Source organism: Tachyglossus aculeatus, chromosome 8, assembly GCF_015852505.1.
Source record: "Tachyglossus aculeatus isolate mTacAcu1 chromosome 8, mTacAcu1.pri, whole genome shotgun sequence".
NCBI lineage: Eukaryota > Metazoa > Chordata > Mammalia > Monotremata > Tachyglossidae > Tachyglossus > Tachyglossus aculeatus.
In genome coordinates this window covers 34,779,311-34,901,325 of record NC_052073.1, presented here as the reverse complement: position 1 = coordinate 34,901,325, position 122,015 = coordinate 34,779,311, and the positions used below count along the sequence as shown (strand labels likewise).

General features: G+C 54.8%; 2 protein-coding genes across 3 annotated transcripts; both read right to left on the bottom strand.

Annotated features, from left to right (window-relative positions):
• Positions 1-19,191: 19,191 nt before the first annotated feature.
• On the bottom strand, positions 19,192-95,203 carry SLC12A5 (solute carrier family 12 member 5). Of its 2 annotated transcripts, none has more exons than XM_038750417.1 (26): positions 95,123-95,203; positions 62,108-62,202; positions 58,332-58,469; positions 54,854-55,000; positions 53,588-53,642; positions 51,433-51,563; positions 48,942-49,183; positions 47,464-47,675; positions 46,716-46,886; positions 45,509-45,607; positions 43,197-43,254; positions 42,912-43,086; positions 42,652-42,770; positions 41,739-41,837; positions 40,165-40,284; positions 38,026-38,130; positions 36,718-36,886; positions 34,269-34,464; positions 33,497-33,669; positions 28,097-28,228; positions 27,868-27,975; positions 25,639-25,761; positions 25,333-25,535; positions 25,002-25,016; positions 24,055-24,188; positions 19,192-19,749 (listed from the first exon to the last, which is right to left on the bottom strand). In XM_038750417.1, exons 1-26 carry the CDS (start codon positions 95,148-95,150, stop codon positions 19,658-19,660), a joined length of 3,339 nt encoding a protein of 1,112 aa, XP_038606345.1. In that variant the 5' UTR covers positions 95,151-95,203; the 3' UTR covers positions 19,192-19,657. The 2 variants fall into 2 exon arrangements, with proteins under 2 accessions (XP_038606345.1, XP_038606344.1); XM_038750416.1 differs by lacking the exon at positions 95,123-95,203 and adding an exon at positions 75,108-75,320 and having other exon boundaries at positions 19,193-19,749.
• A 4,165-nt stretch (positions 95,204-99,368) lies between these two features.
• MMP9 (matrix metallopeptidase 9) lies at positions 99,369-121,370 on the bottom strand. Its single transcript, XM_038750347.1, has 13 exons — positions 121,212-121,370; positions 118,658-118,896; positions 117,597-117,745; positions 116,384-116,512; positions 116,092-116,265; positions 114,369-114,542; positions 113,431-113,604; positions 111,300-111,455; positions 109,682-109,925; positions 107,567-107,706; positions 104,445-104,595; positions 104,224-104,327; positions 99,369-99,560 (listed from the first exon to the last, which is right to left on the bottom strand). The coding sequence occupies exons 1-13, from the start codon at positions 121,368-121,370 to the stop codon at positions 99,451-99,453; spliced, it is 2,103 nt and encodes a 700-aa protein (XP_038606275.1). The 3' UTR covers positions 99,369-99,450.
• Positions 121,371-122,015: the final 645 nt, after the last annotated feature.

Here is a 122,015-nt window from a genome sequence, read left to right as displayed (position 1 = left end):
GATTGGACCCCCGGCTCTCCCCCATAGTTTGATTGATTGATTGATTGGACCCCCGGCTCTCCCCCATAGTTTGATTGGTAGATTGATTGATTGGACCCCCGGCCCTCCGCCATAGCTTGATTGATAGATAGATTGATTGATTGGACCCCTGTCTCTCCCCCATAGTTTGATTGATTGATTGATTGGACCCCCGGCTCTCCCCCATAGTTGGATTGATTGATTGATTGGACCCCCGGATCTCCCCCATAGCTTGATTGATAGATAGATTGATTGATTGGACCCCCGGCTCTCCCCCATAGTTTGATTGATTGATTGATTGGACCCCCAGCTCTCCCCCATACCTTGATTGATAGAGTGATTGCTTGGACCTCCGGCTCTCCCCCATAGTTCGATTGATTGATTGGACCCCCGGATCTCCCCCATAGTTTGATTGATAGATTGATTGATTGATTGGACCCCCGGCTCTCCCCCATAGTTTGATTGATTGATTGGACCCCCGGATCTCCCCCATAGTTTGATTGATAGATTGATTGATTGATTGGAACCCCGGATCTCCCCCATAGTTTGATTGATTGATTGATTGGACCCCCGGCTCTCCCCCATAGCTTGATTGATAGATACATTGATTGATTGGACCCCCGGCTCTCCCCATAGTTTGATTGATTGATTGGACCCCCGGATCTCCCCCATAGCTTGATTGATAGATAGATTGATTGATTGGACCCCCGGCTCTCCCCCATAGTTTGGTTGATTGATTGGACCCCCGGATCTCCCCCATAGTTTGATTGATAGATTGATTGATTGATTGGAACCCCGGATCTCCCCCATAGTTTGATTGATTGATTGATTGGACCCCCGGCTCTCCCCCATAGCTTGATTGATAGATACATTGATTGATTGGACCCCCGGCTCTCCCCATAGTTTGATTGATTGATTGGACCCCCGGATCTCCCCCATAGCTTGATTGATAGATAGATTGATTGATTGGACCCCCGGCTCTCCCCCATAGTTTGGTTGATTGATTGGACCCCCGGATCTCCCCCATAGTTTGATTGATAGATTGATTGATTGATTGGAACCCCGGATCTCCCCCATAGTTTGATTGATTGATTGATTGGACCCCCGGCTCTCCCCCATAGCTTGATTGATAGATACATTGATTGATTGGACCCCCGGCTCTCCCCATAGTTTGATTGATTGATTGGACCCCCGGATCTCCCCCATAGCTTGATTGATAGATAGATTGATTGATTGGACCCCCGGCTCTCCCCCATAGTTTGGTTGATTGATTGGACCCCCGGATCTCCCCCATAGTTTGATTGATAGATTGATTGATTGATTGGAACCCCGGATCTCCCCCATAGTTTGATTGATTGATTGATTGGACCCCCGGCTCTCCCCCATAGCTTGATTGATAGATACATTGATTGATTGGACCCCCGGCTCTCCCCATAGTTTGATTGATTGATTGGACCCCTGGATCTCCCCCATAGCTTGATTGATAGATAGATTGATTGATTGGACCCCCGGCTCTCCCCCATAGTTTGATTGATTGATTGGACCCCCGGATCTCCCCCATAGTTTGATTGATAGATTGATTGATTGATTGGAACCCCGGATCTCCCCCATAGTTTGATTGATTGATTGATTGGACCCCCGGCTCTCCCCCATAGCTTGATTGATAGATACATTGATTGATTGGACCCCCGGCTCTCCCCATAGTTTGATTGATTGATTGGACCCCCGGATCTCCCCCATAGCTTGATTGATAGATAGATTGATTGATTGGACCCCCGGCTCTCCCCCATAGTTTGATTGATTGATTGGACCCCCGGATCTCCCCCATAGTTTGATTGATAGATTGATTGATTGGAACCCCGGATCTCCCCCATAGTTTGATTGATTGATTGGACCCCCGGCTCCCCCCATAGCTTGATTGATAGATAGATTGATTGATTGGACCCCCGGCTCTCCCCCATAGTTTGATTGATTGATTGATTGGACCCCCAGCTCTCCCCCATACCTTGATTGATAGTGTGATTGATTGGACCCTCGGATCTCCCCCATAGTTTGATTGATTGATTGATTGGACCCCCGGCTCTCCCCCATAGCTTGATTGATTGATAGATTGATTGAACCCCCAGCTCTCCCCCATAGTTTCATTGATTGATTGGACCCCCGGCTCTCCCCCATAGTTTGATTGATTGATTGATTGGACCCCCGGCTCTCCCTCATAGCTTGATTGACGGATAGATTGATTGGACCCCCGGCTCTGCCCCATAGTTTGATTGATTGATTGATTGGACCCCCGGCTCTGCCCCATAGCTTGATTGATAGAGTGATTGATTGGACCCTCGGATCTCCCCCATAGTTTGATTGATTGATTGATTGGACCCCCCGGCTCTCCCCCATAGTTTGATTGATTGATTGATTGGACCCCCGGCTCTCCCCCGTAGTTTGATTGATTGATTGATTGGACCCCCGGGTCTCCCCCAGAGCTTGATTGATAGATAGATTGATTGGACCCCCGGCTCTCCCCCACAGCTTGATTGATAGATAGATTGATTGATTGGACCCCCGGATCTCCCCCATAGTTTGATTGATTGATTGATTGGACCCCCCGGCTCTCCCCCATAGTTTGATTGATTGATTGATTGGACCCCCGGCTCTCCCCCGTAGTTTGATTGATTGATTGATTGGACCCCCGGGTCTCCCCCATAGCTTGATTGATAGATAGATTGATTGGACCCCCGGCTCTCCCCCACAGCTTGATTGATAGATAGATTGATTGATTGGACCCCCGGATCTCCCCCATAGTTTGATTGATTGATTGATTGGACCCCCGGCTCTCCCCCATAGTTTGATTGATTGATTGATTGGACCCTCGGCTCTCCCCCATAGTTTGATTGATTGATTAATTGGACCCCCGGCTCTCCCCCATAGTTTGATTGATTGATTGATTGGACCCTTGGCTCTCCCCCATAGTTTGATTGATTGATTGGACCCCCCGGCTCTCCCCCATAGTTTGATAGATTGACTGATTGATTGGACCCCCGGCTCTCCCCCATAGCTTGATTGATAGATTGATTGATTGGACCCTCGGATCTCCCCTATAGTTTGACTGATTGATTGATTGGACCCCCGGCTCTCCCCCATAGCTTGATTGATAGATGATTGATTGATTGGACCCCCGGATCTCCCCCAATAGCTTGATTGATGGCTATGATTGGACCCCCGGCTCTCCCCCATAGCTTGCTTGCTTGATAGATAGATTGATTGGACCCCCGGCTCTCCCCCATAGTTTGATTGATTGATTGATTGGACCCCCGGCTCTCCCCCATAGCTTGATTGATAGATGATTGATTGATTGGACCCCCGGCTCTCTCCCATAGCTTGATTGATTGATAGATTGATTGATTCGAACCCCGGCTCTCCCCCATAGCTTGATTCATTGATAGAAGGATTGATTGATTGGACCCCTGGCTCTCCCCCGTAGCGTGATTAATTGATTGATTGATTGATTAATTGATTGGACCCCCGTTTCCCTCCTCCCCCTTGCAGAGATGGGGAGTGAGCCCGTTGTTAGGTTGGGACCGTCTCTGTTGCCCATTTGTCCTTCCAGAGCGCTTAGTCCAGTGCTCTGCACACAGGAAGCGCTCAATAAATAGGATGGAATGAATGGATGGATGGATGGATGAATGAATGAATGAATGAATGAATGAATGAATGAGTGAGAAGGGAGACCCCCACCTCCACCCCCCCAAAAAAACCCATTCCTGGGATGGTTCCCCGCGGCGGGGAAATCCCCAATTGCGGGACGCACGAAATTTCCCAACAGTTTTGCTTTCACTCCCGAGGAAATTCCCGGTTGGGAGCCGCGCCCGGGAATGGGGGAGGTGGGAGGGAGTAGGAGAAAGAGAAAAGAGGAAGAAGAGGAATAATATTAATAATGGCATTTGTTAAGCTCTTACTACGTGCAAAGCACTGTTCTAAGTTTATGACACGCTTCTACTATAATAATAATAATAATAATAATAATAATAATAATGGCATTTATTAAGCGCTTACTATGTGCAAAGCACCGTTCTAAGCGCCGGGGAGGTTACAAGGTGATCAGGTTGTCCCACGGGGGGCTCACGGCCTTCATCCCTAGTTTACAGATGAGGGAACTGAGGCCCAGAGAAGTGAAGTGACTCGCCCAAAGTTACCCAACTGACAATTGGCGGAGGCGGGATTTGAACCCATGACCTCTGGTTCCCAAGCTCGGGCTCTTTCCACTGAGCCACAATGCTTTTCTCTGGGGTAGATGCCACAGTGCCAGCAGGAGGAAACTCTCCCTTATCCCCCCATCATCCCCCTCATCCTCCATGTCCCCTCACCCCCCATCCCCTTCATCCCCCTCAACCCCATACCCCTCATCCCCCATTTCCCTCATCCCCCCATCTCCCTCATCCCCATCTCCCCCATCTCCCCCATCCCCCATCTCCCTCATCCCCCATCTCCCCCATCCCCCATTTCCCTCATCCCCCACCTCCCTCATCCCCCATCTCCCCATTCCCCTCATCCTCCATTTCCCTCATCCCCATCTCCCTCATCCCCCTCATCCTCCATGTCCCCTCACCCCCCTCATCCCCCACCCCCTCTCCCTCATCCCCCATTTCCCTCATCCCCCATCATCTCCCTCATCCCCCATCTCCCCCATCCCCCTCATCCTTCATTTCCCTCACCCCCCATCTCCCTCATCCTCCATGTCCCCTCACCCCCCTCATCCCCCACCCCCCTCACCCCATCTCCCTCATCCCCCATCGCCCTCATCCTTCATTTCCCCTCACCCCTATCTCCCTCATCCCCCCACCCCGTCACCCCCATTTCCCTCATCCCCCATTTCCCTCATCCCCCATCATCTCCCTCATCCCCCATCTCCCCATCCCTCATCCTCCATTTCCCTCATCCCTCATCCCCCATCCCCCTCATCCTCCATAACCCCTCACCCCCCTCATCCCCCACCCCCTCACCCCCATTTCCCTCATCCCCCATTTCCCTCATCCCCCATCATCTCCCTCACCCCCCGTCTCCCCATCCCCCTCATCCTCCATTTCCCTCATCCCCCTCATCCTCCATGTCCCCTCACCCCCCTCATCCCCCATCTCCCCCATCCCCCCATCCTCCATTTCCCTCATCCCCCATCTCCCTCATCCCCCTCATCCTCCATGTCCCCTCACCCCCATCTCCCTCATCCCCCATTTCCCTCATCCCCCCATCCCCCTCATCCTCCATTTTCCCTCACCCCCATCTCCCTCATCCCCCCACCCCCTCGCCCCCCATTTCCCTCATCCCCCATCACCTCCCTCATCCCCCATCTCCCCCATCCTCCCTGCTCCTCCATCCTCCCTCCTCCTCCTCTCGTGGCTTAAGATTGTGAGGCCCCCGTGGGACAACCTGATCACCTTGTATCCCCCCCCAGCGCTTAGAACAGTGCTTGGCACATAGTAAGTGCTTAATAAATGCCATCATTATTAGTATTATTATTAAGATTGTGAGCCCCACCTGGGACAACCTCCCCCTCCCCCCAGCACCTGTATATATGTATATATGTTTGTACGGATTTATTACTCTATTTATTTATTTTATTTGTCCATATTTATTCTATTTATTTTATTTGGTTAACATGTTCTGTTTTGTCGTCTGCCTCCCCCTTCTAGACCGTGAGCCCGCTGCCGGGTAGGGACCATCTCTAGATGTTGCCAACTTGGACTTCCCAAGCGCTTAGTACAGGGCTCTGCACACAGTAAGCGCTCAATAAATATGATTGAATGAATGAACCTGATCACCCTGTATCCCCCCCAGCGCTTAGAACAGTGCTTGGCACATAGTAAACGCTTCATAAATGCCATCATTATTATCATTATTAAGATTGTGAGCCCCACGTGGGACAACCTGATCACCTTGTATCCCCCCAGCGCTTAGAACAGTGCTCGGCACATAGTAAGCGCTTAATAAATGCCATGATTATTATTAGCAGTAGTAAACGCTTCAGAAATCCCGTCATTATTTATTAGTATTATTCTAGGCGACGGCCAAGAGGGGCTGTGAGCCCTCTGTTGGGTAGGGACCGTCTATGTTGCCAACTTGTCCTTCCCAAGCGCTCAGTACGGCCCTCCGTACACAGTAAGCGCTCAGCAAGTATGATTAAAATGAATGAAAATAGGGTCCCCGAGCTCTGCGCAGGCGCAGAGAAGAGGAGGCCCCGCCCTGCCGTAAAGTGCCACGCGGCGGCGCTGCGCCCCCCCGAGGCCGTAAAGCGAGCCTGCTGCGTTCCCCCTGCCGTAAAGCGACGCCTGCCCGGCCCCCGGGGGCGCGCCGTGCGTGCGCGCTTCCGCGCCCGCGCCCGGCCGTCATTGGTTCCCGGAGGCGGGAGGGGCGGGGAGAGGCGACCGACCCCCAGCCGCGCTTCGGACCCGCCATTGCCCCCCAGCCCTCCTCCTCATTTTCCCCTCATCACCCCTCATCTCCCTCATCCTCCATCTCCCTCATCCTCCATCTCTCTCATCCCCCATCTCCCTCATCCCCCACTTCCCTCATCCTCCTGACCCCTCACCCCCCACCCCCATCCCCCTCACCCCCATCCCCCTCACCCCCCATTTCCCTCATCCCCCATTTCCCTCATCCTCCATTTCCCCTCACCCCCCATTCCCCTCATCCCCCACCCCCTCATCCCCCACCCCCTCATCCCCCACCCCCTCATCCCCCACCCCCTCATCCCCCTCACCCCCATTTCCCTCATCCCCCATTTCCCTCATCCCCCATTTCCCTCATCCCCTTTTCCCTCATCCCCCATTTCCCTCATCCCCCATTTCCCTCATCCCCTTTTCCCTCATCCCCCATCCCCCTCATCCCCCTCACCCCCCATTTCCCTCATCCCCCATTTCCCTCATCCCCCTCATCCCCCATTTCCCTCATCCCCCTCACTCTGCATTTCCTTCATCCCCCATCTCCCTCATCCCCCATCTTTCTCGTCCCCCATCTCCCTCATCCCCATCTTTCTCGTCCCCCATCTCCCTCATCCCCATCTTTCTCGTCCCCCATCTCCCTCATCCCCATCTTTCTCGTCCCCCATCCCCCTCATCCCCATCCCCCTCATCCTCCATTTCCCCTCACCCCATCCCCCTCATCCCCCTCACCCCCCATCTCCCTCATCTCCCATTTCCCTCATCCCCCCATCATCTCCCTCATCCTCCATTTCCCCTCGTCCCCCCATCCCCCTCATCTCCCACCCCCCTCATCCCCCTCACTCCCCATTTCCCTGATCCCCCATTTCCCTCATCCCCCATCTCCCTCATCCCCCATCTCCTCCATCCCCCTCATCCTCCATTTCCCTCACCCCCCCACCTCACTCACCCCCCCACCTCACTCACCCCCCCACCTCACTCACCCCCCCACCTCACTCATCCCCCCCCACCTCCCTCATCCCCCATTCATTCATTCAATCGTATTTATTGAGCGCTTACTGTGTGCAGAGCACTGGACTAAGCGCTTGGGAAGTACAAGTTGGCAACACGTAGAGGCGGTCCCTACCCAACAGCGGGCTCACAGTCTAGGAGGGGGAGACAGGGAACAAAACGAAACATATTAACAAAATAAAATAAATAGAATAAATATGTACAAATAAAATAGAGTAATAAATCCGTACAAACATATATACATATATACAGGTGCTGTGGGGAGGGGAAGGAGGTATGGCAGGGGGGAGGGGGAGGAGGGGGAGAGGAAAGAGGGGGCTCAGTCTGGGAAGGCCTCCTGGAGGAGGTGAGCTCTCAGTAGGGCTTTGAAGGGAGGAAGAGAGCTAGCTTGGCAGATGTGTGGAGGGAGGCCATTCCAGGCCAGGGGGATTACGTAGGCCGGGGGGTCGACGGCGAGACGGGCGAGAATGAGGCCTAACGGTGAGGAGATTAGCAGCAGAGGAGCGGAGGGTGCGGGCTGGGCTGGAGAAGGACAGAAGGGAGGTGAGGTAGGAGGGGGTGAGTTGATGGACAGCCTTGAAGCCCAGGGTGAGGAGTTTTTGCCTGATGCGTAGATTGATTGGTAGCCACTGGAGATTTTTGAGGAGGGGAGTAACATTCCCAGAGCATTTCTGGACAATGACAATCTGGGCAGCAGCATGAAGTATGGATTGAAGTGGGGAGAGACACGAGGATGGGAGATCAGAGAGAAGGCTGACGCAGTAGTCCAGACGGGTTAGGATGAGAGCTTGAACGAGCAGGGTAGCGGTTTGGATGGAGAGGAAAGGGCGGATCTTGGCAATGTCGCGGAGCTGAGACCGGCAGGTTTTGGTGACGGCTTGGATGTGAGGGGTGAATGAGAGAGCGGAGTCGAGGATGACACCAAGGTTGCGGGCTTGTGAGACGGGGAGGATGGTAGTGCCGTCAACAGAGATGGGAAAGTCAGGGAGAGGGCAGGGTTTGGGAGGGAAGACAAGGAGTTCAGTCTTGGACATGTTGAGTTTTAGGTGGCGGGCGGACATCCAGATGGAGATGTCCTGAAGGCGGGAGGAGATGCGAGCCTGGAGGGAGGGGGAGAGATGTAGATTTGGGTGTCATCGGCGTAGATATGATAGTTGAAGCCGTGGGAGCAAACGAGGTCACCAAGGGAGTGAGTGTAGATTGAGAACAGAAGGGGACCAAGAACTGACCCTTGAGGAACCCCCACAGTAAGGGGATGGGAGGGGAAGGAGGAGCCTGCAAAAGAGACTGAGAATGAACGACCGGAGAGATAAGAGGAGAACCAGGAGAGGACGGAGTCTGTGAAGCCAAGGTTGGATAGCATGTTGAGGAGAAGGGGGTGGCCCACAGTGTCGAAGGCAGCTGAGAAGTCGAGGAGGATTAGGACAGAGTAGGAGTCGTTGGGTTTGGCAAGCAGGAGGTCATCGGTGACCTTTGAGAGGGCAGTTTCCGTGAAATGTAGGGGACGGAAGCCAGATTGGAGGGGGTCGAGGAGAGAGTTGGCGTTGAGGAATTCGAGGCAGCGCGTGTAGACGACTCGTTCAAGGAGTTTGGAAAGGAATGGTAGGAGGGAGATGGGGCAATAACTAGAAGGCGAGGTGGGGTCAAGAGAGGGTTTTTTTAGGATGGGAGAGACATGGGCATGTTTGAAGGCAGAGGGGAAGGAACCCGTGGAGAGTGAGCGGTTGAAGATGGAAGTTAAGGAGGGGAGACGGGACGGAGCGAGAGATTTCATGAGATGAGAGGGAATGGAGTCAGAAGCACAGGTGGCCGGAGTAGCACTTGAGAGGAGGGAAGAGATCTCCTCTGAGGATACTGCTGGGAAGGATGGGAGAGGAGCGGAGAGCGTCGAGAGCCGGGGGGTTGGAGAAGGTGGGGGGAGTGACTTTGGGGAGCTCAGACCTGATGGATTGAATTTTATTAATGAAGTAGGAGGCCGGATCATTGGGGGTGAGGAGAAGGGGAGGAACCGGGGGCCTGAGAAGGGAGTTGAATGTACGGAAGAGCTGACGGGGATGATGGGCATGGGTGTCAATAAGGGAGGAGAAATGGTTTTGTATGAATGATCCTAATAAATGCATAGGGTTTTTTTTAGCAGGCATTTAGTGAATGGTGTTCAGTTAGATACTGGTTTTTATAGGTGATGATAAAACCTATTCAAAGTTGAACTATTCTTTGTAGTTATTGGCTGCAGAATGAAAGAAATGTACGTTCTCTCCTAACCGTGTGAAATGAATTCATTTGCCTTCAGGTGGCCCAATACGAGTTGTCTTAAAGTTTTAATATTCCTTAATCCAAAAGAATGGATTGACCTGGAGCCATGGGGTGGGTGGGAGCCCCATCTCCCTCATCTCTCCTGTCCCTCATCCCCCCTCATCCCCCCCATCCTCCCATCTCCCTCATCCCACCTGTCCCGCACGGGGCTTCCGATCTACTTCTTAATTAATAATAATAAGGATAGTGTTTGTCACACTCTTCATCTGTTTCAAGCTCTTTTCTAGGCGCCGGGGCGGACGGATGTTAATCAGGTGGGACACGGTCTCCGTCCCGCACGGGGCTCGCAGGCCAAGAGGGAGCGGGAACAGGGTTCGAATCCCCATTTTTCAGTGGAAGAAAAAAGCCCAGAGAAGGGAAGCGATCCACCCAAGGGTGCACAGCAGGCAGGTGGCAGAGCCGGGATGGGAACCCAAGTGTCCCGGCCTCCCGGGGCCTTTTGGGATTTTATTCCCCCCCTTTAAGGAAGCGCTTTGTCGTTGTTAGGACATTTTCTTCCTCCTTTCTGATTTCTTGGCCCGTCCCCATCCCGCCTTCCATTTTAATAATAATAATAATAATGGTATTTGTTAAGCGCTTACTATGTGCTGAGCACCGTTCTAAGGGCTGGGGTAATAATAATAATAATGATGGCATTTATTAAGCGCTTACTATGTGCTGAGCACCGTTCTAAGGGCTGGGGTAATAATAATAATAATGATGGCATTTATTAAGCGCTTACTATGTGCAAAGCACTGTTCGAAGCGCTGGGGAGGTAACAAGGTAATCAGGTTGTCCCACGGGGGGCTCACGGTCTTCATCCCCATTTTACAGATGAGGTCACTGGGGCCCAGAGAAGTGAAGTGACTGGCCCAAAGTCACCCAGCTGACAATTGGCGGAGCTGGGATTTGAACCCATGACCCCTGACTCCAAATAATAATAATGGCACTTATTAAGAGCTATGTGCAAAGCACTGTTCGAAGCGCTGGGGAGGTGACAAGGTGACAAGGTGATCAGGTTGTCCCACGGGGAGCTCACGGTCTTCATCCCCATTTTATAGATGAGGTCACTGGGGCACAGAGAAGTGAAGTGACTTGCCCAAAGTCACCCAGCTGACAATTGGCGGAGCTGGGATTTGAACCCATGACCTCTGACTCCAAATAATAATAATGGCATTTATTAAGCACTTACTATGTGCAAAGCACTGTTCAAAGTGCTGGGGAGGTAACAAGGTAATCAGGTTGTCCCACGGGGGGCTCACAGTCTTCATCCCCATTTTACAGATGGGGTCACTGGGGCACAGAGAAGTGAAGTGACTTGCCCAAAGTCACCCAGCTGACAATTGGCGGAGCAGGGATTTGAACCCATGACCTCTGACTCCAAAACCCGGGCTCTTTCCACTGAGCCACGCTGCTTCTCTAGATACAAGGTAATCAGGTTGTCCCACATGAGGCTCACAGTCTTCATCCCCATTTTCCAGATGAGGTCACTGAGGCCCAGAGAATAATAATAATAATGATGATGGCATTTGTTAAGCGCTTACTATGTGCAAAGCACTGTTCTAGGCACTGGAGAGGTTACAAGGTGATCAGGTGGTCCCATGGAGGGCTCACAGTCTTCATCCCCATTTTCCAGATGAGGGCACTGAGGCCCAGAGAAGTGCAGTGACTCGCCCAAAGTCATCCAGCTGACAGTTGGCAGAGCCGGGATTCGAACCCATGACCTCTGACTCCAAAGTCCGGGGTCTTTTCCACTGAGCCACGCTGTTTTAATAGATAATACTAATGATGGTAGAGAAGCAGCGTGGCTCAGTGGAAAAGACCCCGGGCTTTGGAGTTAAAGGTCATGGGTTCGAATCCCGGCTCTGCCAGCTGTCAGCTGGATGACTTTGGGCAAGTCACTTCACTTCTCTGGGCCTCAGTTCCCTCATCTGTAAAATGGGGATGAAAACCGTGAGCCCCCCGTGAGAGAACCTGATCACCTGGTAACCTCCCCAGCGCTTAGAACAGTGCTTTGCACATAGTAAGCTCTTAACAAATACCGTCATTATTAGGAAGCAGCATGGCTCAGTGGAAAGAGCCCGGGCTTGGGAGTCAGAGGTCATGGGTTCGAATCCCAGCTCAGCCATTTGTCAGCTGCATGACTTCGGGCAAGTCACTTCACTTCTCTGGGCCTCAGTCCCCTCATCTGTATAATGGGGATGAAAACTGTGAGCCCCACGTGGGACAGCCTTGATTACCTTGTATCTCCCAGCGCTTAGAACAGTGCTTGGCACATAGTAAGCGCTTAACAAATACCAACATTATTATTATTATTACAAGTCGGCAACATCGAGAGATGGTCCTTACCCAATAACGGACTCACAGTCTAGAAGGGGGAGACGGACAACGAAACAATCATTATCATTGTTATTTCATTTTACTTGTACATATCTATTCTATTTATTTTATTTTGTTAATATGTTTGGATTTGTTTTCTCGCTCCCCCTTCTAGACCGTGAGCCCACTGTTGGGTAGGGACTGTGTGTGTGTTGCCAACTTGGACTTCCCAAGCGCTCAGTACGGTGCTCCGCACACAGTAAGTGCTCAATAAATATGATTGATTGATTGATTGATTATTTTCAGGTTCCGCGTGGAGCTCACAGGGGACGTCGAGTCCCGAGCATCGGGAAGAGCGGACGCGAAGCCGGTCGGAAGCAGGAGAGGCCCGGCCTGCTCATCGGGGTGACCTCCTCCTTGGATTGGTGTGAAATCGAGGCCGCGGCCCGGCCCAACACCCGAGGGCCGGAGGGATCACGCCTGCTGCGTGTGAGTGAGCGCCTGGGTGGAGAAGGGGGGTCTCCATCACAGTCACCGGCCCCCCAATAATAATAACAATGGCATTTATTAAGCGCTTACTCTGTGCAAAAGACCGTTCTAAGCTCTGGGGAGGTTACAGGGGTGATCCGGTTGTCCCACGTGGGGCTCCCAGTCTTCATCCCCATTTGACAGATGAGGGAACTGAGGCTGGGAGAAGTGACTTGCCCAAAGTCACACAGCTGACAGTGGGCGGAGCTGGGATTTGAACCCGTGACCTCTGGGATTTGAACCCATGACCTCTGAATCCCAGCAAGGTGGCCCTCTCGACCGTGAGCCCGTTGTCGGGTAGTAATCGTCCTTTCCAAACGCTTAGTATATATATATATGTATATATATATATATATGTGTGTGTGTGTGTGTGTGTATGTATACGTATATATATATGTATATATATATATAGATGTTTGTACATATTTATTATTCTATTTATTTATTTTACTTGTACATACTTACCTCCTTCCCTTCCCCACAGCACCTGTATATATGTATATATGTTTGTACAGATTTATTACTCTATTTTACTTGGACATACTTACCTCCTTCCCTTCCCCACAGCACCTGTATATATGTTTGTACAGATTTATTACTCTATTTATTTTACTTGTACATACCTACCTCCTTCCCCTCCCCACAGCACCTGTATATATGTATATATGTTTGTACAGATTTATTACTCTATTTTACTTGTACATACTTACCTCCTTCCCCTCCCCACAGCACCTGTATATATGTTTGTACAGATTTATTACTCTATTTATTTTACGTGTACATACGTACCTCCTTCCCCTCCCCACAGCACCTGTATATATGTATATATGTTTGTACAGATTTATTACTCTATTTATTTTACTAGTACATACTTACCTCCTTCCCCTCCCCACAGCACCTGTATATATGTATATATGTTTGTAAGATTTATTACTCTATTTATTTTACTCGTACATACTTACCTCCTTCCCCTCCCCACAGCACCTGTATATAGGTATATATGTTTGTACAGATTTATTACTCTATTTATTTTACTTGTACATACTTACCTCCTTCCCCTCCCCACAGCACCTGTATATATGTATATATGTTTGTACAAATTTATTACTCTATTTATTTTACTTGTACATATTTATTCTACTTATTTTATTCATTCATTCATTCAGTCGTATTTATTGAGCGCTTACTGTGTGCAGAGCACTGTAGTAAGCGCTTGGGAAGTCCAAGTTGGCAACATCTAGAGACGGTCCCTACCCAACAGCGGGCTCTTTGGTTTATATGTTTTGTTTTTTGTCGTCCGTCTCCCACTTCTAGACTGTGAGCCCGCTTCCCAAGCGCTTAGTCCAGTGCTCTGCACACAGGAAGCGCTCAATAAATAGGATTGAATGAATGAATGCTCTGCCCACAGTAAGCACTCAATACATGATGATGATGGCATTTATTAAGCACCTACTATGTGCCAGGCACCGTTCTAAACGCTGGGGAGGTTACAAGGCGATCAGGTTGTCCCGCGGGGGGTTCACGGTCTTCATCCCCATTTTCCAGATGAGGTCACTGAGGCCCAGAGAAGTGAAGCGACTTGCCCAAAGTCACACAGCTGGTGAGTAACAGAGGCGGGATTAGAACCCACGACCTCCGACTCCCAAGCCCGGGCTGTTGCCACTGAGCCACGCTGCTTGTATCATCTCCCCCGGTGCTTGGCACAGAGTAAGCGCTTAACAAATACCATTGTAATATAATAATAATAATAATAATAATAATAATAATAATAATGGCATTCATTAAGCGCTTACTATGTGCAAAGCACTGTTCTAAGTGCTGGGGGGGATACAAGGTGATCAGGTTGTCCCACGGGGGGCTCCCAGTCTTCATCCCCATTTGACAGATGAGGGAACTGAGGCCCAGAGAAGCGAAGTGACTCGCCCAAAGTCACCCGGCTGACAATTGGCGGAGTTGGGATTCGAACCCATGACCTCCGACTCCCAAGCCCGGGCTCTTTCCACTGAGCCACGCTGCTTCTTGATTTTGATTATTGGGGGTGACTCTTCCACTCCTGACTGTCCTCCTTACCGAGCCGTCGGTGGCATTTGGTGAGCGCCTCCTGAGTGTGGGGCCCAGGGGAGAGGAGGTTAGACGCCTCTGGCCGCTTCCTTCCGCCCGGGGGGGTAATAATAATAATAATAATAATAATAATAATAATAATAATAATAATAATGTTGGTATTTGTTAAGCGCTTACTATAATAATCAATCAATAGTATTTATTGAGCTCTTACTGTGTGCAGAGCACTGTACTAAGCGCTTGGGAAGTACAAGTTGGCAACATATAGAGACAGTCCCTACCCAACAGTGGGCTCACAGTCTAGAATAATAATAATGATGGCTTTATTAAGCGCTTACTATCATCATCATCATCAATCGTATTGAGCGCTTACTATGTGCAGAGCACTGTACTAAGCGCTTGGGAAGTACAAGTTGGCAACATCTAGAGACAGTCCCTACCCAACAGTGGGCTCACAGTCTAGAGTAATAATAATGATGGCATTTATTAAGCGCTTACTATGTGCCAAGCACTGTTCTAAGCGCTGGGGGAGATACAAGGTCATCAGTGTTGTCCCATGTGGGGCTCACCGTCTTAATCCCCATTTTCCAGATGAGGGAACTGAGGCCCAGAGAACTTAAGTGGCTTGCCCAAAGTCACACAGCTGACAAGTGGCGCTAGCATACCGCCGCTATCATTCATCCATTCAGTCGTATTTATTGAGCGCTTACTGTGTGCAGAACACTGTACTAAGCGCTTGGGAAGTACAAGTTGGCAACACGGTCTTATTGATATTATCGTTATTAGTCCATCAGACGGTCATATTTATTGGCCTCCTAGACCGTGAGCCCGTTGTCGGGTAGGGGCCGTCTCTAGATGTCGCCGACTTCCCAGGCGCTTAGTACAGTGCTCTGCACACAGTAAGCGCTCAATAAATACCACTGGATGAATGAATGAATCTGGCGCTTATCTGTGCAGAGCACTGTCCTGAAGCGCTTGGAAAGATTGTACTTTCCAAGCGCTTAGTACAGTGCTCTGCCCACAGTAAGCGCTCAATAAATACGATGGTGGAAGAGGACAGAAGAACCATAAACAGCGTGGCTCAGTGGCAACAGCCCGGGTTCGGGAGCCAGAGGTCCTGGGTTCTAATCCCGGCTCCGCCGCTCGTCGACTGGGTGACTTTGGGCCAGTCATTAGCGTGGCTCAGTGGAAAGAGCTCGGGCTTTGGAGTCAGAGGTCATGGGTTCAAATCCCGGCTCCGCCAATTGTCAGCTGGGTGACTTTGGGCAAGTCACTTAACTTCTCTGTGCCTCAGTTACCTGATCTGTAAAATGGGAATTAAGACTGTGAGCCCCCTGTGGGACAACCTGATCCCCTTGTTACCTCCCCAGCGCTTAGTACAGTGCTTTGCACATAGTAAGCGCTTAACAAATGCCATTATTATTATTATTATTATTATTATTATTATTATTATTATTATTATCACAGAATAGGGATTAAGACCGTGAGTCCCACGTGGGACAACCCGGTGACTCTGTCTCTCCCCCGGCGCTTAGAACAGTGCTCGACACATAGTAAGCGCTCAACAAATACCGTCATCATCAGCGTGGCTCGGTGGAAAGAGCCCGGGCTTTGGAGTCAGAGGTCATGGGTTCAAATCCCGGCTCCGCCAATTGTCAGCTGGGTGACTTTGGGCAAGTCACTCAACTTCTCTGTGCCTCAGTTGCCTGATCTGTAAAATGGGAATTAAGACTGTGAGCCCCCTGTGGGACAACCTGATCACCTTGTTACCTCCTCAGCGCTTAGTACAGTGCTTTGCACATAGTAAACGCTTAACAAATGCCATTATTATTATTATTATTATTATTATTATTATTATTATTATTATCACAGAATAGGGATTAAGACCGTGAGTCCTACGTGGGACAACCCCATGACTCTGTATCTCCCCCGGCGCTTAGAACAGTGCTCGACATATAGTAAGCGCTCAACAAATACCGTCATCATCATCATCACAGAATAGGGATTAAGACCGTGAGTCCCACGTGGAACAACCCCATGACTCTGTATCTCCCCCGGCGCTTAGAACAGTGCTCGACACATAGTAAGTGCTCAACAAATACCGTCATTATCAGCGTGGCTCGGTGGAAAGAGCCCGGGCTTTGGAGTCAGAGGTCATGGGTTCAAATCCCGGCTCCGCCAATTGTCAGCTGGGTGACTTTGGGCAAGTCACTCAACTTCTCTGTGCCTCAGTTACCTGATCTGTAAAATGGGAATTAAGACTGTGAGTCCCCTGTGGGACAACCTGATCACCTTGTTACCTCCCCAGCGCTTAGTACAGTGCTTTGCACATAGTAAGCGCTTAACAAATGCCATCATTATTATTATTATGATGATTATTATCACAGAATAGGGATTAAGACCGTGAGTCCTACGCGGGACAACCCGGTGACTCTGTATCATCTCCTCCGGCGTTTAGAACAGTGCTCGACACATAGTAAACCCTCAACAAATACCGTCATCATCAGCGTGGCTCGGTGGAAAGAGCCCGGGCTTTGGAGTCAGAGGTCATGGGTTCAAATCCCGGCTCCGCCAATTGTCAGCTGGGTGACTTTGGGCAAGTCACTTAACTTCTCTGTGCCTCAGTTACCTGATCTGTAAAATGGGAATTAAGACTGTGAGCCCCCTGTGGGACAACCTGATCCCCTTGTTACCTCCCCAGCGCTTAGTACAGTGCTTTGCACATAGTAAGCACTTAACAAATGCCATTATTATTATTATTATTATTATTATTATTATTATTATTATTATTATTATTATTATTATTATCACAGAATAGGGATTAAGACCGTGAGTCCCACGTGGGACAACCCCATGACTCTGTATCTCCCCCGGCGCTTAGAACAGTGCTCGACACATAGTAAGCGCTCAATAAATACCGTCATCATCATCACAGAATAGGGATTAAGACCGTGAGTCCCACGTGGGACAACCCGGTGACTCTATATCATCTCCTCCGGCGCTTAGAACAGTGCTCGACACATAGTAAGCGCTCAATAAATACCATCATCATCATCATCATCATCACAGAATAGGGATTAAGACCGTGAGTCCCACGTGGGACAACCCGGTGACTCTGTATCATCTCCCCCGGCGCTTAGAACAGTGCTCGACGCATAGTAAGCGCTCAACAAATACCGTCATCATCATCACAAAATAGGGATTAAAACCGTGAGTCCCACGTGGGACAACCCTGTGACTCTGTTTCTCCCCTGGCGTTTAGAACAGTGCTCGACGCATAGTAAGCGCTCAACAAATACCCTCATTTATTATTATAAACGGACTTTTCCCACCCACGATGAGCTCCCCGTCGCGGGGGTGGGTACTTACAGGCCATCTTTATCAGTTGTACGTATCGAGCGCTGTACTGGGCGCCCGGGGGAGTCCGCTACATCAACAGGCGCGACCCTTGGGCCTCCCCTGCCCGCCCGACTTGGAGGATGACCGGGCCCTCCCCTTCCCGCCAACTCTCCACGCCATCCCGACGGTGAGGGGGGGGGGGGGGATGTCATAAAATGATCTTTATTGCATTTTGTGCCGACAGAGGGGAGTCCAAAAAATAACAGGACCAACACGAGAAGAGCTAAGAAGCGGCAGCGTTCAACCGAGGAGGCCTCGCACACCGAGAACACGACAATCGCTACGGAGAGGGGGAGGAAGCCGGAGCTAGAGGGGTCCCATTGACACCCCCGTCCTATTTATGAGGTCGGTGGGGACTGTTAGCGACTCCCCCCGGCCCCCCGAAAATACAGAAGCGGCCTCACGACGATGCTGTCGCCGTATCGCACTGGGGGTCGAGTCGCCGGAAAGGGAGCTATTTATTGCACGTGAAGCGTGGGAAGTGGGGGGCTGTCGAAAAGTTGGGGAGGGGGAGTTCAGCTTTGGCCCCCCCGGGGTGACCCCAATCCGGGGGAGGGGGCTGGTGTAAATTGGAAAGCCCCCTCCCCACCCCACTCCCGGGCTACTGAGTCACGGGGGGAAGGAGCCAGGGTCTTTCTTTGAGCCCACTGTTGGGTAGGGACTGTCTATGTTGCCAACTTGGACTTCCCAAGCGCTCAGTACAGTGCTCTGCACGCAATTAATACGATTGATCGATTTCCCTGGGGCTTGGGGGTCCCCGGGGGGCTCGTTTTATTGGGGGGTGGGGGGCTGCACACAGTCACAGAGGCCAACGTGCAAGGGGTGTAAACAAGCATGCTCTTTGGGGGTGGGTTTCTTTTTTGGGGGGGGTCTCCCGGCCTCGCTACCCCCCCCGTCCAGACCCTTCTCGGCCGGGGGGCTGGGGGAGACGCTCCCCACCCCGGGAGGAGCTGGCTGGGGGGCGGTGCTGTTCTTATAAATACGGTAGGGATGCCAAGCCGGCGCCCCCGGGGAGGGGGCTCCAGTCTGCAGTCTTTGGAGAGGAGCCAAGATTGGGGGGGCTTCGGGGGGCTTGGGGGAGACGCTCAGAAAAGGCACCAGGGCCGGGGGAGGATGTGGGGGGGCGGGGGGGGGGGAGATGAGACGGGAATAGGCCGCTCCCCTCCAGCCCCGGCTGCAGCAGAGGAGGGGGTGTTGGGGGGCTGGGGAATTGGGGGGGGCGTCTCAGCAGCCGCAGCCGAATTGGAAGCTCAGATCCGCCGTGGGAGTCCAAAAAGTAGGAAAAGTCTCTTTCCCTGATAACGCCAAGAAGCGGGGAGAAAAACGGGGCGGGGGGGGGGGGGAAGCGAGGGGCGCCTTGCCCCCGGTCTTTCGTCCTGGCAAACGGACGCCCCCCCCTCCCCGAATTATACATTTCTGCGGCCCCACCGCCCGGGAAGGGTCGCGGCGCTGCTATTCACATAAATACGGTCACGTTAAAAATACACCAGCTGTCTCCTGTGTACTATGTACAGGATGCCCCCCCGCCCCCCGAAGCTGTCCTGTTGCGGGGATGGGGATGGGGGGCGTGAGGGGGGGGGGTCCCGGGGCCGGGGCCCTCAGGAGTAGATGGTGATGACCTCGCGGCCGCCGCCGCGCACCAGCATCACCCGGTCCAGGTGTTCGGTGAGCACCTCCAGGAACTCCATGTCTGCCAGAGGACGGGTCAAGGGCGAAGCCGGGCCTAAAAAAGTGGGTGGCGGGGTGGGGTCCCCCCCACTACCTCCCTCTCCCCCCCTTGGTCAGCGGAAAGGGCCCCCCCCAGGCCCTGGGAGTCAGGAGGACCCGGGGTCTGGTCCCGGCTCCGCGACTAGGCCGCTGGGTGACCTTGGACGAGTCATTTCTTTTCGACTGTGAGCCCACTGTTGGGTAGGGACCGTCTCTAGACGTTGCCAACTTGTACTTCCCAAGCGCTTAGTCCAGTGCTCTGCACACAGTAAGCGCTCAATAAATACGATTGATGATGATTTCTTTTAGACTGTGAGCCCACTGTTGGGTAGGGACCGTCTCTAGATGTTGCCAACTTGGACTTCCCAAGCGCTTAGTCCAGTGCTCTGCACACAGTAAGCGCTCAATAAATACGATTGAGGAGGATTTCTTTTAGACTGTGAGCCCACTGTTGGGTAGGGACCGTCTCTAGATGTTGCCAACTTGGACTTCCCAAGCGCTTAGTACAGTGCCCTGCACACAGTAAGCCCTCAATAAGTACGATTGATGATGATTTCTTTTAGACTGTGAGCCCACTGTTGGGTAGGGACCGTCTCTAGACGTTGCCAACTTGTACTTCCCAAGCGCTTAGTCCAGTGCTCTGCACACAGTAAGCGCTCAATAAATACGATTGATGATGATTTCTTTTAGACTGTGAGCCCACTGTTGGGTAGGGACCGTCTCTAGATGTTGCCAACTTGGACTTCCCAAGCGCTTAGTCCAGTGCTCTGCACACAGTAAGCGCTCAATAAATACGATTGATGAGGATTTCTTTTAGACTGTGAGCCCACTGTCGGGTAGGGACCGTCTCTAAATGCTGCCAACTTGGACTTCCCAAGCGCTTAGTACAGTGCTCTGCACACAGTAAGCGCTCAATAAATACGATTGATGAGGATTTCTTTTAGACTGTGAGCCCACTGTCGGGTAGGGACCGTCTCTAAATGCTGCCAACTTGGACTTCCCAAGCGCTTAGTACAGTGCTCTGCACACAGTAAGCGCTCAATAAATACGATTGAGGAGGATTTCTTTTAGACTGTGAGCCCACTGTTGGGTAGGGACGGTCTCTAGATGTTGCCAACTTGGACTTCCCAAGCGCTTAGTACAGTGCTGTGCACACTGTAAGCGCTCAATAAATACGATTGATGAGGATGATGATTTCCCAGCGCTTGGTGCTTAGAACAATCAATCAATCAATCAATCGGATTTATTGAGCGCTTACTGTGTGCAGAGCACTGGACTAAGCGCTTGGGAAGTACAAATTGGCAACAGAACACTGCTCCCCATATAGTAAGCGCTTCACAAATGCCGTCAATCAATCAATCGTATTTATTGAGCGCTTACTGTGTGCAGAGCACTGGACTAAGCGCTTGGGAAGTCCAAGTTGGCAACATATAGAGACAGCCGGCATTACTATTATGACGGAGCAGCGTGGCTCGGTGGAAAGAGCCCGGACTTTGGAGTCGGAGGGTCATGGGTTCAAATGCCGGCTCTGCCAGCCGTCGGCTTTGGGCAAGTCTGGGCCTCAGTTCCCTCACCTGTGAAAGGGGGATTAAAACTGTGAGCCCCCCCGCGTGGGGACAACCCGGGCTTCGGAGTCAGAGGTCATGGGTTCAAATCCCGGCTCCGCCAACTGTCAGCTGTGTGACTGTGGGCAAGTCACTTCACTTCTCTGGGCCTCAGTTCCCTCATCTGTAAAATGGGGATGAAGACTGTGAGCCCCCCGTGGGACAGCCTGATCACCCTGTAACCTCCTCGGCGCTTAGAACAGTGCTTTGCACATAGTAAGTGCTTAATAAATGCCATCATTATTATTATTATTGTAACCTCCCCAGCGCTTAGAACAGACTTGGCACATAGTAAGCGCTTAACAAATACCATTATTATTATTATTATTCTCTGTGCCTCACTCACCTCATCTGTAAAATGGGCATTAAAACTGTGAGTCCCCCATGGGACAACCTGATCACCTTGTAAACTCCCCAGCGCTTAGAACAGTGCTTTGCACATAGTAAGCGCTTAACAAATACCATTATTATTATTATTATTCTCTGTGCCTCACTTACCTCATCTATAAAATGGGGATTAAAATTGTGAGCCCCCCGTGGGACAACCTGATCACCTTGTAACCTCCCCAGCGCTTAGAACAGTGCTTTGCACATGGTAAGTGCTTAACAAATACTATTATTATTATTATTCTCTGGGCCTCACTTACCTCATCTGTAAAATGGGGATTAAAACTGTGAGTCTCCCGTGGGACAACCTGATCACCTTGTAACCTCCCCAGTGCTTAGAACAGTGCTTTGCACATAGTAAGCGCTTAATAACTGCCATTATTATTATTACTAGGTGAGAGAGCCCGGGCCTTGGAGTCGGAAGGTTGTGGGTTCTAATCCCGGCTCCGCCACCCGTCTGCTGGGTGACCTTGGACGAGTCGTTTCCCTTCCCTGGGCCTCAGTCCCCTCCTCTAGAAAATGGGGGTCAAGACTTTGAGCCCCGCGGGGGATCGCGACTGCGGCCAACCTGACGACCTGGTATCTCCCCCAGCGCTTAGAGCAGTGCTTGGCACATCGGAAGCGCCTAACAGATACCCTCATCGGCCCCATCGCTCAGTACAGTGCTTGGCACGTCAGAAGCGCTTAACAGATGCCGTGCTCCTTCATCATCCCCTGGACCGTCAGCCGGTTATGGGCGAGGAACGTGCCTGACACCTCTGTTGTAGAAGCGCTTAGGGCAGGGCTCTGCGCGCAGTAAATGCTCAGTAAGTAAATTCACCTTGTAACCTCCCCGGCGCTTAGAACAGTGCTTTGCACCTAGTGGGCGCTTAATAAATGTCATCATTATTATTATTATTATTATCATCCCCTTGCCCTGCTGGTCCGCTGTCCAAGGTACGGACGGGCTGGGCTGGGCTGGGCTGGGCTGGGTGTGCCTTCCGCCGGCCAGCAGGGGGCGCGCCGGCCCCTCCTTGCCTCCCATCGGCCCAACGGGCCGCGGGTCAGCCCCCGGACACCAGGGGGCGCCGGAGTCCCCGGACAAACTTGGGGGGCAGAGGGGGACACCCCGGGCCTGACCCCCGCCCCCACCTCCTCCTCTACCTTCCTCTAGCCTCCTCTTCTCCCCCTCCTATTCCTCCTCCTCCTCCCCCTCCTATTCCTCCTCCTCCCTCTCCTCTTCCTTCCTCTCATCTTTCTCTTCTCTTCCTCCTCATCCTTCTCTTCCTCTTCTCCTCGCCCTCTTCCTTCTCCCCCTCCTCCCCCTCCTCCTTCTCCCCCTTCTCTTCTACTCCTCCTCTTCAAACCTCTTCTTCTCCTCCCCCTTCTCCTTCTCCCCCTTCTCTTCTACTCCTCCTCTTCAAACCTCTTCCTTTTCTTCTCCTCCTTGTCCTCCTCTTCTCCTCCTCCTCCTCCTCCTCTCATCCTTCTCTTCTCTTCCTCCTCCTCCTCTTCATCCTTCTCTTTCTCTTCTCCTCCCCCTCTTCCTTCTCCCCCTCCTCTTCCTCTCCTCCTCTTCAAACCTCTTCCTTTTCTCCTCCTCCTTGTCCTCCTCTCCTCCTCCTCCTCCTCCCTCTCTTCCTCCTCCTTCCTCTTATCCTTCTCTTCTACTCCTCCTCTTCAAACCTCTTCCTTTTCTCCTCCTCCTCCTTGTCCTATTCTTCTTCTCCTCCTCAAACATCTTCCTTTTCTCCTCCTCCTTGTCCTCCTCTTCCTCTTCTCCTCCTCCTTGTCCTCCTCTTCCTCTTCTCCTCCTCCTCTTCCTTCTCTACCTCTTCGTCCTCCTCCTCTTCCTTCTCTACCTCTTCGTCCTCCTCTTCTCCTCCTCCCTCTCCTCCTCTTCCCCTTCTCCTCTCCTCCTTCCTCGTCCTCCTCCTCCTCTATCATCCTCTCCCTCTCCTCCTCCTCCTCCTATTCCTCCTCCTCCGTCTCTTCTTCCCCTCCTATTCCTCCCCCTCCTCTTCTCCTCTATCATCCTCTCCCTCTTCTCCTCCCCCTCCTATTCCTCCTCCTCCTACACCTCCTCCTCCCCATCCATCTCTTCCTCTTCTCCTCCCCCTCCTATTCCTCCTCCTCCTCCTCCTCCTACTCATCCATCTCTTCCTCTTCTCCTCCCCCTCCTATTCCTCCTCCTCCTCCTCCTTTTCCTCTTCTCCTCCCTCTTCTCCTTCCTCTCCTCTTCCTCTTCTCCTCCTCTGTCCTCCTCTTCCTCTTCTCCTCCCCGACCTCCCCCTCCCCCGGCCCCCCGGTGAGGATACAGTTCTCGTCCCCCTTGCGGTTCCGGGGCGGGCCGGGCATGTTGAGCAGGACCAGCTTGGCCTCCTGCGACTTCTTGACGATGACCTCGTTGAGGCGCACGGCCGTGTGCATGCGCCGCACGTTCGACTGGTTCCTGGGTGGGGGGCGGGCACGGAGGAGGGGGAGAGAGAGAAAGGGGGTCAGCTGGGTGGGCGCAGACCCGGATGGACCCCCCCACCTCCCCGGACACGCTCAGATCGGGGGTGGCGGGTGAGCGCTCAATAAATACGAATGAATGGGTGGATGGATGGACGGACGGACGGACGGACGGACGGATGGATGGATGGATGGATGGATGGATGGATGGATAGATGGATGGATGGATGGATGGATGGATGGATGGATGGATGGGTGGATGGATGGATGGATGGGTGGATGGACGGATGGATAGATGAATGGACGGATGGATGGGTGGATGGATGGATGGATGGATGGATGGATGGATGGATGGATGCATAGATGGATGGATGCATGGATGGATGGATGGATGGATGGATGCATAGATGGATGGATGGATGGATGGATGGATGGATGCATAGATGGATGGATGGATGGATGGGATGGGATGGGATGGGATGGGATGGAGTCCAAGGGTCCCCATCTCTAGAGAGCCTGAGGGTTGGAGGCCCGGGGCGACCCCCTTTGAGGATGGCCTAGTGGCTCCAGCCCGAGCATCCCGCGTTCTCATCCCGGCTCCGCCCCTTGTCTGCTGGGTGACCTTGGACCGGTCACTTCCCTCCTCCGGGCCTCGCTTCCCTCCTCCGCTCTCCGTTCTCCCTCCTTCCTCCACAGTGACCCCACCGTGGGATGGGATCAGCCCTCCCCCCGCGCTTGGTCCGGTGCTCCACAAAGAGCACCGTTCCTCCTTGTTGTTCACAAACAGTATGCGGCAGGCAGCAACACTTACAAGTTCTCCCACTCACTTCGGGCAGCGGAAGGGAAAGCCAGGCGGAGAGAGGGAAAGGGGAGAAGAGAGACGTCAGGGAGAAAGGAGGCCGGGAGGACGGTTCCTCCCAGCTCTAGGGTGGGCTGTCCGGGCCGGAGGAGGAAGACTTGGGGAGGGGGTGGGAAGCTGGGATGCTCTCAGTTTAGCGACTGAGGAAGAGGGCAGAGAGGGGCGTCCAGCAGCCTCGTCCTTGCATCCTCGACACCGCTTGGGCCCGAAGGAAAGCAGGCCGCTCACTTCCCGCCCCTGGGGAGAGCCACCCCCAGCCCCGTCCCGGCCCCCGGCCCCGTACGGCTTCATGCTGAAGAAGTCCTTGATGCCCTCGGACGAGACGGGGCTGGGGGCCTTGTTCTTCTCGGCCGAGGCCTTGTCTTTGGTCCAGGTGAGATGCACCTTGTCGGGGGCGGCCTCCTCCGCGGGCCCCTCGGCCTCCTCCCCGGGCGACGGCGACTCGCTGGGGAAGCCGGGGGCCTTCTGGTCGTGAATCAGCTGGACCTGGGCGGGAGAGGTGGGACCCCCGGGTGGGTTCACCCCCGACGGGGACCCCCGGGCCCGCCCCCACCCCCTGGACCCTCATCCCCGCTTCCCACCCTCTCACCTCCTCCTCCGGCTTGCCCTCGCCTTCTCCCGCCGGTTCCTCGGGGACACTGAGGCGCAGCCGGGCGTTGGGGGGGTTCTTTCTCCGGATGGACCCGCGGGATTCGTCGGTGATGCTTTGGATCTGGTCGTGGAAACGGGATGGGGGAGAGGAGAGGGATGGGAAAGAGGGATCATCAAGGCCCGGGCCTCCCTGGGCCTACAATCAATCAATCAATCGTGGAAAAAGCCCGGGCTTTGGAGTCAGGGGTCAAGGGTCAGGGGTCATGGGTTGGAATCCCGCCTCTGCCAACTGTCAGCTGGGTGACTTTGGGCAAGTCGCTTCGCTTCCCTGGGCCTCAGTTACCTCACCTGGAAAATGGGGATGAAGACTGTGAGCCCCACGGGGGACAACCCGATCACCTTGTAACCTCCCCAGCGCTTAGAACGGGGCTTTGCACAGAGTAAGCGCTTAATAAATGCCTTTAAAAAAAAAAGGTGGCGGAGCCGGGATTAGAACCCACGACCTCTGACTCCCAAACCCGGGCTCTTTCCATTGAGTGATTTGTTCATTCATTCAATCGTATTTATTGAGCGCTTACTGTGTGCCCCCTTTTAGATTGTGAGCCCACTGTTGGGCAGGGACTGTCCCTATATGTTGCCAACTTGTATTTCCCAAGCGCTTAGTCCAGTGCTCTGCTCACAGTAAGCGCTCAATAAATCCGATTGATTGATTGATTGCAGGGCACTGTACTAAGCGCTTGGGAAGTAAAAGTTGGCAACATCTAGAGACGGACCCTACCCGACAGCGGGCTCACGGTCTAGAAGGGGGAGACGGACGACAAAACAAAACATTCACAAAAGAAAATAAATACGTACAAATAAAATAAATAAACAGAGTAATCTGTTCATCATCCGTATCCTTTTAGACTGTGAGCCCACTGTTGGGTAGGGACTGTCTCTCTATGTTGCCAACTTGGACTTCCCAAGCGCTTAGTCCAGTGCTCTGCACACAGTAAGCGCTCAATAAATACGATTGATTGATTGATTGATTGCCGAGCACTGTACTAAGCGCTTGGGAAGTAAAAGTTGGCAACATGTAGAGATGGCCCCTACCCGACAGCGGGCTCACGGTCTAGAAGGGGGAGACGGACGACAAAACAAAACATTCACAAAAGAAAATAAATACGTACAAATAAAATAAATAAACAGAGTAATCTGTTCATCATCCGTATCCTTTTAGACTGTGAGCCCACTGTTGGGTAGGGACTGTCTCTCTATGTTGCCAACTTGGACTTCCCAAGCGCTTAGTCCAGTGCTCTGCACACAGTAAGCGCTCAATAAATACGATTGATTGATTGATTGATTGCCGAGCACTGTACTAAGCGCTTGGGAAGTAAAAGTTGGCAACATCTAGAGACGGTCCCTACCCGACAGCGGGCTCACGGTCTAGAAGGGGGAGACAGACGACAAAACAAATATGTACAAATAAAATAAATAAACAGAGTAATCTGTTCATCGTCCGTATCCTTTTAGACTGTGAGCCCACTGTTGGGTAGGGACCATCTCTCTATGTTGCCAACTTGGACTTCCCAAGCGCTTAGTACAGTGCTCTGCACACAGTAAGCGCTCAATAAATACGATTGATGGTGATCACTCCGAGGCCCGGCTGGTTGCCTGCCCTCGGGGAGACTGAGGCAGTGGACTGTGAGCCCGCTGTCGGGTAGGGACCGTCTCTCTCTGTTGCCATCTTGTACTTCCCAAGCGCTCAGTCCAGTGCCCTGCACACAGTAAGCGCTCAGTAAATACGGCCTGGCTCAGTGGGAAGAGCCCGGGCTTTGGAGTCAGAGGTCATGGGTTCGAATCCCGACTCAGCCACATGTCTGCTGTGTGACCTTGGGCAAGTCACTTCACTTCTCTGAGCCGCGGTGACCTCATCTGTCAAATGGGGATGAAGATTGTGAGCCCCACGGGGGACAACTTGATCACCTCGTATCCCCCCCACCACAGCGCTTAGAACGGTGCACATAGCAAGCGCTTAATCATCATCATCATCATCAATCGTACTTATTGAGCGCTTACTGTGTGCAGAGCACTGTACTAAGCGCTCGGGAGGTACAAGTTGGCAACATCTAGAGACAGTCCCGACCCGACAGTGGGCTCACCGTCTGAAAGGGGGGAATTAATAAATGCCACTATTATTATTATTATTATTAAATGCGATTGATTGATTGATTGATGGCCTTCTCACCTCCCTTTCCCTCTCGTTCTTGGTCAGGTGCATCTGCTTGAGGATCTGCGACCGCTGCTCCATCACGAGCGTCTTCTCGTAGGTGTAGGCCGAGATGTCGCTCTCGTGCTGCGGGACAGGAGGGGAAGGGGGCGAGGAGGGCCGGTGATGGGGTCATCTCTCCTTATTATTCCCAGCGCTCAGCACAGTGTGGGAGCCCGGTGAGCCGGGCGGGCCGGCGGGGGCTCACCATCTCCACCACCTCCACCTCGGCCGTGATGCGCAGGTGGTACAGGAAGGTGGTCAGGTCCTTCTTCATCTGGATGCTGTTGTCGTCCATCTGGGCCACGGTGAAGATCCGCATCTTGCACTTGCGCCACACCTGCGACAGTAATAATAATAATAATGGCATTTATTAAGCGCTTACTATGTGCAAAGCACTGTTGTAAGCGCTGGGAGGGGGTTACAAGGTGATCAGGTTGTCCCACGGTCAATCCCCGTTTGACAGATGAGGTCACTGAGGCCCAGAGAATAATAATAATGATAATGATGGCATTTATTAAGCGCTTACTATGGGCAAAGCACTGTTGTAAGCGCTGGGGGGGTTACAAGATGATTAGGTTGTCCCACGGTCAATCCCCGTTTGACAGATGAGGTCACTGAGGCCCAGAGAATAATAATAATAATGATGATGGCATTTATTAAGTGCTTACTATGTGCAAAGCACTGTTCTAAGCGCTGGGGGGGGGGGTTACAAGATGATCAGGTTGTCCCACGGTCAATCCCTGTTTGACAGATGAAGTCACTGAGGCCCAGAGAATAATAATAATGATAATGATGGCATTTATTAAGCGCTTACTATGGGCAAAGCGCTGTTCTAAGCGCTGGGGTGGGTGGTTACAAGATGATCAGGTTGTCCCACCGTCAATCCCCGTTTGACAGATGAGGTCACTGAGGACCAGAGAATAATAATAATAATGATGATGGCATTTATTAAGCGCTTACTATGTGCAAAGCGCTGTTCTAAGCGCTGGGGGGGGGTTACAAGATGATCAGGTTGTCCCACGGTCAATCCCCGTTTGACAGATGAGGTCACTGCGGCCCAGAGAATAATAATAATGATAATAATGATGGCATTTATTAAGCACTTACTACGTGCAAAGCACTGTTGTAAGCGCTGGGGGGGTTACAAGATGATTAGGTTGTCCCACGGTCAATCCCCGTTTGACAGATGAGGTCACTGAGGCCCAGAGAATAATGATAATAATAATGATGGCATTTATTAAGCGCTTACTATGGGGAAAGCGCTGTTCTAAGCGCTGGGGTGGGTGGTTACAAGATGATCAGGTTGTCCCACGGTCAATCCCCGTTTGACAGATGAGGTCACTGAGGACCAGAGAATAATAATAATGATAATGATGGCATTTATTAAGCGCTTACTATGGGCAAAGCACTGTTCTAAGCGCTGGGGGGGGGCGGTTACAAGGTGATCAGGTTGTCCCACGGTCAATCCCCGTTTGACAGATGAGGTCACTGAGGACCAGAGAATAATAATAATGACAATGATGGCATTTATTAAGCGCTTACTATGTGCAAAGCACTGTTCTAAGCGCTGGGAGGGGTTACAAGGTGATCAGGTTGTCCCACAGGGGGCTTACGGTAAATCCCCATTTGACAGATGAGGTCACTGAGGACCAGAGAATAATAATAATAATATTAATAATAATAATAATACTAAGCGCTCAATAAATACGATTGAATGAACGAATGATAATGATGGCATTTATTAAGCGCTTACTATGTGCAAAGCACTGTTCTAAGCGCTGGGAGGGGTTACAAGGTGATCAGATTGTCCCATGGGGGGCTCATGGTCAATCCCCATTTGACAGATGAGGTCACTGAGGACCAGAGAATAATAATAATAATAATGATGGCATTTATTAAGCGCTTACTATGTGCAAAGCACTGTTCTAAGCGCTGGGGAGGGGGTTACAAGGTGATCAGGTTGTCCCACGGTCAATCCCCGTTTGACAGATGAGGTCACTGAGGACCAGAGAATAATAATAATGATGGCATTTATTAAGCGCTTACTATGTGCAAAGCGCTGTTCTAAGCGCTGGGGGGGGGGTACAAGGTGATCAGGTTGTCCCACGGGGGGCTCACGGTCAATCCCCATTTGACAGATGAGGTCACTGAGGACCAGAGAATAATAATAATGATGGCATTTATTAAGCGCTTACTATGTGCAAAGCACTGTTCTAAGCGCTGGGAGGGGTTACAAGGTGATCAAGTTGTCCCACGTGGGGCTCCCAGTCTTCATCCCCATTTTACAGATGAGGTAACTGAGGCACAGAGAAGTGAAGTGACTCGCCCAAAGTCACACAGCTGACGGGCGGCTGAGGCGGGATTCGAACCCACGGCCTCTGACTCCCAAGCCCGGGCTCTTTCCACTGAGCCACGCTGCTTCCCAAGGTGCTACGTGCCCAGCACTGTTCTAAGCATTGGGGAGGGGGGATACAAGGTCATCGGGTTGTCCCCCGTGGGGCTCAATGTCTTCATCCCCATTTCCCAGACGGGGAAACTGAGGCCCAGAGAACCGAAGCGACTTGCCCAAAGTCACACAGCTGACAATTGGCAAGGCCGGGATTTGAACCCAGGGCCTTCTGTCTCTCAGACCCGGGTGCTACTCACTACACCAGGCTGCTTCCCGCTGTTGGGTAGGGACCGTCTCTCTAGATGTTGCCAACTTGTACTTCCCAAGCGCTTAGTACAGTGCTCTGCACACAGTAAGCGCTCAATAAATACGATTGAATGAATGAATGCTTCTAATATAATAGTTATTACTAGGAGGAGGAGGAGGAGGAGTAATAATAATGCTGGTATTTGCTAAGAGAAGCAGTGTGGCTCAGTGGAAAGAGCCCGGGCTTGGGAGTCCGAGGTCACGGGTTCAAATCCCAGCCCTGCCACTTGTCAGCTGGGTCACCTTGGGCGAGTCACTTCACGTCTCTGTGCCTCAGTTCCCTCAGCTAATAGGGGATTCATTCATTCATTCATTTGTATTTATTGAGCGCTTACTGTGTGCAGAGCACTGTACAAAGCGCTTGGGAAGGGATGAAGATGACAGTGAGCCCCATGCGGGGCAACCTGATTAATTCAATTGTATTTATTGAGCGCTTACTGTGTGCAGAGCACTGTACTGAGCGCTTGGGTAGTCCAAGTTGGCAACATATAGAGATGGTCCCTACCCAACAGCGGGCTCACAGTCTAGTCTCATCACCTTGTAACCTCCCCAGTGCTTAGAACAGTGCTTGGCACATAGTAAGAGCTTAATAAATGCCATTATTATTATCATTAAGCGCTCCTTATGTGCCAAGCACTGTTCTAAGCACTGGGGTGGATCCATATTGAGGGGGTCGGAGTAGAATGCTGGTATTCAGTGCTTTGCACATAGTCAATGCTTAATAAATGCCATTATTATTATTATTATTCGTTAAGCGCTTACTCTGTGAGAAGCGCTGTTGTAAGAGGGGCTCCGGGGCCTCCATCCCCCTGCCCCCATTTGTCCCAGAGGAGGAAACTGAGGCCCCGGGCAAGTGACTCGGCCAAGGTGGCCCCGCAGTCCCGCGGCAGGGTCGGGATTCGAACCCAGGCCCTGCTGCCTCCCGGGGGAACCCGGGCTCTGCGACCTGTACTCTCCAAGCGCTTAGTGCAGTGCTCTGCACACAGTAAGTGCTCAATAAGTGCTGAATGAATGAATGAATGAATGAATGAATGAATGAATGCCCACCAGGCCGAGTGGACACGTCTCTCCTGCGGGGCGGGGCGCGCGGGTGACGTCATGGCATGGGGAGGTGACGTCACTGAAAGGGGCGGGGGGCGGGTGACGTCACGACACGGGGAGGTGATGTCACGGAAAGGGGCGGGGTGGAAGAGTCCCCGGGCGCCCCGTTGTGGTGACGTCACGGAAATGGGCGGGCGCCCCCCTGTGTGACGTCTCAGGGAGTCCCCGGGCGCCCCCTTGTGGCGACGTAGCAGAAAGGGGCGGGGAGCCCCTTGTGGTGACGTCACGGAAAGGGGGTGGAGCAAGGAACCGCCCAATCCCCGCCCCGATCGCCCCCTTGTGGTGACGTCAGGGAAGGGGCGGGACAAGGAGCCTCCTAAGCCCCGCCCCGATGGTCCGGGCGCCCCCTTGCGGTGACGTCACGGAAAGGGGCGTGGCGATGAACGGCCTAAGCCCCGCCCCGATGGTCCGGGCGCCCCCTTGTGGTGACGGCATGGGGAGGGCCGAGAGAATCCCGAAGCCCCGCCCCGATCGCTTAGTACAGTGCTCTACACACAGTCAGTGCTCAATACGATTGAATGAATGAGGAGCGAGGGAACCCCGAAGCCCTGGCCCCGCCCCGATCGTAACCGCAAGGGAAGGGGCGTGGTGAGGAACAGCCTAAGCCCCGCCCCGATGGTCTGGGAGCCCCCTTGTGGTGACGGCCCTGCCCTGATCGGCCCCTTTGCGGTGACGTCACGGAAAGGGGCGGGGCGAGGAACCGCCCAACAGTCACACCCAGTGGTGACGCAGAAGAAAGGGGAGGAGTATCCGAGGCCCCGCCCCCGGGCGCACCTTGTGGTGACGTCATAGGGCTGGGAGGGGCGAGTCAACTCCTAATCCCCGCCCCCTGCCGGTCACACCGGGTGGTGGCACAGCAGAAAGGGGAGGAGCCCCTGAGGCCCCGCCCCAGGTGCACCTTGTGATGATGTCATGGGGTGGGGGCGCCTAAGCCCCGCCCCCGGCGTTGAGGCCCCGCCCCTCCTAGTCACACCTTGTGGTGATGTCATGGAGGAGGGGCGAGGGCCCAGCTAAGCCCCGCCCACTGGTGGCGAGGCCCCGCCCCCAGGTGCACCTTGTAGTGAGGTCAGGGGGTGGGGAGGGGGGAGGGCCCAACCAAGCCCCGCCCCATGGTGGTAAGGCCCCGCCTCCAGGTGCACCTTGTGGTGACGTCATGGGGTGTGGAGGGGAGGGCCCAACTAAGCCCCGCCCCGGCTCAGGCCCCGCCACCTGCCGGTGAGGTCCCGCCCCCAGGCGCACCTTGTGGTGACATCATTTGGTGGGGAGGGGCCTCTGGCATTGAGGCCCCGCCCCTGTCCCGGTGAGGCCCCGCCCCCGGGCGCACCTTGTGGTGACGTCACGGGGTGGGTGGCAAGGGCCCAGCTAAGCCCCGCCCCCGGTGACGAGGCCCCGCCCCCGGCACGCCTTGTGATGACATCATGGGGTGGTGGCGAGGGCGCAGCTAAGCCCCGCCCCCTGGTGGTGAGGCCCCGCCTCCAGGAGCACCTTTTGGTGACGTCATGGGGTGTGATGGGGCGAGGGCGCAGCTAAGCCCCGCCCCCTGGAGGTGAGGCCCCGCCTCCGGGCACACCTTGTGGTGACGTCATGGGGAGGGGAGGGCCAACTAGGCCCCGCCCCTGGTGGTGAGGCCCCGCCCCCTGTCGGTGAGGCCCCGCCCCTGGGCACACCTCGTGGTGACATCATGGGGTGGGGAGGGGCGAGGGCCCAACTAAGCCCCGCCCCCTGTCGGTGAGGCCCCGCCCCTGTCCCGGCTCAGCCCCTCCGGGTCCCTCCCTCCCGCCCGGTCCCGGTCCCGGTCCCCGGGGTGACCTTGTGGTGCCTGAGCAGGAAGGGGAGGAGCATGAGCATGCCGCCGTCGTGCACGATCCACCAGACGTCGATGCTGCCGCCCTCCGAGAACCGCTCCGGGTTGGCGGGGAACATGGCCACGTTCTTGGTCACCAGCAGGGCCAGGTGCCCGGCCGTCGTCTCCCGCACCAGCTCTGATGGGACACGGCGGCCGTGGGCCCTCCCTCCCCGGCATTCATGCCACCCCCGGACTCCAGCCCTCGCCCATCAAGTGTCCCCCCTCTGTAGACTGTGAGCCCACTGTTGGGTAGGGACTGTCTCTATATGTTGCCAATTTGTACTTCCCAAGCGCTTAGTACAGTGCTCTGCACATAGTAAGCGCTCAATAAATATGATTGATGATGATGATCCGGCCCTTGCCCACCCCAAGACGTGCAGCCCCTTCCCACCCCTAGTGGGAACGCCCTCCGCGCCTAGTTCCTGCTAAGCCCACTCCCATGCCCCCTATTATTATTACTAATAGTGGTATTCATTAGGCGCTTACTCTGTGCCCGGCACCGTACTAAGGGCCGGGGTGGCTCCAACCAAATCCCCAGTCCCCCGCGGGGCTCCCAATCTCCATCCCCATTTTCCGGAGGAGGGAACCGAGGCCCGGGGAAGCCAAGCGACTCGGCCAAGGTCGCCCAGCAGACGAGGGGCAGAGAACCCAGATCCTCCGACCCCCGGGCTGGGGCTCCACCCTCTAGGCCGCGGTGCCCGGGCCTCACCCGCCTCCCCCCGACCCGTCGGTTACCGATGAAATTCCTCCAGGTCTGGTGGTCTTCCTTCTGGCGCCAGTTTCGCGGCCAGCCGACCAGCACGGTGTTGTGCTGCAGCCCGCCCAGACCCCCGGCCTGGATCAGGTGAGACAGCCCGTCCCGCAGGTTGGATGACACCACCACCTGGCAGAACCCCTTCACCTTCTCGGCCTCCATCAGGCGGCGGATGGACTGGGTGGGCCGAGGGGAAGGGGGGGCGGATGGCAAGAAGGTAGGTAGGTCAGCGGCCGCCGGTGGCCTCGGCTGAGCCCGCCGGGCACCCCCCCGTGAGAGATCGCGGGTGGGGGGCCGAAAGGGGAAGAACCGCGGAGACTGAAGGGGGGAGACCCTGGGAGACTGAAGGGGGGAGACCCTGGGGGACTGAAGGGGGGAGACCCTGGGAGACTGAAGCGGGGAGAACCCGAGAGGCTGAAGAGGGGAGACCCTGGGGGACTGAAGGGGGGAGACCCTGGGAGACTGAAGTGGGGAGAACCTGAGAGGTTGAAGCGGGGAGACCCTGGAAGACTGAAGGGGGGAGACCCTGGAAGACCGAAGCGGGGAGAACCCGAGAGGCTGAAGAGGGGAGACCCTGGGGGACTGAAGGGGGGAGACCCTGGAAGACCGAAGTGGGGAGAACCCGAGAGGCTGAAGAGGGGAGACCCTGGGGGACTGAAGGGGGGAGAACCTGGGAGACTGAAGTGGGGAGAACCTGAGAGGTTGAAGCGGGGAGACCCTGGAAGACTGAAGGGGGAAGACCCTGGGAGACTGAAGTGGGGAGAACCTGAGAGGCTGAAGGGGGGAGACCCTGGATGACTGAAGGAGGGAGACCCTGGGAGACCGAAGCGGGGAGAACCTGAGAGGCTGAAAGGGGGAGACCCTGGATGACTGAAGGAGGGAGACCCTGGGAGACTGAAGCGGGGAGAACCCGAGAGGCTGAAGCGGGGAGAACCCGAGAGGCTGAAGGGGGAGACCCTGGATGACTGAAGGAGGGAGACCCTGGGAGACCGAAGCGGGGAGAACCTGAGAGGCTGAAAGGGGGAGACCCTGGATGACTGAAGGAGGGAGACCCTGGGAGACCGAAGCGGGGAGAACCCGAGAGAGACTGAAGAGAGGAGACCCTGGGGGACTGAAGAGGGGAGACCCTGGGAGGCTGAAGCGGGGAGAACCCGAGAGGCTGAAGCGGGGAGACCCTGGAAGACTTAAAGGGGAAGACCCTGGGGGACTGAAGGGGGGAGACTCTGGGAAACTGAAGCGGGGAGAACCCGAAAGGCTGAAGCGGGGAGACCCTGGAAGACTTAAAGGGGGAGACCCTGGGGGACTGAAGGGGGGAGACCCTGGGAAACTGAAGCAGGGGAACCCGAAAGGCTGAAGCGGGGAGACCCTGGAAGACTTAAAGGGGGAGGCCCTGGGGGACTGAATGAGGGAGACCCTGGGAAACTGAAGCAGGGAGAACCCGAAAGGCTGAAGCGGGGAGACCCTGGAAGACTTAAGGGGGGAGACCCTGGGGGACTGAAGCTGGGAGAACCCGAGAGACTGAAGTGGGGAGGCCCTGGGGGACTGAAGCAGGGAGACCCCAGGAGACTGAAGGGGGGCGACCCTGGGAGACTGAAGTCAGGGGGGAGCCCGGGAGACTGAAGTCGGGGAGAAGCCGGGGTGCTGAAGATGGGAAAATCAGGGGGCCTGAAGTGGGGAGACCCCGGGAGACTGAAGGGGGGGAGAACCTGGGAGACTGGAGGTGAGGAAAGTCAGGGGTACTGAAGTGGGGAAACCCCGGGAGACTGAAGGTGGGGGGAGAACCTAGGAGACTGAAGGGGGGTGAGATTCCGGGGGGGCCGAAGGTGGGAAAATCAGGGGGACTGAAGTGGGGAGACCTCGGGAGACTGAAGGTTGGGGGAGAACCTTGGAGACTGGAGGGGGGGAGATTCCGGGGGGCGGAAGGTGGGAAAATCAGGGGGACTGAAGCGGGGAGATCCCGGGAGACTGAAGGTGGGGGGAGAAACTTGGAGACTGGAGGGGGGGAGATTCCGGGGAGCCGAAGGTGGGAAAATCAGGGGGACTTAAGTGGGGAGACTCTGGGAGACTGAAGTTGGGAGACCCCGGGAGACTGAAGGTGGGGGAGAACATAGGAGACTGAAGGGGGGGAGATTCCGGGGGGCCAAAGGTGGGAAAATCAGGGGGACTGAAGTGGGGAGACCCCGGGAATCTCAAGGCGGGGAGACCCCGGGAGACTGAAGTGGGGGAGAATACGGGGGGGGCCGAAGGTGGGAAAATCAGGGGGACTGAAGTGGGGAGACCTTGGGAGCCTGAAGGGGAGAGACCCCAAGAAACTGAAGTGGGGAGACCCCGGGAGTCTCAAGGGGGGGAGACCCCGGGAGACTGAAGGAGGGAAAATCAGGGGGACTGAAGTGGGGAGACCCCCGCCACCCCGGGGACCCCTCCGCTCACCTCTTCAGCCCGCTGGGCTTGCGGGTGATTGTCGAGGAAGGTGCCCTCCAGCACGGATCCCACGATGGTCAGCCCCTTGCCCGCCTTCAGCTGCGAGGTCAGGGACAGCAGCTGCGGGTGAACCACGTTCTGGTCCTCGTCCACGCGTACGAGCACCAGCAACTGAGGCCTGGGGCCCCGGGGCCGCGGAATAAGCCGGCGATGGAGCCAACGGGGGAGGGAGGAGAGAGAGGAGGACGGCAGACACAGCCCAAAGTCAGTCACTGGGCCCGTGAAATCCAGCCGCCAATCAATCAATCAATCAGTGGCATTTTTTGAGCGCTCACTGCGCGCCGACCTCTGTACTCAGCGCTTGGCAGCGTCCGGAAGAGAAGCAGCCTCATCTTCTCTACCCTTCCCTCACCTCCCCATCCTTCTGTCCTCCTTCTCCTCCCTCATCTTCTCCACCCTTCTTCTATCCTCCTTCTCCTCACTCATCTTCCTCCTCCATCCTTCCTTCCTCCACCCTTCCCTCCTCTTCTCCACCCTTCCCCCACTCTTTCCCTCCTCTCCCCTCCCCCCTCCCCATCCTTCTTCCATCCTCCTTCTCCTCACCCATCTTCCTCCTCCTCCTCCGCCCTTCCCTCATCTTCTCCACCCTTCCCTCATCTTCTCCACCCTTCCCTCATCCTCCCCATCCTTCTATCCTCCCTCTCCTCCCTCATCTTCTCCACCCTTCTTCTATCCTCCCTGTCCTCACTCATCTTCCTCCTCCATCCTTCCTCCCTCCACCCTTCCCTCCTCTTCTCCACCCTTCCCCCACTCTTTCCCTCCTCTCCCCTCCCCCCTCCCCATCCTTCTTCCATCCTCTTTCTCCTCACCCATCTTCCTCCTCCTCCACCCTTCCCTCACCCTCCCCATCCTTCTATCCTCCCTCTTCTCCCTCATCTTCCTCCTCCTCCACCCTTCCCTATCCTCCCCATCCTCCCTCATCTTCCTCCTCCACCCTTCCCTCTTCCTCCTCTTCTCCACCCTTCCTCCACTCTTTCCCTCCTCCGTCACTTTCCCCATCCTTCTTCCATCCTCCCTCTCCTCACCCATCTTCCTCCTCCACCCTTCCCTCGTCCTCCCCATCCTTCTTCTACCCTCCTTCTCCGCCCTCATCTTCCTCCTCCACTCTTCCCTCATCCTCCCCATCCTTCTTCTACCCTCCCTCTCCTCCCTCATCTTCCTCCTCCATCCTTCCCTCCTCCTCCTCCACCCTTCCCTCATCTTCCCCATCCTCCTCCTCCGTCTCCCCCATCCCCCCCATCCCCCCCGGACGCTCACCTCCAGTTTTTGGTGTGGGGGGGCCCCTCCTCCAGGCGCAGCAGAGCGTACCGCGCAGCGCTGAGGGACAGGCCTCGAATGCCGTCGCCCCACTCCTTCTCGGCCCTGTGGGACAGCGGGACGGGACGGGGGCGGCGGGACCCTAACCATCACAACGCTCACTGGGGGGGATTTGGTGAGCGCCCACTCACTCCGTGGCAGGCACTGTACTAAACGCTGGTGGGCTGGGCTGGGGCGGTGGGGATACAAGGAAACTGTCGGCCCGCGGGGCTCCCGCTCTCCTTCCCTATTTTGCCCGGGGGGAACGGAGGCCCGGGGAAGAGAAGTGACCGGACCAAGGTCACACGGCAGGCGGGACAGGGGGCGGAGCCACGCCCACATCCGTGGCCCCGCCCCTCCCGGGAACACGCCCAATAACAGACCCCGCCCACAAAGCCACGCCCCGTTCATGGCCACGCCCACAAAGTGAGCGTGCCACGCCCCGACCCCCGACCAATAGCAGGCCGTGCTAACAGGCCACGCCCCTTCCGCGACCACGCCCACAAGCTGACCGTGCCGTCATGCCCCACCATGACCCCACCCCTTCCGGGAACCCGCCCAGTAACAGACCCCGCCCACAAAGCCACGCCCCTTCCACGGACAGGCCCCTTCCATGGCCACGCCCACAAAGCGACCGTGCCATGCCCTGACCCCGCCCCTTCCGGGAACCCGGCCAATAACAGGCTGCGCCCACAAGCCACGCCCCCTTCCATGGCCACGCCCCACCCTGACCCCGCCCCTTCGGGAATCCCGACCAATAACAGGCCACGCCCACCGGCCACGCCCCTTCCGTGGCCGCGCCCACAAACGGAGGCTGTCGCGTCCCACCATGACCCCGCCCACAGGCTCCGCCCCTCCCTGACCGCGCCCACAAGCCGCTCCCCCTAAAGCTGTCCGGCCCCCAACCCTTTTTCCCTCAGGGGCTGCCTCCGGCCCCAGACTGACCACCCCCACAAACCCCGCCCCCTTGCCCCGACCACTCCCACAGGCTCCTTCCTGAGCCCCGCCCGTCAACGACCACGCCCACACCCCTGGCCGCGCCCAAGTGCGCCCTCATTTAGGTCACGCCCACACGCCCCGCTCCGCCAATAGGCCGCGCCCCTCCCGTGGTCACGCCCACACGCCCCGCCCCCTCACCCGGGTCACGCCCCCTGGGGCACGCCCACAAGCCACACCCCTCCATTGGCCACCGCCACGTCCCCTCCTTGGCCACGCCCCTCCTCCCACCACTCCCACACGCACCGCCCCCTCAGTCACGCCCTACCATCGTCCCCGCCCACACGCACCGCCACAGGACGGGGGGCGGGGCCACCCCGACCAATAACAGGCCACGCCCCCTTCCATAGCCACGCCCCCTTCCATAGCCACGCCCCTCGTCCGGATCACGCCCTCTCTGCCACAACCGCGAGCCACGCCCTTTCACTGGCCACGCCCTCTCGGCCACGCCCACAAAGCCACGCCTTTCCGTGGGCCACGCCCACTCACACCGCCACATCATTTCATTGGCCACGTCCCATTCGGACACGCCCACATGCACCATCACGTCACCTCTCTGGCCACGCCTCACCGTGGGCCACGCCCACACGCCCCGCCCCCTCATCCGGGTCACGCCCTCTGGGGCACGCCCACAGGCCACACCCCACCATTGGCCACCGCCACGTCCCCTCGTTGGCCACGCCCCTCCTTCCACACGCGCCTCCCCCTCATCCGGGTCACGCCCGCTCAGCCACGCCCTTCCATCGGCCACGCCCACCGCTACGTCACCTCACTGACCACGCCCCCGCCTGCGGTCACGCCCACACGCCCCGCCCTCTCATCCGGGTCGCGCCCGCTCGGCCACGCCCACACGGCACGTCATCTCATTGGCCACTCACCCCATTCGGCCACGCCCACACCGCTACGTCATCCGGGTCACGCCCCTCCCTTGGCCACGCCCACCACACCGCCTCATTGGCCCCGCCCCCTCCCTCGGCCCCGCCCACACGCACCACCGCGTCCCCTCATTGGCCACGTCCATCAGCCGGGTCCCGCCCGCTCTGCCCCCATTGGCCACGCCCGCCTCTCAATCATCCGGGTCCCGCCCCCCGACTTCCGGCTCACCCTCGATACTCGATGTACTTGTAGATGAGGCCGGCGATGAGCATGGCCACCAGGGCGTAGTACCAGGAGCAGATGAACATGAGCGCCAGGCAGAGGCTCATGCCCAGGAAGGACAGCGTCCTGCACGGGACGGGACAGGACGGGCAGCCCCGAGTCAGGCCCTGCCCAGTCCCCCAATCCCCAACACCCCAGAATAATAATAATTAATAATAATAATAATAATAATAATAATAATGACATTTATTAAGCGCTTACTACGTGCAAAGCACTCTTCTAAGCGCTGGGAAGGTTACAAGGTGACCAGGTGGTCCCACGGGGGGCTCACAGTCCCCATTTTCCAGATGAGGCCACTGAGGCCCAGAGAAGCGAAGTGACTCGCCCAAAGCCACCCAGCTGACAATTGGCAGAGCCCCGGGATTTGAACCCATGACCTCGGACTCCAAAGCCCGGGCTCTTTCCACTGAGCCACGCTGCTTCTCGAATAATAACGGTATTTCTGCAGCGCTTACTCTTCACAAAGCAAAATAAATAGAATAAGTACGTACAAGTAAATAAATAGAGTAATACATCTGCACAAGCATATATGCAGGTGCTGAGGGGAGGGGAAGGAGGTAAGGTGGGGGGGATGGGGAAGGGGAGGAGGGGGCTCAGTGTGGGAAGGCCTCCTGGAGGAGGTGGGCTCTGAATAGGGCTTTGAAGGGAGGAAGAGAGCTAGCTTGGCCGATTCATTCAATCGTACTTATTACCTCACCGATCGATCAATCGATTCATTCAATCGTACTTATTACCTCACCGATTGATCAATCAGTCAATCAATCAGTAAGACCCATTGATCGATCAATAGCATTGACTGAATGCCTTCGGTGTGCAGAGCACTGTGCTAAGGGCTTGGGGGGGGGGGTACAGTAGTGTTGGTTAGACATGCCCTCCCAAGGAGCTGACGGTCCCTAAATCCATTGAGGGCCAGGCTGGAAAAGTAGGGAATCTTTCGGAGAAGCGGCGTGGCGTGGTGGATAGGACCCAGGCCTGGGTTCTAATCCCGGCTCCGCCTCTCGTCTGCCGTGCGGCCTCGGGCAAGTCACTTCACCTCTCTGGGCCTCATCTGTAAAATGGGGATGGAGACTGGGCCCACATGGGACAGGGACTGTATCCATTTGCTTCTAATAATAATAATGATGGCATTTATGAAGCGCTTACTATGTGCAAAGCACTGTTCTGTGCGCTGGGGAGGTTACAAGGTGATCAGGTGGTCCCACGGGGGGGCTCACGGTCTTCATCCCCATTTGACAGATGAGGGAACTGAGGCACAGGGAAGTGAAGTGACTTGCCCAAAGTCACACAGCTGACAATTGGCAGAGCTGGGATCTGAACCCATGAACTCTGACTCCAAAGCCCGGGCTCTTTCCACTGAGCCACCCCAGCGCTTAGTACAGTGCCTGGCGCCTAGCAGGCGCTCACCAAATACCATCATTATTATGCTGCAGGGTAGCAGGAGGAAGAGGGGAGAGCCCTGCAGAGGAATGAGGGGAGAGGACTGGATTCTGGAGGCCCAAGGGCGAGGGAGGGTTTCCCACCAATGGTAGTAGCGAAAGCGAGGTCTCCAGTTGGGCGTCCTCAACAGCGTCTGCACCGCACAGGCCAGGTTCACGAACATGTAGCACATCAGGAAGAACCTAAGGGGGCCGGGGGGAGGGAAGAATGAGCAAATCGATCAATAGGATTGATTGGATGCTTACTGCATGCAGAGCGCAGTACTAAGATCTTGGGTGGGCAGGATAGGAATTGGCAGATGGGTTCCCTGTTGGAGGATGGCGGGGAGGGCTAAGGAAGGGGTGGCATTGAAGGGGGAGAGGGGGTTGAGTGTGTGGAGGGGGGTGGTCCCTGGGTACCTATCTGGTGAGGATGGGGGAGTTGGGAGGGCAGGGGGAGGTCGCCCCGTGGTACCCACGAGGGAGGATGGGGAGGTGGGTGGGAAAGGGGTTGCCCCTTGGTACCCACGAGGAGAGGATGGGGGAGTTGGGTGGATGGGGGGAGGTCATCCCTTGGTACCCACGAGGAGAGGATGGGGAGGTGGGTGGGAGAGGGATTGCCCTTGGTACCCATGAAGAGAGGATGGGGGAGTTGGGTGGACGGGGGGGGGGGCGGGTCGCTCCTTGGTACCCACGAGGAGAGGATGGGGGAGTTGGGTGGATGGGGGGAGGTCATCCCTTGGTACCCACGAGGAGAGGATGGGGAGGTGGGTGGGAGAGGGGTTGCCCCTTGGTACCCACGAGGAGAGGATGGGGGAGTTGCGTGGACGGGGGGGGCGGGTCGCTCCTTGGTACCCACGAGGAGAGGATAGGGGAGGTGGGTGGGAGAGGGATTGCCCCTTGGTACCCACGAGGAGACGATGGGGGAATTGGGTGGACAGGGGGGTCGCTCCGTGGTACCCACGAGGGGAGGATGGGGGAGGTGGGTGGGAAGAGGGGGTCTCCCCTTGGTACTCACATGGAGAGGATGGGCGCGACCTCGTCTAGAGAAGCTATGAGGATTCCGATCTCGCAGATGCAGGCAGTGAGCAGGAGGGCCCACGTGGGTTCCCCGTTGGCTTTGCCGTGGCCGAACACCTGGGGACAGAGCGTTTACCAAGGAGCGGGGGCACCGGGGCAGCTGCCTTTCCCGCCCCTCACCCCCAGCCCCAGCAGGACAACCGGGAGGGCCCACCCCTCCCCTCCCCTCCCCTCCGGCTTGCCCTCCTGGGCACTAACCCTGAGGAAGGGCACGATGCCATCCCGGGAGATGGCCTGCAGCAGGCGGGGGGCTCCCGTGAGGCTCTGCAGGCCGGCGCCGCACGTGGAGAAGAAGGAGCCGATGACGATGACCCATGGCGAGGGCCAGGCCAGGGTGCCCACCACCAGATTTCCGCTCACTGCCTCGCCGAACCTGGTAAGGGGGGCACCTCCTGAGCTGGGGTAGGGGGGTCTCCACCACACCCCTCCCCAAATCCTCCAGCCTGCCCTCCACCCGTCCCCCCGGCATCGCCCCTTCCTCACTTGTCCCTCAGGACGACCCCCTCGATGCAGGCGCCGAACAGGATGACGGAACTGATGTCTGCGGGCCGGAAGGTCAAGGAGAACCGGAAAACCGGAGAAGGACCGGGCCCGGGGACCAGGCCCAAGTTCCCTTGCCTAGTCTCCATCCTGCCCCCCATTCAATCAATCAATCAATCAATCAATCAATTGTATTTATTGAGCGCTTACTGTGTGCAGGGCACTGTACTAAGCGCTTGGGACGTACAAGTTTGCAACATATAGAGACAGTCCCTACCCTCTCCAGTCTAGAAGGGGGAGAGTCATTCCATCCATCATTCAGGCCTACTTATTGAGCAATTACTGGGTTCAGAGCGCTGTTCTAAGCGCTCGGGAGAGGCTTGAACAGTGCTCAGCGCTTAGAAGCAGTGAAGCAGCGTGGCTCAGTGGAAGGAGCCCGGGCTTGGGAGCCAGAGGTCATGGGTTCTAATCCCGGCTCCGCCAACTGTCAGCTGCGTGACTTTGGGCAAGTCACTTCGCTTCTCTGGGCCTCAGTGACCTCATCTGTAAAATGGGGATTAAGATTGTGAGCCCCCAAGTGGGACAGCCTGATCACCTTGTATCCGCCCCAGCGCTTAGAACAGTGCTTTGCACATAGTAAGCGCTTAATAAATGCCATTATTATTATTATTGTCAGCTGTGCGACTCTGGGCAAGTCACTTCGCTTCTCTGGGCCTCGGTGACCTCATCTGTAAAATAGGGATTAAGACTGTGAGCCCCATGTGGGACAACCTGATCGCCTTGTAGCCTCCCCAGCGCTTAGAACAGGGCTTTGCACATAGTAAGCGCTTAACAAATGCCATCATTTATTTTTTTTTAGAACAGTGCTTTGCACATAGTAAGCGCTTAACAAATGCCATCATTTATTTTTATTTTTTTTAGAACAGTGCCTGGCACATGGTAAGCGCTTAACAAATGCCATCGTTTTTATTATTATCAATAATTAATAATTATTAATAATTATATTATTAGGAGTAATATTAACACCCACCCACTCTTTATTAATAAAGAGTGGCAGTCCTGGCCCACAGTGAGGTCACAGCCTGGAGAAGGGGGAGACAGATAAATAAACAAATTCAGTCAGTCAGTCAGTCCTATTTATTGAGCGTTTACAGTGTGCAAAGCACTGGACTAAGCGTTTGGGAGAGGACGGTAGAAGCAAGAACAGACCCATTTCCTGCCCACAAGGAGCAGAGTGTGTGGAAGGGCAGGCCCCGCCCACCGACGCGTCAATCATCTTGGCCCCGCCCACAGCATCGCTGTCCAATGAGGGCCCGACCATAGGGGCGTCACGCATCAAAGCCCCGCCCACCCGCGCGTCACTCATCAAGCCCCGCCCACAGCAGGGCTGTCCAATGAGGACCCGCCCATAGAGGCGTCACTCATCAAGGTCTCACCCACAGCAGCGCTGTCCAGTGAGGGCCCGCCCATAGAGGCGTCACTCATCAAAGCCCCGCCCACAGCAGCGCTGTCCAATGAGGTCCCGCCCATAGAGGCGTCACTCATCAAGCCCCGCCCACAGCACCGCTGTCCAATGAGGTCCAGCCTATAGAGGCGTCACTCATCAAGACTCCGCCCACCTATGCGTCACACATCAAGCCCCGCCCACAGCAGCACTGTCCAATGAGGGCCCGCCCGTAGAGGCGTCACTTATCAAAGCCCCACCCACCTACACGTCACTCATCAAGCCCACCGCAGCGCTGTCCAATGAGGGCCCGCCTACAGAGGCGTCACTCATCAAAGCCCCGCCCACAGCAGTGCTGTCCAATGAGGGCCCTCCCACAGCATCTCTGTCCAATGAGGGCCCGCCCATAGAGGAGTCACTCATCAAGGCCCCGCCCACATCAGCTCTGTCCAATGAGATCCCGCCCATAGAGGCGTCACTCATCAAGCCCCGCCCACAGAAGCCCTGTCCAATGAGGTCCCGCCCATAGAGGTGTGGCTTATCAAAGCCCCTCCCGCCCACACGTCACTCATCAAGCCCCGCCCACAGCAGCTCTGTCCAGTGAGGGCCTGCCCACAGAGGCGTCACTTCTCGTGGCCCCGCCCACCACAGCTTTGTCCAATGAGGCCCCGCCCATCTACGCATCACTCCAGGCCCCGACCATCTATGCGTCACTCATCAAGGCCCCGCCCACATCAGCTTTGTTCAATGATGCCCCGCCCATCTACGCGTCATTCCTTGAGGCCCCGCCCACCTAGACGTCACCAAAAGGCCCCGCCCACCACAGCTCCGTTCAACGGATGTTGGAGTTGGGGGGGGTGGTGGCGGATACAGACGGCGGAAGTAGTGGCGATGGCCAAGATGGTGCCGGTGGGGATGGACTTCTGGGCGTCCCGCAGGTCCCCGGACCGGTTGGACCCCGCCATGATCCCTGCAGGAACAGCGGACGCTGACACCCCACCACACCTCCCGCCCCCCCAGAGATTGGCATTGGCACCGAAACACCGGCCCTCAGGTGTCGCCATCCTCCCAGACTGCACCACATCACACACAGAGCCACATGCTCGGACAGACACATGTACACACACGTGCACGGCCGTTCGCCCCGGAGATGTGCACTTGGGCCCCGCCCCTCGAGAGACCGGGCCCCGCCCTCTTATGGATCAGGCCCCGCCAATCAGAGAGTGGGCCCCGCCCATCAGAGACTAGGGTCCGCCAGAGATTGGGCCCCGCCCCCTTATGGATCAGGCCCCGCCCATCAGAGACCAGGCCCCACCCATCGGAGACTAGGACCCGCCAACCAGAGACCGGGCCACGCCCATCAGAGAGCGGGCCCCTCCCCCTTCTGGACAAGGCCCCGCCCATAATCAGAGAGCGGGCCCCGCCCATCGGAGACCAGGCCCCGCCAATCAGAGGGCAGACCCCACGCCCCTCCGAGACCAGGTCCCGCCCCCTGGGACCAGGCCCCGTCCCTCGGAGACCAGGCCCCGCCAATTAGCGACCAGGCCCCGCCCCCAGAGCCCAGGCCCTGCCAATCAGCGACCAGGCCCCGCCCCCAGAGACCTGGCCCCGTTAATCAGTGACCAGGGACCAGATCCCACCAATCAGCGACAAGGCCCCGCCCCTCAAGGACCAGGCCCCGCCCCTCAAGGACCAGGCCCCGCCCCTCCGGGACCAGGCCCCGCCTCAAAGAGACCGAGCCCCGCCCCTAGGGACCAGGCCCCGCCCCCGGAGACCGGGCTGCCAACAATGACCAGGGACCAGGACCTGCCAATCAGTGACCAGGGACCAGGACCCGCCAATCAGCGACCAGGCCCCGCCCCCAGAGAGCGAGCCCCGCCCCTCGGAGGCCATGCCCCGCCCCCAGAGACCGGGCCCTGCCAATCAGTGACCAGGCCCCGCCTATCAGCGACCAGGCCCCGCCCCTCGGAGGTCAGGCCCCGCCCCCAGAGACCTGGCCCCGCCCATCAGCGCCCACGCCCCGCCCCCCAGAGAGCGGGCTCCGCCAATCAGCGCCCAGCCCCCCCCCCACTCCGGACCTGTGACGGAGGGGAAGTAGATGCCGACGAGCAGGGTGAAGTAGGAGGTCATGTCGCTGAACACGTAGGGCTGGTCCAGGCTGAGCGGCGCCCCCTCCGGCGGGGCCAGGGACGGCAGCCCCCGCTTCTCCACGATCACCCCCTTGCTCAGATAGGAGCTCCACAGGTTCTCTGACCCGGCCGCGCGCCGGAAAAGGGGGGGAGGAAGAGGGGGGCACGGGGTCAAAGGTCAGGGGTCACAGGTCACACGGGGGGCCCGGGCCGGGGACACCCCACCCCACCCCGGGGGGTCATGGGGGGGGGTCCATCAGAAAATACCATCTACTGAGAGCTTGGGAGAGGACAGGAGAGATGGATGGATGAAATCCCGGCCCTCGGGAGGTCGGGCACTGTACTGAACGCTCGGTAGAGGACAATTGAGTTGGATGGATGAGATCCCGGCCCTCGAGGAGCCGACGGCCTATGGGAGGTCGGGCACTGTGCTGAACGCTCGGTAGAGAACCAGTGTGGCTCGGTGGAAAGAGCCTGGACTTTGGAGTCAGAGGTCATGGGTTCAAATCCCAGCTCTGCCGCTTGTCAGCTGTGTGATTATGGGCAAGTCACCTAGCTTCTCTGGGCCAGTCGGGATGAAGACTGTGAGCCCCACGTGGGACAATCTGATCACCTTGTATCCTCCCCAGGGCTTAGAACAGTGATTGGCACGTAGTAAGCGCTTAATAAATGGCCTTATGATGATGATGATGATTACCTTTGATGAGCCCGCTGGCCGCCCCCGGGATTCCCTGGATCTCGGTGACGTTGTTTCTGGTGAAGTAGTCGTCGCAGGTGGCGTTGAGGAAGTGGGAGGTGCAGAAGAGGCCCCAGAGCCTGGTGGTGACCGTCTCGTTCCCTTCCCACACCATCTTGGCGCACGTATCGAAGCCGTGGCGGGACAGGGTGCGATTCCCCAGGAGGCAGATCCTAAATCGCCACGGGGGAGGCCTTCACGTCATCCATCCATTCATTCATCCATTCATTCATTCATTCATTCATTCATCCGGGCGGTATTTATTGAGCGCTTACTGGAGGCGAGGCAGGGGCCAATGGGAAGGGGAGGGCGGGGCCGAGAGAAGGGGCGGGGCTTGGGCTGGCCAATCGTGGGGGGAGGCGGGGCCAATGGGGAGGGGAGGGCGGGGCCAATCGTAAGGGGAGGTGGGGCCTGAGGGCGGGGCCGAGGGAAGGGAGCAGGGCCCGGGGCATGGGCCAATTGTAAGGGGAGGCGGGGCCTGGGGGCGGGGCTAAGGGAGAAGGGTGGGCGGGGCCCATGGGGACGGGAGGGCGGGGTCCGGGGCGGGGCTCCGGCTGGCCAATCGTAAGGGGAGGAGGGGCCTGGGGGCGGGGCTAAAAGGAGAGGGGTGGGCGGGGCCATTGGGGAGCGAGGGCGGGGCCTGGGAGCGGGGTGGGCAGGGCCCGGGTGGAGGGCGGGGCCGAGTGAGGGGAGGCGTGGCCTGGGGCGGGAGCCAATAGGAGAGGGGAGGACGGGCATGGAGGCGGGGCTACGTGAGAGGGCTGGGCGGGGCCGGTAGAAGGGGGCGGGACTTGGGTCTGGCCAATCGTAAGGGGAGGCAGGGCCTGAGGGCGGGGCTAAGGGCGAGGGAGGGCGGGGCCTGGGGGCGGGACTTGGGGGTGGAGCCAATGGTGAGGCAATGGCGGCGCTTGGGGGCGGGGCCGGGAGAAGGGAGGGCGGGGCCAATTGTAAAGGGAGGCCGGGCCTGGGGGCGGGGCTAAGGGGGAGGGCGGGAGGGGTCTGGGGTGCGGGGGCCAATGATGAGGGGAGAGCAGGGCTTGTGGCCGGGCCAATGGGGTGGGGAGGGCGGGGCCTGGGGGCGGGGCTAAGGGAATGGTGGGCGGGGCCTGGGGCACAGCAGGAGGGCGGGAACTGAGGGCGGGGTCCAATGATGGGGGAGGGCGGGTTCCCGGGGCGGGGCCAATGGGGGCGGTGGGAGGGGCCTGAGGGCGGGGCCAATAGGGAGGGGAGGGCGGGGCTAAGGGAACGGTGGGCGGGGCCTGCGGCAGAGCCAATGGGAGGGCGGGGCCAATGGGGAGCTGTGGGCGGGTGCCTGGGGTGTGGCTTCGACTGGGGTCAAAGGTCAAGGTGAGGGCAGGGCCCACAGTGCCAGGCGAGGGCAGGGGTCACGGGGCGCGGGCCGTCCTCCCCGGGGTCCTCCGCGGGGTCCCCGTACTCACGGGAAGCTGGGGGGATCGAAGGCAGACTTGATGACCCCGGCGTAGATGGCCAGGATGGACAGGATGACGCAGCCCAGGAAGACCAGGGCGAACTTGTTGACGTACTTGACGCCCACGAAGACCACGGTGGCCATGCAGGTGAGCACGCAGGTGCCGTACACGCGCATGTTGTTCAGCATGGCCGCCGCCTCCCCGCTGGCCTCCTCCGCCTTGAAGATGGCCATGGCCGGGAACAGGTAGGCCTGGGGAACGCCGGGGTCCGGGGTCACGACCGGCCCGGGGTCACGACCGGCCCGGGGTCATGGCAGGCCCGCGGACACCGCCCATCTGGAGTCACCATCCACCCGGGGTCATGGCCAGGCCGAGGTCACAGGCAGCCCGGGGTCACGGCCCACCCCGGATCACGGCCCGCTCGGGGTCACGGCCTGACCGGGGTCACGGCTGGCCCGGGGACACCGCCCATCAGGGGTCACAGCCGGCCCAGGGTCACTGCCCATCCGGGGTCACGGCCCGGCTGGGGTCACGGCTGGCCCGGGGACACCGCCCATCCGGGGTCACAGCCGGCCCAGGGTCACCGCCCATCCGGGGTCACGGCCGGCCCGGGGTCACCCTGGCTTGGGGACACCGCCCATCCGGGGTCACAGCCGGCCCAGGATCACCACCCATCCGGGGTCACGGCCGGCCCGGGGTCACGACTGGCCCGGGGACACCACCCATCCGGGGTCACGGCCAGCCCTGGGTCACCACCCATCCAGGGTCACAGCCGGCCCGGGGTCACGGTCCGCCCCGGGTCACGGCCCACTCGGGGTCACGGCCCAGCCGGGGTCAAGGCCGGCCCGGGTCACCGCCCACCTGGGATCACGGCCCGCCCGGGGTCCACCGCCCTCCCGGGGCCTGCCTCACCTGCCTCGGAGTCCGCTCGGCTCATCCCCTGAACCTTGGGGTGCCCCCTACCCCCGTCTCTCCAAGCCCTCACACCCCCTTCCCCCCTTTCTCTAAGCCCCCACCCCTCACCAGCCACTCCATCCCCTTTACCACTCACCACCCTCCACTCCCCCTTGCCCCCCTCCAAGCTCCCACCCCTCACAAGCCCCCACATCCCTTTCCCCCTTCCCCAAGCCCCCACCCCTCACATGCCACCACACCCTCTTCCCTCTCTCCCAAATCCCTACCCTTCACCAGCCCCCAAATCCCTTTCCCCCTTTTCCCCAAGCCTCTCTACCTCCTTCCCCCCACAAGCCCCCACACTTCCTTCCTCCCTCTCCCCAAATCCCTACCCCTCACTAGCCCGTCACAAGCCCCTACATCTTCTTCACCGTTCGAAAGCCCCCCCACCCCCTTCCTGCCTCTCCCCAAATCCCTACCTTTCACAAGCCCCCACACCCCCTTCCCTCTCTCGCCCAATCCCTACCCTTCACAAGCCCCCTCTTCTCCTTCCCCCTTTCCTCAAGTCCCCACCCCTCACAAATCCCCCCTCCCCCCTCCCGCAATCCCTACCCTTCTCAAGCCCCACACCCCTTTTCCCCAAAGCCCCCACCCCTCACAAGCCCCCACACCCCCTTCCCCCTCCCCAAATCCCTACCCTCAGAAGCCCCTACATCCTCTTCACCGCTCCCAAGCCCACATACCCCCTTCCCCTCTCCCCAAATCCCCACCCCTCACAAACCCTCACACCCCTTTCCCCCCTCCAAATCCCCACCCCCACAAGCCCCCTCATCCCCTTCCCTTCTCTCCCCAAGTCCCCACCCCTCACAAGCCCCCACACCCCCTTCCCCCCCCAAATCCCTACCCCTCACAAACCCTCACACCCCTTTCCCCCTTCCCCAAATCCCCACCCCTCACAAGCCCCCACCCCTCACAAACCTTCACACCCCATTCCCCCCCCTCAAATCCCCATCGCTCACAAGCCCCCTCATCCCTTTCCCTTCTCTCCCCAAGTCCCCACCCCTCACAAGCCCCCACACCCCTTTCCCCCTCCCCAAATCCCCACCCCTCACACCCCTTTCCCCTTCCCCAAATCCCCACCGCTCACAAACCCCCACAGCCCCTTCCCCCTCCCCAAATCCCCACCCCTCACACCCCTTTCCCCTTCCCCAAATCCTCACCGCTCACAAACCCCCACAGCCCCTTCCCCCTCCCCAAATCCCTACCCTTCACAAGCCCCCTCATCCCCTTCCCCTCTTTCCCCAAGTCCCCACCCCTCACAAGCCCCCAAACCCCCACCCCTCACAATCCCCCACCCCTCCAATCCCCCTACATCCTCTTTCCCCCCATCACCAGCCTCTACACCCCTTCCCCGCTTTCCCCGAGCCCCCACCCCTCAGAAGCCCCTACATCCCCTTCGCCGCTCACAAGCCTCAGCGCTTCGAACAGGGCTTGGCGCACAGAAAGCGCTTAACAAATACCATCCTTATTATTGCCCCCACACTTCCCATATTCCAAACCCCCACCCCCAAAAAGGTCCGCCGCCCACCCCCAAGACGGCCCTCACCAGCAGAATCTCTATGGTGCCCAGGATGTACATCGCTCCGGCAAAAGTGGTACCCAGGTAGAAGCAGAGCCCCACCGCCCCGCCGAACTCGGGGCCCAGAGAGCGGGAAATCATGTAGTAGGAACCTCCGGCTGCGGGGACACGAAGGCGTCAAGGAGACGGGCCCGGACCGACGACCGGTGACCCCGTGGGGAAGGCCGGGACCAGGATTCGGGGCTGGAAAGGGGGCATGTATGCCCAAGGCCCAAGGGAGGGGGAACCCTTCCCATCCGCGACCCCGTTTCCGTCGTCCCGTGACCCCCTCGGGAGGCCGGGGGAGACCGCTCTGCTGTGTGGCTTGGGGAGATCACTTCGCTTCTCTAGGCCTCAGTTCCCTCATCTGTCAAATGGGGATTCACACTGGAAGCCCACCGTGGGACAACCCGATCACCTTAGAACAGTGCTTCGCCCGTAGTAGGCCCGTAATAAAGGCCATCATTATCCTTATTTTGCCCCCATTTTGCAGAAGGGGAAGCTGAGGCCCAGGAAGGGATCCCGTCGCGGGCGGGCATTGGCTCTGTTGCCGAATTGGCGCTTAGTGCAGTGCTCTGCACACCGTAAGCGCTCGGGAAGTACGACCGAATGAATGAATTTGTCCAAATGTCAAAAAAAGGGGGCCCGCTAGGAAGTAGAGCTGACCACCATTCAAGAGGTCATGCCGGGTAGGGCGCTCTCCCAAGCGCTCACTACAGCGCTCTGCTCACAGTAAGCGCTCAATAAATACCGGCGAGAGAGCTGGTTCCCCTTTCCACAAGCGGGGAGAAGGTCATTGTTTGCCTGTCATTTACTCCAACCTCTCCCGAGCACTTAGTGCAGTGCTTTAATAATAATAATGATGGCATTTGTTAAGCGCTTACTATGTGCAAAGCACTGTTCTAAGCACTGGGGAGGTTATAAGGTAATACTAATAATAATGATGGCATTTATTAAGCGCTTACTATGTGCAAAGCACTGTTCTAAGCGCTGGGGAGGTTACAAGGTAATAATAATAATAATGATGGCATTTATTAAGCGCTTACTATGTGCAAAGCACTGTTCTAAGCGCTGGGGAGGTTACAAGGTGATCAGGTTGTCCCCCGGGGGGCTCACGGTCTTCATCCCCATTTTCCAGATGAGGGAACTGAGGCCCAGAGAAGTGAAGTGACTCGCCCAAAGTCACCCAGCTGACAATTGGCGGAGCCGGGATTCGAACCCATGACCTCTGACTCCAAAGCCCGGGCTCTTTCCACCGAGCCACGCCGCTTCTCTAGCCATTCATTCATTCAATCGTATTTATTGAGCGCTTACTGTACTGAGCGCTTGGCCGAAAGAGCCCGGGCTTGGGAGTCAGAGGTCGTGGGTTCTAATCCCGCCCCCGCCACTCGTCAGCTGAGTGACTTTGGGCGAGTCGCTTCGCTTCTCCGGGCCTCAGTCCCCTCATCTGTCAAATGGGGATGAAGACCGGGAGCCCCGCGGGGGACAACGCGATGACCTTGTATCTCCCCCAGCGCTTAGCACGGCGCTTGGCACAAAGTCAGCGCTTAACGAATACCAAAATTATGATTATTCTCTGGGCCTCAGCCACCTCCTCTGGAAATGGGGACGAGAAGCACCGGGGCTCAGTGGAAAGAGCCCGGGCTTGGGAGTCAGAGGTCACGGGTTCGAATCCTGACTCCGCCAATTGTCAGCTGGGTGACTTTGGGCCAGTCACTTCACTGGGCCTCGGTTCCCTCGTCTGGAAAAATGGGGATGAAGACCGGGACAACCTGATCACCTTGTAAGCTCCCCAGCGCTTAGAACAGTGCTTTGCACATAGTAAGCGCTTAATAAATGCCATTATTATAATTATTATTATTATTATTATTATGAAGATGGGGAGCCCCCCATGGGACAACCTGATGGCCTGTATCTCTCCCGGCGCTCAGAGCAGTGCTTGGCACAGAGTAAGCGCTTAACAGATACCGTCGTTATTACCAACACCCCGTGGGCAGGCCTGTGGACTTGTCTTGGACGTCTAGTTGGGGTTTAGGGGTCCGCCCTGGGGGCGGAGGGGGCGTGGGGATTGGGGGTCCCCGTTCCCTTGGCAACATCCCGGGGTGATGGACCACCCCCGTCTCGGGGGGAGAGGGCATCCTACCGGGCACGACTCCGTTGGTAGCGATGGCGCTCATGGAGATGGCCGTCAGCATCGTCTGTGGGAACCAAAAAAAAAAAAAATCAATCAGTCAATCCATTAATGGTATTTACTGAGCGCTCACTGCGTGCAGAGCACTGGACTGAGCGCTTGGAAGAGCAGGAGGGCCCCTGCGCCCTGCCCACCCATCCGCCACGCCTGCCATTCACCCTATTTCTTCGGTTACGATATTTAAGCGCTCATTCCGTGCCGGACGCCGTACTAAGCGCCGGGGCGGATGCAAGCTAATAATAATAATAATTAAGCGCTTACTATGTGCAAAGCACTGGTCTGAGCGCTGGGGAGGTTACAAGGTGATCGGGTTGTCCCACGGGGGGCTCCCAGTCTTCAAACTCATTTTACGGATGAGGGAACCGAGGCCCAGAGAAGTGAAGTGACTCGCCCAAAGTCACCCAGTTGACGATTGGCAGAGTGGGATTCGAACCCATGACCTGTGACTCCAAAGCCCGGGCTCTTTCCACTGAGGCACGTTGCTTCTCCAATGGGGTGAGGACACGATCCCCGTCCCACGTGGGGCTCGCGGCCTTAATCCCCCTTTTACAGGTGAGGGAACTGAGGCCCGGGGGAGGCCAAGTGACTTGCCCAAGGTCACACAGCGGACGAGTGGCGGAGCCGGGATTCGAACCCACGTCTTCTGAGGCCCAGGCCCGGGCTCTTGCCGCTAAGCCTCCCTGCCCCTCTGAGCCTTGCTCTGGGCTGCTGGGCCTTTATCGTCCTTAATGATAATAATAATAATTGGGGTATTTTTTAGGCGCTTACTCTGTGCCGGGCACTGTAATAATAATAATAATAATAATAATAATAATAATAGCATATATTAAGCGCTTACAGTGCTGTTCTAAGCACTGGGGAGGTTCCAAGGTGATCAGTTTGTCCCACGGGGGGCTCACGGTCTTCATCCCCATTTTCCAAATGAGGTCACTGAGGCCCAGAGAAGCGAAGCGACTCGCCCAAAGTCACCCAGCTGACAATCGGCGGAGCCGGGATTGGAACCCGTGACCTCTGACCCCAAAGCCCGGGCTCTTTCCGCCGAGCTGCGCTGTACTAAGCGCCAGGGCGAGCTAAGCAGTCCCCGTCCCACACGGGGGGCTCCCAGTCTCCAGCCCCATTTTCCAGAGGGGGGAACTGAGGCCGGGAGGAGGGAAGTGACCGGCCCAAGGTCACCCTCCCGCCCGTCCCGGCCTTCCAGGCGATGAGGGAGGCGCTTACACAGGAGCAGCAGATGAAGACCATGCAGAACGACTCCATGATGCCCGCGATGCCCACCACCCACGTCAGGCGGAGGAAGAGGATGACCCCGAAGATGTTCTGCAGACATGGCAGGTAGACGCCCATAAAGGTGCCCATCCGGGGAGCCTGAAAGGGACAACACGGTAAATCGAGGCCCCGTCCGGGCCTCCCCGCCTCGGCCCACCTCCCCTCTCTCCGGGATCCACGCCGCCCCTCTCCCTTTTCCCGGTACCCGCTCGTATACAGTGCAGAGCGCTGTACTGAGCGCTTGGGACCGCCCGGTATTAATAATAATGATGATGACGGTATTTGTTAAGCGCTTACTCTGTGCCAAGCACCGTTCTAAGCGCTGGCGGGAATACAAGGTGATCAGTGGAAAGAGCCCGGGCTTTGGAGTCATAGGTCATGGGTTCAAATCCCGGCTTCGCCACTTGTCAGCTGGGTGACTTTGGGCAAGTCACTTCTCTGGGCCTCAGTTCCCTCATCTGGAAAACGGGGACTAAGACCGTGAACCCCCGTAGGACAACCTGATCACCTGGTAACCTCCACAAGCGCTTAGGACAGTGCTCGGCACATAGTAAGCGCTTAATAAATGCCATTATCATTATTATTGTTATCCCCATTTTAATAATAATAAAATAATAACGATGGTATTTGTTAAGCGCTTACTATGTGCCAAGCACTGTTCTAAGCGCTGGGGGGATACAAGGTGATCAGGTTGTCCCCCGTGGGGCTCACAGTCTTCACCCCCATTTTAATAATAATAACACTAATGATGGCATTTATTAAGCGCTTACTATGTGCAGAGCACTGTTCTAAGCGCTGGGGAGGTTACAAAGGTGATCAGGTTGTCCCCCGTGGGGCTCCCAGTCTTCATCCCCATTTTCCAGATGAGGGAACTGAGGCCCGGAGAAGTGAAGTGACTGGCCCAAAGTCACTCAGCTGACAATTGGCGGTGTCAGGATTTGAACCCATGACCTCCACCACTCGTCAGCTGGGTGACCCTGGGCAAGTCACTTCACTTCTCTGGGCCTCAGTTCCCTCATCTGGAAAATGGGGGTGAAGACTGTGAGCCCCACATGGGACAACTTAATCACCTTGTATCCTCCCCAGCGCTTAGAACGGTGCTTTACACATAGTAAGCGCTTAACAAATGCCATTATTATAATTATTATGACCTTGTAACTATCCCATTGCTTAGAACGGTGCTTGGCACATAGTAAGCACTTAACAAATGCTATTATTGTTATTATTATGACCTAGTATCTACCCCAGTGCTTAGAACGGTGCTTAGCACATAGTAAGTGCTTAACAAATGCCATTATTATGATTATTATGACCTTGTATCTACCCCAGCGCTTAGAACGGTGCTTGGCACATAGTAAGCGCTTAACAAATGTCATTATTATTATTGTTATTATGACCTTGTATCTACCCCAGCACTTAGAACGGTTCTTGGCACATAATAAGCGCTTAACAAATGCCATTTTTATTATTATGACCTTGTATCTACCCCAGCGCTTAGAATGGTGCTTAGCAAGTGCTTAACAAATGCCATTATTATTATTATTATTATTATTATTATGACCTTGTATCTACCCCAGCGCTTAAAACGGTGCTTGGCACATAATAAGTGCTTAACAAATGCTATCACTATTATTATGACCTTGTATCTACCCCAGCACTTAGAATGGTGCTTAACACATAGTAAGTGCTTAACAAATGCCATTATTATTATTATTATTATTATGACCTTGTATCTACCCCAGCGCTTAGAACGGTTCTTGGCACATAATAAGCGCTTAACAAATGCCATTATTATTATTATGACCTTGTATCTACCCCAGTGCTTACAATGGTGCTTAGCACATAGTAAGTGCTTAACAAATGCCATTATTATTATTATTATTATGACCTTGTATCCACCCCAGCGCTTAGAATGGTGCTTGGCACATAATAAGCGCTTAACAAATGCCATTATTATTATTATGACCTTGTATCTACCCCAGTGCTTAGAACGGTTCTTGGCACATAATAAGCGCTTAACAGATGCCATTACTATTATTATGACCTGGTATCTACCCCAGTGCTTAGAACGGTGCTTAGCACATAGTAAGCGCTTAACAAATGCCATTATTATGATTATTATGACCTTGTATCTACCCCAGCACTTAGAACGGTTCTTGGCACATAGTAAGTGCTTAACAAATGCCATTATCATTATTATTATTATGACCTTGTATCTGCCCCAGCGCTTAAAACGGTGCTTGGCACATAGTAAGTGCTTAACAAATGCCATTATTATTATTATTCTTATGAACCTTGTATCTACCCCAGCGCTTAGAATGCTGCTTGGCACATAGTAAGCGCTTAACAAATGCCATTATTATTATTATTATGACCTTGTATCTACCCCAGCACTTAGAACAGTGCTTGGCACATAGTAAGCACTTAACAAATGCCATTATTATTATTATTATTCTTATGACCTTGTATCTACCCCAGCGCTTAGAATGCTGCTTGGAACATAGTAAGCGCTTAACAAATGCCATTATTATTATTATTATGACCTTGTATCTACCCCAGTGCTTAGAACGGTACTTGGCACATAGTAAGCGCTTAACAAATGCCATTATTATTATTATGACCTTGTATCTACCCCAGCGCTTAAAACGGTGCTTGGCACATAGTAAGCGCTTACCGAATACCATTATTATTATTATCGTGCATCCCCATTTTCCAGATGAGGGACCTGAGGCCCAGAGAAGTGAAGCGACTGGCCCCAAGTCACCCAGCTGACCGTCGGCGGAGCCGGGATTTGAACCCGGGACCTCCGACTCCCAAGCCCGGGCTCCGGCCCGCGACGCTCTCCCGGCCTTCGGGCCATTACGGGGGGTGGGGGGGGGGGTCCTGCCTCCTCCTCCCAGAAGCCTTCCCTGACTGCGCCCCTCCTTTCCCCTCCTCCCGCTCCCTTCCGCGACGCCCCGCGTTCATAGATTCCACTTCTCTGGGCCTCAGTCCCCTCATCTGGCAAATGGGGGTGAAGTCTGCGAGCCCCCCGGGGGACAACTTCATCACCTTGTAGCCCCCCCAGCGCTTAGAACAGTGCTCGGCACAGAGTAAGCGCTTCACAAATGCCCCCATCAGCAGAGGCGGCGTGGCTCAGCGGGAAAGGCCCGGGTTTGGGAGTCGGAGGGCGTAGATTTCTCCTCTCAATCAATCAATCAATCGTATTTATCGAGCGCTTACTGTGTGCAGGGCACTGTACTGAGCGCTTGGGAAGTCCAAGTTGGCGACATAGAGAGACGGTCCCTACCCAGCAGCGGGCTGTCGCCCGTCTCCCGCTCTAGGCCGCCCCAGAGAACGCGTCTGTGTCTCCCGGGCGCTCAGTACGGAGCCCCGCGCCCGGTTGGCGCCCAATAAGTAGGACGGAAGGAATGGGACAAGATGGACCCACCTGCACGGCCTTCTTCTTGCCGCCGCCGCCGTCGTTGTTCTCGGCCTCCTCGTGTTCCCGGCTGCCCTGGGGCAGGTTTGTGTAGTTGGCCAGGCCGCTCAGCAGGGAGGACACCATGGGGCTGGTGTCCATCTCCTCCTGGCGAGCCGGAGGGACAACAAGGCGGGAAAATCAATCGATCGATCAATCAATCAATCAATCAATCAATCGTATTTACTGAGCGCTTCCTGCGCGCAGAGCACCGGACTAAGCTCTCGGGAAGCCCAAGTTGGCAACATCGAGAGACGGTCCCTACCCAACCGTCTCACAGTCTAGAATAATCATAATGATGGCATTTATTAATGCCATCATTCCTGTATATATGTGTATATGTTTTATTAATGTACATATTTATTACTCTATTTTATTTGTACATATCTATTCTATTTTATTTTGTTACTATGTTTGGTTTTGTTCTCTGTCTCCCCCTTTTAGACTGTGAGCCCACTGTTGGGTAGGGACCGTCTCTATACATTGCCAATTTGGACTTCCCAAGCGCTTAGTCCAGTGCTCTGCACAGAGTAAGCGCTCAATAAATACGATTGATGATGATGATTTATTAAGCGCTTACTACGTGCAGAGCACTGGTCTGAGCGCTGGGGAGGTTACAAGGTGATCGGGTGGTCCCACGGGGGGCTGACAGTCTTCATCCCCATTTGACAGATGAGGGAACGGAGGCCCAGAGAAGTTAAGCGACTGGCCCAAAGTCACCCAGCTGACAGTTGGCGGAGCCGGGATTTGAACCCATGACCTCGGACTCCAAAGCCCGAGCCGTGCTGCTTCTCTGGGAAAATAACGATGAGATTTGGTAAGCGCTCACTGCCGCTAATAACGATGCTTTGCGCGGAGTAAGCGCTTAATACGTGCCGATATCACACTATTATTCTACTGACGGCATTTGTTAAACGCTTACTGCGGGCGAATGTCTCTCTATGTTGCCAACTTGTACTTCCCAAGCGCTTAGTACAGTGCTCTGCACACAGTAAGCGCTCAATAAATACGACTGATGATAAACGTATAAATGTATTAAGTGTTTGCTGTCAGGTATCGTTCTAAGTGCTGGGGTTTATCAGATTGACCACTGTCTCTGTCCCACATGGGGCTCGAAGTCTAAATTGGAGGGAGGAGGATTTATGCTGCCAACCTGTATTTCCCAAGCACTTAGTACAGTGCTCTGCACACAGTAAGCGCTCAATAAATACGATTGATTGATTGATTGATTGATTTAATCCTCATTCTCCCTGTTCTAGACCGTGAGCCCACTGTTGGGTAGGGACCGTCTCTCTATGTTGCCACTTGGACTTCCCAAGCGCTTAGGACGGTGCTCTGCACACAGTAAGCGCTCAATAAATACGATTGATTGATTTTATAGATTCATTCACTCATTCAATCCCACTGTCGGGTAGGGACCGTCTCTAGATGTTGCCAACTTGGACTTCCCAAGCGCTTAGTACAGTGCTCGGCACACAGTAAGCGCTCAATAAATACGATTGATTGATTGATTTTATAGATTCATTCACTCATTCAATCCCACTGCCGGGTAGGGACCATCTCTAGATGTTGCCAACTTAGACTTCCCAAGCGCTTAGTACAGTGCTCTGCACAATCAATCGTATTTATTGAGCCTTACTGGGTGCAGAGCACTGGACTAAGCGCTTGGGAAGTACAAGTTGCACACAGTAAGCACTCAATAAATACGATTGATGATTGATTGACTGATTGATTTTATAGATTCATTCATTCATTCAATCGTATTTATTGAGCGCCGACTGTGTGCCGAGCACTGTACTAAGCGCTTGGGAAGGCCAAGTTGGCAACACCTAGAGACGGTCCCTACCCACCGGCGGGCTCACAGGCTAGAATGGGGAGACGGACCACAAAACAAAACATAGTAACAAAATAAAATAAATGGAATCAATATGTACAAATAAAATAGAGTAATAATGATGATGCTGATGATAATGGCATTTATTAAGCGCTTACTATGTGCAAAGCACTGTTCTAAGCACTGGGGAGGTTACAAGGTGATCAGGTTGTCCCACGGAGGGCTCACAGTGTTAATCCCCATTTTACAGATGAGGTAACTGAGGCACAGAGAAGTGAAGTGACTTGCCCAAAGTCAGCTGATAATTGGCGGAGCCGGGATTTGAACCCGTGACCTCTGACTCCAAAGCCCGGGCTCTTTCCACTGAGCCACGCTGCTTCAATACATAATATATGTAATATAATAAATATAATATATGTATATATAGTATAATATATGCAATATAATAAATTGTATTACATATATAATTTATATATATGTATATATAAATATATGTATATATGTATGTATATATGTGTGTATATATATGTAATATAATATAATAAATACATACAAACATATCTACAGGTGCTGTGGGGAGGGGAAGGAGGTAAGGCCCGGGGGGATGGGGAGGTCACACAGCAGACATGCGGCAGAGCCGGGATTCGAACCCAGGACCCCTGACTCCCAAGCCCGGGCTCTGGCCACTGAGCCACGCTGCTTCACGCGGCTACTAGGTGCAAATAATAATAATAATAATAATAATAATAATAATAATAATAATGGTATTAAGCGCTTACTACGTGCAAAGCATAGGAGCAGCGTGGCTCAGTGGAAAGAGCACAGGCTTGGGAGTCGGGGGTCGTGGGTTCGAATCCCGGCTCCGCCCCTTGTCAGCTGGGTGACCTTGGGCAAGCCGCTTCTCTGGGCCTCACTCATCTGTCAAATGGGGATGAAGACCGTGAGCCCCATGTGGGACCACCTGATCACCTTGTATCCCCCCAGCGCTTAGTACAGTGCTTGGCATATAGTAAGCGCTCAATACCGTCATTGTTACTGGTGCAAGGCACCGTCCTAAGCGACGGCGAGGACGAGCGGGCCATCCGTCAAGCGTCGACGCGGTGCCCACCACCGCGGGCGGGGAGGACGGGCCGGCGGTCTTGGAGCCATTCCTTCATTTAATCGTATTTACTGAGCACCTACTGTGTGCAGAGCACTGTACTAAGCGCTTGGGAAGTCCAAGTTGCCAACATACAGAGACGGCCCCTACCCGACAACAGTCTAGAAGGGGGGAGGCCGACAACGAAACAATACAAGCGGACGGGTGGCAAGTCATCAGAATGAATCATCATCATCATCAATCGTATTTATTGAGCGCTTACTGTGTGCCGAGCACTGTACTGAGCGCTTGGGAAGTACAAATTGGCAACGTATAGAGACAGTCCCTACCCAACAGTGGGCTCACAGTCTCAAAGGGGGAGACAGAGAACTAAAACCAAACGTACTAACACAATAAAATAAATAAATGAATGGAAGTAAAGCTCGGTGCCCAGCGTGGCTCAGTGGAAAGAGCCCGGGCTTTGGAGTCAGAGGTCATGGGTTCGAATCCCGGCTCCACCCCAAGTCTGCCGTGTGACCTTGGGCGAGTCACTTCACTTCTCTGAGCCTCTGTAAAAATGGGGATTAAGACTGTAAGCCCCCCCGTGGGACAACTTGATCACATTGTATCTCCCCCAGCGCTTAGAGCGGCGCTTTGCACATAGTAAGCGCTTAACAAATGCCGTCATTATTATTATTATTAGCAAAATGAATGGAATAGGAAATGCGTTCCAGTCAAATAGCCAAAGTCACGTCGTCGCCCACCCGGCCCCCAGGGCCGGTCCGCCGACCCCGGCTGGGCCTCTGTAGTGGACGCCTCCCGGCTGCGGCCTACCTCGAAGAGGGCCATGTTTTTGCCGTCGTACTCCTTGCCCTTCTCCGAGTCCGTGCTGTTGATGAAGGGGCTGCTCTCCTTCGGATTGGCATCTCCTGAGGGCGCAGAGGGGGAGCGGGTCAGGGGGTGGACGCCCCCCGGTCGCCCCCCAGCTCACCCCCACCCACGCCCTTCCAACCCTTCCGACCATGTTGAGAAGCAACATGGTTCGGTTGAAAGAACCCGCGCTTTGGAGTCAGAGGTCATGGGTTCAAATCCCGGCTCCACCAGTTATCAGCTGTGTGACTTTGGGCGAGTCACTTAACTTCTCTGGGCCTCAGTGACCTCATCTGTAAAAGGGAGATTAACCGTGGGACAACCTGATCACCTTGTAACCTCCCCAGCGCTTAGAACAGTGCTTGACACATAGTAAGCACTTAATAAATGCCATTATCATTATAGAGAAGCAGCGTGGCTCAATGGAAAGAGCCCGGGCTTTGGAGTCAGAGGTCATGGGTTCAAATCCCGGCTCCACCGATTGTCAGCTGGGTGACTTTGGGCGAGTCACTTCACTTCTCTGTGCCTCAGTGACCTCATCTGTAAAAATGAGGATTAAGACTCCCGTAGGACAACCTGATCACCTTGTAACCTCCCCGGCGCTTAGAACAGTGCTTTGCACATAGTAAGCACTTAATAAATGCCATTATCATTATAGAGAAGCAGCGTGGCTCAATGGAAAGAGCCCGGCCTTTGGAGTCAGAGGTCGCGGGTTCAAATCCCGGCTCCGCCAATTGTCAGCTGTGTGACTTTGGGCAAGTCACTGAATTTCTCTGGGCCTCAGTTTCCTCATCTGGAAAATGGGGATTAAGACTGTGAGCCCCCTGTGGGACAACCTGATCACCTTGTAACCTCCCCGGAGCTTAGAACAGTGCTTTGCACATAGTAAGCACTTAATAAATGCCATTATCATTATAGAGAAGCAGCGTGGCTCAATGGAAAGAGCCCGGGCTTTGGAGTCAGAGGTCGCGGGTTCAAATCCCGGCTCAGCCAACTGTCAGCTGGGTGGCTTTGGGCAAGTCACTTCACTTCTCTGGGCCTCAGTGACCTCATCTGTAAAAATGGGGATTAAGACTCCCGTGGGACAACCTGATCACCTTGTAACCTCCCCAGTGCTTAGAACAGTGCTTTGCACATAGTAAGTGCTTAATAAATGCCATTATTATTATAGAGAAGCAGCGTGGCTCGATGGAAAGAGCCCGGGCTTTGGAGTCAGAGCTCGCGGGTTCAAATCCCGGCGCCTCCAATTGTCAGCTGGGTGACTTTGGGCAAGTCACTTCACTTCTCTGGGCCTCAGTTCCCTCATCTGTAAAATGGGGATTAAGACTGTGAGCCCCCTGTGGGACAACCTGATCACCTTGTAACCTCCCCAGCGCTTAGTACAGTGCTCTGCACACAGTAAGCGCTCAATAAATATGATTGAATAAATACGATTGAATGAATGAATGACCCCCTCCGACCCTCAGGCCCGGAGAATCACCAACCCAGACATTCGTCGTCGAGTGCTCACTGGGGGCCGGACGCTGTACTAATAATAATAATGGCATTTATTAAGCGCTTACTACGTGCAAAGCACTGTTCTAAGCGCTTGGGGAGGTTACAAGGTGATCAGGTTGTCCCACGGGGGGCTCACAGTATTAATCCCCATTTTACAGTTGAGGTAACGGAGGCACAGAGAAGTTAAATGTACTTAATAATAATAATAATGGCATTTATTAAGTGCTTACTACGTGCAAAGCACTGTTCTAAGCGCTTGGGGAGGTTACAAGGTGATCAGGTTGTCCCACGGGGGGCTCACAGTATTAATCCCCATTTTACAGTTGAGGTAATGGAGGCACAGAGAAGTGAAATGTACTTGCCCAAAGTCCCACAGCTGACAATGGGCAGACCCGGGATTTGAACCCATGACCTCTGACTCCAAAGTCCGGGCTCTTTCCACTGAGCCACGCTGCTAATCAATCAATCAATCACATTTATTGAGTGCTTACTGTGTGCAGAGCACTGTACTAAGCGCTTGGGAAGTACAAGTTGGCAACATAGAGAGACAGTCCCTACCCAACAGCGGGCTCACAGTCTAAAAGGGGGAGACAGAGAACTGGGGTGGACCCCAATCGATCGATCAATCAATCAATCGTATTTATTGAGCGCTTACTGTGTGCAGAGCACTGGGCTAAGCGCTTGGGAAGTCCAAGTTGGCAACATCTAGAGACAGTCCCTACCCAACAGTGGGCTCACAGTCTAGAACTGCTTAGTACAGCGCTCTGCACACAGTAAGTGCTCAATAAATACGATTGATTGATTGATAGAAGGGGGAGACAGAGAACAAAACCAAACATCTTAACAAAATAAAATAAATAGACTAGATATGTACAAGTAAAATAAAGAAATAAATAGAGTAATAAATCTGTACAAACATATCATCATCATCATCAATCGTATTTATTGAGCACTTACTGTGTGCAGAGCACTGTACTAAGCGCTTGGGAAGTACAAATTGGCAACATATAGAGACGGTCCCTACCCAACAGTGGGCTCACAGTCTAAAAGGGGGAGACAGAGAACAAAACCAAACGTACTAACAAAATAAAATAAATAGAATAGATATGTACAAGTAAAATAAATAGAGTAATAAATATGTACCAACATATATACATATATACAGGTGCTGTGGGGAAGGGAAGGAGGTAAGGCGAGGGGGTTGGACGCGGCTCGGTCCCACAAGAGGACTCGCGGTCTCAATAGCACCCTTTTTACAGATGGCATAACCGAGGTCCAGAGAATAATAATAATAATAATGGCACTTATTAAGCGCTTACTATGTACAAAGCACCGTTCTAAGCGCCGGGGAGGTTACAAGGTGATCGGGTTGTCCCTCGGGGGGCTCCCAGTCTTCATCCCCATTTTCCAGATGAGGTCACGGAGGCCCAGAGAAGTGAAGTGACTCGCCCAAAGTCACCCAGCGGACAGTTGGCGGAGCCGGGGTTTGAACCCAGGACCTCGGACTCCAAAGCCCGGGCTCTTTCCACTGAGCCACGCTGCTTGTTAAGCGCTTACTATGTGCCAAGCACTGTCCTAAGCGCTGGGGGGGATACAAGGTGATCAGGTTGTCCCACGTGGGGCTCGCAGTCTTCATCCCCATTTGACAGATGAGGGAACTGAGGCCCAGAGAAGTGAAGTGACTCACCCAAAGTCACCCAGCGGAGCCGGGATTAGAACCCGTGACCTCGGACTCCCAAGCCCGGGCTCCTTCCGCTGAGCCACGCAGAGATGTGAAGCGACTTCCCCAAGGTCACAGAGCAGACAAGGGGAGGAGGCAGGATTAGAACCCGTGACCTCTGACTCCCAAGCCGGGGCTTCTTCCACTGAGCCACGCAGGGACGTGAAGTGACTTCCCCAAGGTCACAGAGAAGCAGCGTGGCTCAGTGGAAAAGAGCCCGGGCTTTGGAGCCAGAGGTCATGGGTTCAAATCCCGCTCCTCCAATTGTCAGCTGCGTGACTTTGGGCAAGTCACTTAACTTCTCTGGGCCTCAATGACCTCATCTGGAAAATGGGGGTTAAGATTGTGAGCCCCCTGTGAGACAACTGGAACACTTTGTAACCTCCCCAGCGCTTAGAACAGTGCTTTGCACATAGTAAGTGCTTAATAAATGCCATCAAAAAAAAGTGACTTCCCCAAGGTCATAGAGCAGACAAGGAGGGGAGGCAGGATTAGAACCCGTGACCTCTGGCTCCCAAGCCCGGGCTCTTTCCGCTGAGCCACGCAGAGCTGTGAAGTGGCAGAGAAGCAGCATGGCTCGGTGGAAAGAGCACGAGCTTGGGAGTCCGAGGTCATGGGTTCAAATCCCTTCTCCGCCAACTGTCAGCTGTGTGACTTTGGGCCAGTCACTTCACTTCTCTGGACCTCAGTGACCTCATCTGGAAAATGGGGGTTGAAACTGTGAGCCCCCCCGTGGGACAACCTGATCACCTGGTAACCTCCCCAGCGCTTAGAACAGTGCTTGGCACATAGTAAGCACTTAACAAATACCATCATTACATAACTTCTCTGTGCCTCAGTGACCTCATCTGGAAAATGGGGGTTGAAACTGCGAGCCCCCCGTGGGGCCACCTGATCACCTTGTAACCTCCCCAGCGCTTAGAACAGTGCTTGGCACATAGTAAGCGCTTAACAAATACCATCATGCCTCAGTTACCTCATCTGGAAAATGGGGATTGAAACTGTGAGCCCCCCGTGGGACAACCTGATCACCTGGTAACCTCCCCAGCGCTTAGAACAGTGCTTGGCACATAGTAAGCGCTTAACAAATGCCATCATTACTTAACTTCTCTGTGCCTCAGTGACCTCATCTGGAAAATGGGGATTGAAACTGTGAGCCCCAAGGGGGACAACCTGATCACCTTGTAATCTCCCCAGCGCTTAGAACAGTGCTTGGCACATAGTAAGCGCTTAACAAATACCATCATGCCTCAGTTACCTCATCTGGAAAATGGGGATTGAAACTGTGAGCCCCCCGTGGGACAACCTGATCACCTGGTAACCTCCCCAGCGCTTAGAACAGTGCTTGGCACCTAGTAAGCGCTTAACAAATGCCATCATTACTTAACTTCTCTGTGCCTCAGTGACCTCATCTGGAAAATGGGGATTGAAACTGTGAGCCCCAAGGGGGACAACCTGATCACCTTGTAACCTCCCCAGCGCTTAGAACAGTGCTTGGCTCATAGTAAGCCCTTAACAAATACCATCATGCCTCAGTTACCCCATCTGGAAAATGGGGATTGAAACTGTGAGCCCCCCGTGGGACAACCTGATCACCTTGTAACCTCCCCAGCGCTTAGAACAGTGCTTGGCACATAGTAAGCGCTTAACAAATACCATCATTACATAACTTCTCTGTGCCTCAGTGACCTCATCTGGAAAATGGGGATTGAAACTGTGAGCCCCCCGTGGGACAACCTGATCACCTTGTAACCTCCCCAGCGCTTAGAACAGTGCTTGGCACATAGTAAGCGCTTAACAAATACCATCATGCCTCAGTGACCTCATCTGGAAAATGGGGATTAAAACTGTGAGCCCCACCGTGGGACAACCTGATCACCTTGTAACCTCCCCAGCGCTTAGAACAGTGCTTGGCACATAGTAAGCGCTTAACAAATACCATCATTACATAACTTCTCTGTGCCTCAGTGACCTCATCTGGAAAATGGGGATTGAAACTGTGAGCCCCAAGGGGGACAACCTGATCACCTTGGAACCTCCCCAGCGCTTAGCACAGTGCTTGGCACATAGTAAGCGCTTAACAAATACCATCGTTATTAAGTGACTTCCCCAAGGTCACAGAGCAGGCAAGGGGAGGAGGCAGGATTAGAACCCGTGACCTTCTGACTCCCCGGGCCGCGCTGCTTCTCGCGTGGTGTCGTCTAGCAGATAGCCGGGAGGCCTGAGAGTCGGGGGGAATTAAACCAGCGCCCCATCGTAAAAGGATAAGAAAACAGGGAGTTTTCAGAGACAGGTCACGGAACCTCCTTTAATTTATTACACAGCACGACCAGGTGGAAAGAGCCCGGACTTGGGAGTCAAAGGTCCTGGGTTCTAATCCCGACTCCGCCACTTGTCTGCCGTGTGACCTTAGACAAGTCGCTTCACTTCTCTGGGCCTCCGTTTCCTCATCGGTCATCCTCGTAATCAGGGGGATTTATTGAGCAGTTCCCCCCGCGCAGAGCACTGTACTAAGCACTTGGGCGAGTACGGGACATCAGAGGGGGTAGCCACGCTCCCTGCCCACCACGAGCTTACGGTCTAGAGGGGGGGAGATGGACGATAATAATAATAATAATAATAATAATAATAATAATGGCATTTATTAAGCACTTGCTATGTGCAAAGCACTGTTCTAAGCGCTGGGGAGGTTACAAGGTGATCAGGTTGTCCCACGGGGGGCTCATAGTCTTCATCCCCATTTTACAGATGAGGGAACTGAGGCCCAGAGAAGTTAAGTAATGATGGTATTTGTTAAGCGCTTACTATGTGCAGAGCACTGTTCTAAGCGCTGGAGAGGTTACCAGGTGATCAGGTTGGCCCACGGGGGGGCTCACAGTCTTCATCCCCATTTTACAGATGAGGGAACTGAGGCACAGAGAAGTTAAGTAATGATGGTATTTGTTAAGCGCTTACTATGTGCAAAGCACTGTTCTAAGCGCTGGAGAGGTTACCAGGTGATCAGGTTGTCCCACGGCGGGGCTCACAGTCTTCATCCCCATTTTACAGATGAGGGAACTGAGGCACAGAGAAGTTAAGTAATGATGGTATTTGTTAAGCGCTTACTATGTGCAAAGCTCTGTTCTAAGCGCTGGGGAGGTTACCAGGTGATCAGGTTGTCCCACGGCGGGGCTCACAGTCTTCATCCCCATTTTACAGATGAGGGAACTGAGGCACAGAGAAGTTAAGTGATTTGCCCGAAGTCACACAGCTGACAGTTGGTGGAGCCGGGATTTGAACCCATGACCCCTGACTCCAAAGCCTGAGCTCTTTCCACTGAGCCACGCTGCTTGGCATTTATTAAGCGCTTACTATGAGCAAAGCACTGTTCTAAGCGCTGGGGAAGCGACAAGGTGATCAGATTAGAGAGGGACGTAAACTGCCGAATTGTACTTTCCAAGCGCTTAGTACAGTGCTCTGCACACAATAATAATAATAATGATGGCATTTGTTAAGCGCTTACTATGTGCCAAGCACTGTTCTAAGCGCCGGGGGGGGGGGGGATACAAGGTGATCAGGTTGTCCCACGGGGGGCTCAGTCGTCATGCCCATTTGACAGATGAGGGAACTGAGGCCCAGAGAAGTGAAGTGATTCGCCCAATTTTCACCCAGCTGACAAGTGGCAGAGGCGGGATTAGAACCCATGACCTCTGACTCCCAAGCCCGGGCTCTTTTCACTGAGTCACGCTGCGCTCCATAAATGCGATTGAATTAATGCATTCAATCGTATTTATTGAGCGCTTACTGTGTGCAGAGCACTGTACTAAGCGCTTGGGAAGTCCAAGTTGGCAACATATAGACGGTTCCTATCCAAGAACGGGCTCACAGTCTAGAGGGGGGAGACAGACGACAAATGATGAAAGTGCTGCGGGGTTGGGGCGATTATTGTACTTCCCAAGCGCTTAGTACAGTGCTCTGCACACAGTGAGCGCTCAATAAATACGATTGAATGAATGAAATGACCAAAGGTCACAGATCCAAACTCGAAGATGACGCAGAAGAGAGAGAAGGGCAGGGAAAAGAGGGCTTACGGAGGAGCCGTGACCTAAATCACACTTTGAATAATAATAATTACGTTGCCATCTTGGACTTCCCAAGCGCTTAGTACAGTGCCCTGCACCCAGTAAGCGCTCAATAAATACGATTGAATGAATGAAGTGACCAAAGGTCACAGATCCAAACGCGAAGATGACGCAGAAGAGAGAGGAGGGCAGGGAAAAGAGGGCTTACGGAGGAGGCATGACCTAAATCACACTTTGAATAATAATAATTACGTTGCCAACTTGGACTTCCCAAGCGCTTAGTACAGTGCCCTGCACCCAGTAAGTGCTCAATAAATACGACTGAATGAATGAAATGACCAAAGGTCACAGATCCAAACGCGAAGATGACGCAGAAGAGAGAGGAGGGCAGGGAAAAGAGGGCTTACGGAGGAACCGTGACCTAAATCACATTTTGAATAATAATAATTACGTTGCCAACTTGGACTTCCCAAGCGCTTAGTACGGTGCCCCGCACCCAGTAAGCGCTCAATAAATACGATTGAATGAATGAATGGTAATAACCGTATTCGTTGAGCACTTACGCTCTGCTGGGCACCTTCTGAGCGCTGGGGTCGAGAGGAGACAATTGGGTTGGACGCGGTCCCTGTCCCGCCGTCTCGATTTCCAGATAAGGGAACCGAGGCCCCCGGAAGTGAAACGACTGGCCCAAGGTCACACAACACACGGGTGGCAGAGCCGGGATTAGAACCCAGGTCCTCCTGTCCCCCACTCTATCCACCAGGCCACGATGCTATTCTACTATGAAGGTGGTGGCCCGGCGTATGGCTGCAAATATTTTCTTCCCCCCTTTTGGACGTTGAGCCCGTTGTGGACGGGGACTGTCTCTCTTTGTTGCCGAATGGTATTTCCAAGCGCTCAGTACAGTGCTCCGCACACCGTAAGCGCTCAATAAATACGATTGAATGAATGAACGGGGATGAAGAGCCTGAGCCCCACGCTTAGTACAGTTCCTGGCACGCAGTAAGTGCTAAAAAACACCACTTTCCCCCCACCAACAAAACCCCGAGATCCATAATAATAATGATGGCGTCTGTTAAGCGCTTACTATGTGCCCAGCACTGTTCTAAGCACTGGGGGTCATCAGGTTGTCCCACGTGGGACTCACGCTCTTCATCCCCATTTGACAGGTGAGGTCACCGAGGCCCAGAGAAGTGAAGCGACTGGCCCAGAGTCACCCAGCTGAGGAGCGGCGGAGCCGGGATTAGAACCCACGACCTCTTCCCACTAAGCCGGGCCTCGGTTTCCCCACCTGCAAACGGGGACGAGATCTGTTTTCTCTCCCTCCCACTTAAATTGGGAGCCCGAAGCGGGCAGGCCCGGCGGCCGATCCCGATTTCCAGCTTGTAGGCCCGAGGAAGACGTCTCCCCCTGGCCCACTGTTGGGTAGGGACCGTCTCTATATGTTGCCAATTTGTACTTCCCAAGCGCTTAGTACAGTGCTCTGCACACAGTAAGCGCTCAATAAATACGATTGATGAGGAGGAGGAGGAGGAGGAAGGCCGGTTTTTAGGCCTCGCCTCCGCGGCGTCCCGGAATGCCCTCCGAGGGAAGGGGACCCTCAATCTGGGGTCACCCTCGAAGCCGTGACAAGGCCCAAACACTACCGGGGGAGTCTCCCCCAGTGCCCCCGGCCTGGAGGTTTGGGGGAGGAGGGAAGGCCTCGTGGCACAGGTGCCCCCCTAATCCCGATTTCCTCCCCTCAGCTCCAACTGGATGCCCATGGAGGCCCGAGAGGAAATCCACCCCGTCCTGGAAATCCAGGAGACCGGGAGAGGGAGGGAAGGGAGGGGACGGAAGCGTGGCGGACCCAGGAATCCTGTCCCCGGCCTGCTGCTGATAATAATAATAATGATAATGGCATTTATTAAGCGCTTACTATGTGCTAAGCACTGTTCTAAACGCCGGGGATCGGGTTGTCCCACGGGGGGGCTCCCAGTCTTCATCCCCATTTTCCAGATGAGGGAATTGAGGCCCCGAGAAGTGAAGGGACTCGCCCAAAGTCACCCAGCTGACAAGGGGCGGGGGCGGGATTTGAACCCATGACTTCTGACTCCAAAGCCCGGCGGTCCCAACTCCGGGGCTCCTTCTGACCCCATAATCATAATCCCGACGATGGCGTCCACTAAACCAAGCACCGGGGAGATTGGGGGTCACCAGGTTGCCCCCCGTGGGGCTCCCAGTCTTCAACCCCCTCTGCTTAAAACAGTGCTTGGCACATAGTAAGCGCCGCTTAGAGAAGCGGCGTGGCTCAGTGGATAGAGCGCGGGCTTTGGAGTCGGAGGACGTGGGTTCAAATCCGGGCTCCGCCAGTCGGGCAAGTCACTTCACTTCTCTGGGCCTCAGTTCCCTCATCTGCCAAATGGGGATGAAGACTGGGAGCCCCTCGAGGGACAACCTGATCCCCTGGCAATCCCCAGCGCTTACCACAGTGGTTTGCCCATAGTAAGCGCTTAATAAGTGCCGTCACCGTCATTAACAAACGCCGTCGTCGGCCTCATTATTTTCCGGGCGAGAGACGGCCTGCCCAAGGTCACCCGGGATTTGAACCCAGGTCCTCGGATTCCCCAACCGCCGAGGCGGCTCCTGAAGGATGGGGTCCGGTTTGGGGGGGGGGGGATGGGGGGGCCGGTGACGTAGTCCGTGCCCCTCCCCATCCTTGCCCCCCCCCCCCCCCAGCATCCAGGGTCTCCGCCTGGAGACCTCGTAGCCCGGTTTCCATGGCAACCGCGCGGGAAAATGAGCGCAGGGCTTATGTAACGCATCTCGCCGCGTGGAGGGGGGGGCCCCCCCAGACGCCCCCCGTCCTCCCACCCCCGGCTGGGGAGGGGGGCTTCCAGCTGGCCGGGTCCCCCGCCTCCCCCTCCCCTTCTTCTTATAACGCGGCCCCGGGGACCCGGCCTGCAGCGGCTCCCGCGCTTGCCACCGGTCCTTGGGGATGGAGGGATGCAGGGGAGGGATGCAGGGGAGGATGGAGGGGAGGAGGGAGGGTGGGGATTGGAGGGCGAGGGGCAGGGGGTGGGTCCGGGGGTGGTCCTGGGTCCGTCTGGTCCCCCCCTCGCCCCCCCGGACGCCCCCAGGGAGCACTCAGCTCCAATCGACTTTCAATTAGCCGCGACGGCCGGAGCTCCCGGGGTGGAAACATCCCCCCCCCCCCCCCGCACCCCCCTTCCCTCGTCGTCACGGGACCCCCGCCCCCTGAAAACAGAGACCCTCCCCTGGGTCGGATGGAGTCTTCGAGGGTGGGGGGGTCTCTCCTCCTCTCGCCCCCCAGGAGAGCAACAGCAAGGCTGGAAAGGGGGGGTCCCCAGTCAGCCCGGCCTCCATCCCCAGGCTGCCCCCCCGCAGGGCCCTCTTGGGCCAAAGAGGAAAAGGGGGTTCAGTCCGGGGGGGTGGGGAGAGTCTGGGATCACCGAGCTTGGGGAGACGCGGTCAGGGTCACTTGGGGGGGGGTCGTTAGGAGCCCCCCACCCCCAGCTGCTGCAGAGATTGGTGGGCAGAGGAGGCCACTGAGGCCCTCTTCCTCCAGAAAGCAGGGGTGGCCACCACATCCTCCTAGAAAAGGGAGGTCGGGGGGCCACCGGGGCAGATTGAGAAAAGGGGGGTGGGGGGCTTTGGGGAGCCTGGGGGGGCTCGGCCTTGAGCATCAGCGCTTAGAACAGTGTTTCGCACCTAGTAAGCGCTTAACAAATGCGTTATTTTTTTAGATTCCCCACCCTCCGGTCTGGATTCCCCGCAGAAACGGCCTCTTCGACCCCACGTCCGGGAGCTGAGAAAGAGGTGGGGGGCTTTGGGGAGCCTGGGGGGGGCTCGGCCTTGAGCATCAGCGCTCAGAACAGTGCTTTGCACCTAGTAAGCGCTTAACAAATGCCGTTATTTCTTTAGTTTCCCCATCCCCCGGTCTGAATTCCCCGCAGAAACGGCCTCTGCGACTCCAAGTCCGGGAGCTGAGAAAGGGGTGGGGGGCTTTGGGGAGCCTGGGGGGGGCTCGGCCTTGAGCATCAGCGCTCAGAACAGTGCTTCGCACCTAGTAAGCGCTTAACAAATGCCGTTATTTTTTTAGTTTATCCACCCTCCGGTCTGGATTCCCCGCAGAAACGGCCTCTTCGACCCCACGTCCGGGAGCTGAGGAAGGGGTGGGGGGCTTTGGGGAGCCTGGGGGGGCTCGGCCTTGAGCATCAGCGCTTAGAACAGTGTTTCGCACCTAGTAAGCGCTTAATAAATGCCGTTATTTCTTTAGTTTCCCCACCCCCCGGTCTGGATTCCCCGCAGAAACGGCCTCTTCGACTTGACGTCCGGGAGCTGGGGGGCTTTGGCGGGGGCTCGGCCTCCTCCTCCTCCTCCTCAATCGTATTTATTGAGCGCTTACTATGTGCGGAGCACCGTACTAAGCGCTTAGGAAGTACAAATTGGCAACGTACAAATTGGCCTCGGGCCTCAGCGCTTGGAACATTGCTTCGCACCTAGTAAGCGCTCAGGACCATCTTGACTTGCGCTTCCCAAGCGCTTCATCATCATCATCATCAATCGTATTTATTGAGCGCTTACTATGTGCGGAGCACTGTGCTAAGCGCTTGGGAGGTACAAATTGGCAACGTACAAATTGGCCTCGGGCCTCAGCGCTTGGAACAGTGCTTCGCACCTAGTAAACGCTCAGGACCATCTTGACTTGTGCTTCCCGAGCGCTTCATCATCATCATCATCATCAACCGTATTTATTGAGCACTGCACTAAGCGCTTGGGAAGTACAAATTGGCAACATCTAGAGACAGTCCCTACCCAACTCACGGTCTAAAAGATAGTAAGCGCTCAATAAATACGATTGATGATGATGATGATGACCATCGTGACTACCAGGAGGGTCAGCCGGAGGGGAAGGGGCTCCCTTGGGGGGCCCGGCCGGGGGTCTGGGGGACGGGGAGGGGGGTCCAGGATGGGGATGGAAAGTGGGGGGACCCGAGGGGTCCCCGAAGGCCTTTTAGACTGTGAGCCCACCGTTGGGTAGGGACTGTCTCTATGTGTTGCCAATTTGTACTTCCCAAGCGCTTAGTACGGTGCTCTGCACGTAGTGAGCGCTCAATAAATAGGATTGATTGATTGATTGATCGGGGGGGGCGACGCGGGCCTCCGTCCCCAGCCCTGGCACCGCAGAGCCTCGTCGCCAAGGGCCCGTCCTACCACGAGACCCTCACCGCGCCACCCGCAGCCCCCCACCCCCTCCTCCTCCCGGCCCTCTGCGAAACCAGCCCTCGGGGGGCGACCTCAGGCGACGGGGGGGGGGCCTTAAGACGCGCCTGGTGGCTCTGGGGGGGCCCGGGGGGGTCTCTCACACTGCGCCAATCGCCCCCCTCGCCCCTTCTCGGCCCCCGGGCTGCCCCGCACGTGACTGCCGCCCCCCAAATCCCCAACCCCCTCCCCTGCCGCAGCCCCGCTCCGCAGAGCCCCCCAGGAAGGAGTTGGGGAGGAACGGGGCACGTAGTAAGCGCTTCCCGCACCCCAGCGTCCTCCTTGTGGTTTCCCGGCCCCGTCCGGGGCTTCCCGACGGCGGGACGGGGCCGGCCGGTACTTCGGACAGCGCCCGGGCCGCTCGCCGCAACGCGCCCGCTCCCCGGGAGCCCGGCCCGCCCGGGGGGTCTCCCCCGCTCACCGGGATGGGTCCCCCCCTCGCCTTCGTCGCAGTCGGTGAGGTTGTTGAGCATGGCTCCGGGCCCCCCGGGGGGGGGGGGGGTCCCCTGGACGGCTGGGGGGGGCCCCGAGCCCCCTCCCCCGCAGGCGCCGGACGCTGCACTGCAGTAGACGCCCGCGCCCACCGTCCCTGCCCCTGTCTGTCTGTCTCCCTCTCTGCTCTGGCTCCCGTCTCTCCCGGACGCGGACACACGCACACACACACACACGCACGCAGACTCACAGACACACACACACACACACACACACACACACACACGCTCCCCCCCCCCGCCCGCCTTGTAGCAGCCGGCTCCCGCGCTGCCGAGCTGATTGTGTATGCAGGAGGCGTCCGGGCCCGGCGGGCGGGGGGGAGACGGGCCCAGGCGGCCCGGGGGCAACGGGGGACGGGGGTCTCCTGGCCCCCGAGCAGACGCAGACTGCCCCTTCCTCCCCCTCCTCCTTTTTCTTTTCCTCCTTCGCCCCCTCCTCCTTTTTTTCCTCTTTCCCCTTCTCCTCCCTCCTCCCCTTCTACCTCCTCCTTCTCCCTTTCCTCCTCCCCCTCTTCTTCCTCTTCCTTCTCCTTTCTCCTCCTCCTCTTCCTCCTCCCCCTCCTCTTCTTCCTCCTCCTCCTCCTCTTCCTTTTCCTCCTCCTCCTCTTCCTCCTCCCCCTCCTCTTCTTCCTCCTCCTCCTCCTCTTCCTTTTCCTCCTCTTCCTCCTTTTCCTCCTCCTCTTCCTTCTCCTTTCCCTCCCCCTTCTTCCTCCTCCTTTGCCTTTTCCTCCTCCCCCCTTCTTCCTCCTCTTCCTCCTTTCCTCCTCCCCCTCTTCTTCCTTGTCCTCTTCCTCCTTTTCTTCCTCCTCCTCTTCCTCCTCCTTTTCCTCCTCCTCCTTTTCCTCCTCCTCCTTTTCCTCCTCCTCCTCTTCCTTCTCCTCCTCCTCCTCCTCTTCCCTCTCCTCCTCCTCCTCTTCCTCCTCCTTTACTCCTCTTCCTCTTCCTCCTCCTCCTTTTTTTCCTCCTCCTCCTCTTTTTCCTCCTCCTCCTCCTCCTCTTCCCCCTCCTCCTCCTCTTCCTGCTCCTCCTCTTCCTCCTCCTCCTCTTCCTCCTCCTTTTCTTCGTCCCCCTTTTCCTCCTCCTCCTCCTTTTACCCCTCCTCCTCTTCCTTCTCCTCTTCCCCCTCCTTCTCTTCCTTCTCCTCCTCCTCCTCTTCCTCCTCCTTTTCCCCCTCCTCCTCCTTTCCTCCTTCTCTTCCTCCTCCTTTCCTCCTCCTCTTCCTCCTCATCCTCTTTTTCCTCCTCCTCTTCCCCCTCCTCCTCCTCTTGCTCCTTCTCCTCTTCCCCCTCCTCCTTTCCTCCTCCTCCTCCTTTCCTCCTCCTCCTCCTCTTCCTCCTCCTTTCCTGCTCCTCTTCTTCCTCCTCCTCCTTTTCCTCCTCCTCCTCCTCCTCCTTCCTTTCCCCCTCCTCCTCCTCCTCCTCCTTTTCCCCCTCCTCCTCCTCTTCCTCCTTTCCCCCCTCCTCCTCCTCTTCCTTCTCCTCCTCCTCCTCCTCTTCCTTCTCCTCCTCCTCCTCCTCTTCCTCCTCCTCCTCCTTTTCCCCCTCCTCCTCCTCCTCCTCCTTTCCCCCCTCCTCCTCCTCCTCCTCCTCCTCCTCCTCCCCCCCCCCCACGTGTCCAAGTGGCGCCCCGCGCCCTAAAAATAACGCGGGGAACTGGGTCGCCGCCGCCGCCAGGAGCCGGCCTCCACGCGCCCGGAGGACCCAGGAGCTCCGGCTGGGAAAAAAATTCCAGCCCTCCGGGGGGCCAGGGGTCTGGACAGGCCGCCCCCCTCCCCACCAGGACCCTCTGGGAATCGATCGGGAATGCTGGGGACAAAAGCTCCGCTCCTCCCCAATTCTCCGGGGTGAGAAGGACAGTGCTCAGCGCTTACAACAGCGCTGGGCACATAGTAAGAGCTTAACAAATACCATTAAAAAATAGAAGGGGGAAGGGAAGAGGAAAGGGGAAGGCGGAGCAAAGCCCCGACGATCATCGAAGCCCCCTCCCCCAAACCCCCAGAGAGTAAACATTGTAATAATAATAATAATAATGACATTTATTAAGAGCTTACTACGTGCAAAGCACTGTTCTAAGCGCTGAGGAGCTTACAAGGTGATCAGGTTGTCCTACGGGGGGTTCACAGTCTTTATCCCCACTATACAGATGAGGGAACTGAGGCCCAGAGAAGCGAAGTGACTCGCCCAATGTCACCCAGCTGACAATTGGCGGAGCCGGGATTTGAACCCATGACCTCGGACTCCAAAGCCCGGGCTCTTTTTCCACTGAGCCACGCTGTACTAGGCGCTGTACTGAGCGCTGGGGTGGATACGAGCTAATCGGGGCGGACACCGCAGTCCCTGTCCCCCGTGGGGCTGCTCACGGTCTTCATCCCCATTTTCCAGATGAGGGAACTGAGGCCCAGAGTGAAGCGGCTTGCCCAAGGTCACACGGCAGACAAGAGGCGGGATTTGAACCCACGACCTTCTGACTCCCAAGACCGGGCTCTGTTCATCCTCGATCCCAGATCCCCGTAAACCCCCACACGTGCCTCTATTGTCCTCTCCCGAGCGCTTAGTACAGTGCTTTGCACACAGTAAGCGCTCAATAAATACGATTATTAATAATAATAACTCTCTTTAACCCTCCACTATGTGCCAAGCGCTGGGGAGAGAAGAAAATCCACTCGGATATAGTCCCCGCCCTAGAGAAGCGGCGTGGTTTAGCGGAAAGAGCCTGGGCTTGGAAGTCAGAGGTCGTGGGTTCTAATCCTGGCCACTTGGCAGCTGTGTGACTTTGGGGGAGTCACTTCACTTCTCTGGGCCTCAGTTCCCTCATCTGGAAAATGGAGCTGAAGACCGTGAGTCCCACGTGGGACAACCTGATCACCTTGTATTCACCCCAGCGCTTAGGACACTGCTTGGCACGTAGTAAGCGCTTAAAACATATTATTATTAAGCTACTTAACTTCTCTGGCCCTCAGTGACCTCATCTGGAAAATGGGGATGAAGACCGTGAGCCCCACGGGGGGCAACCTGATCACCTTGTATTCACCCCAGCGCTTAGGACAGTGCGTGGCACATAGTAAGCGCTTAACAAATGCCATTATTATTATTAAGCCACTTAACTTCTCTGTGCCTCAGTGACCTCATCTGGAAAATGGGGATGAAGACCGTGAGCCCCACGGGGGACAACCTGATGACCTCGTATCCACTCCAGCGCTTAGAACAGTGCCTGGTGCGTAGTAAGTGCTTAACAAATGCCATTATTATTATTACTAAGCCACTTAACTTCTCTGTGCCTCAGTGACCTCATCTGGAAAATGGGGATGAAGACCGTGAGCCCCACAGGGGACAATCTGATGACCTCGTATCCACTCCAGCGCTTAGAACAGTGCCTGGCCCGTAGTAAGTGCTTAACAAATGCCATCATTATTATTATTACTAAGCCACTTAACTTCTCTGTGCCTCAGTGACCTCATCTGGAAAATGGGGATGAAGACCGTGAGCCCCACTGGGGACAATCTGATGACCTCGTATCCACTCCAGCGCTTAGAACAGTGCCTGGCGCGTAGTGAGTGCTTAACAAATGCCATCATTATTATTATTATTACTAAGCCACTTAACTTCTCTGTGCCTCAGTGACCTCATCTGGAAAATGGGGATGAAGACCGTGAGCCCCACGGGGGACAACCTGATGACCTCGTATCCACTCCAGCGCTTAGAACAGTGCCTGGCGCGTAGTAAGTGCTTAACAAATGCCATCATTATTATTATTATTACCAAACCACTTAACTTCTCTGTGCCTCAGTGACCTCATCTGGAAAATGGGGATGAAGACCGTGAGCCCCACTGGGGACAATCTGATGACCTCGTATCCACTCCAGCGCTTAGAACAGTGCCTGGCGCGTAGTAAGCGCTTAACAAATGCCATCGTTATTATCATTACTAAGCCACTTAACTTCTCTGTGCCTCAGTGGCTTCCTCCGGAAAATAGGGATGAATCAATCAATCAATCGTATTTATTGAGCGCTTACTGTGTGCAGAGCACTGTACTAAGCGCTTGGGAAGTACAAGTTGGCAACATAGAGAGACAGGCCCTACCCAACAGTGGGCTCACAGTCTAAAAGACCGTGAGCCCCAAGGGGGGCCACCTGATCACCTTGTACCCACCCCAGCGCTTAGAACAGTGCCTGGCGTGTAGTAAGCGCTTAACAAATACCTTCAATCAATCAATCGTATTTATTGAGCGCTTACTGTGTGCAGAGCACTGTACTAAGCGCTTGGGAAGTACAAGCTGGCAACATATATAGTCCCTACCCAACAGTGGGCTCACAGTCTAAAAGATCGTGAGCCCCACGGGGGGCAACCTGATCACCTTGTATCCACCCCAGCGCTTAGAACAGTGCCTGGCACGTAATAAGTGCTTAACAAATACCATCAATCAATCAATCTCCCCCTCGTCCCCCTCTCCCTCCCCCCATCTTACCTCCTTCCCTTCCCCACAGCACCTGTATATATGGATATAGGTTTGTACAGATTTATTACTCTATTTATTGATTGATTTTACTTGTACATATCTATTCCATTTATTTTATTTTGTTAGTATGTTTGGTTTTGTTCTCTGTCTCCCCCTTTTAGACTGTGAGCCCAATGTTGGGTAGGGACTGTCTCTAGATGTTGCCAATTTCTACTTCCCAAGCGCTTAGTACAGTGCTCTGCACATAGTAAGTGCTCAATAAATGCGATTGATGAGCAATCGTATTCACTGAGCGCTTACTGTGTGTCCATCACCATCATCATCATTATTATTATAATTACATGGGGCTCACGAGCTCAGGGCTGGGGAGATCGGGGCGTCTTGTGCCCATTTCACAGAGAGGGAGGCGGAGGCTCAGAGAGGTTCGGCGGCTGGCTCTAAGTCACACAGCAACCCCGTACTCTGTCCATTAAATCCACCCTGGGCCTACTTTGCGCCTGGGTTAGTAGACAAGACGGCCGAAAATTCAGCTGCCGCAGAGGGTGGGGGGAAGTTGAGGGGACCCCCCACCCCAACTCCAGGTTTCGGGGGGCAATTTCCTGCTGAAACCCTCCCCCCAACTGCCAGCAATTCCTCATAATCAGAGTCATAATGATGGTTTTTGTAATTAGTACTTTCCAAGCGCTCAGTCCGCTTAATCAATCAATAATAATAATAATAATGATAGCATTTATTAAGCGCTTACTATGTGCAAAGCACTGTTCTAAGCGCTGGGGAGGTTAACAAGGTGATCAAGTTGTCCCCCGGGGGGCTCACTGTCTTCATCCCCATTTCCCAGATGAGGGAACTGAGGCCCAGAGAAGTGAAGTGACTTGCCCAAAGTCACACAGCTGACGAGCCCACTGTTGGGTAGGGACTGTCTCTATATGTTGCCAATTTGTCCTTCCCAAGCGCTTAGTACAGTGCTCTGCACATAGTAAGCGCTCAATAAATACGATTGATGATGAAGTGGCGGAGCTGGGATTTGAACCCATGACCTCCGATTCCAAAGCGCGGGCTCTTTCCACTGAGCCACGCTGCTTCTCCAATCAATCAATCAATCAATCGTATTGATTGAGCGCTTACTGTGTGCAGAGCACTGGACTAAGCGCTTGGGAAGTCCAAGTTGGCAACGTATAGAGACAGTCCCTACCCAACGGCGGGCTCACAGTCGAGAAGGGGGAGACAGAGAACAAAACCAAACATATTAACAAAATCAAATAAATAGAATAGATATGTCGAAGTGAAATAAATAGAGTAATAAATATGTACAAACATATATACACATATACAGCTTAATAAATGCCACCGTTATTATTATTATTATTATTATTCTCTGGGCCTCAGTGACCTCATCTGTCAAATGGGGATTGTGACCGTGAGCCCCCCGTGGGACAATCTGATCACCTTGTAACCCAACCCCCAGCTCTTAAAACAGTGCTTTGCACATAGTAAGTACTTAATAAATACCATTGTTATTATTATTATTATTTTCTGGGCCTCAGTGACCTCATCTGTCAAATGGGGATTGACCGTGAGCCCCCCGTGGGGCAACCTGATCACCTTGTAAACCCCCCCCAGCGCTTAGAACAGTGCTTTGCACATAGTAAGCGCTTAATAAATGCCATTATTATTTTTATTATTATTCTCTGGGCCTCAGTGACCTCATCTGTCAAATGGGGATTGACCGTGAGCCCCCCGTGGGACAACCTGATCACCTTGTAACCCCCCCAGCGCTTAGAACAGTGCTTTGCACATAGTAAGCGTTTAATAAATGCCATCATTATTATTATTATTATTCTCTGGGCCTCAGTGACCTCATCTGTCAAATGGGGATTGACCGTGAGCCCCCCGTGGGACAACTTGATCACCTTTTAAACCCGCCCAGCGCTTAGAACAGTGCTTTGCACATAGTAAGCGCTTAATAAATGCCATCATTATTATTATTATTCAGTGCTCTGCACACAGTAAGCGCTCAATAAATACGAAGGACTGAATGTTAAGCGCTTACTCGGTGCCAAGCACTGTTCTAAGCGCTGGGGGAGACGCAAGGCAATCGGGTTGCCCCACGGGGGGCTCACGGTCTTCAAGAGATAAATTCATTCATTCGATCGTATTTATTGAGCGCTTACTGTGTGCAGAGCACTGTACTAAGCGCTGGGGAAGGACAAGTCGGCAACATAGAGGGACGGTCCCTGGGCTCACAGTCTCGAAGGGGGAGACAGACAACAGTGTTTCCTGAAACCAGAGTTATCAATCTGTGGTACTTAATGAGCGCTTACTATGTGCAGAGCACTGTACTAAGCAGCGTGGCTCAGTGGAAAGAGCATGGGCTTTGGAGTCAGAGGTCCTGGGTTCAAATCCCGACTCCTCCAACTGTCATCTGCGTGACTCTGGGCAAGGACCTTAACTTCTCTGGGCCTCAGTTACCTCATCTGTAAAATGGGGATGAAAACTGGGAGCCTGATCACTTTGTAACCTCCCCAGCGCTTAGAACAGTGCTTGGCACATAGTAAGCGCTTAACAAATACCATCACCATCATCCCCATTTTCCAGAGGAGGCCCAGAGAAGGGAAGCGACTCGCCCAGGGTCACACAGCAGACAGGCGGCGGAGTCGAGATTGGGATGCGTCAGCGTGGCTCCGTGGAAAGAGCCCGGGCTTGGGAGTCGGAGGTCGTGGGTTCAAATCCCGGCTCCGCCACTTGTCGGCTGCGTGACTTTGGGCGAGTCCCTTCACTTCTCTGGGCCTCAGTGACCTCATCTGTCAAATGGGGATGAAGACTGGGAGCCCCCCGTGGGACAACCTGATCACCTTGTAACCTCCCCAGCGCTAAGAACGGTGCTTTGCACGTAGTAAGAGCTTAATAAATACCATTATTATTATTATTACAGCCCGGGCCTGGGAGCCAGAGGGTCATGGGTTCTAATCCCGGCTCCGCCGCATTTCTGCCGTGTGACCTTAGGCAAGTCACTTAACTTCTCTGGGCCTCAGTTCCCTCATCTGGAAAATGGGGATGAAGACTGTGAGCCCCCCCGTGGGACATCCTGATCACCTTATAACCACCTCGGCGCTTAGAACAGTGCTTTGCACATAGTAAGCGCTTAATAAATGCCATCATTATTATTATTATTAATAAATACGATCGAATGAATGAATGCATTAATAATAGTAATAATAATTGTGGTATCTTTTAAGCGCTCGCTGTGTGCCGGGCACTGTACTAAGCGCTGGGGTGGACACGAGCAAGTCAGGCCGACAAGGCCCCCGTCCCCCATGGGGCTCACGGTCTCCATCCCCATTTTCCAGATGAGGGAACTGAGGCCCAGAGAAGTGAAGTGACCGGCCCGAGGTCACACAGCAGACGAGTGGCGGAGCCGGGATTCATTAGAGAAGCAGGGTAGGAAAGAGCCCGGGCTTTGGAGTCAGAGGTCATGGGTTCAAATCCCGCCTCTGCCAATTGTCAGCTGTGTGACTTTGGGCAAGTCACTTCACTTCCCTGTGCCTCAGTTACCTCATCTGTAAAATGGGGATTGAGACTGTGAGCCCCACCAGGGGCAACCTGATCACCTTGTAACCTCCCCAGCGCTTAGACTGTGAGCCCACTGTTGGGTAGGGACTGTCTCTATATGTTGCCAACTTGGACTTCCCAAGCGCTTAGTACAGTGCTCTGCACACAGTAAGCGCTCAATAAATGTGATTGATTGAAACAGTGCTTTGCACATAGTAAGCGCTTAATAAATGTCATTATTATTGCTATTATTATTCATCCGGTCTTATCTGTCGAGTGCTAACTCTGTGCAGAGCGCTTGGGTGAGTCCAAGAGAACAATAAACAGATACATCCCCTGCCCGCAACGAGCTGACCGTCTTTGCGGGGGGAGACGGACGTGAAGAGAAATCAATAATAATAATAATAATAATAGCATTTATTAAGCGCTTACTATGTGCAAAGCACTGTTCTAAGCGCTGGGGAGGTTACAAGGTGATCAGGTTGTCCCACTGGGGTCTCATAGTCTTCATCCTCATTTTCCAGATGAGGGAACTGAGGCCCAGAGAAGTGAAGTGACTCGCCCAAAGTCACCCAGCTGACAAGTGGCGGAGTCGGGATTTGAACCCATGACCTCGGACTCCAAAGCCCGGGCTCTTTCCACTGAGCCGCGCTGCAACACATTCCAGATTTAGGATCAATCAATCGTATTTATTGAGCGCTTACTGTGCGCAGAGCACTGTACTAAGCGCTTTGGAAGTCCAAGTTGGCAACATATAGAGATGGTCCCTACCCAACAGTGGGCTCACAGTCGAAAAGGGGGAGACAGAGAACAGAACAAAACATATTAACAAAATAAAATAATTAGAATAAATATGTACAAATAAAATAAAGAAATAAATAGCCAGCGCTCAGTTCCCTCCCACAACGAGTTGACGGAGAAAGCGCAAAACCGGACACGACTGAACGAGTGAATGAAATTCCGTAACAAAAAAAGGGGGGGTAAACTGAGGCAGGCTGGTTTCAGGACGCCCCTCCATCCCGATCCGGAATGCGGGAGGAAGCGTCGTTCCAAGGCGGCTATTTGAAGCTGTGTGACCTTGGACAAGTCACTTCGCTTCTCTGAGCCTCAGTTTCATCATCTGGAAAATGGGGATGAAGGCTGTGAGTCCCACGGGGGACAACCTGATGACCTTGTATCTACCCCCGCGCTTAGAGCAGTGCTTGGCACATAGTGAGCGCTTAATACAGCGCGGCTCGGTGGAAAAGAGCCCGGGCTTTGGAGTCAGAGGTCGTGGGTTCCAATCCTGGCTCTACCAATTGTCAGCTGGGTGACTTTGGCCAAGTCACTTCTTATAATAATAATAATAATGGCATTTATTAAGCGCTTACTATGTGCCGCGCACTGTTCTAAGCGCTGGGGAAGTTACAAGTTGATCAGGTTGCCCCACGGGGGGCTCACAGTCTTCATCCCCATTTTCCAGATGAGGGAACTGAGGCCCAGAGAAGTGAAGTGACTTAATAATAATGATGATGGCATTTATTAAGCGCTTACTACGTGCCACGCACTGTTCTAAGCGCTGGGGAAGTTACAAGTTGATCAGGTTGCCCCACGTGGGGCTCACGGTCTTCATCCCCATTTTCCAGATGAGGTCACTGAGGCCCAGAGAAGCGAAGTGACTTAATAACAATGACGATGGCATTTATTAAGCGCTTACTATGTTCCACGCACTGTTCTAAGCGCTGGGGAAGTTACAAGTTGATCAGGTTGCCCCACGTGGGGCTCACAGTCTTCATCCCCATTTTCCAGATGAGGTCACCGAGGCAAAGAGAAGTGAAGTGACTCGCCCAAAGTCACCCAGCTGACACTTGGCAGAGCCAGGATTTGAACCCGTGACCTCTGACTCCAAAGCCCGGGCTCTTTCCATTGAGCCACACTGCTTCTCTAGGTGAGTCGCATATTAAGCGCTTAATAAATGCCATTTCTAGACTGTGAGCCCACTGTTGGGTAGGGACCGTCTCTATATGTTGCCAAGTTGTACTTCCCAAGCGCTTAGTACAGTGCTTTCCACACAGTAAGCGCTCAGTAAATACGATTGATTGATTGATTGATTGGTTTTGTTCTCTGTCTCCCCCTTCTAGACTGTGAGCCCACTGTTGGGTAGGGACCGTCTCTCTATGTTGCCAACTTGGACTTCCCAAGCGCTTAGTACAGTGCTCTGCACATAGTAAGTGCTCAATAAATACAATTGATTGATTGATTGATTTGCGCTTTCTCCATCAGCTCGTTGTGGGAGGGAACTGAGCGCTGGGTATTTATTTCTTAATTTTACTTGTCCATATTTATTCTAATTATTTTATTTTGTTAATATGTTTTGTTTTGTTCTCTGTCTCCCCCTTCTAGACTGTGAGCCCGCTGTTGAGTCGGGACCGTCTTTAGATGTTGCCAACTTGGACTTCCCAAGCGCTTAGTACAGTGCTCTGCGCACAGTAAGCGCTCAATAAATACGATTGATTGACTGATTGATCGTAAATCTGGAATGCGTTGCAGCGCGGCTCAGTGGAAAGAGCCCGGGCTTTGGAGTCCGAGGTCATGGGTTCAAATCCCGGCTCCGCCACTTGTCAGCTGGGTGACTTTGGGCGAGTCACTTCACTTCTCTGGGCCTCAGTTCCCTCATCTGGAAAATGGGGATGAAGACTATGAGACCCCAGTGGGACAACCTGATCACCTTGTAACCTCCCCAGCGCTTAGAACAGTGCTTTGCACATGGTAAGCGCTTAATAAATGCCATTATTATTATTATTATTGATTTCTCTTCACGTCCGTCTCCCCCCGCAAAGACGGTCAGCTCGTTGTGGGCAGGGAATATATCTGTTTATTGTTCTCTTGGACTCACCCAAGCGTTCTGCACAGAGTTAGCGCTCGACAGATACGACCGGATGAATAATAATAATAATAATATTATTATTATATATAATATATATATATCGTCCCCCTCTCCACCCCCCCATCTTACCTCCCTCCCTTCCCCACAGCACCTGTATATATGTATATATGTTTGTACATATTTTTTTTACTCTATTTATTCATTTATTTAATTTATTCGTACATATCTATTCTATTTTATTTTGTTAGTATGTTTGGTTTTGTTCTCTGTCTCCCCCTTTTAGACTGTGAACCCACTGTTGGGTAGGGACTGTCTCTATACGTTGCCAATTTGTACTTCCCAAGCGCTTAGTACAGTGCTCTGCACATAGTAAGCGCTCAATAAATACGATTGATGATGATGATGATGATAATGGCATTTATTAAACGCTTACTATGTGCAAAGCACTTTTCAATCAATCAATCGTATTTATTGAGCGCTTACTGTGTGCAGAGCACTGTACTAAGCGCTTGGGAACTACAAGTTGGCAACATATAGGGACTAGTACTTCCTAAGGGCTTAGTACAGTGCTCTGCACATAGTAAGCGCTCAATAAATACGATTGATGATGATGATGATAATAATGGCATTTATTAAGCGCTTACTATGTGCAAAGCACTTTTCAATCAATCAATCGTATTTATTGAGCGCTTACTGTGTGCAGAGCACTGTACTAAGCGCTTGGGAAGTACAAGTTGGCAACATATAGGGACTGGTACTTCCTAAGGGCTTAGTACAGTGCTCTGCACATAGTAAGCGCTCAATAAATACGATTGATGATGATGATGATGATAATAATGGCATTTATTAAGCGCTTACTATGTGCAAAGCACTTTTCAATCAATCAATCGTATTTATTGAGCGCTTACTGCGTGCAGAGCACTGTACTAAGCGCTTGGGAAGTACAAGTTGGCAACATATAGGGACTAGTACTTCCTAAGGGCTTAGTACAGTGCTCTGCACACAGTAAACGCTCAATAAATACGATTGATTGATTATTATTATTATTATTATTAACAAATACCCATATTATTATTTTTATTTTTATTTTTTGAAGGCCGGGAGAGGAATGTAGTTGGCTGGGTTGTTTTTTGTCTTTTTATTTTTCCCTCTGGCCCTGGTAAGGCCGACTCCCTTGACAGTCACAGTGTATTAGGATTAAATAGTGGTTGCCCTGACCCGGTTGGCATCAGCGTGACGGAGTTACAGCTCCACAGGCCTGCTGGCGATGGAGCCGACGGCAAATCCAGCTCATCCACTCGTTCCGTCGTATTTATTGAGCGCCTACTGTGTGCAGAGCACTGTACTAAGCGCTTGGGAAGCCCAAGTCGGCCACAGATAGAGACGGTCCCTACCTAACAACGGGCTCACAGGCTAGAAGGGGGAGACGGACAACGAAATAAAACATGGAGACAGGTGTCAAAGTCGTCAGAACAAATAGAATTAAAGCCAGATGCACAATAAAAATGATGATGATGGCATTTACTGAGCGCTTACTATGTGCTTACATAGTAAGCTAATAAATAGTGTACTGATAAATGCCATTATTATTATTATTATTATTATTGTTATGTGCCAAGCACTGTTCTAAGCGCTGGAGAGATTACAAGGTGATCACACAGGGGGAATAAATAGTGTGCTAATAAATGCCATTATTATTATTATTATTATTATTATTATTATTATTATGTGCCAAGCACTATTCTAAGCGCTGGGGAGGTTACAAGGTGATCAGGTTGTCCCACGGGAGGGCTCCCAGTCTTAATCCCCCATTTGCCAGATGAGGGAACTGAGGCTCAGAGAAGTGAAGGGACTGGCCCAAGGTCACCCAGCTGACAGTTGGCGCAGGCGGGATTTGAACCCATGACCTCTGACTCCAAAGCCCGGGCTCTTTCCACTGAGCCACGCTGCTTCTCAGAGCTCAGCTCCCGAGCTCTGACGGGATGGGCATGCCCTCTTTAGTGCTTTCCAAGCGCTCAGTACAGTGCTTGGAACAGCGCCAGCGCTTAGAACAGTGCTTTGCACATAGTAAGCGCTTAATAAATGCTATTATTATTATTATTATTATTATTATTATTATTATTATTATTATTATTATTATTATTATTATTACAGTGCCCCGCACGCAGAAAACGCTCAATAAATACCATCGAATGAATGAAAGGTAGTGGTGAGAAGCCCAATTTTCTCCCACCCCTCTGAGCTTCCCCCTCTCCGGAGAACCTCTTGGAGCATAATAATACGGGCGATGTGTTAAGCGCTTACTACGGGCCTGGCACTGTACTAAGCGCCGGGGTGGATACCAGCGAATGGGGTGAGATCCAGCCCCTGGGATGATGATGGCATCTGTGAGGCGCTTACTACGTGCCAAGCACCGTTTTGAGCACCGGAGGAGAGACCAGGTTATCGGGTTGTCCCCCGTGGGGCTCACGGTCTTCATCCCCATTTTCCAGATAATAATAATAATAATAATAATGGCATTTGTTAAGCGCTTACTATGTGCAGAGCACTGTTCTAAGTGCTGGGGGGGGGGATACAAGGTGATCAAGTTGTCCCACTTGGGGCTCACAGTCTTAATCCCCATTTTACAGATGAGGGAACTGAGGCTCAGAGAAGTTAAGTGACTAGCCCAAAGTCACACAGCGGACATGTGGTGGAGTCGGGATTCGAACCCATGACCTCTGACTCCAAAGCCCGGGCTCTTTCCACTGAGCCATGCTGCTCCTCTATGAGGAAACTGAGGCCCAGAGAAGCGAAGCGACCAGCTCGAGGTCACACAGCCCGCAAATGGTCAACCGGATGGCCAACAGGGAGGCACGAAGGTAATAATAAAAATAAAAATATATAATATTATATTAATAATATAATATACAATAATATATTAATGATAATATGTTAATATTATCATTATTCTAGACTGTAAGCCCATTGTTGGGTAGGGACCGCCTCTATATGTTGCCGACTTGTCCTTCCCAAGCGCTTAGTATAGTGCTTTGCACACAATAAGCGCTCAACCTGTATATATGTATATATGCTGGTATGTATTTATTACTCGATTTATTTATTTTATTTGTACATATTTATTCTATTTATTTTATTTTGTTAATACGTTTTGTTTTGTTCTCTGTCTACCCCTTCTAGACCGTGAGCCCACTGCGGGGTAGGGACCGTCTCTATATGTTGCCAACTTGGACTTCCCAAGCGCTTAGTACAGTGCTCTGCACACAGTAAGCGCTCAATAAATACGATTGAATGAATGAATGAACAAATACGATTAAATTAATGAATAATAATGATGGCGTTTATTAAGCGCTTACTACGTGCAAAGCACTGTTCTAAGCGCTGGGGAGGTTACAAGGTGATCAGGTTGTCCCAAGGGGGCTCACAGCCTTCATCCCCATTTGACAGATGGGGGAACTGAGGCCCAGAGAAGTGAAGTGACTCGCCCAAAGTCACCCAGCTGACAAGTGGCGGAGGCGGGATTTGAACCCATGACCTCGGACTCCAGAGCCCGGGCTCTTTCCACTGAGCCACGCTGCTTCTCCCCCCGGCCTCTGCCCCGGTGAGGAGCGAGTGTTCTGGCGTCTGTGACGTACTGGCTATGTGCTAAGCGCTGAGGAGAGGTGGCGGATAATCAGATCAGATCATCTCCATATTTATTTATTTATTACTCTATTTATTACTCTATTTATTACATATTTATTACTCTATTTATTTATTTATTTATTTATTTATTTATTTATTTCACTTGTACATTTCTATCCTATTTATTTTATTTTGTTGGTATGTTTGGTTCTGTTCTCTGTCTCCCCCTTTTAGACTGTGAGCCCACTGTTGGGTAGGGACTGTCTCTATGTGTTGCCAATTTGTACTTCCCAAGCGCTTAGTACAGTGCTCTGCACATAGTAAGCGCTCAATAAATACGATTGATTGATTGATTGATTGATTGATCTCCATCCCGTTTGGGGATTCCAGCCTGAAAGAAAGGGAGGATGCAGCCGACCCGCTGTCATCGTCATCCGCCTGTAGACAGATTCCCTGCCCACCAGGAGTTTACAGTCAATCACTGGCATTTATTGAGCGCTTATTCATTCATTCATTCATTCAATCGTATTTATTGAGCGCTTACTGTGTGCAGAGCACTGTACTAAGCGCTTGGGAAGTCCAAGTTGGCAACCTAGAGAGACGGTCCCTACCCAACATCGGGCTCACAGTCTAGAAGGGGGAGACAGACGACAAAACAAAACATGTGAACAGGTGCCAAGTCATCAGAATAAATAGAAGAAAAGCTAGAGCGTTTACTGTGTACACTGTAATAACAATAATAATAATAATAATGACATGTTTTAAGCGCTTACTATGTGCAAAACACTGTTCTAAGCACTGGGGAGGTTACAAGGTGATCAGGTTGTCCCACGGGGGGCTCCCGGTCTTCATCCCCATTTTACAGATGAGGTCACTGAGGCCCAGAGAATTATAATAATAATGGTATTTATTAAGCGCTTACTATGTGCGAAGCACTGTTCTAAGCGCTGGGGAGGTTACAAGGCCATCAGGTTGTCCCGCCGGGGGCTCACAGTTTTAATCCCCATTTTATGGTTGAGGGAACTGAGGCACAGAGAAGTGAAGTGACTCACCTAAAGTCACACAGCTGACAATTGGCGGAGTCGGGATTTGAACCCACGACCTCTGACTCCAAAGCCCGGGCTCTTTCCACTGAGCCACGCTGCTTCTCTAGCCACTGTACTAAGCGCTTGGGAGAGTCCAATACGGCAGAGGCGGTAGACAGATTCCCTGCCCCACAGGGAGTTTACAGTCAATCACTGGCATTTCTTGAGCGCTTACTGTGTGCACTGTACTAAGCGCTTGGGAGAGTCCAATACGGCAGAGGCGGTAGACAGATTCCCTGCCCGCAAAGAGTTTACGATTAACCAGATGATTCATTCATTCAATCGTATTTATTGAGCGCTTACTGTGTGCAGAGCACTGTACTAAGCGCTTGATGGTATTTAGTGAGTGCTTACTTTGTACTTTGAGCCCAATACCATCATGGCTTAGTGGCTAGAGCCCGGGCTTGGGAGTCAGAAGGAGCTGGGTTCAAATCCCGGCTCCGCCCCCTAGCTGCTGTGTGACCTTGGGCAAGTCGCTTCACTTTTCCTTACCTCAGTGTCCTCATCTGTAAAGTGGGGGTTAAGAGTGTGAGCCCCTCCCCGGCCAAACCCCGGCTCCTCAGCTCTGGGGGTGATGACGGGGCGGGGGGGTTGAGTGGGTGGGAGGAAGCAGCGTGGCTCAGTGGCAAGAGCCCGGGCTTTGGAGTCAGAGGTCGTGGGTTCAAATCCCGACTCCGCCAATTGTCAGCTGTGTGACTTTGGGCGAGTCACTTCACTTCTCTGGGCCTCAGTTCCCTCATCTGGAAAATGGGGATGAAGACTGGGAGCCTCCCGGGGGACAACCTGATCACCTTGTAATCTCCCCAGCGCTTAGACCAGTGCTCTGCACGTAGTAAACGCTTAGCGAAGCGGCGTGGCTCAGTGGAAAGAGTCCGGGCCTTGGAGTCAGAGGTCGTGGGTTCAAATCCCGGTTCCGCCAATTGTCAGCTGGGTGACTTTGGGCGAGTCACTTCACTTCTCTGGGCCTCAGTTCCTTCATCTGTGAAATGGGGATGAAGACTGTGAGCCCCCCGTGGGACAACCCGATCACCTTGTAAACTCCCCAGCGCTTAGAACAGTGCTTTGCCCGTAGTAAGCTCTTAATAAATGCCATCATTATCGTTATTATTATGGGGGTGAAGACCGTGAGCCCCCCGTGGGACAACCCGATCACCTTGTAACCTCCCCAACGCTGAGAACAGGGCTTTGCACGTAGTAAGCGCTTAATAAATGCCATCATTATCGTTCTTATTATGGGGATGAAGACTGTGAGCCCCCCGTGGGACAGCCTGATCACCTTGTAAACTCCCCAGCGCTTAGAACAGTGCTTGGCACGTAGTAAGCGCTTAATAAATGCCATCATTATCGTTCTTATTATGGGGATGAAGACTGTGAGCCCCCCGTGGGACAACCTGATCACCTTGTAAACTCCCCAGCGCTTAGAACAGTGCTTGGCACGTAGTAAGCTCTAAAAAAATGCCATCATTATCGTTATTATTATGGGGATGAGGACTGTGAGCCCCCCGTGGGACAACCTGATCACCTTGTAATCTCCCCAGCGCTTAGAACAGTGCTTTGCACGTAGTAAGCTCTTAATAAATGCCATCATTATCGTTCTTATTATGGGGATGAAGACTGTGAGCCCCCCGTGGGACAACCTGATCACTTTGTAACCTCCCCAGCGCTTAGAACAGTGCTTGGCACGTAGTAAGCTCTTAACAAATGCCATCATTATCATTATTATTATGGGGATGAAGACTGTGAGCCCCCCGTGGGACAACCTGATCACCTTGGAACCTCCCCAGCGCTTAGAACAGTGCTTTGCACGTAGTAAGCGCTTAATAAATGCCATCATTACCGTTCTTATTATGGGGATGAAGACCGTGAGCCCCCCGTGGGACAACCTGATCACCTTGTAAACTCCCCAGCGCTTAGAACAGTGCTTTGCACGTAGTAAGCGCTTAATAAATGCCATCATTATCGTTCTTATTATGGGGATGAAGACTGTGAGCCCCCCGTGGGACAACCTGATCACCTTGTAAACTCCCCAGCGCTTAGAACAGTGCTTGGCACGTAGTAAGCTCTTAAAAAATGCCATCATTATCGTTATTATTATGGGGATGAGGACTGTGAGCCCCCCGTGGGACAACCTGATCACCTTGTAACCTCCCCAGCGCTTAGAACAGTGCTTTGCACGTAGTAAGCTCTTAATAAATGCCATCATTATCGTTCTTATTATGGGGATGAAGACTGTGAGCCCCCCGTGGGACAACCTGATCACTTTGTAACCTCCCCAGCGCTTAGAACAGTGCTTGGCACGTAGTAAGCTCTTAACAAATGCCATCATTATCATTATTATTATGGGGATGAAGACTGTGAGCCCCCCGTGGGACAACCTGATCACCTTGGAACCTCCCCAGCGCTTAGAACAGTGCTTTGCACGTAGTAAGCGCTTAATAAATGCCATCATTATCGTTCTTATTATGGGGATGAAGACTGTGAGCCCCCCGTGGGACAGCCTGATCACCTTGTAAACTCCCCAGCGCTTAGAACAGTGCTTGGCACGTAGTAAGCGCTTAATAAATGCCATCATTATCGTTCTTATTATGGGGATGAAGACCGTGAGCCCCCCGTGGGACAACCTGATCACCTTGTAAACTCCCCAGCGCTTAGAACAGTGCTTTGCACGTAGTAAGCGCTTAATAAATGCCATCATTATCGTTCTTATTATGGGGATGAAGACTGTGAGCCCCCCGTGGGACAACCTGATCACCTTGGAACCTCCCCAGCGCTTAGAACAGTGCTTTGCACGTAGTAAGCGCTTAATAAATGCCATCATTACCGTTCTTATTATGGGGGTGAAGACCGTGAGCCCCCCGTGGGACAGCCTGATCACCTTGTAAACTCCCCAGCGCTTAGAACAGTGCGTTGCACGTAGTAAGCTCTTAACAAATGCCATCATTATCATTATTATTATGGGGATGAAGACTGTGAGCCCCCCGTGGGATAACCTGATCACCTTGTGAACTCCCCAGCGCTTAGAACAGTGTGTTGCACGTAGTAAGCGCTTAATAAATGCCATCATTACCGTTCTTATTATGGGGATGAAGACCGTGAGCCCCCCGTGGGACAACCTGATCACCTTATAAACTCCCCAGCGCTTAGAACAGTGCTTTGCACGTAGTAAGCGCTTAATAAATGCCATCATTATCGTTCTTATTATGGGGATGAAGACTGTGAGCCCCCATGGGACAACCTGATCACCTTGTAAACTCCCCAGCGCTTAGAACAGTGCTTTGCACGTAGTAAGCGCTTAATAAATGCCATCATTACCGTTCTTATTATGGGGATGAAGACTGTGAGCCCCCCGTGGGACAGCCTGATCACCTTGTAAACTCCCCAGCGCTTAGAACAGTGCGTTGCACGTAGTAAGCTCTTAACAAATGCCATCATTATCATTATTATTATGGGGATGAAGACTGTGAGCCCCCCATGGGATAACCTGATCACCTTGTGAACTCCCCAGCGCTTAGAACAGTGTGTTGCACGTAGTAAGCGCTTAATAAATGCCATCATTATCGTTCTTATTATGGGGATGAAGACTGTGAGCCCCCCGTGGGACAACCTGATCACCTTGTAACCTCCCCAGCGCTTAGAACAGTGCTTGGCACGTAGTAAGCGCTTAATAAATGCCATCATTATCGTTCTTATTATGGGGATGAAGACTGTGAGCCCCCCGTGGGACAACCTGATCACCTTGTAAACTCCCCAGCGCTTAGAACAGTGCGTTGCACGTAGTAAGCTCTTAACAAATGCCATCATTATCATTATTATTATGGGGATGAAGACTGTGAGCCCCCCATGGGATAACCTGATCACCTTGTGAACTCCCCAGCGCTTAGAACAGTGCGTTGCACGTAGTAAGCGCTTAATAAATGCCATCATTATCGTTCTTATTATGGGGATGAAGACTGTGAGCCCCCCATGGGACAACCTGATCACCTTGTAAACTCCCCAGCGCTTAGAACAGTGCGTTGCACGTAGTAAGCGCTTAATAAACGCCATCAAAAAAAAAACGGGGGGGGTTCGGGCCCCCTCCCCGTCCCCCCCGTTTCCCCGCAACCCCGGGGGGCGGGGGGCCCACGAGTCCGGCGCAGCGTGTCCCCCCTCGCCCCCCCAGGGTTCGCCGCAGAGCGCATCAACCGCCGCCGTCGCCATGGTAACCGGGGCCCGAGGAACAGGCCGCGGCCTCGTTGTCATGGCAACCGGCCCCCCCAGCATCCCTTCCCCCCGGCCTGTCCCCCCGCTTCCGAGCAGGGTGCAGCCGGGCGGCCGCCCCCCGGCCCCCCAGCCGGGGACCCCCCTCCCCACCCCCCGCCCGGCTTACCGGGAGGAGGGAGGCCATCGGTCGCCATGGTAACGGCGACCCCATCCGTCGCCAGGCTGCTACCTTGGCGACGCGGGGTGGCAGGTGCGCTCGGCCGGGGAAACTGAGGCCCCGAGCCCCCGGGAGGGGAGCTGGCCCAGAGCTCCGCGGGGCGCTGGGGTCAGAGGTCACAGGGTCGCCCACCCCCCCTCCCCGCCCCCCAACTGTGTCTTGTCGCCAGCGCGGCCCGTTCGCCCGGCTGAGTGCCACTGCCCCGCTCGCTCCTCTGGGACAGACAAACCCCCGCCACCTCCTCCTCCTTCTCCTCCTCCTCCTCCTCCTCCCTCCTCCTCCTCATCCTCTTCTTCCTCTTTCTCCTTCTGTTCTTCTTCCTCCTCTTGTTCTTCCTCCTCCTCCTCCTGCTCCACTTCCTCCCCCCTTCCTCCTCCTGCTCCACTTCCTCCTTCTACTGCTTCTCCTCCTGTTCTTTCTCCTCCTTCATTTCAATCGTATTTATTGAGCGCTATGTGCAGAGCACTGTACTAAGAGCTTGTCCTTCTGCTCTTCCTCCTCCTGTTCCTCTTCCTCCTCCTCCTCCTGCTCCACTTCCTCCCCCCTTCCTCCTCCTGCTCCACTTCCTCCCCCCTTCCTCCTCCTGCTCCACTTCCTCCTTCTACTGCTTCTCCTCCTGTTCTTTCTCCTCCTTCATTTCAATCGTATTTATTGAGCGCTATGTGCAGAGCACTGTACTAAGAGCTTGTCCTTCTGCTCTTCCTCCTCCTGTTCCTCTTCCTCCTCCTCCTCCTGCTCCACTTCCTCCCCCCTTCCTCCTCCTGCTCCACTTCCTCCCCCCTTCCTCCTCCTGCTCCACTTCCTCCTTCTACTGCTTCTCCTCCTGTTCTTTCTCCTCCTTCATTTCAATCGTATTTATTGAGCGCTATGTGCAGAGCACTGTACTAAGAGCTTGTCCTTCTGCTCTTCCTCCTCCTGTTCCTCTTCCTCCTCCTCCTCCTGCTCCACTTCCTCCTCCTCCTCTTCCTCCTCCTGCTCCACTTCTTCCTCCGGCTTCTCTTCTTCTCCTCCTGCTCCTGTTCTTCCTCCTCCTCCTGTTCTTCCTCCTCCCCCTCCTACTCTTCATTCTTCTACTCCTCCTCCTCCTGCTCTTCCTACATCTCTTCCTCCTCTTCTTCCTCCTCCTCCTCTTCCTCCTTCTGCTCCTCCTGCTCCACTTTCTCCTCTTCCTCCTCCTGCTTCACTTCCCCTCCTGCTGCTTCTCTCCTACTTCTTCCTCCTTCTCCTGTTCTTCCTCCTCCTGCTCCTCTTCCTCCTCCTCTTCCTGCTCCTCCTGCTCCACTTCCTCCTCCTTTTCCTCTTCTTCCTCCTCCTGCGTTGCTTCCTGCCCCTCCTGCTGCTTCTCTTCCTCTTCTTCCTCCTCCTGTTGCTCCTCTTCCTCCTCCTGCTCCTCCTGCTCCACTTCCTCCTTCTTTTCCTCTTCTTCCTCCTCCTGCGTTGCTTCCTGCCCCTCCTGCTGCTTCTCTTCCTCTTCTTCCTCCTCCTGTTGCTCCTCCTCCTCCTCCTTCTGCTCCATTTCCTCCTCTTCCTCTTCCTCCTCTTCTTCCTTCTGCTTCTCCCCCTTTTCTTCCACCTCCTCCTCCTCCTCCTCCTCCTCCTCCTCTTCATTCTGTTCCTCTTCATCCCTCCTCCTCGTCCCCCTTTGCTCCTTTTCCTCCTCCTCCTCCTCCTCTTCCCTCCCCCTCTCGTGCATCCTGGAAGAAGCCCCCCGCCCCCCACCCCGAGAGGAGCACATCAGTAACCTCTGAGCCACCGGGCCACTCGGGACCTTCTGATCTGGCCAGGGTGGGCGACGGGGGAGGGTCCCCTCTGGGGAGCCCTCCGGGAATCACCACTCTCCTGGGCCTCAGTTTCCCCGGCCGTCCAAAGGAAGCCCCCTTTTCCCCCCAAGCGGCCTCGGGAGCCCCAAAGCCCCCAAGCTGTGGACCTCTGCCACTTGTCAGCTGTGTGACTTTGGGCGAGTCACTTCCCTTCTCTTTGCCTCAGTTCCCTCATCTGCAAAATGGGGATGAAGACTGGGAGCCCCCCCGTGGGACAACCTGATCACCTTGTATCCTCCCCAGCGCTTAGAACAGTGTTTTGTACATAGTAAGCGCTTAGCAAATGCTATTATTATTATTATTATTATTATTATTATTATTATTATTATTGTAACCCGCCCGGGGACTGTCCAGCCCGGTGCCCAGCAGAGATGATGCCCGCTGCCACCTCCATTCCCTGGTGGCCCCGAGACGATGCCCAGTGCCACGCTTATTCCCCGGTGCCCCCCGATTTGATTCCCACCTCCACGCCTATTCCCGGTGCCCCCCGAGACGATGCCCACTGCTAAGCCTATTCCCCGGTGGCCCCCAATTTGATTCCCACCTCCACGCCTATTCCCGGTGCCCCCCAAGACGATGCCCACTGCTAAGCCTATTCCCTGGTGCCCCCCGATTAGATGCCCACGGCCACGCCTATTCCCCGGTGCCCCCGATTTGATGCCCACCTCCACTCCTATTCCTGGTGCCCCCTCGAGACGATGCCCACTGCCAAGCCTATTCCCTGGTGCCCCCCGATTTGATGCCCATCGTCAGGCCTATTCCCCGTTGCCCCCCGATTAGATGCCCTCTGCCACATCCAATCCCCGGTGCCCCCCCGAGACGATGCCCGTTGCCCCGCCTATTTCCCGGTGCCCCCCTATTTGATGCCCACCGTCATGCCTATTCCCCGGTGCCCCCCAACTTTGCCGAGGCGGTTGGAGATTGGGGTGGGGGGCGACCACAGGGACCCCCTGCTCCCTGCCCACCCCCACCCCTCGGGGTTCCGGGAGCCAAGGACCCCCTTTCCCCCTCCCCCTTGCAGCCCGGGGCATCTGAAGACCCCTGGGCTCGGGGCCACCAGATGCTGGGGGTCCCTAGCCCTGGCTCAGGCCCTCCGGCCTTAAGGGAGCTGGGGATGGGGGGCTGCCCCACATCTCCTCCTCCCCCCCCAAGAAGCTGGCACGGTGGTGGTGGGGGAGATGGAGCCCCCTCATGCCCCCCTAATTCATTTGGGGGGGGCGGGAGGAGAAGGGTCAGCTTCCCCCAGACCAATCAATCAATCAATCGTATTTATTGAGCACTTACTGTGTGCAGAGCACTGTACTAAGCGCTTAAGCGCAGACCACCTGTGAGCTGGGTCCTTCCTCCTCCCGCCAACAAAGTCGGGGGCTGGGAGGGGGTCCCCACTACCTGGTCGGAGGGTCGGAGTTGGGGTCTTTTGGGGCTCCCGGGGCGGTCATCCGGAACCTCTGGCTCAGGGGGCTAGCGGGGGGCTGGCAGGATGCCCGGGAGCCCGGGGCGAAGACATTAACAATAATAATAATGGCATTTATTAAGCGCTTACTACGTGCAAAGCACTGTTCTAAGCGCTGGGGAGCTTACAAGGTGACCAGGTTGTCCCCCGGGGGGCTCCCAGTCTCCTTCTAGACTGTGAGCCCACTGTTGGGTAGGGACCGTCTCTATATGTTGCCAACTCGTACTTCCCAAGCGCTTAGTACAGTGCTCTGCACACAGTAAGCGCTCAATAAATACGATTGATTGATTGATTGATTGATTCATCCTCAATTTCCAGATGAGGGAACTGAGGCCCAGAGAAGTGAAGTGACTCACCCAAAGTCACCCAGCGGACAAGTGGCGGAGCCGGGATTTGAACCCATGACCTCGGACTCCAAAGCCCGGGCTCTTTCCACTGAGTCACGCTGCTTCCCCAGTAATGATTTGGCCCTTACTATGCCCTTACTATGTGCAAAGCACTGTTCTAAGTGCTGGGGAGCTTACAAGGTGATCAGGTTGCCCCCCGGGGGGGCTCCCAGTCTTCATCCCCATTTTCCAGATGAGGGAACAGAGGCCCAGAGAAGTGAAGCGACTGGCCCAAAGTCACCCAGCCGACAACTGGCGGAGTCGGGATTTGAACCCATGACCTCTGACTCTTTCCACCGAGCCACGCGGCTTCTCTAGAAACGAGGTGATCGGGTTGTCCCCCCGTGGGGCTCACGGTCTTCGTCCCCATTTGCCAGACGAGGTCACCGAGGCCCAGAGAAGCGACCGGCCCCAGGTCACCCAGCTGGCCTGCAGAGGAGGTGGGATTAGAACCCATGACCCCTGACCCTCAGGCCCGGGCTCCGGCCACTAGGCCGCGAGGCTTCTCCTAACCCGAAGGCCGCGGAGTTGGACATCTGATGAATCCGATTTTATTGGAAATGATGGCGGCGGGGAGCGAGGGGAGTCTCTCACATCCCCAACGCGGAGTCCCCTCGCCTACTGGTCCGGACACTGCGCGATGTCAAAGGTCACGTAACCCACTCGATCCACCTGGCCCCGCGGGGTCACTCGCCAGTAGAACTGGTCGCGGCAGAAATGGATATTTCCTGCGGAAGGAATCAATCCATCGGTTAATCCAACAGTCCATCCACCCACCCGTCCATCATCTGGGGGCAGGACTCTGTACTAAACGCCTGGCCTCCACGGGCGGGGCCCTGTTCACTGGGAGGTCGGCAACGCAGTGAGCGCTCCATAAATGCGACTGAAAGAGCGACTAAGCCGATCGATCGATCGGTTGTATTTATTGAGCGCTCAGTGGGGGCAGAGCTTATCATCGTCATCATCATCCATCGTATTTATTGAGCGCTTACTATGTGCAGGGCACTGTACTAAGCGCTGGGGATCCGTCAGTCCTCTAGACTGAACAGTTCGTTGCGGGCAGGGATTGTCACTCTTTAACAATAATAATAATAATAATGACGGCATTTATTAATCAATCCTCTAGACTGAACAGTTCGTTGTGGGCAGGGATTGTCACTCTTTAATAATAATAATAATAATAATAATAATAATAATGGCATTTATTAACCAATACTCTAGACTGAACAGTTCGTTGTGGGCAGGGATTGTCACTCTTTAATAATAATAATAATAATGGCATTTATTAATCAATCCTCTAGACTGACCAGTTCGTTGTGGGCAGGGATTGTCACTCTTTAATAATAATAAGAAGAACGACGGCATTTATTAATCAATCCTCTAGACTGAACAGTTCATTGTGGGCAGGGATTGTCACTCTTTAATAATAATAATAATAATAATAATAATAATAATAATAATAATAGCGATGGCATTTAGTAATCAATCCTCTAGACTGAACAGTTCGTTGTGGGCAGAGTTTGTCACTCTTTAATAATAATAATAATAACGATGGCATTTATTAATCAATCCTCTAGACTGAACAGTTCGTTGTGGGCAAGGATTGTCACTCTTTAATAATAATACTAATAATGACGGCATTTATTAATCAATCCTCTAGACTGAATAGTTCGTTGAGGGCAGGGATTGTCACTCTTTAATAGTAATAATAATGACGGCATTTATTAATCAATCCTCTAGACTGACCAGTTCGTTGTGGGCAGGGATTGTCACTCTTTAATAATAATAATGATAATAACGACAGCATTTGTTAATCAATCCTCTAGACTGACCAGTTCGTTGTGGGCAGGGATTGTCACTCTTTAATAATAATAATAAGAATGACGGCATTTATTAACCCTCTAGACTGAACAGTTCGTTGTGGGCAGGGATTGTCACTCTTCAATAATAATAATAAGAACGATGGCATTTATCAATCAATCCTCTAGACTGAACAGTTCGTTGTGGGCAGGGATTGTCACTCTTTAATAATAATAATAAGAATGACGGCATGTATTAATCAATCCTCTAGACTGAACAGTTCGTTGTGGGCAGGGTTTGTCACTCTTCAATAATAATAATAATAACGACGGCATTTATTAATCAATCCTCTAGACTGAACAGTTCGTTGTGGGCAGGGTTTGTCACTCTTCAATAATAATAATAATAATAATAATTATGGCATTTATTAATCAATCCTCTAGACTGAACAGTTCGTTGTGGGCAGGGTTTGTCACTCTTCAATAATAATAATAATAATAATTATGGCATTTATTAATCAATCCTCTAGACTGAACAGCTCGTTGTGGGCAGGGATTGTCACTCTTTAATAATAATAATGATAATAACGATGGCATTTATTAATCAATCCTCTAGACTGAACAGTTCGTTGTGGGCAGGGATTGTCACTCTTTAATAATAACAATGGCATTAATTAAGCGCTTACTATGTGCAGAGGGCTGTTCTAAGCGCTGGGGAGGTTACAAGGTGATCAGCTTGTCCCATGGAGGGCACATGGTCTTCATCCCCATTTTCCAGGTGAGAAAACTGAGGCCCAGAGAAGGGAAATGACTCGCCCAGAGTCACACAGCTGACAATTGGCGGAGCCGGGATTTGAACCCATGACCTTGGACTCCAAAGCCCGGGCTCTTTCCGCTGAGCCATGCTGCTTCCCTTATTGCTTCTCTTTATTGTTGTATTGTACTTTCCCAAGCGCTTAGTACAGTGCTCCGCACACAGTAAGCGCTTAATAAATACGATTGGATGAATGAATGAAATCAATCGTATTTATTGAGTACTCACTAGTGGGAAAAGCACTGTACTAAGCGCTGGGGAGAGTCCAATACCACAGAGTGGGTAATAATAATAACAATTATTACGATCTTTGTTACGATCTTTGTTCCGATCTTTTTTTGGACTGTGAGCCCACTGTTGGGTAGGGACTGTCTCTATAAGTTGCCAACTTGTACTTCCCAAGCGCTCAGTACAGCGCTCTGCACACAGTAAGCGCTCAATAAATACGATTGATTGATTGACTGATTAAGCGCTTACAAGGGCTTAACAAAGTCTTCCTTGGAGAAGCAGTGTGGCTCAGTGGAAAGAGCCCGGGCTTCGGAGTCAGAGGTCATGGGTTCAAATCCCCGCCCCGCCAACTGTCAGCTGGGTGACTTTGGGCGAGTCACTTCACTTCTCTAAGCCTCAGTGATCTCATCCGTAAAATGGGGATGAAGACTGTGAGCCCCCCATGGGACAACCTGATCACCTTTGTAACCTCCCCGGTGCTTAGAGCAGTGCTTGGCACATAGTAAGTGCTTAATAAATGCCATCATCATTATTATTAAGTCACTTTACTTCTCTGGGCCTCACTTCCCTCACCTGTAAAATGGGGGTGAAGACTGTGAGCCCCACGTGGGACAACCTTTGATGACCTTGTATTCCCCTCAGTGCTATTATTAAGTCACTTCACTTCTCTGGGCCTCACTTCCCTCACCTGGAAAATGGGGTTGAAGACTGTGAGCCCCACGGGGGACAACCTTTGAAGACCTTGTATCCCCCCCACAGTGCTTGGCACATAGTAAGCGTTTAATAAATGCCATCATCATTATTATTAAGTCACTTCACTTCTCTGGGCCTCACTTCCCTCATCCGGAAAATGGGGGTGAAGACTGTGAGCCAAGCTTTGATGACCTTGTATCCCCCCCAGTGCTTAGAACAGTGCTTGGCACATAGTAAGAGTTTAATAAATGCCATCATCACTATTATTGTCACTTCACTTCTCTGGGCCTCACTTCCCTCACCTGTAAAATGGGGGTGAAGACTGTGAGCCCCACGGGGGACAACCTTTGATGACCTTGTATTCCCCTCAGTGCTATTATTAAGTCACTTCACTTCTCTGGGCCTCACTTCCCTCATCTGGAAAATGGGGGTGAAGACTGTGAGCCCCACGGGGGACAACCTTTGATGACCTTGTATTCCACTCAGTGCTATTATTAAGTCACTTCACTTCTATGGGCCTCACTTCCCTCACCTGTAAAATGGGGGTGAAGACTGTGAGCCCCACGGGGGACAACCTTTGATGACCTTGTATCCCCCCCACAGTGCTTGGCACATAGTAAGCGTTTAATAAATGCCATCATCATTATTATTAAGTCACTTCACTTCTCTGGGCCTCCCTCCCCTCATCTGGAAAATGGGGGTGAAGACTGTGAGCCAAGCTTTGATGACCTTGTATCCCCCCCAGTGCTTAGAACAGTGCTTGGCACATAGTAAGAGTTTAATAAATGCCATCATCATTATTATTAAGTCACTTCACTTCTCTGGGCCTCACTTCCCTCATCTGGAAAATGGGGGTGAAGACTGTGAGCCCCACGGGGGACAACGTTTGATGACCTTGTATTCCCCTCAGTGCTATTATTAAGTCACTTCACTTCTCTGGGCCTCACTTCCCTCATCTGGAAAATGGGGGTGAAGACTGTGAGCCCCACGGGGGACAACCTTTGATGACCTTGTATTCCACTCAGTGCTATTATTAAGTCACTTCACTTCTATGGGCCTCACTTCCCTCACCTGTAAAATTGGGGTGAAGACTGTGAGCCCCACGGGGGACAACCTTTGATGACCTTGTATCCCCCCCACAGTGCTTGGCACATAGTAAGCGTTTAATAAATGCCATCATCATTATTATTAAGTCACTTCACTTCTCTGGGCCTCCCTCCCCTCATCTGGAAAATGGGGGTGAAGACTGTGAGCCAACCTTTGATGACCTTGTATCCTCCCCAGCGCTTAGAACAGTGCTTGGCACATAGTAAGAGTTTAATAAATGCCATCATCATTATTATTAAGTCCCTTCACTTCTCTGGGCCTCACTTCCCTCATCTGGAAAATGGGGGTGAAGACTGTGAGCCCCACGGGGGACAACCTTTGATGTCCTTGTATCCCCCCCAGTGCTTAGAGCAGTGCTTGGCACACAGTAAGAGTTTAATAAATGCCATCATCATTATTATTAAGTCCCTTCACTTCTCTGGGCCTCACTTCCCTCATCTGGAAAATGGGGGTGAAGACTGTGAGCCAAGCTTTGATGACCTTGTATCCCTCCCAGTGCTTAGAACAGTGCTTGGCACATAGTAAGAGTTTAATAAATGCCATCATCATTATTATTAAGTCCCTTCACTTCTCTGGGCCTCCCTTCCCTCATCTGGAAAATGGGGGTGAAGACTGTGAGCCAACCTTTGATGACCTTGCATCCCCCCCAGCGCTTAGAACAGTGCTTGGCACATAGCAAGCGCTTCGCAGATACCAACATTATTATTATTATCAGGGGGGTGGGGGCTTCGGGCCGTCCGGCGCTCTGACCTTTGTAGAGGAAGACGTTGTGCGCTTCCAGGGGGACCCCAGAAAACAGCTCTTCGACGGGCAGAGGGGCGCCCCGGTTCACCGACTGCGACTTGATGTCCATCCTGTGGAGAGGCCGCGGTGAAGCCCGGGCCTAGGCCCGGCCTCCGTCTTGCATCCCGTCGGCCCCGCTTGGCGGGTCGGTGTAGCCCCCCGAGGTGCCCACCCATCCCTGCCCTTACCTCCAATAATGCTCCCCGCTAAACAGCAGCGCCTTGCCCGCTTTGCGCTGGACTAGGCCCGTGACCCTCTGCACGGTGGACCCCAGGCCCAGTTTTTCCAGCCTCCATGGGCCCAGCGCCGTCCGGCCCGCGTACACCCAGTACTGGCCACCTGAGGCGGGGGAGAAGGGGCCGGGGGGGAGACCACCATGGGTGAGGAAGATTGGGGGGGCGTGGGAGGGGAGAAGGGGGTTCAGGGAGGAGAAAGAGGGGCACGGGGGCCGGGAAGGGGCGGGAGGAGGAAGGAGGAAGATGGGGGATGAGGATGTGGGGAGCGAATGGGGGGTCGAGGATGGAGAGGAGCGGGAGGAAGCGGCGGGGGGCAAATTAGAAAGAAATTAGAGGAGCAGCACGGCTCAGTGGAAAATATTACTTATATTATTTATTACTTATAATTATATTATTTATTTATTTATTTTTAAATTATTTATTTTGCTTGTCCATATCTATTCTATTCATTTCATTTCGTTAGCATGTTTGGTTTGGTTCTCTGTCTCCCCCTTCGAGACCGTGAGCCCACTGGCGGGCAGGGACCGTCTCTAGATGTTGCCAATTTGGACTTCCCAAGCGCTTAGTACATTATAATTATATTATTTATTTATTTATTTTTAATTTATTTATTTATTTATTTTGCTTGTCCATATCTATTCTATTTATTTCATTTTGTTAGTACGTTTGGTTTGGTTCTCTGTCTCCCCCTTCGAGACCGTGAGCCCACTGGTGGGCAGGGACCGTCTCTAGATGTTGCCAATTTGGACTTCCCAAGCGCTTAGTACATTATAATTACATTATTTATTTATTTGTTTTTTATTTATTTATTTATTTTGCTTGTCCATATCTGTTCTATTTATTTCATTTTGTTAGCATGTTTGGTTTGGTTCTCTGTCTCCCCCTTCGAGACCGTGAGCCCACTGGCGGGCAGGGACCGTCTCTAGATGTTGCCAATTTGGACTTCCCAAGCGCTTAGTACATTATAATTATATTATTTATTTATTTATTTTTAATTTATTTATTTATTTATTTTGCTTGTCCATATCTATTCTATTTATTTCATTTTGTTAGTACGTTTGGTTTGGTTCTCTGTCTCCCCCTTCGAGACCGTGAGCCCACTGGTGGGCAGGGACCGTCTCTAGATGTTGCCAATTTGGACTTCCCAAGCGCTTAGTACATTATAATTATATTATATTATTTACTTATTTATTTATTTTTAATTTATTTATCTATTTATTTTGCTTGTCCATATCTATTCTATTTATTTCATTTCGTTAGCATGTTTGGTTTGGTTCTCTGTCTCCCCCTTCGAGACCGTGAGCCCACTGGTGGGCAGGGACCGTCTCTAGATGTTGCCAATTTGGACTTCCCAAGCGCTTAGTATGGTGCTCTGCACATAGTAAGCGCTCAATAAATACAATCAATGATGATGATGATGATGATGATGATGAAGAGAGCCTGGGCTTTGGAGTCAGAGGTCACGGGGTCAAATCCCGGCTCTGCCAGTTGTCAGCTGGGTATATGTGTATATATGTTTGTACGTATTTATTTATTTATTTTACTTGTACATATCTATTCTATTTACTTGATTTTGTTAAAGCGCTTAGTACAGTCCTCTGCACACAGTAAGCGCTCCATAAATACGATTGATGATTTTGTTAGTATGTTTGGTTTTGTTCTCTGTCTCCCCCTTTGAGACCGTGAGCCCACTGTTGGGTAGGGACTGTCTTTCTATGTTGCCAACTTGGACTTCCCAAGCGCTTAGTACAGTGCTCTGCACACAGTAAGCGCTCAATAAATACGATTGATTGATTGATTGACTGGGGCAAGCCTCAGTGACCTCATCTGGAAAATGGGGATGAAGACTGGGAGCCCCCCGTGGGACCATCTGATCACCTTGTAACCTCCCCAGCGCTTAGAGCGGTGCTTTGCACATAGTAAGCGCTTAATAAATGCCATTAAAAAAAGAAATCAGAAGAATGATGGTATTTGTTAAGCGCTTACTAGGTGTCAAGCACCGTTCTGAGCACAGGGTGGACACAAGGTGATCAGGTTGACCCCCGTGGGGCTCACAGTCTTCATCCCCATTTTCCAGGTGAGGGAACTGAGGCCCAGAGAAGCGAAGTGACTCGCCCAAAAGTCACGTAGCTGACAAGAACAGTGCTCAGCGCTTGGAACAGTGCTTTGCACATAGTAAGCGCTTAATAAACGCCATCATTATTATTATTAAGAAGCAGCGGGGCTTAGTGGAAGTCAGAGGTCATGGGTTCTAATCCCAGCTCTGCCACTCGTCGGCTATGGGACTTTGGGCAAGTCACTTTGCTTCTTTGTGCCTCAGTTACCTCATCTCAGCGCTTAGAACAGTGCTAGGCACATAGCATCATCATCATTATTATTATTATTATTAAGTGGCGGTGGTGGGATTAGAACCCAGGACCTCTGGCCCCCCAGCTCGGGCTCTTGCTGCTGAGCCAAGCGGCTCCTCTACGAGAGGCTTTGGATTCAGAGGTCGCGGGTTCAAATCCCGGCTCCGCCAATTGTCAGCTGTGACTTTGGGCAAGTCTCTGGGCCTCAGTTCCCTCATCTGGAAAATGGGATGAAGACTGTGAGCCCCCTGTGGGGCAACCTGATCACCTTGTAACCTCCCCAGCGCTTAGAACAGTGCTTTGCACATAGTAAGCGCTTAATAAATGCCATCATCATCATTATTATTATTATTGTCTTAGAAGCAGCGTGGCTCAGTGGAAAGAGCCCGGGCTTTGGAGTCAGAGGTCCTGGGTTCAAATCCCGGCTCTGCCAATTGTCAGTGGCTGGGTGACTTTGGGCAAGTCACGTCACTTCTCTGGGCCTCAGTTCCCTCATCTGTCAAATGGGGATGAAGACTGGGAGCCCCCCGTGGGACAACCTGATCACCTTGTAACCACCCCAGTGCTTTGCACATAGTAAGCGCTTAATAAATGCCACGGTTATTATTATTATTATCTAGGGAGGGGGCTCCCGGGGAGATTGGTGGGCTCGGAGGTGAGAGAGGATGCGGTGTAGGCGGGGGGCCGGGGGTGAGGGTGGGTGGGGGGCTCCCGGGGGCCGCTCACCGGAGAAGAAGAAGATGTTTTTGGTGAGCGGGTCCTCGAAGGCGGCGTCCAGCCTCGGGGGCAGAGCGGGCCAGACATCGGACAGCAGCCACGGGCCCTCCACCGGGCCCCGGCCCCGCGGGGACGCCCGCCACAGCCGTCTGCCAACCCGGGGGCGGGGGGCGGCGGGACCAGGAGGAGGAGGAGGAGGAGGAGGAGGAGGAGGAGGAGGAGGAGGAGCAGAAGGATTGGAGGTGGAGGAGGACGAGGAAGAGGAGGAGGAGCAGGAGGAGGAGAAGAAGGAGGAGGAAGAAGAAGAGGGGGAGCAGGGGAAGGAAAGGAGGACCAGGAGGAGAAGGAGGAGGAGGAAGGAGAAGAGGAGGAGCAGGAGAAGGAAAGGAGGACCAGGAGGAGGAGCAGGAGGAGGAGAAGGAGGAGGAGGAAGAAGAAGAGGGGGAGCAGGGGAAGGAAAGGAGGACCAGGAGGAGAAGGAGGAGGAGGAAGAAGAAGAGGAGGAGCAGGAGAAGGAAAAAGGAGGACCAAGAGGAGTAAGGAGAGGAGGAGCGGGAGGAGGAAAAGAAGGAGGAGGAGGAAGAAGAGGAGGAGGAGGAAAGGAGGAGCAGGAGGAGGAAAAGAAGGAAAGGAGGACCAGGAGGGGGAGAAGGAGGAGGAGGAGTAAGAAGAGGAGGAGCAGGAGGAGGAAAAGAAGGAGGAGGAAGAAGAAGAGGAGGAGGAGCAGGAGAAGGAAAGGAGGACCAGGAGGAGAAGGAGGAGGAAGAAGAAGAGGAGGGGCAGGAGGAAGAGGAAGACGAGGAGGGGCAGGAGGAGGAAAAGGAGGAGGAGGAAGAAGAGGAGGAGGAGCAGGAGAAGGAAAGGAGGAGCAGGAGGAGGAACAGTAGGAGGAGGAAGGAGAAGAGGAGCAGGAGAAGGAAAGGAGGACCAGGAGGAGTAAGAAGAGGAGGAGGAGAAGGAAAGGAGGAGCAGGAGGAGGAAGAAGAAGAGGAGGAGCAGAGGGAAAGGAGGACCAGGAGGAGGAAAAGAAGGAGGAGGAAGAAGAAGAGGAGGAGCAGGAGAAGGAAAGGAGGACGAGGAGGAGGAAAAGAAGGAGGAGGAAGAGGAGGAAGAGGAGGAGGAGGAGGAGGAGAAAGAGGGGGAGGAGAGGAGGAGTAAGAAGAGGAGGAGCAGGAGAAGGAAAGGAGGAGGATCAGAAGGAGGAAGAAGAGGAGGAGGAGGAAGAAGAGGAAGAGCAGAAGGAAAGGAGGAGGACCAGGAGGAGGAAGAAGAGGAGGAGGAGGAAAGGAGGAGGAAGAAGAGGAGCAGGAGGAGGAGAAGGAGAGGAGGACCAGGAGGAGTAGGAAGAGGAGGAGCAGGAGGAGGAGGAAGTAGGGGAGGAGAGGAGGAGGAGGAAGAAGGGGAGGAGCAGGAGGAGGAAGAAGAGGTGGTGCAGGAGGAGGATGAAGAGTGGGAGGAAGAAGGGCGGGAGGAAAAGGGAGGTACAGGAGGAGGAGGAGGAGAAGGAGGGGGAGGAGAAGAAGGAGAGGGAGGAGGAGAAAAGGGAGGAGGAGGCGGAAGGGGAGGAGGAGGAGGATGAAGAGGGAGTGGAGGAGCAGGGAGAGAAGGAGAGAAAATAATAATTGTGGTGTTGGTTAAGGGCTTACTGGCTGTCAAGCACCGTGCTAAGCGCTGGGGTAGATACGAGATCATCAAGTGGGATCCGTTCCCTGTCCCACACGGGTCTCCCTGTCTAAGGAGGGCGAACGGGGATTGAATCCCCATCAATCCCCCGTCGTTGGGTAGGGACCGTCCCTCTATGTGGCCAACTTGGACTTCCCAAGCGCTCAGTCCAGTGCTCCGCACGCAGTAAGCGCCCAATCAATACGACTGAATGAATGGATGAATCCGTCAATCGACGGTAAGTGTGGAGCGCTGTCCTAGCGGGCAGAGCGCTGGACTTCCCAAGCGCTTAGTACAGTGCTCTGCACATAGTAAGCGCTCAATAAATACGATTGATGATGATGACTAAGCGCTTGGGGGAGTCCGGTACAACGGAGCTGGTGGCCAGGTCCGCCGCGTCGTCTAGAGGGGCCCCCTTTTCCAGGTGGGGGAAACTGAGGCCTCCCCCGGGGCCCCCCTCACCCGTCCTTGAAGAAGTGCAGCCGCCCCCCGATGTCGGCCAGGGCGTCGAAGACGGACACCGAGCAGACGTCGTCGGCGGGGGACGGGGGCGCCGGGCGGCCGGTAGGGGGCGCTGTGGGGCGGCCGGTAGGGGGAGCTGGGGGGTGGCCGGCGGGGGGCGCTGTGGGGCGGTCGGTGGGGGGCGCTGGGGGGCGGCCGGTAGGGGGCGCTGTGGGAGGCCGGGGATCGGGTTCCGTTCGTGGCCCTGGTAGGGAGGAGGGTGGGGCGATGATGAGGCCACGCCCCCTAGCGGTCACGCCCTCGTTTGCGACCACTCCCCTGACCACGCCCCTACGTGACCACGCCCACTGCGTGACCACGCCCCCTTCTGGCCACGCCCAGCGTGGCTCAGTGGAAAGAGCACGGGCTTTGGAGGCGGCGGTCGTGGGTTTGAGTCCCGCCTGTGTGACCTTGGGCAAGTCACTTGATTTCTCGGAGCCTCAGTTACCTCATCTGGAAAATGGGGATGAAGACGGTGAGCGCCCCCCCCCCCCCACCGTGGGACAACCTGATCGCCTGTCCTGACATCGACCCCCGGCCCACGTCCTCCCCCGGGCCTGGAATGCCCCCAATCCCTCTGCCCATCCGCCAAGCTCGCTCGCTTCCTCCCTTCAAGGCCCTGCTGAGAGCTCACCTCCTCCAGGAGGCCTTCCCAGACTGAGCCCCTTCCTTCCTCTCCCCCTCGTCCCCCCATCTTACCTCCTTCCCTTCCCCACAGCACCTGTATATATGTTTGTACATATTTGTTACTCTATTTATTTATTTTACTTGTACATATCTATTCTATTAATTTTATTTTGTTAGCATGTTTGGTTTTGTTCTCTGTCTCCCCCTCTTAGACTGTGAGCCCACTGTTGGGTAGGGACTGTTGTCAACTTGTACTTCCCAAGCGCTTAGTACAGTGCTCTGCACACAGTAAGCGCTCAATAAATACGATTGATGATGTTACCTCCCCCAGCGCTCAGAACAGTGCCTTGCACATAGTAAGCGCTTAATGAATGCCAACATTATTATTATTATTACACGCCACGCCCTCGTCTGGCCACGCCCCCTTACGTGACCACTGTGAGGGTCACAGGCCCTTCCAGACTGTGAGCCCGCTGTGGGGTGGGGACCGTCTCTAGATGTGGCCAACTCGTACTTCCCAAGCGTTCTGCACGCAGTAAACGCTCAATAAATACGACTGAATGAATGAATGAATATATGCATATCTACAGGTGCTTTAGGGAAGAGAAGGAGGTAAGGAAGGAGGGGGCTCAGTCTGGGAAGGCCTCCTGGAGGAGGGGAGCTCTCAGTAGGGAGCTTTACGTGACCGCGCCCCCGTCTGGCCACGCCCCGACATGACCGCACCCTCGTCTGGCCACGCCCCCTCGGTGAGCGCGCCCTCCCTTGGCTACGCCCCTATGTGACCACGCCCTCCTCTGGCCACGCCCCCGTGTGTGGGCGCGCCGTCACGTGACTGCGCCCCCTCTGACCGCGCCCCTTGCGTGGCCGCGCCCTCTCCCTGGTCACGCCCCCTTACGTGGCCACGCCCTCCCCCTGACCACGCCCCCTTACGCGGCCACGCCCCCCGACGCACCATAGAGGAACTGGATCCCTTCCACGTCGTCGGCGTGCAGGGGGGGCCCCTCGGTGTAGCTGTACATGGGGAACATGAGCGCCTCCCGCACGGTGGTATGGTCCAGCCCCAGCGCGTGCCCGAACTCGTGCGCCGCCACCAGGAACAGGCTGTACCCTGCACCGCCACCGGACCGGGGGGGGGGGAGAGGGGAGGAGGGGAGGGTCAACCTTCTCCAGGCTCCTCCCCCTTTCCTTCCTTCATTCAGTCATTCAGTCAGTCAGTCAGTCAGTCAGTCATTCAGTCCTATTTATTGAGCGGTGCCCGGGCGCAGAGCACTGTGCTAAGCGCTTGGAAAGTACAGCTCAGCAACAGAGACCGTCCCTGCTCTGTTTTGTCTTTACCTGTTTTGTTTTCTTGTCTGTCTCCCCCCTTCTGGACTGTGAGCCCGTTGTCCCCCCTCCGCCATTTCCTCTTTTCTCGTCCTCTTCTTCCTCCTCCTCCTCCTTTTCCTCCTCCTCGTCCCCCTCTTCCTCCTCCTCCTCTTCTTCCACCTCGTCCTTCTCCTCTTCTTCATTCATTCAAGCGTTCTTCCTTCTCTCCTCTTCCTCGTCCTCTTTCTCCTTTCCTTCTCTTCCTCCTCCTCCTCCTTCTCTTCCTCCTTTCTCCTTCTCTTCCTCCTCCTTTTCTTCCTCCTTTCTCCCCCTCCTCCTCTTCCCTCTCCTCTTCTTCCTCCTTTCTCCTCCTCTTCCTCCTCCTCCTCCTCTTCCCTCTCCCCCTTTCTCCTCCTCTTCCTTCTTCTCTTCCTCCTTTCTCCTCCTTCTTTTCCCCTTTTCTCCTCTTCTTCCTCCTCCTCCTCCTCCTTCTCCTCTTGCTCCTCCTAGTCTCCCTCCTCCTTTTCTTCCTCCTTTCTCCTCCTCCTCCTCCTCTTCCTTCTCCTTCCTCCTTTCTCTTCCTCCTCCTCCTCCTCTTCCTTCTTCTCTTCCTCCTTTCTCCTCCTTTTCCCCTTTTCTCCTCTTCCTCCTCCTCCTGCTCCTCCTTTTCTTCCTCCTTTCTCCTCCTCTTCCCTCTCCTTCCTTTCTCCTCTTCCTCCTCCTCCTCCTCTCTCCTCTTCCTTCTTCTCTTCCTCCTTCCTCCTCCTTCTTTTCCCCTTTTCTCCTCTTCTTCCTCCTCCTCCTCCTTCTCCTCTTGCTCCTCCTAGTCCCCCTCCTCCTTTTCTTCCTCCTTTCTCCTCCTCCTCCTCCTCTTCTTCCTCCTCCTCCTCCTCCTCCTTCTCCTCTTGCTCCTCCTAGTCTCCCTCCTCCTTTTCTTCCTCCTTTCTCCTCCTCCTCCTCCTCCTCCTCTTCCCTCTCCTTCCTCCTTCCTCCTCCTCCTCTTCCTCCTCCCCCTTTCTCCTCCTCTTCCTTCTTCTCTTCCTCCTTTCTCCTCCTTTTCCCCTCTTCTTCCTCCTCCTCCTCCTCCTCCTCTTGCTCCTCCTAGTCTCCCTCCTCCTTTTCTTCCTCCTTTCTCCTCCTCCTCCTCTTCCCTCTCCTTCTTCCTTTCTCCTCTTCCTCCTCCTCCTCCTCTCTCCTCTTCCTTCTTCTCTTCCTCCTTTCTCCTCCTTCTTTTCCCCTTTTCTCCTCTTCTTCCTCCTCCTCCTCCTCCTCCTCCTCCTCCTCTTGCTCCTCCTAGTCTCCCTCCTCCTTTTCTTCCTCCTTCCTCCTCCTCCTCCTCCTCCTCTTGCTCCCCCTAGTCTCCCTCCTCCTTTTCTTCCTCCTTTCTCCTCTTCCTCCTCCTCCTCCTCTTCCCTCTCCTTCTTCCTTTCTCCTCTTCCTCCTCCTCCTCCTCTCTCCTCTTCCTTCTTCTCTTCCTCCTTTCTCCTCCTTCTTTTCCCCTTTTCTCCTCTTCTTCCTCCTCCTCCTCCTCTTGCTCCTCCTAGTCTCCCTCCTCCTCCTTCTCCTCTTCCTCCTCCTAGTTTTCCTCCTCCTCCTTTCTCCTCTTCCTCCTTTCCCCTCTTCTTCCTTCCCCTTTCTCCTTCTCTTCCTCCTCCTATTCCTCTTCCTCTTTTCTCCTCCTTTTCCCCTTTTCTCCTCTTGCTCCTCCTAGTCTCCCTCCTCCTCCTCCTCCTCCTCCTCCTCCTCCTCCTCCCCGCCGTCCCGTGGCCGTCGCCCACCTGTGTCGGGACAGAAGCCCCACTTTCTGTGGCGATCGTAGTCGTGGGTGGTGGCGCACCAGAGGCGCCCGTCCGAGCGGCCCTCGGCCGTGCAGGCGGCGAAGCTGCGGCCCAGGAAGGTGAAGGGGAAGGCGCACGGCTCCCCCGCAGAGTTGCCCCCCGTCACGGCCGAGGCTGCGGGACCGGGAGGGGAGGGGTGTGACCGAGAGATCCAGGGATGCAGGGGTCCGGGGGTCCCCAGGGTCCGGGGATCCAGAGGTCAAGGGGATCCAGGGGTTCAGGAGATCCAGGGATGCAGGGGCCCGGGGGTCCCGAGATCCAGGGAATCCGGGGGTCCAGGGGTCCCAAGGGTCCGGGGATCCAGGGGTCAAGGGAATCTAGACTATGAGCCCACTGTTGGGTAGGGACCGTCTCTGTATGTTGCCAACTTGGGCTTCCCAAGCGCTTAGTACAGTGCTGTGCACACAGTAGGCGCTCACTAAATACGATTGAATGAGTGAATCTCCAGGGGTCCCGGGATCCAGGAAATCCGGGGGTCCAGGGGTCCCAAGGGTCCGGGGATCCAGGGGTCAAGGGGATCTAGACTATGAGCCCACTGTTGGGTAGGGACCGTCTCTATATGTTGCCAACTTGTACTTCCCAAGCGCTTAGTACAGTGCTCTGCACACAGTAAGCGCTCACTAAATAGGATTGAATGAATGAATCTCCAGGGGTCCCGGGATCCAAGAAATCCGGGGGTCCAGGGGTCCCAAGGGGCCGGGCAGCCAGGGGTCCAGGGGATCCAGGGGTTCAGGAGATCCAGGGATGCAAGGGATCCAGGGAATCCAGAGGTCCCAAGGGTTCGGGGATCCAGGGGTCAAGGGGATCCCGGGATCAAGGGGATCCAGGGAATCCGGGGGGTCCCCAGGGTGGAGGGGGGGGGTGCGGGAGGCCTATACCTCTGTTGGGGCAGAATCCGTAGGTGCGGTCGCGGTCGAAGCTGTCGGTGGTGGCGCACCAACGGTAGCCGTCGGAGCGGCCATCAGTGGTGCAGGACGAGTAGGACCGGCCCTCGAACACGAAGGGGAAGACGCACGGGCTGCCGGCCGCGTTCCCGTCCAGGGTGTAGACCACTGACCCCGGGGGGAGAGGGACCCGATCAGAGACCCTCACGGGGGCCTCAAAGCCCCCCTGAGACCTCACCTCCTCCGGGAGGCCTGCCCAGACTGAGCCCCCCTTGCCCCCTGCCCCTCCTCCCCTCCCCATCGCCCCCACTCCCTCATTCATTCACTCAATCGGATTTATTGAGCGCTTACTGTGTGCAGAGCGCTGGACTAAGCGCTTGAATAATGATGGCGTTCATTAAGCGCTTACTATGTGCAAAGCACTGTTCTGAGCGCCGGGGAGGTTACAGGGTGATCAGGTTGTCCCATGGGGGGCTCCCAGTCTTCATCCCCATTTGACGGATGAGGGAACTGAGGCGCAGAGAAGTGAAGTGACTCGCCCAAAGTCACCCAGCTGACAAGCGGCGGAGCCGGGATTCGAACCCATAATAATAATAATAATAATAATAATGGCATTTGTTAAGCGCTTACTATGTGCAAAGCACTGTTCTAAGCGCTGGGGAGGTTACAAGGTGATCAGGTTGTCCCTGGGGGGCTCCCAGTCTTCATCCCCATTTGACAGATGAGGTCACTGAGGCCCAGGGAAGTGAAGTGACTCGCCCAAAGTCACACGGCTGACAATTGGCAGAGCTGGGATTCGAACCCATGATAATAATAATAATAATAATGGCATTTATTAAGCGCTTACTATGTGCAAAGCACTGTTCTAAGCGCTGGGGAGGTTACAAGGTGATCAGGTTGTCCCTCAGGGGCTCACAGTCTTAATCCCCATTTGACAGATGAGGTCACTGAGGCCCAGGGAAGTGAAGTGACTCGCCCAAAGTCACCCAGCTGACAATTGGCAGAGCTGGGATTCGAACCCATAATAATAATGATGGCATTTATTAAACGCTTACTATGTGCAAAGCACTGTTCTAAGCGCTGGGGAGGTTACAAGGTGACCAGGTTGTCCCTCGGGGGGCTCACCGTCTTAATCCCCATTTGACAGATGAGGTCACTGAGGCCCAGGGAAGTGAAGTGACTCGCCCAAAGTCACCCAGCTGACAGTCGGCAGAGCTGGGATTCGAACCCATAATAATAATAATGGCATGTATTAAACGCTTACTATGTGCAAAGCACTGTTCTAAGCGCTGGGGAGGTTACAAGGTGATCAGGTTGTCCCTCGGGGGGCTCACAGTCTTAATCCCCATAATAATAATAATAACGATGATGGCATTTATTAAGCGCTTACCATCATCATCATCATCATCAATCGTATTTATTGAGCGCTTACTGTGGGCAGAGCACTGTTCTAAGCGCTGGGGAGGAGACAAAGTGATTAGGTTGTCCCACGTGGGGCTCACAGACTTAATCCCCATTTGACGGATGAGGGGACTGAGGCCCAGGGAAGGGAAGTGACTCGCCCAGAGTCACCCAGCTGACAAGGGGCGGAGCGGGGATTTGAGCCCGTGACCTCTGACTCCAAAGCCCGGGCTCCACAAGGCCCCGCTCCCTGTCCGCAGGCCCCGTCCCCTCCCCGGTCCCCCTGGTCCCCCCCCCCCCCCGTCAGTGCGCTCACGCTCGCTGGGGCAGAATCCGAAGAGGCCGTCCTGGTCGTAGTCGGGGGTGGTGGCACACCAGGGCAGCCCGTCCTCGCGTCCGTCCGACGTGCAGGCCTCGTACCGCCGCCCCGAGAACGTGAACGGGAAGTGGCAGGCCGCCCCCTCCGCCGTCCCGAACCGGGTGTACACCACTGGACGCCCCGACGGACGGGGGGACGGACGGACAAGAGAGGAGAGGCCCCGGTCAGTCAACCGGCCGGGCGGAGGAAGGGCAGAGGAGGGAGGCCGGAGGGGGCCGCGGACACTGACCTTCGCCCTTGCCCAGGGTCCAGTGCTCGTCGTCGTCGAAGTGCGCGTCGCCCTGGATGCCCGGGCCCGGCGGGAAGGCGTGGGCCAGGAGCCCGTCCGGCCCGTCGAACGGGTAGCCGTCCCCGTGCTCTGACCCACCCGGCGGGCCCACGGTCAGGGCACGGCCACCACGGCCCGGCCCTGCTCGCCCCAAGCCCTCCTCACCCAGGGCCCTGTTCGCCCCGGTCCCTGCACTCGCCCAGATCCCTGCTCCCACTCTGCTCTGCTCGCCCTTCTCCCCACTCTCCCATCTTCCTGCTCGCCCCAAGCCCTGCTCACCCCAAGCCCTGCTCGCCCGGCTCTCCACCCGCCCAGGTCCTGCTCGCCCAGATCCCTGCTCCCGCTATGCTCTGCTCGCCCTTCTCCCCACTCTCCCATCTTCCTGCTCTCCCAGATCCCTGCTCCCGCTATGCTCTGCTCGCCCTTCTCCCCACTCTCCCATCTTCCTGCTTGCCCAGATCCCTGCTCACCGTGTGCTCTACTTGCCCTTCTCCCCGCTCTCCCATCTTCCTGCTCTCCCAGATCCCTGCTCACCCTGTGCTCTACTCGCCCTTCTCCCCACTCTCCCATCTTCCTGCTCTCCCAGATCCCTGGTAGCCCTTCTTCCCACTCTCCCATCTTCCTGCTCTCCCAGATCCCTGCTCGCCCTGTGCTCTACTGGCCCTTCTCCTCACTCTTCCAGATCCCTGCTCGCCCTGTGCTCTACCGGCCCTTCTCCTCACTCTCCCATCTTCCTGCTCTCCCTGTGCTCTGCTCGCCCCAAGACTTGCTCGCCCCATGCTCTGCTCGCCCAGATCCCCACTCGCCCAGGCCCTGCTCACCCAGATCCCTGCTCCCTCTATGCTCTACTCGCCCTTCTCCCCACTCTCCCATCTTCCTGCTTTCCCAGATCCCTGCTCGCCCTGTGCTCTACTCCCCCTTCTCCTCACTCTCCCATCTTCCTGCTCTCCCGGCTCCCCGCTCGCCCTGTGCTCTGCTCGCCCCAAGCCCTGCTCGCCCTGTGCTCTACTCGCCCTTCTCCTCACTGTCCCATCTTCCTTCTCTCCCTGAGCTCGGCTCGCCCCAAGACTTGCTCACCCCATGCTCTGCTTGCCCTATGCTGTGCTCTCCCATCTCCCCGCTCTCCCGTCTCCCCGCCGGCCCCGTGGCCCCGTGGCCCGGTGTCCGGCCTCACCTTTGGTCCCGAACTGGATGACGATGTCCGCCGGTCCGTGGCTGAGGCGGGTGAAGGTGAGGGGCGTCACGGCGCTCCACACGGCGAAGGCGCGGGCGAAGGCATCTTCGATCACCTCCGGGGTCAGGTCCGGCGAGTAGTTCTGCACCCTGCGGGGGCGGGGGGCACGGAGGGGTCAGAGAAGTCGGGGAGGGGCCGGAGGGGTCAAAGAGGGGTCAGAGAGGGGTCAGAGTAGGGGTCAGAGAGAGGTCAGAGAGGGGCCAGAAGGGTTAGAGGGGTCAGAGAGGTCAGAGAGAGGTTAGAGGGGTCAGAGTAGGGGTCAGGGAGGGGCCAGAGAGGTTATAGAAGGGTCACAGTAAGGGTCAGAAAGGGATCAGAGGGATCAGAGAGGGATCAGAGGGGTCAAAGAGGGATCAGACGGGTCAGAGAGGGATCAGTCAGGGGTCAGAGAGGGATCAGAGAGGGGTTACAGGGGTCAGAGAGGGGTTACAGGGGTCAGAGTGGGGTCAGAGAGGGGTTAGAGGGGTCAAAGTAGGGGTCAGAGAGGGGTTAGAGGGGTCAAAGTAGGGGTCAGAGAGGGGTTAGAGGGGCCAGAGTAGGGGTCAGAGAGGGGCCAGAAGGGTTAGAGGGGTCAGAGAGGTCATAGAGGGGTCAGAGTAGGGGTCAGAGTGGGGTCAGAGAGGGGTTAGAGGGGTCAAAGTAGGGGTCAGAGAAGGGTTAGAGGGGTCAGAGTAGGGGTCAGAGGGGCCAGAGAGAGGTCAGAGAGGAGTTAGAGGGGTCAGAGTAGGGGTCAGAGTAGGGGTCAGAGGGGCCAGAGAGAGGTCGGAGAGGAGTTAGAGGGGTCAGAGTAGGGGTCAGAGAGAGATCAGTGGGGTCAGAGAGGGGTCAGAGAGGGGTCAGGGAGGGATCAGACATGGGTCAGAGGGGTCAGAGAGGGATTAGGGGGTCAGAGAGGGGTCAGAGGGATCAGAGGGGTCAGAGAGGGATCAGAGAGGGGTCAGGGAGGGATGCCCCCACCCCCGGGCCGGCCCCCCAGACGTCCGGACTCCGCCCCGGCTGACCGATAGGTAATGTTTTGGTGGTCCCACTTGAGCTGGCCGTCGAAGGTGAGGAAGTTGCCCAGGTCGGGGACGCCGCAGCGGGGGGCCTTGATGGCGGCCACAGTGGCCGGGTCCAGCTCGCCCGTCTCGGGCAGGGCCAGCTGCTTCTGCAGGCGGCGCAGGGCCGGGCCCATGGCCTGCCCCGGGCCTCCGTCCTGCATCTCCCCGGGCAGCCGGTAGCCGAAGCGGACCAGGTACTCCTACGGGGACGGGACGGGATCATCATCATCATCATCATCATAATAATAATAATTATTATTATCATTGTCAGCTGGGCGACTTTGGGCGAGTCGCTTCACTTCTCTGGGCCTCAGTTCCCTCATCTGCAAAATGGGGATGAAGACCGTGAGCCCCAAGTGGGACAACCTGATCACCTTGTAACCTCCCCGGCGCTTAGAACAGTGCTTGGCACCGAGTAAGCACTTAATAAATGCCGTCAGTATTATTATTATTATTAACAAATGATGGCATTTGTTAAGCGCCGTTCTAAGCGCTGGGGGAGGTACAAGGTGATCAGGTTGTCCCCCGTGGGGCTCACGGTCTTCATCCCCATTTTACAGGGGAGGGAACCGAGGCCCAGAGAAGGGACTCGGCCAAAGTCACCCAGCTGACGAGTGGCGGAGCCGGGATTAGAACCCACGACCTTTGACTCCCAAGCCCGGGTTCTTGCCACTGAGCCACGCTGCTTCTCAGCGTAGGGAGCTCAGCCACAGTTCCCTCTGGGACGGGATCGGCTCCGCCGCAGCTCCTCGCACCCGGGTCCGGCTCCCCCGCACCTCCTCGCACTCAGGACCGGTCCTTTGCCTCTCCCTGCAGCCGGGCCCGGCTCCCCGCACTTCCCCGCACTCAGGACCGGTCCTCCGCCTCTCCCCACACCCAGGCCAGCTCCCCGCACCTCCTCGCACTCATCACCGGTTCTCCACCTCTCCCGCACCTCTGCCTGGCTCCCCCGCACCTCCTCGCACTCAGGACCGGCTCTCCGCACCTCCTCACCCCCGAGCCCAGCTCTCCGCACCTCCTCGCACTCAGGCCCGGTCCTCCGCCTCTCCCCGCACCCGGGCCCGGCTTCCCGCACCTCCTCGCACTCAGGTCCGATCCTCCGCCTCTCTCTGCACCTCCTCGTACTCAGGGCCGATTCTCTGCCTCTCCCCGCACCTCCTCGCACTGAGGACCGGTTCTCCGCCTCTCCTCGCACCCGGGCCCAGCTCCCCGCACCTCCTCGCACTCAGGACCGGTTCTCCTCCGCCTCTCTCCGCCTCCCCTCGCACTCAGGACCGCTCCTCCTCCACCTCTCCCCGCAGCCGGGCCCGGCTCCCCGCACCTCCTCGCACTCAGGCCCGCTCCTCCTCCTCTCCCCGCTCCCGGGCCCGGCTCCTCGCACCTCCTCGCACTCAGGCCCGGTCCTCCTCCGCCTCTCCCCGTCCCTCCTCGCCCTCAGGCCCGCTCCTCCTCCGCCTCTCCTCCCCGCACCTCCTCGCCCTCAGGCCCGCTCCTCCTCCGCCTCTCCTCCCCGCACCTCCTCGCACTCAGGCCCGCTCCTCCTCCTCTCCCCGCTCCCGGGCCCGGCTCCCCGCACCTCCTCGCCCTCAGGCCCGCTCCTCCTCCGCCTCTCCCCGTCCCTCCTCGCCCTCAGGCCCGCTCCTCCTCCGCCTCTCCCCGTCCCTCCTCGCCCTCAGGCCCGGTCCTCCTCCGCCTCTCCTCCCCGCACCTCCTCGCACTCAGGGCCGCTCCTCCACCTCTCCCCGCAGCCGGGCCCGGCTCCCCTCATCTCCTCGCACCCAGGCCCGCTCCTCCGCCTCTCCTCGCACCCGGGCCCGGCTCCCCGCCCCTCCTCGCCTTCAGGCCCGGCACTCCGCCTCTCCCCTCACCTCCCCGCCCTCAGGCCCGCTCCTCCTCCGCCTCTCCTCCCCGCATCCCCTCGCACTCAGGACCGCTCCTCCTCCGCCTCTCCCCGCTCCCGGGCCCGGCTCCTCGCACCTCCTCGCCCTCAGGACCGCTCCTCCTCCGCCTCTCCCCGCAGCCCCTCGCACTCAGACCCGGCTCTCCGCCTCTCCTCCCCGCACCTCCCCGCCCTCAGGCCCGCTCCTCCTCCGCCTCTCCCCGCATCCCCTCGCACCCAGGACCGGTCCTCCGCCTCTCCTCGCACCCAGGCCCGGCTCCCCGTCCCTCCTCGCACTCAGGACCGGTCCTCCGCCTCTCCCCTCACCTCCCCGCCCTCAGGCCCGCTCCTCCTCCTCCTCTCCCCGCTCCTGGGCCCCACTCTCCGCACCCCCTCGCCCTCAGGCCCGGTCCTCCTCCGCCTTTCCCCGCACCTCCTCGCACTCAGGACCGCTCCTCCTCCACCTCTCCCCGCAGCCGGGCCCGGCTCCCCTCACCTCCTCGCACCCAGGCCCGGTCCTCCTCCGCCTCTCCCCGCCCCTCCTCGCCCTCAGGCCCGGCTCTCCGCCTCTCCCCTCTCCTCCCCGCACCTCCTCGCACTCAGGCCCGGTCCCTCCCCCCCCCCGTCCCCCCGCACCTCGGCCAGTTCCCTGTCGGTGCGGTTGCGGCTCTGGTCCCCGGGGAAGAGGACGAGGGTGGGGCCGGGGCCCCCCCGGGGAGCCGCCAAGCCCCCTGGCCAGCAGCAGCAGGCCAGGACCAAGGCCAGGGCCAGCGGCAGGCGGGGCCTGGGAGCCATGGATGGGGCCCCCTTGGGCCGGGCTGGGCCTTTATGGGGCTGGGGGTGGGCCCCGCCCCGCCCCACCCACCCACCCATCCCACCCCCGGGGGGCTGACTCAGAGAGGAAACCCGAGAGGATGGAGGGGGCGGCCATCCGGCCCGGGAGGGGAGGCCCCCCCACAGCCCGCACCCCCAACCCCGAGGCCTGCCCCATTCGGAAAAATAACAATGAGAGGGATGGCATCCGTTCATCCACTCTCACAGTGGCAGCGTGGCTCGGTGGCAATGACTAAGAACAATAATAGTGATGACCGTCTCTGTATGTTGCCAATTTGTACTTCCCAAGCGCTTAGTCCAGTGCTCTGCACACATAAATACGATTGATGAGGATGATGATGACTCCCTTCAAGGCCCACCTCCTCCAGGAGGCCTTCCCAGACTGAGCCCCTTCCTTCCTCTCCCCCTCGTCCCCCTCTCCATCCCCCCCATCTCACCTCCTTCCCCTCCCCACAGCACCTGTATATATGTTTGTACAGATTTATTACTCTATTTATTTATTTTGCGCTCAATAAATACGATTGATGATGATGATGACTCCCTTCAAGGCCCACCTCCTCCAGGAGGCCTTCCCAGACTGAGCCCCTTCCTTCCTCTCCCCCTCGT

Coding starts and splice junctions, on each gene's coding strand:
- SLC12A5 (XM_038750416.1), bottom strand. CDS start 75,159: ATGCTCAACAACCTCACCGACTGCGACGAAGGCGAGGGGGGGACCCAT. Junction 51,564..53,587: donor TACCAACGGAGTCGTGCCCG/GTAGGATGCCCT, acceptor GTGTCCCCGCAG/CCGGAGGTTCCTACTACATG. Junction 40,285..41,738: donor CGCTTTCGCTACTACCATTG/GTGGGAAACCCT, acceptor CGTCCCGTGCAG/GACGCTGTCCTTCCTGGGCA.
- MMP9 (XM_038750347.1), bottom strand. CDS start 121,370: ATGGCTCCCAGGCCCCGCCTGCCGCTGGCCCTGGCCTTGGTCCTGGCC. Junction 117,746..118,657: donor CACCAAAACATTACCTATCG/GTCAGCCGGGGC, acceptor CCGCCCCCGCAG/GGTGCAGAACTACTCGCCGG. Junction 116,266..116,383: donor GACCCTGGGCAAGGGCGAAG/GTCAGTGTCCGC, acceptor CGGGGCGTCCAG/TGGTGTACACCCGGTTCGGG.